The sequence below is a fragment of the Lytechinus variegatus genome, chromosome 6 (assembly GCF_018143015.1).
Source record: "Lytechinus variegatus isolate NC3 chromosome 6, Lvar_3.0, whole genome shotgun sequence".
Taxonomy (NCBI): Eukaryota; Metazoa; Echinodermata; class Echinoidea; order Temnopleuroida; family Toxopneustidae; genus Lytechinus; species Lytechinus variegatus.
In genome coordinates, this window is record NC_054745.1 from 31,333,499 (window position 1) to 31,477,677 (window position 144,179).

The 144,179-nt window shown below is 36.2% G+C and overlaps 2 protein-coding genes across 2 annotated transcripts; one reads left to right on the forward strand and one right to left on the reverse strand.

Annotated features, from left to right (window-relative positions):
* The first annotated feature begins 394 nt into the window (after positions 1 to 394).
* Positions 395 to 26,948, forward strand: LOC121417365. The gene is made up of 7 exons (XM_041611050.1): positions 395 to 490; positions 5,681 to 5,732; positions 6,788 to 6,967; positions 12,814 to 12,870; positions 22,404 to 22,535; positions 24,508 to 24,633; positions 26,308 to 26,948. The coding sequence occupies exons 2-7, from the start codon at positions 5,697 to 5,699 to the stop codon at positions 26,347 to 26,349; spliced, it is 573 nt and encodes a 190-aa protein (XP_041466984.1). The 5' UTR covers positions 395 to 490; positions 5,681 to 5,696; the 3' UTR covers positions 26,350 to 26,948.
* An 18,028-nt stretch (positions 26,949 to 44,976) lies between these two features.
* On the reverse strand, positions 44,977 to 85,476 carry LOC121417366. Its single transcript, XM_041611051.1, has 7 exons — positions 85,378 to 85,476; positions 79,560 to 79,617; positions 77,119 to 77,289; positions 75,559 to 75,615; positions 67,180 to 67,308; positions 47,797 to 47,922; positions 44,977 to 45,115 (listed from the first exon to the last, which is right to left on the reverse strand). The coding sequence occupies exons 2-7, from the start codon at positions 79,593 to 79,595 to the stop codon at positions 45,074 to 45,076; spliced, it is 561 nt and encodes a 186-aa protein (XP_041466985.1). The 5' UTR covers positions 79,596 to 79,617; positions 85,378 to 85,476; the 3' UTR covers positions 44,977 to 45,073.
* Between the last annotated feature and the right edge of the window lie 58,703 nt (positions 85,477 to 144,179).

Genomic DNA, 144,179 nt, shown 5'->3' on the forward strand with positions numbered 1-144,179 from the left:
AACTTCTGAACAAAGTCACGGATGAGAAAATTGCCGAATGAAGATTATCAAAATTCGTTTTCCACTTGCCTTTCTCTTAAACTATTTTTGATAAAGGACAAGTTACTCAAGATAAGATAAATTTGAACTGTGATAATAAATATTAAGTTGGCCCCCCAAAGAATTGTTCGGTGATAACAACGGGACTTTTGAAATATTAATCATGAAATGTTATGCTAATGAGTGAGCTAACATTCACATCGGACTTTGACGCTCTATCTCTGTTTGAAGTGCGAGTTTACGCCTATTTAAATTAACATAGCTTCAAAGTGTAGTCAACATCCTTTAAACAAAATATTATCCGTCATTGTTCCCTGATCTATGTTGTTTATGATTAACTTTTTTCGTTCTGATTTACGCCTGTGAGAACTGAAAAAAAGAAAATTCTACAAGAAGATGTTAGCTTGAGTACACATAGCAGTTATCCTGTGTCCAATTCATTGTTAAATTTGTAAGTTTTTTCTCTATTTGTTTTTCTATTTTGAATTATGGCTGTGGAAATCATTTTCCTCTCCCTTACCTGCCATTTTACGTATTGTTCAAATTGTGTTTTTGTATTAACTTCGTGCGAACTACGTGTCTTCATTGCATTTTATGGCCGAATAAGATATATCAGTAAAATCAAACAATGCGAAATATTGAGAGGGCCCATATATCATTAATCGATGTGCTAAACATGTGCCCCGTCTGAGTGCATTTGATTGATGAGTGATTTGGTTATATCGACTACTTTCCTACTGAATGTTATGATTTTCTATTTATGTTAATAACAAGACCCGGCATTTATGTGGCACCGATTATTTAGGCGATGACTGTAAACACTGCGGTGTTAAAATAGATACCAATTGGTATTGGTAGAGCACCACACCATGAGGTGTTGAAATTGCACCATAGAGATTAAACAGTACACCAAAGAGTGTAAATGTAACAACAAAAGTGTTGTAATAACACCTATAGGTGTAAAACTAACACCACCAAGTTAACACAGGTGTAAAATAACTTGTGTGGTCCTCTAGCGTGTGAAAGGTCCGACGATTCTAGAGACGAATTGCAATCATCAATACAATGATTCAAGATTCACGTGCAAAAGGCATATAGCTATATCATAAAAATCTCTTCCTGCAAGCTTAAATTGATGAAATCTATTTTTTTTTGTTGCCATATTCCATTTCCCGCATAATTGACGCAGCCTTAAGCTTCCAATTCTATCTGCATTCAGATTATGTGTAACAAATTTTCCTGACATTGCAAAACAAAGAAATCACACACACACATTCACACACACACAAACTAGTGCAGAGTTGTACGCTTCCATTCATTTGAGCACTGAATAATCGTCAATACCATTTTATATTGAAAAAAAATGTAAATTATATTTGAAAACGAAAAAAAAAGGATCAACCTCGTTTCCTGTGTACAGACCTATGGGATCACAATACTGCTTCCTAACACAGAATGACGTCATGGTCTTCGGAACGGTGACAACAAGCCCGTCAATAGCACAATGAAGCCGATGTATTAAAATACTCAACTCTGAATAAGCATAAAACTTGTTTGATATTATTATATTATATTTTCATGGTCTTCAATGCGACTTGTTTTTTGTGGGAAATGAAATTAAATCCAAAATGAAAACTAAACTTAACCTTTGAGATGCACAGTTAAAATCAGTTATGATGTCAATTCAACCATAGCTCCATGATTCAACACATACTCCCGACACGGTCCGAATTTATTGAACATTAAATGACCTTTGATCTTGGGCATGTTCCTGAAACGCGCATGGTATTCAAGAATATATTGCTGCTTTTATGTTCAAGTTTCATGAACTAGATCCATAAACTTTTAAAGTTATGATGACAATTCCACAAATACCCCAAACATGGCCAAAGTTTATTGACCATAAGTGACCTTTGACCTTGGTCACGTGACCTGAAACTCGCACATGATATTCAGAGATACATATTTGCTCATACGTTTAAGATTGATGAACTAGGTTTATATACTTTCGAAGTTATGACATTTCAAAAAAATAACCTTGGTTAAAATTTCGAAATTGATTCCCCCAACATGGTCTGAGTTCATGGACCCTAAATGACAAATGGCCTAAGCTTAGGCAAAATGTTTAGTATATTTTATTACCCTTATGTTCAAATTCCATGGACTATAAGTTATGATGACATTTCAAAAAATAACCTGGAACCAACCCATATTTTTTTACACCAACACTAACGTCAACACCGGATATGAATTCACCCTTTCTCTCGCTCCTCCTTTTTTCCCTTTTCATTCATTCATTCATTCATTCATTCTTTCTTTTTTCCTTTTATTTCTTTTTTTTCTTTTTTTTCTTTTTTTCTTTCTTTGTTTCTTTGTTTCTTTCTTTGTTTCTTCTTTTCTTTCTTTCTTTCTTTCTTTCTTTCTTCTTTCTTTCTTTCTTTCTTTTTTTCTTTCTTTCTTTCTTGCTTGCTTTCTTTGTGTGTACATCTTCTCCAATGAGGTAAGTTCCACAATTTTTTTCTTCAAAAAACTGAAAGCGATTTTATTTGTGAGGCGGGTATATCATTAACTAGGCGCATCATTTCATACGCACTCCGACATTTTTTCATTTATCATGTTCTATTAAAACGGTACAATTTGTCGAAATATATATTATTAGATCCTACATGTTTATAGGCGATATAATTTCGAGCTAGCTACTCGCATACGGTGTTACAACTTACAACCTGTAAATATCAACCAATAAACAACGTTGCTATTGTTTGATGGATTATTATTTTATTCTGCAGTTATGTAAGCTAACTTACATTCATGATCAACCTCTGTTTTAATGCCATCCATTACATGCCTAATTCTATCACCAACAAAAGGAAGAGGATCAATATTAAGGATGATGTTGGGATTTTCCCCTGTTTGATTCGTACGAATGAGTTTTGCTCGATTTCTTATTGTGACGTCATACTTCCGCGATAACAGCGATAGCTAGGTTAACAACCTTTCTAGTTTGATATTAATCACGCTGTTTCTATTTCAAAGTACTTGATAAACTTGTTTTTCATATTTCAAATAGGACTACCATTTGGGGGTAATATATGAGAAAATGAAAATCTCTCACAACACAATTGTCATCAGCACACGCAAAAAGTCCACAACATTTTTATTTGAACATATTTTACACGCTATTCTATTTTCATATATTTTGCATGCTCTACTAAAAAGAAATTAATAAAAAAATACCATCACAAACCATTAAAAAATGAAATGTATGCATTTTATTGCAAACATTCGTAATTCCGAAGCTTCGTTATTCCGAAGGTTCGGATATTCCGAATGTTCGTTATTTCGAAGGTTCGTATTTCCGAAGGTTCATAATTCCAAAGGTTCGTAAGTCCGAAAACGAAATGACGTTCGCAATTCCGAAGGTTCGTTAGTCCGGAAACAAAGTGAGGTTCGTCATTCCGAAGGTTCATTAATCCGAACAAGAAATGAGGTTCGTAATTTCGATGGTTCGTTAGTCAGAAAACGTAATGATTAACGAACCTTATTTCGTTTTCGGATAAACGAACCTTCGAAACAGCGAACCTTATTTCGTTTTCGGACTAACGAACCTTCGGAACATCGAAGCTTATTTCATTTTCGGATTATCGAACCTTTGGAAGAACGCCACAAATGTTCGGATTAACGAACCCTTTGATGTTTTCGGATTAGCGAACATCGAGGTTTAGGAAATTTGCGTGTTTCGGAATTACGAACCTTCGGAATAAAGAACCTTCGGAATTACGAAGTGTAACCCATTTTGATTCATGGGTTCTGATCTGTGTTCTTGACTGGGATGGATGATTCAAGAAATTTCCCTGTGAGGCATTGTTTTTTTTTTTATTTAGTTTGAAGGGGAGGGGGTCAGTGGCAGTTGTTACGGGTTTAAAATTTTAGGGGGCCAGACATTATAACTTGCTATAACTCTTGTATAACCACACTGGTTCAAAGCGTCTGCCCATTTGCTAATCGATTCATTAAGTTCCTAATTGACTTGGAATAATGACTGAAATGGATCTCTTCATCATTAAAGGGGTGGTCCGGGCTGAAAATATTTATATCTTAAAACATAGAGTAGAATTCATTGAGCAAAATGCCGAAAATTTCATCAAAATCGGATAACAAAAAACAAAGTTATTGAATTTTAAAGTTTAGCAATAACAGTCGTCATGAATATTCATTAGGTGGACTGATGATGTCATATCTCCACTTGTTCTTTTGTATTTTATAATATGAAATTAGGTTTATTCAAATTTTTTCCTCCGAGAACTAGAAAAATTGGATTGACAACTGATTTAGTGCATTAGATATTTATTGCTGCAACTTATCTCATTATACGGAAGACATATTATTCACACAAGTATGAAATAATGAAAAAAAATATGATTTTATGTATTAACATAAGAAAACGGAAAGTGGAGATGTGACAACATCAGTTATGTTATGTAATAACATAAGAAAACGGAAAGTGGAGATGTGACATCATCAGTCCACCTAATGAATATTCATGACGACTGTTTTTTTTTTTTACAAAATATTGCTAAACTTTAAAATTCAATAACTTTATTATCTGTTATCCGATTTTGATGAAATTTTCGGCATGTTGCTCAGTGAATTCTACTCTATGTATTAAGATATAAATATTTTCAGCCCGGACCATCCTTTTAAAGCATGGGGGAAGTGTCAGGAAGATATAGGAAACATTATGTAAATGTGATTTGGATTTTCTTAAAATCTAATTTATTGTTATTATCATTTTGATTATTAGTAGTATTTCATTTATATATTATTTATATTTATTTATTAATGCATTAATATTTAATTCATTCATGTATTAATCAATTTATTCATTCATACATTTATTTATTTATTTTATTTAGTTATTCATTTTTTCTTATTTATTTATTTATTCATTAATTTATTTATTTATCAAGAATTATTTAAAGAGAGCAGCCCCGTCAGAATTCAAATACTGTTTTAATTGGGGCCCTGTATAACATAAAACAAAACAAAATACAAGCAGATATACAGTACAATACAAATGTAAAATACAAATCCTAAAACATATACAGATTGAAATTGAACAACGGAGGAGGATAAATGAGAGAAAAAATGCGAACCGGAGAAATGAAGGATAGGAAGGGAAAGAGAGAGGAGGTAAAGATTGAAAAGAGGGAAAGATAAGTAGAAGGACGGACACGGGAGAGGGGAAGAAACTAAAGGTTAAAAAGGAAGAGAGAGAAGATCAAGGATAAAAAGGGACGAATGGAAAACATATTAAGGAATAGCTCAAGAGAGAAAGTAAACAATAAATTAAGAGTTGATGACGAGAGGCACATATAAAATGACGGATAATGATGAAGATCGGGAAGAGTTGAGAGTAGTGGAGAGATAGAGAGTAATATCGTTCAGCATAATTGTGAATAAGAGGGGCCACAAGACAGACCCTTTGGGAACCCCACTAAAAGCTTCTGCAGATTCAGAGGATACCCCTTTTACAGAAATTCGTTGAGTACGGCCTTTCAATTTTGAACTGAAGCATTGATCATTAGGCCTATATGTTTAATCTTCTTGAACGTTTTATTGTTTTATCTTAAAACGGTAGAATACGATTGGTCGCCATGCAGCCTGTAACAATAGTGGAAGATAATCCTCAGGTGAGTGTTTTTATATTTGATATCAATAATACACAAAATATTAAAAATCTAAGTAACATATAGAAGATGGAATAAATGCTCGCATCAACACGACCCAATCATAACCCAATCATAACATGAATTTAAAATCAATTATGCGTAGATCATGTGATAATTTGTATCATCAATAAAACACCAATCATGGAATACGATTTAGTGTCAATTTTACACAAAATATGTGATAAAAAATTGATATCAACAATACATAAAACATGATATAAAATTTCAAATCAATGATATTCAAAACATGAAATGTAATGTAGGCCCTATTATCAATATTACTAAAAACATGGTATGAAATGGGATATCAATAAAACATGGAATAAAATTAATCATATCCTCTTATGAATATTCATGAATATTCTAGATAAACGATTGGTCAGTTTGTTATCATGTGACAAAGTATACGGGGGGGGGGGCGGTCGCATGAATGACAAAACATTGATTTTGTTTTATAGGACTACAACCATGGGCGGAAATCACAGGGGGGGGGGGGGTCCCCCCTACCAAATGGGGGGGACACAATATCAAATGTCCCCCTACTATTTTGATCTTTTATGATGGAGAGAAAAAAAAATCATCATTCACAATTAGAATAATGCATGTATTTTTACTATTATTATTCTAAATGACCTTATATTTCGCGGTGAAAACCCTTTTTTTTATGCTTGCCAATTTTTTTTGGTTAAAATGACCACACACTTTGGGTGATAACCTTTTTTTTTGCTGATTAAATTTCCCAGCCCCTGGTCCCCCTACCTTTTGGGAAAAGTACAAGAACAAAAGTATCCGCGGGTGTAACCAAATATGCAGCTACACCGGCTTTCTTGCTTGAGCGTGCAATAGTCGACTATTGCACGGATCTTGTACACATTTCGGTGTGCTATAACTGATTCCTCCGAATGCCATGTGAAGCGCATTCATCCAATCTGCTGTCAAGAATCTATGTTCTGTCTAAAACATAATATTAAAAAATGATAATAATAGAAATGAAAATTTTGTGATAATTTTACCAGCGGGAGGGCTATGCCGGGAACTACAGCGTAGGAGCTGTCTTATGTGTCTCTACGATGCTATTGCAATACGCCATTGGGCTGGTGGTGTGTGGAGGTGTTGGATACATCGCAGGTGCGATACCCCCATCTACCATGTCTACCATATTATACTGTCAGGTCTGCGCCTTCTCTCTCGGAGGGGTAAGTTAGTATATCAACCACCTCTTCCCATTTCTCCCTCAATTCCCAGCTTACGGAGGGGGTACAGAAGCAAATCTTGCTTACACCAATAATGGGGGGGGGGGGGTGGATTTGTTTATCCTCCCCCTGATTTTCCGATAAAAGGAAAAAAAAAATTGAAAGGGTATTCCGAAGGCTGAAGTTTTCTTCTTCTTCTCATTCTTCTTTTTTCTTCTTCTCCTTCTTCTTTTTTTCTTCTTCTTCTTCGTCTTCCTTCACCCTCTTCTCCCTCCATTGAACTGTTCCACAATGCATTATCCTTTTTTTCCCTTAACTATATGATCCCAATTATTATATTCATGATTATATATATATATGTATGTAAACCCCTCAAAAAAAAAGTTTGGAAATCTGAGTTTGGCCATTATTTTCTCCCAACTTCCAAGTCTACACAATGCATATTTGACATCATTGAAAAGATCATTTTATTCTCTTTAAGATGATACCATGCTTGTTATGATCATGCCATCATGGAAAGAACAGGATTCAAATTTGTTGGATGAAGTGTGAATTGAAAAGCTGCAAAACGAGCAGAAATAGTCATGAAGGGTCAGTACACAAGATGATTATTTCGCATAAATTCGTAATTCCGAAGTTTCGTTATTCCGAAGGTTTGTAAATCCGAAGGTTCGTAATTCCGAATGTTCGTTAATCCGAAAACAAAATAAGGTTCGTAATTCCGAAAACGAAATGAGGTTCCTAATTCCGAAGGTTCGTTAGTCCGAAAAACAAATGCTATTTCGTTTTCGAAAAGACGAACCGTCGGAACAACGAACCTTATTTCGTTTTCGGATTAACGAACCTTCGGAACATCGATACTTATTTCGTTTTCGGATTTCGAAACCTTCGGAATAAAGAACCTTCGGAATAACGCCACAAATGTTCGGATTAACGAACCCTTTTACGTTTTCGGATTAACGAACATCGAGGTATAGGCAATTTACGTGTTTCGGAATTACGATCACCTTCGAAATTACGAAGTGTAACCGATTATTTTGTCTGTGTCAATAGAGATGAAAAACCATTCAAATCAAGCCCCTGCTTCTTCAAGATTCAAGATTTTATTAGAACAATTGATCGCAGCTTGTTACAGCTGAATTGGCATATGTTTTACGAAAGAACATGAAAATACACATAAAATCAACAAAAAGCGATGTTACAAAAGAATCAAGAAATTACAAAAATAGTTACGGTAAAATCATGATAATAATGAAGAAGTGATCTTAGCTTTGGATAGCTTTGAAAAAGTACATTTGTTGGAAAAATGATTTACTCCTAAAATAAAATTATTGTGATGTGGGTTTAAAGAAGAATTAGAAGGAAATTTGTTGTAACGGCTTTCAGTAGATTCAGTATTGATAAGTGAAAATGAGAAAAGAGCAGCAAAAATAAGTGTCTAATATGAGAGTAACTTAAAGAAAGTAGGGGAAATAAAACGGAAGAAATCAAGAACAATTACCAAACAATTATGCTAAATTAATGAAATTGTAAACTAATAAGAAACATTTTCAATATGTATGTGCAATAAACAATTGATACAATAATTGCCATGGTAATTGAAATTGTAAAAATTGATTTAAGAACAAATAACACCCCCAGTCAGCCACCTCTGACTCGACACTACACCACAAAACAGAAAACAGTAGATTCGGTCCAACGAATCTACTGCTCTCCGTCCCAGAATACAATACCGATCCAGAAGCAGCCGACTGGTACTGTGTATTGACAGATCTACAGTTTAGAGTTCAATAAGCGGACAAGGTACGGTAACGCGCTTTTGCGATACCTTTCCGTCCGACATCTAATTTCTGTGAGTCTCTTCATTTTTGTCTCACCTGCGAAGCAGAGTGAGACTATAGGCGCCGCTTTTCCGACGGCGGCGGCGACGGCGGCGGCGGCGTCAACATCAAATCTTAACCTGAGGCTAAGTTTTTTAAATGACGTCATAACTTAGAAAGTATATGGACCTAGTTAATAAAACTTGGCCATAAGGTTAATCAAGTATTACTAAACATCCTATTAGAGTTTCATGTCACATGACCAAGGTCAAAGGTCATTTAGGGTCAATGAACTTAGACCATGTTGGAGGAATGAACATCGAAATCTTAACCTGAGGTTAAGTTTTTGAAATGTCATCATAACTTAGGAAATATATGGACCTAGTTCATGAAACTTGGACATAGGGTTAATCAAGTATCACTGAACATCCTGCACGAGTTTCACATCACATGACTAAGGTCAAAGGTCATTTAAGGTCAATGAACTTTGGCCGAATTGGGGTTATCTGTTGAATTCCCATCATAACTTTGAAAGTTTATGGATCTGATTCATGAAACTTGGACATAATAGTAATCAAGCATCACTGAACATTTTGTGCAAGTTTCAGGTCTCATGATTAAGGTCAAAGGTCATTTAGGGTCAATGAACTTTGGCCGAATCGGGGGTATCTGTTGAATTACCATCATAACTTTGAAAGTTTATTGGTCTAGTACATAAACTTGGACATTAGAGTAATCAAGTATCTCTGAACATCCTGTGCGCGTTTCAGGTCACATGACCAAGGTCAAAGGTCAATGAACTTTGGCCGAATTGGGTGTATCTGTTGAATTACCATCATAACTTTGAAAGTTTATGGATCTGATTCATGAAACTTGTACATAAGAGTAATCAAGTATCACTGAACATCCTGTGCGAGTTAGAGTAGTATTCAAAGTCTGCACTGCTGCTATATTGAACTGCGTGATGCAGGTGAGACGGCCAGAGGCATTCCACTTGTTATGTTTTGTTGTGGTTTATGTAGTGATGGTTCGTTTATCTGTTTCCTATGTTTTTGCTTGTGCACAGGTGTGTTTGATTCCATGTTAATGTTGATGTTTAGGTGTATGAAAGCAATATTAAAACAAACCGCTGAGAAACTCACTCATCACCACGGAAAATAGAACAGCGACTTTCAATATTGTGTCATTTTGCAACTTTTGAATTTTTACCTTGCCCCACATTTCAAGGCACTGCACCTCCATGCAAACCATTCATATCATGTAGGGTATCATGTTAAAGAGAATTAAATGATATATTCATTTATTTTAATTACAAATTGGTGTTTGCTAAAACGAGGAGGGATTATCGATCAAACTCAGATTTCCAAACTTTTTTTGAGGAGTTTATATATATATATATATATATATATATATATATATATATATATATATATACTGTAATAGCTCCATAATAGCTCCATTTATATACAGTGCGTATCAAAAAAGTTTACACCTAGAAAAAATACTGTAAAGTATACATTTCTAATATCCTGAAGATTTGTACACATTTTAACATTGGTACATATCCATATAAGCAAATAACGATAAAACTGTCGAAAAATATTTCCGTTTGAGTGAGCACCACTTACTTTTAAAAAGTTAGTAAAAAATGGATTGCGTAGAACTTGACCTTAATCATGAAGAACACGTGGAATTTAGCTAGTAAAATTGATTTGAAGATATCTTGTACTTTTTTTTAACTTGTTTCCTTGCTCAAATAGACTTCGAAGAGTGCTTTGCGCCCCACCCCACTCCCCCACACACCGAGGCTATCGTGACGTTATTTGTTTTTCACTGAGCTTTGATTTACATGAAATGGCTTAGGCTAGATTTTAATTTTTGTTAATCATTTTCAAGCTTGGGAAAAGTGTGGAGAAACAGGTATTAAATGAAAATGAAATGTCAACCCACTTTAAATGATAAAAACTTAGTGAAAAATGCTGGAGATGTCTGATATAAACTTCTGTTCAGATTCAGTTATGTCCTCAGATCCAGCTGGCACAAAAAGGGCAAAGGTCGTGCTTACTAAGTGTGGAAAATTCAATTAGGGTGGCAAAATTGTTACAAAATGTTTGAATCTATCCGTTTTATTTTAGTTGACTATAAGTGCAAGGGAAATGTATGAGAAATGTTTCGCTGGGTAAGTTTGATTTCGCCCTTTCCTCTTGACACAGCGTGAAAACGAGCATTTCAGCGCAAACAGATTTTTGCGAGCTTTACAAAAATGGACAGTGTTCATTCGAGTGTGACATTCTGTCAAAAATTTTACTCTCATTAGATAGATGAGACCCAAACCCAATATTATATGTGAAAAATTAAACACAGGTTGTATATTTTGGAATTCCCAGGGCTTTTACAAAGTGTAAACTTTTTTGATACGTAGTGTATAATGTATTTATTACGACTTTGTCTCAATCATGTCAATACAATCTGTATTTTCTATATTGAATTCCCTACAGTATTTTTACGCTCAAACTTTAGCTGTCTTCTTAAAATTGTATCCCCGAACAATAATCTTGTGTTATACGTCAATTTATAATTATGTATTCTCATTTTATTATTCCTTACGGTACCTACAACATTCGTTTGCTCCCTGCAAAAACTCATTTCAATAATATAATAGAAGTCAAATGCATTTTAATGAAATTCTACGTGAAAGTTCTTGTCAAATTATTAGTTTTTGGTCCATCTACAAGATGTTGCTAATATAGATGTATACTCACGACTTAGAGCGAATGAGTATAACCCCACCTCCCCTGATTATGATAATTTATCGGTATCAAATATTATGATAATATTATTACTGTAGTCATCATCATCATCATTGTCGTCGTCATCATCTTTATCGTGATCGGCATCATCGTTATCATCATCATCATCATTATCATCAGCATCGTTATTCCTATTTGCAGAATTAGTAGTAATGAAGAAGTAATATTGTTATTTTTATTGTCTCGCCTGCATGGTAGAGCGAGACTATACGTGCAGCTATTCCGACGGAGGCGTCGTCAACATTGAAATCTTAACCAAGGTTAAGTTTTTGAAATGTATTCATTACATGGAAAGTAGGCCTACATAGACCTAATTCATGAAATTTTGACATAAGGGTAATCAATAATTACTAAACATCCTGCCTAATTTTAAGGTCACATGACTAAGGTTAAATGTCATTTAGGGTCAATAAACGTATACCAGGTTCATAAAACCTGAACATAAGGGTAATAGTGTATCACTAAACATCCTGCTTGAGTTTCAGATCACATAACCAAGGTCAGAGGTCATTTAGGGTCAACAAACTTTTGAAATGTTAGGGGTAGTTGTGGAATTGTCATACTTTAAAAAGTCTATGGAATTGATCTAGTTCATGAAATGTGGTAATAAGAATAACCATGAATCTCTAGACATCATGTGTGCCTTCAAGGTCACATGACCAATATCAAAGGTCAATGAATCTTTGTCGTGTTGGGGGTATATGTTGCACTGGCATCATAACTTAGAAAGTTTATGGATCTACACACGTAGTTCATGAAACAGAGGCATAAAGGTAATCAAGTATGTTTTGCACATGCCTTTAATAGGTCACATCGTCATGTTCGAATGGTCATGTTGGGTCAATGGCCATAGTATTTCATTATTATATGAGTGTTTTTTTTTAATAATTAATCAATAGCCGTTTTCAAAGTCAGCACTGCTGCTATATCGAATCACGTAATACAGGCGAGACTGCCAGAGGCGCTCCACTTGTTATCATATTAATCATTATTATTGCTGTTGTAGATATTAATATAGCTCCAGCACGATCACCATCAGTATCGGCATGTATCGTCGTTTCTATATCATCAATTTCCACATTTCTACCATCAACCACTTCCTTGTTTTTACTGAATGTACATGCGAAAGGAACCGACATTAAAGTTCCCTAAAAGTTCTTCAAGGGCGTAACTTTTTACCGATTCTTTAATAAATAAATGTACTCCTTGTTCTATCCAGCTTTATCTTTTCACCTCAATCATTGGATTTGGAACAGCGTGTAGGAACATGTACATGGTAATTATGTTTCTTTTATTTTTTTCTTATAATTGTTCGGTCGCAAATACCGTTATACCTCGGCCACATTTGCTCTACGGCGGCCGTACGGCAAGTAAAAAACAGTCGTTTTAAACTGTTTTGTGGGATTTGAATAAAAAAAAAATTAAACGGCTGCTTTCGACTCGCCGTAAGGCCGCCGAAGAGCAAATGTGACCGAGGCATTAGGAACTGCTGCGAACGCCGTATGACCGATTCTTAGACTCAATTTCGGAAGACTTTTCGAGAATGCTACACGGAAACCAGTATTTGCAGAAGGTTCATACACACTAAGAAATAAAGGTTCAAAATTGAACCCCGAAAGGTTGATGCAAAATCAGCACCCTATGGGTTCAAAAATTGAACCCTGCGGTTGGGGTTTATTTTTTCACCCTACGGGTTCAAAACTGCTCCCCTAAATTTTAAATTGAACCCCCAGGGGTGCAGTTTTGAACTTATTTATTTTTTTTTACTTGTTTTTGATTGGCTATGAACCACCATTACTACGGTAACTTGTCTGACAAAACGTCCGACAAGTCCTTTCAAGAACGCTCCCCTGATCGTGTAATAATATTAATAATAATTTGCAACATTTATAAAGCGTTTAATACAAATGTTTCTTAGCGCTGCATATTATTACCCCGGCTATAGCATCGCTACCCTGATCGGGGCACTCGAGCATTCTACATGTTCAAGGAATTCATTCCTACCGGGTACCCATTTACTACACCTGGGTGAAGAGCGGCAAATGTTGATAAACGCCTTGCCAAAGGACGCGAGCGCTGTGGTGGGTTGCAAATTCCGGACATTTATCCACTGATCCACAACACCTCTCCCATACCTAATACATATATGAGCTAAACCTATTTGCTCTATAGTAGCTTCCACTTGGTCTAACCATGGACATTACACACTAAGAAATTAAGGTTCAAAATTGAATCCCGAAAGGTTGATGCAAAATGAGCACCCTATTGGTTCAAAAATTGAACCCCTGATTTGGGGTTCAAAAAAGTGAACCCTGCGGTTGGGGTTCATTTCTGCATCCGGTTCAAAACTGCACCCCTAAATTATAAATTGAATCCCTAGGGGTGAAGTTTTAAACCCGCATGGTGTACACATGAACCCCAACCGCAGGGTTCAATTTTTTGAACCCCAAATCAGGGGTTCAATTTTTAAACCCATAGGGTGCTGATTTTGCATCAACCTTTCGGGTTTCAATTTTGAACCTTTATTTCTTAGTGTGAGCAGGTTCATGGTGTAATCTATAGGACTTGATCGAATTCTTGCTTGGCCTCATCATGCTAGTAGATCCATGGTCTCATAACCACTAGGTAAAACTGCCGAATCATCGAATAGCCAAATGTTCAAATTACCATTTCGTCTAAATCCCAAATAAATATTTCCAGTCTGTTACGGAATTTGACCAAATGGTGTCAAATCAATTAGATATTAGACCAAGTGAAAATTACATGTAGACCAAATGTTAATTAGACGGAATGGTACGTACATTGTAGGCAAACGACAATTAGACCAAAAGGTCTAACTGGTTGTAGATGAAATGGAAATAGAACATGCATAGGATAAAGCTAAACAGCCATTGGTCAATTCGGGTTTAGACCAACTGGAAATTTACCTTTGGGGGAGGCTATTATGGAGAAAAGCAGCAGAGCCGGTGAAAAATTCGGTTTTTTATTCACTTGTCTGACAACAGATGGACTAATTCTCCGTTTGTCTAATAACAAATGTGCTTCACCCATTTGGTCTGTTAATAATTGGTCTAATTTGCAATTGATGTAATATATACTTGGTCTAATACTCATTTGGTGTAATGACCAATTCGTCTAATAGCAAAATGGTCAAATTGCATATTATTGTAATGCCCAAATGAATATTTAATCTATTACCAGTTTATTACTGAGATCGACCAAGGGGTGATAGCTCAAATGGGCGGCAAACGAAGTGGGAATAGGCAAAGTCCTACAGAGAACAAAAGGTAGTTTCAAAATCGTCTCAACCCGTTTTAAAGTAGTCCAAAATCCGTCACATCAGTCTCAAACGTGAGACTGATGTGTTGTTAATTAATACACATGCACATACCCTCACCCCCAGAGAAACATATCGACCCGAATCACAAAGGTGGATTTGAAAACCACGGTTGAGTCCATGGTTTATGCAGATTTCCAGTATAAATTGCGCTAAATTTACCGCGTATCGGGCGTGTGTATAAAAGAATGTCCGATGCTGATGCGCGCTTTTGTCACAGTGCGCCAAATTGACGCCTGTTACCATGGTTGGATACGCTTTTTTATTTATGAGTCCACTGTTTGGAGAGTGGACTCATGAATAAAAACAGTGGACTCATGAATAAAATAGCGTTGATAACCGCGGCAACAGGCGTCAATTTGGCGCACTGTAACAACTGCGCGCATCAGGATTGGACTTTTTTCATACACGCGCCCGATACGCGCTAAATTGAGCGCAATTTGTATAGGAAATCTGCATAAACCGTGGACTCAACACGTACGTGCACGACCCATAGACCCAACGTCAGCTTAAAGGGCGACGCCATATTGCCAGATTCTGGCCAAATTTGGCGCGCGCCCTCACCCGGCTAACGTTGAGCGCCATTCATCTATACACTAATTCCTCTTGATTACCATTGATAAAAACCTCGTTCAAATCTTTTCCGGAATTCTTATGAATAAGCGATTGATGTTTTTCCGTTAATCAAATATCCGTTATTACACCCATATTTTTGTGATATTTATGACATTTTTATTTTAATCACAATTTCAGTCCAAACGCGGGTCAGTTTTTGAGAACCCACGTTGTTTGTGCATGCCCACGTATGGCCTTACGCGTATTGAACGGAATGATGTTGGGTCGAACAACAGAATATTGTTGTGATTGTTTGTTCCGTGTTTGTTGGGATGAAGCTATGATGGCGACCAGTCACGTTTGACAGTACCGCCAAATCGTTAAGATTAACTAATTAAGGTCAAGGTGAGATAAGAGAAATGAGCAAGGCGCTTTATGGTGGGGGAGAGGGGGGGGGGAGTTAAGAGGACCCAGTGGGGATACAGTTTCATCATGCAGTACAGTCCGTCGATGAACAACTTAATTTTTTTCTTCAAAATGTGGAAAGTGACAGAAAAATCAGAAAAAGGTTAATTGGTTCTGATTTTGAAAAAAACCCACAGAATTTATCAAGATTGCTGTTTAATATTCTTCATCATTGTAGAATTTAATTCAGTTTATCTGATAAGTATAATTCTTTCAAACAACTCAAATTGTGATTAATCGTATTGGATTTATTTCACTCTTTTCTTTCGCCTTGTTTTTTTTTTCTTCCAAAAAAATCAGGGAGCTGAAAAATATGAGAGCTAGAACGTAAAGATATAGACTCCGTAACACAAAGGTTTGCGATGAATAGCAAATATGAAAGAACGCTTCTGATTGGTTCTTAGTCAGTATTTTGCGACAAATGCGCGTGTAACATTGATCTTGATTAGCCAATTCATTTAGCAATTGATCGCTAATCTTTGTGCTACGGAGCCATGGTGTAGCTATGACATTGGAGAGGGCTCAGCCCCATGCACTTGCAGATCCAGATCGATTTTCATGGGGGACACTTAGAGTGCCCCTATATTTCTTCAGTATTATTTTTACACGCAAAAAGATCAAAGACATCATGCCACCGACAGCTGCCTCGTCAAAGGGGGCGGTCAATTATTTTGATTTTTATTTTCATTTTGTCCTCGATAAGGAAGCAGGGGGGGGGGTCAATTCATTTTATATACATTTTTGTTGTGTTTATATATGGGGGGGTCTGCTACTGAGCATGATTTTACAAGGGCTTAATATAAAAGAAATGGCATGATTTAACACAGTAAAATGTATCATGGAGGTTAATACTAAATTAATACATAATTAATAATTGTTTTAATTGAAAATGAAAATAATAAAGGCACCCATAGATCTTAAAAACATCTCGTAAATGCAGGCCTAAATCTGTATTTGAAGTTGAACAGGCATAAAGTATAAATGTTTAGCTATAACTGATGCTTTGATCCCGCAACCAAATGTTGGCATAAACTAGCTGTTATATCACTTTGTCAGTGGCGTAACGAGCGAAAAAAATTAAGGGTTATACGATATGGTGTATCGATCAGGCAAAATTTAAAAAGTATTTAGTAAGTTGCAACCGACATGAGCAATTGAGCATAATTTTGATGTTTTTGTTACAAAAATCCAATTGAACAATTTCGCATGATTGATCTTTCCTTTTCCTCTTTTTTCTGAATTGGGGGCATGCAAGACCCCCCCCCCCCCATAATTATAAAGCACCACTCTTTGTTATGCCACTGTCTAAAATTGGATTTAAACTTTTAGAATTTTAATCTCTTATCTAATTAATCTAAAGGGAAAAGATCTGCAACAAAAAAATAGTTGCAGATTACTTATTTCAAAGTATTTTTACTGAACTCCCAACTCTGCTCTTGCTGCACTGCACCTAACGGCCTTCCACCAAAGGGCCAGGCCGACTCGCCCCGTGAGCAAGTGACCGCGTTCGCGTAAGTTCACCCGAAGCCATGACTAAATTCTGACCATAAACATCACCTAACTAATCACTCTCTGACAATATTTCAAAGTGTATTTTATTACAGTCGATCCTTTGGGCCATTAAACGATAATATTTCAAATGTTATCATGACAAATGATTTTAATGAGATAGTGGCATTGTAGAAAAAACAAATTTATAAGCACGAAATGGCACCAGATATATCATCAAACATACAGCGCAGCGTTCGGGACTGGTGAGTGGGACGGCTCGCTTGGTGTTTTCGCCCCGACGAATTCGGCGAAAACGTTACCATTGCGCCGTGCGAATGTTCAATCTGCGGCTCTCAATCAGAGACATGAATGTCTCTTTTTGAATTATCGAAATTGAATCATAGACTTTGTTTGATTTATTTACAAGTAAGTTGCATATCCGTCGTGATAATTAGGAAAATCCATGATGTCTTCTTCTAATTCTGTAAAAATTACGTCTTCTAAATGCCTGTGTCAGAAAATTGCCGGAAATCATAAAAACTTGCCTAAAATATCTCTTTTTGAAAGTTCATCCATGGTCTGGAAAAAAATATCATACCTTATGTAGACGTATACCGTAAACAAATACATCCTCGATCACTGAAATAAAGTGTTTGCTAAGCTTTTGTAATTCCGACCATGTTACCATGACAACTTGGGAAAACCCTTATTTTTTCGAAAAAAAAGTTTGGTTTTAGCGGTCATTTTACAGACATAAAACTAACCCAATTTTGAAGAATTGTGTTTAAATTTCACATAAAACTGAATTATCTACGTTTATACTCTCGTATATGAATATTCATATTTCTTATAGAATCTTATTTTTTGATTGGTCAATGTTTCAGTCATGGATAATGACTGAGCGTAAAAAAATCTGAAAATGCGCATTTTATCGGCAACCAACAAGCAAAATGGCGGAACACATTAAGTTGGCGCTTTGCACGTACGTGTCAACCGTGACATAGGCGGATCCAGCTTTTGGCGAAAGGGGGGGGCGCACTGCCGAGCGGCGCACATATTTTTGCACTTCACCGGCGCCATAAAAGAAAATGTTGAAAAAGAAAAAGGGGTAATGCCTGACCCTGTCAAAACACGCACACGCACACACATACATGCATATATATATATATATATATATATATATATATACATATATATATATATATATATATATATATATATATATATGACTCATATCATATAGATATACATGACTCATGAGATAGAGATACATATTTCACCGACAAATTAATGCGAGCGCGAAGCGCGAGCTGAAATTTTTAAAGTATACTGACCTGAAAACAGGAAAAAGGTGCCTGTTTAGGACTGTTTGTAGTAACTCATGAGGAGGATACATATCTCACTACACAGATAATGCGAGTGCCGAGGGCGAGCTGAAATTTACTTATATTCTGACCAGAAAGCTTGATATTCTAAGCATTCTTGGTACCAATGATTAAGATGGGTATCTAAAAAAAATGCGAGCGCGAAGCGCGAGCTTAAAATTTTGATATTTCGATCTGAAAACATTACAGTTTAATGTACGTTTTAATAAAGAACAAGATTATATCCAACAAAAGATTATTGCAAATCGAAGCGGGAGTTCTTTTGAGGTTCAGAACTAAAAACGGGACATTCTATTCACCTATTTAATCATGAAAAGTATGGGGTTTTGCTACAGAAATGATGCGAGCGCGAAGCGCGAGCTGAAAAATTTTATGTTTCAATCTGATAATTTGAGCACGATTTTTAATAAAGAACGAGTTGTGTAGCTCAATCTCGTTTGCTGATTTCTGTGTAACATTACCATCTTATTGTTTTTGCACATGCGGAATTATTGGGGGAGGGCAAAACGATCATTCTTGACCGCGGCGCCGATCTAGGTTAGCAATAGGCCCTTCTTCATTATTCTACCGGCGCTTATTTATTGAAATCAGGGGACGCTGATCATTCTTGACCGGCGCCGATTTAAATTTAGGTGGCGCCGGTTAAGACAAAGGCAGCGCCGATTTGTCTTGACCGGCGCCGATTTAAACAAGTAGTACTGATTATTTTTACCGACGTTACGTAAGATTCAGGCAGCGGCAATCCATAATCGACTGGCGCCGATCTAGAACCAGGAGGCGCCGATTATTCTTGACTGGCGCCGATTTTTAACCAGGTGGTGCTGTTTATTCTTGACCAGCCCCGATTTAGATATAGGTGGCGCTGATTATCCTTGATTGGCGCCAGTTATATGCAGGCAGCGCACTGCTACCGGCGAAGTTGTTGGGAAAAGGGTAGTTAAAAGAAAAAATAAGGAAGATGATATGATTACGCTTTGCTGGGGATAGTCTTTCCTTTACTGTTGCTAATGTTATATCAGTGTATAATTTTTTTTAAGCAGCGCCTTTTCCCTTTCTTTCCTTTATTTTTAATTTTTCAAGCGGCGCCTTTTCTTTCTTTTACTTTTTTTATTTTCTTTATTTTGAGCGGCGCCGAAGGCGCCGCTAAAATATTAGGGGGGGTTAAGAACTCAGGCAGCGCCGATTTTCTTTACCGGCGCCAATTTATAACCAGATGGCGCCGATTGTTCTTGTCCAGCGTCGATTTAGATTTAGGTGGCGCTAATTATCCTTGATCGGCGCCGTTTAAGACTCTGGCAGTGCCGATTTTTCTTGACTGGCGCCGATTTATAACTAAATAGCGCTGATTATTCTTGTCCGGCACTGATTTAGATTAAGGTGGCGCTGATTATTCTTGATTGGCGCCAGTTATATGCAGGCAGCGCACTGCTACCGGCGAAGTTGTTGGGAAAAGGGTAGTTAAAAGAAAAAATAAGGAAGATGATATGATTACGCTTTGCTGGGGATAGTCTTTTCTTTACTGTTGCTAATGTTATATCAGTGTATAATTTTTTTTTAAGCAGCGCCTTTTCCCTTTCTTTCCTTTATTTTTAATTTTTCAAGCGGCGCCTTTTCTTTCTTTTACTTTTTTTATTTTCTTTATTTTGAGCGGTTCGGCGCCGCTCAAATATTAGGGGGGGTTAAGAACTCAGGCAGCGCCGATTTTCTTTACCGGCGCCGATTTATAACCAGATGACGCCGATTGTTCTTGTCCAGCGTCGATTTAGATTTAGGTGGCGCTAATTATCCTTGATCGGCGCCGTTTAAGACTCTGGCAGTGCCGATTTTTCTTGACTGGCGCCGATTTATAACTAAATAGCGCTGATTATTCTTGTCCGGCACTGATTTAGATTAAGGTGGCGCTGATTATTCTTGATTGGCGCCAGTTATATGCAGGCAGCGCACTGCTACTGGCGAAGTTGTTGGGAAAAGGGTAGTTAAAAGAAAAAATAAGGAAGATGATATGATTACGCTTTGCTGGGGATAGTCTTTTCTTTACTGTTGCTAATTTTATATCAGTGTATAATTTTTTTTTAAGCAGCGCCTTTTCCCTTTCTTTCCTTTATTTTTAATTTTTCAAGCGGCGCCTTTTCTTTCTTTTACTTTTTTTATTTTCTTTATTTTGAGCGGCGCCTTCGGCGCCGCTCAAATATTAGGGGGGGCGCGCGCACCCTGCGCACCCCCCCTGGATCCGCCGATGCGTGGGTTTTCAATACAATCTTTGTGAATTCGGGCCATATGGTTTCTTACGAACTCTACATGACCTATTCTGTGTGTGTGTGTGTGTGTTCATGGAGACAGTAGGGTGAAATGGGTGACAATTTGTGGTGCCCCCTCCTCCACAAATTGTCGTCATAATTTAGGCAGGGATGAAAATTTGTGTTGGGATGACAATTTGTGCCGGCGCAACTCCCCGTTTTTATTGCAGTCCTAATACTAGTTTAGTGGAAACCTGTTTGGTGGAATGCTATATGATTATCTCCCCCATGGGATGCATATATGAAGAGATCCGAGACCTTGTCATCTTCAAGAGTTGTAGACATGACGATACGATTTTCTGAAATCCTGTGTGGCACTTCGAAGCTACCAAACACAGCCGCTCTTCGGGAAGCGATCTTCGGACATTATTTAGTCAGGTGCCTTAGCAAAATTTGGGGGACAGAATTTACGAAAGCGCCATTATTGGCATGTGGGTCCCTAGTATTAAGAGCACTAATTTTCGATAGGAGAGGGGCACCCTATTTTATATTGGTTATTTATGAAAATTTATACAAGAAATACCTAATTCACCATTTCTCACTCTGAATAATTTTCAAAGGCCATTTTTAAAAATTGTATTTGGGTCTTATTTTACTAAATATTTACTTGTAGGTCAATTTTTGAGAATAATATTGGCGAGTATGAATCAATCTTTAATGTAAATGTATGCAAATTATATGTAAAACACATATTTTGTCACATCTCGAGATAAGGGAGTTGTCAAAATCATTACTTTTTCCACATTAGACGTTAAACAAGACATAAATCTAAGTGATCAACCAGCTAGCTGGCATGGGCAGCTCTTGCTTACATTCTAGCTACATGTAGCTGGTTGATCTTTCAGTTTCAGTCTTATTTTAATCTCAAATATAAATTACTTTGTAATCCCTACGTCATTACCTTTCCATTGATATATAATAAGACCATACCCTTCTTCTTCTTCTTCTGATAAAGTACAGTCCACCGACTGGTGTATTGTCGTACTATATTTGGCACGTCTGGTGTGGAGTATGTACAGTGCCATTTTAAAATATACTAAAAGTTACTACTTGTAAGTACAGCTAAAAAACCATGCTCCTCTCTTAGCGAATAATCAATATACTTCTCCTTTAGCAGTTTAGAGTTTTGTACGTAAACCAGTTCATGAGCAGGAAATGGATACAAACACCAGCAAAGAGATCTTCTTACTGTGTTCCTAACATGCCCAAAGTCGATTAAAGGAAACAAGTTCAAGATATACCACCGAGAACAGGGTATATGTTTTATCGCTTTTTTCAGATTGTGTTCTTCCTGATAACATGTATCTTGTCAATGGTGGGAAGTTTACCAGTTGCCGGGTTCTCCTTCTACTGCACCTACTGTATCGTAGCACCACAGACAGATTTGAAGCAGTGTTATGCATTGTGTTCGGTAAATACCATTTTATCGGGTCCTATATAATACTACAGCTACTACTGTACTACTACTACTACTACTACTACTACTATTATTACTACTACTACTACTACTACTACTACTACTACTATTATTACTACTACTACTACTACTACTACTACTACTACTACTACTACTACTACTACTACTACTACTATTATTACTACTACTGCTGCTGCTACCACTACTACTACTACTACTACTACTACTACTACTACTACTACTACTACTACTACTACTTTTACTACTACGTCTACTACTACTACTACTACTACTACTTCTACGTCTACTACTACTACTACTACTACTACTACTACTACTTCTACTACTTCTTTTACTACTACGTCTACTACTACTACTACTACTACACTACTACTACTACTACTACTACTACAGGTATTACTACTATTATCACCACTATACATGTACTTCTGCTACTGCTACTACTACTACTACAACTACTACTACTTCTACTACTACTACTACTACTAATACTATGACTACTTCTACTAAACCTACGATACTACTACATGTACGACTACTATATTAATACTAGTACTATATACCCAGTTGTTGTGTATCCGGACGGGTTGTGTGTCCGGACGATCAATTTTAGAATGTCATTTGGAAAAATTTACCAGCGAAGTTTCCTCAATTTTTAGTACAAAATGTTAGGAAATATTATAAAGAACAAAATAGAAAATGATTACAAGTAATGGATTCATACTTTTAGTGTAATCCACAGACAAAAAAGAAGGCTTCAAAAAGATAAAGTGTCCGGACACCCGACCCCCCATCCTACTGTTATTTACACTACAAATAAAACTAATAGTATTACTATAATTGCTATTACTAACTACACATGATTGTAATGGAAAATAATGCTCATGATACTAGGGCCTACTAATAATGATTATAGCTATAATATCTGTAAATATTTGATAAAACATTTTTCTATGTTTACTAAGACCACTGCCAATGGTACAACGACCATCATTTGACAAATAATGCAAAAGTGACACTGATCGTATCGAATCCAAACTGAACAAATCCATTAAGTAATTTCCATTGACATAATATCGTTCGGTTTGGAGTCAGTTTCGTTGTTGTGACTGTGCTTACAAAGAAGAGGTACACTGCAAAAACTCTGGTGTTGATTTAACACCAGCCCGGAATCTATATATGTCCACACCAGACAAGTGTTAAAGAACACCAGTTTTGCTTTGGTCTAACACCACATAGGTATTTATAAGACACCAATTAGCATTAAAACAGCATTGGTTCGATTCAAAAGTGGTGTTGTTTCAATAGTTCTCTGGTGTGGATATATATATACATTCCGGGCTGGTGTTAAATCAACATTCGAGTTTTAGCAGTGTATGCTCTTTCAATTGCGGGCGTACAGATGGACCATCCCGACCCCCAATAAAAGAAGAAAAGTAATAGCAAGAAAATGAAAAATAGAAAAAAAGGAAACATTAAAAAAGACGCAAAATTTAGCTAAAATATAATACAAATGATAAAATAGATAATAGAAAAGGGAAACATAAAAAATAAAGCAATAAAGTGAAATAAAAAATGAAAAGCAATAAGTAGATTAAAAAAAATCACGACCGAGAAAATAAAATAAGGAAGGAAAAGTACAAGAAGTAAGTGACAAGGGGAAAAAATCATATTATCTTTTTAATATTGCCAAAGAATCTTTCAAAAAAATAGAATTTTGCTTGTAGATTTTCATAAAATTTTGCCCTAAACGCCTTGTGTGACCCCCCCCCAAAAAAAAGAAATATGATTCTATGCTTTGAATAGTTAACTAGATAAACAATATTTCATGTACATGTGAGATGGGCAACCTTATCAGCAGTAAAATTCTCATCATTATTGCTGTCATCAATGTTGTAGTTATTGATGTTGTTGCAATTACCTTTCTTTTTTTTTGCATTTGCAGTATCTCTTCATGCCTAATTGTGTCTCGGCTTTTTTGAGTATCGTCGGTTTCTTCACTGCTCTGGTCGGGTCTATCTACTGCTGCAAAGGCATGTCTTCCCGCGGTAACAGAAGAGCGTCTCAATGGGTAAGCCATGCCGGTAAATTGCCGATTGTCATACAAGTAAACATGATACAGGTAAAATAATGACGTAATAATAATGATATATGATGCGTATGAAAATAATTACAAACATTGAAAGCAACTAGTGCAAGTGACAGCACGAAAGAAGAGGTCCAGTAGGAAGCCACGCTTGTGTAATATTAATCACTTCCCCGGGTACACACAACTCGTAATATTTCATACGAAAAATGAATGACGCAACTATTACATTCAAGAAAAAGAATAGTGTATGTCAGATGAGGACAAACTGTATAGAACAGACACAAAGGAAATTTGTAGTGTCAATGAAATACCATCTCCCAAAACTAAAACACAAGGAGGAAAGATATACTTCTCAGATAATTCTTTTTTTTCTCTCTCTGCCGGTAGTTCGGCTACTTAATAATCATAATTTTACATTAGAGAGGCAGATTACCGTGACAGAAAAATTTAATGTAAAAACAGCTAAACAATAGTAAAACATATTGGTGAAGGACTGAGGAAAACCCATTAAAGTTACTAAAAAAAATTGTGACGTCAAGTGCGAGCAGCTTTCTATGCATGAATTAAAAAAAAATCAATGAAATGTAATTTTCTCCAAAATTGAAAATAATTTTACAGTACCTTCATTATACCAAATGACAAATCATTTTACCCCTGCTCCTGGAAGAAAAAAAAATAGTCATCATGGCCCATAAAAAATGAAATGTATTCCTTTTATGGTACATACAATAATAATAATATCTTATTTACCCAGGGTAGCCACTTCAGTTGATAAATTGCTCTACCGCCGAGTCCTGCATAACATGATATTAATCCCCTTCTCCGATCTAAATGCTGAGCGCCCAGCAAGAAGGCAGAAGGTGCCATTTTTACAATTCTTTGGTATGAATAGGCCGAGGTTCGAACCCACGACCTCCCGTTCATGAGGTGGACGCTCTACCGGTGAACCACCATGGCAGGGCAGTTGCCCGTCTATCACGTCACAAATTGAATTACTGAAATTCTAAAAAAAATTCTTAGACTTTGATGGATTGTCCTCAAGCTTTCATAGTCCAAGAAAAATAAGGTTTGACCTTAAACAAATTGCAATAATTAATTATTAATTGTTTTAAAATATTTTTACCGCCATACATTTCCATGAGGTCTACTACATGACATACTAAAAGTCCAGGAAAATCCGAGACTAGCAGTGGAAAGTCCTCTAACTTTCATAAATCCAAAATGGCTGCCATCATGCGATCTTTCTTCGTGATTAAGAATACAAAAACTATTAACACAGGTGTTATCATACAACTTTTATAACTTATTATCAGAGCGTAAAAATTTCACCAGTCTTATACCTTACCAGATGATTCATTTTAAAATTGTGATGCAAGTCAGTTTTTACTTCTGCTGATATTTAGAGGTCAATGACTTTAAGGTCAAGGACCTCAAACTATCCTAATTTTTATGTTCTGAATCACCAGTTCATGATGAATATGGTATAATGCAAAAAAGAAGGGTTATTTGATCATGAAGATTAACTTTAAGTGTACCATCAGATTGATTGATCAATTTATGAAGATCAGGTAGCAGAAAGAGGAGGAATGATGTAAAATGTTATTATGACATACTGATTTACTTTGGACATTTTTTTCTCTCTCTTTATGTTCACAGTTACGTTTAGCTCCCAATCAGCCACATGACATCTGCTATTAGTGTACAGCGTGGATTAATTCAGTGGCGTAGAGATAGTGGACTTTCAGGCAGTTGCAGTTGTTATCCAATTTTGATCAACTTTTCAGCATTTTGCACTTTTTATTCAAATATAAATATTTCCAGTTCGGACTCTTTAACCATAATATTGATGATACATTATCCATATCATCGATTAATAATCAAATTCATTCGCATAAAACTAGACACTGTATCTTATTTAATTTGTGGAAATTAAAAAAAAACTCTCGTAAGAAATACATTGCCAATAATTCGGAACAGAAACTCACGTTTGATAGAATCCAACTCTTCTTTTTTTAATGGGTCCATTCAAACTATCAATGATAAGCCAACCATCCATTTATTTGCTCTTTTTAAAATCTCTTAAAATTTGTGATGTGTAATCTATGCTACGATACAAGAAGAACTTTATCAAATATTTATTAGTAAATTTAATTATGCTATGTGCATTTTATTACAAGAATTGAAGCAAAAAAAAATGAACAAATTATCATGCATGTCTTGAAGAGTCAGTTCTGTTGTTATTCGTAGTATTATATAATCCTGTATTAAGTCCAAATAATTATAAAAGAATGGCTGGCAACGATTCCTTATTTTTCTTTATCTTTGCAGTTTTTATTCGTCATAAAAAATAATCAAAAATTCGTCATAAAAAATAATAAAAAACGATTCCTTATACTAACTTCCACAATGATGTTGACAAATAATTGATCATTACAGTCAATGTAGTGAGATAGATTGTCCGTAAAGACATAGTTGATGATGATGAGCAGTCGTTTTCAGCAATCCAAGTGTTGAACATTGGTCTCTAGAACAGGTTGATGACTATAGTCTGCAGGCACAGACCCTGATGGAAACTTTGATCAACAAGTGTGTCTCCACGCAAAGACTATAGCACATTTGTATATACAAAACTTGCTGTTCAATTCGATTTCTAAGTGAGAGGGCCTTCAGTACACAAGGCATGAGTAGACTGCACATTCAGACCCTTAACTCGAGTGAAGGGCTTGCACAGCAGACTAGTTCAATTCAATTCAATTAAATCAATTCAAATTTATTTTCATTCTTCAAAATGATAGAAATAAGTACAAGATAGATTGATTCAATTTGAATAAACAATAGCATGAACAAAATTCAATATTGGAAAAAAATACATATTTGAAATTAATTTAAATATAAATTAACATACCATACATGTCAAGTCAAATCAATACAATCAATATCATTAAATATAATTAAATCAATGCAATTATATATCATAAGAAGAATGGAGGGGTCCACTGAAAAGCACAGCTTGTATAATGTGGACCCCTCAAAAATAGATACAAGGAATATAGAAATATACGTAAAGTAATACATGAAGATAACGAAAAGGCAAATAATAGTAAATGACACGAAACAACACAACACAGGAACATGAGGTGGACAATAGGACGATTAAAACTGCCTAGAATATAGAAAGAAAATAGAGATAGGGAGAGGGATGCTAAGCTAATTTGCTGCATATATATATATTATGTCTACACACATACATATATAATAAACACATACATACATATACATACACACATACATACACACACATACACATACATACACACACATACACACCCACACACACACACCCATACACACATATACAAATACACCATTGCACACGCACACACACACACCCACCCTCACTCGGACATACACACATACAATATAAAAGGTACAATATAATGTATAGACAAGCTATAACTTTTATATTTCAAATTTTATGTATAACTGGAAAAAAAATGAAATAAAAAATAATAAGGCTTTATGTTCTGTAAAAACATAAAAAGATTAGTTGATGATCTTGATGATCATCGATGATGTGGAATCAATTCCACGGAGGGTGATTTTGTGTTCCAATAGAGGTGAACTATGCACTGGCATAAAACAAAGGGAATTGAATATATGTCAGCCACAAAAAAAGAGAAATAAATTGCCAATTCACTTTCAGAAATGGCGTTTCACCTTTAAACATTCGGATACATATTCTGTGTATTCCTTAAATTTGTATCATTCATACACGCAATTCTCTGTTCTTTACTTTTTGCATTTGGAATTATCTTGTTCAACGTCTTCATACTTGTTAAAGACTTACGCAACTTTCGATAGTTGACATGGTTGAGATTATGTACTAGTCTTCATAATATTTTGCCTTCTATTGTTATACGGTTATGCATGTACTATGCAATCACTGTTAGTATGTATTTTATTCTTCCTAATATTCTTTGATTTTATATGTAAATCTGCTGCTTGTTCAGTATTTTTTTATGTTGTAACTTTAATATTGGCGATCATAATTCTTTTTTTTCGTACATTTTGTGATTTGATATTGATTTCCTAATAAAACACATAATTAAAAAAAGTATGGCTTCAAACTCTGAGTTCTGATCTCCTTCAAGAAACTGCAAGCCTTTTTCATATAAACTTCCAATATACTGAAAGCTAGTAGTACTGTCTAAAAAAAACCCTTCCTGCTTCAGTCCAACAGTCCAATTCTCCGTTTTCTAGAAGACTCTTGAATGAACTCAGTGAAATGAACAATGTAAACAACATACCCCATTCTACCCCTGTTGCACCCAAAAATGTAATAACGCCCACAAATGTAATAATTTTTGATCGCCCACAAATGTAATAATGACTTTACCCACAAATGTAATAATTTTTGATCGCCCACAAATGTAATAATGACTTTACCCACAAATGTAATAAATTTGAAGGGATTTTTGGCGAATCCGTTCTAAACTAAAATCCTATAGTAATGCGTTCATATAGCACAAAAGTGCAAAGTCTTTTTTCAGACCGGGTTAATAAAACATCAAAGTACAAGTCCAAAGTCTTTCTTCCAGACCCGGTTGTTTCAAAAATTATAATATAAATCCAAAGTCTTTTTTCCAGACCCAGTTGTTTAAAAAAATATAATATAAATCCAAAGTCTTTTTTCCAGACCCGGTTGTTTCAAAAATTATAATATAAATCCAAAGTCTTTTTTCCAGACCCGGTTGTTTCAAGAATTTTAATAAGTCCAAAGTCTTTTTCCTGACCCAGTTATTTCAAAATTTATAATTTAAGTCCAAACTAAGATACGATAATGATATTCCTGTGGAAAAAATGGGAATCGAGCTTAGTCTTTTCTCCAGACCCAGTTAATTAAAACTGGTGGAATTAATGTCTTTGTTGTTGTTTCAACTTATACGGCGTATATTGTGAATATATGCACTAAGAGTAAATTGAGAATCAAGCGTAGTCTTTTCTCCAGACCCGGTTACCTGTTATTTAAACATTATGAATAACAGTTTAAAAACAGTATAAAGACCCCATAATCTTATTAATGCTGGATATATAGCGTAGTCTTTCAGCCCGACCATTTTTTTCTTAAAAAAAACGCTAATAGTAAGAATTTAAAAAAATCAAAGTTTAAGACCAAACAAACCTTCAACCTAAGAACCTGTTTTAAAAGAGGTTTAGAGTGTTGTCTTTATTCCAGACCTAAAACAGTTACGAGAAAAAAAATCTTCTAAATAAGACCTTATATTCTTATTCTCGTGGAATAACAACGTACTCTTTCCTCCAGACCCGGCTATTAAAAAAAAGTAACTGAAAAACTTCGAATCTAAGACCAAATTTCCAAAGTTTCACCCAGTAAAAATATGTCTTTTTTAAATAATACTACTACCCCTACAAAACATTGTAATAACGCGTGGGTAAAGCAGACATCCTTTCTCCAGACTTGGTTACTATTTGAAAAATAAAATAGTTTTTACAAATATTCTAAAACGAATACCCAATAATCTAATTACTGTGGAACAACATGAAGACCGATTGTCGAAGATCGACTTTCCTCCAGACACAATTATTTCAGGAATAAAAAAGCAATAAAACTCAACCCCCAACAACGAATCTAAGAACCAACAATCCTCCAAATTAAGACCATGCATGTAGAAAAGCACACGTTTAGAGCGTTGTGTTTATTCCAGACCCGGTGATTTAAAATGATTTAAACAATCCTAAAAACAAAAGACTCATATTCTTATTCTTGTGGAATAACACGAGTATTATGCTTAGTCTTTCGTCTGGACCCGGTTATTTAAAAGATAAAGAAATATTGAAAAAAAAAATGACAGCTGAGACCAATCTTCAAAATTAAACCCACTTAAAATGCTTGGGCTTAGAGTGTTGTCTTTACCCCTCACCGACGTATATTATAACTTTTGAAACGACCGGGTCTGAAAAAAAGACTTTGGACTTGCATTATAATTTTTGAATTAACCGGGTCTGGAAAAAAGACTTTGGACGTATATTATAATTTTGAAAAACCGGGTCTGGAAAAAGACTTGGACTTGTACTGTAATATTTCATTAACCGGGTCTGGAAAAAAGACTTTGAACTTTTGTGCTATATGAACGCATTACTATAGGATATTAGTTTAGAACGAATTCGCCAAAAATCACTTCAAATTTATAACATTTGTAGGTAAAGTCATTATTACATTTGTGGGTAAAGTGCATTATTACATTTGTGGGTAAAGTGTTATTACATTTGTGGGCGTTATTACATTTGTGGGTAAAGTGTTATTACATTTGTGGGCGTTATTACATTTGTGGGCGATTATTACATTTGTGGGTGTAACAACCCCCCCCCCCCTTTTTTTAACAGCAACCTCTACTGTCTACTGAAGTCAACACATGCAAAAACACCAAGCATTACTCTGTCTCATTAAAGGTCAAGTCCACCCCAGAAAATGTTGATTTGAATAAATATAGAAAATTAAACTAGCACAGCGCTGAAAATTCATCAAAATCAGATGTAAAATAAGTAAGTTATGACATTTTTAAGTTTCGCTTTATTTTTCTCTAAACAGTTATCATGCAAAACTCAGTGACATGCAAATGAGAGAGTCGATGAGGTCCATCACTCACTTTTGTGTTTTTTATTGTTTCAGAATATTTCCGTCTATTTTTACAGAATTGACAATAATGTAAAACTTGACTGAACCACATAGCGTTAAACGAATGTGAGTTCCACATGTTCAGGGAGGAAAAAACTTGGTTTCACATGATAATTGGAGAAAATAAGAATATTTCATATTTCATTATGACAAACTACAAAACAAATAGTGAGTAGGTGACGTCATCAGTCACCTCAATTGCAAATCGTCCAGGATGTGCATATAACTGTTGTGTGAAATTAACTGAATTTTCAAAATATCATAACTTTCTTATTTTACATCCGATTTTGATGAAAATTATTAAGCTGTATGTTTCTTATGTTTACTGTGCTCTTTCCTGACTCATCGATGGTGAAGACAATCATCTATTTATACTTCCTACACAATTATGAATGATTTGAGAGCCAAATGAGCTGAAGCATGATATCTTTACTGTTAGTAAATATGTAACAGTTGGCTGTCCATACTTAAACCACAACTTTAAACCTGAGTTTAAGTTAAACCCGACATCAGAATACGGGCCAGATAAATTACCCTTTCCCTTTACTCACCTTATCTCTGTCTGTCTCCCTTTACCGTCTTTAAATCCTTCTCATCTCTTCTTTTCTAACACTTTTCATTCATGCATGTACAATGTACCTCATTTGGTGGTTATAATTTGCTTACTTAATATTTATAATGTTCAATACAATGTATGATTTAATTTAGTCTCAACAGCTTGTATCCTTTTTTTACCCATGTATTCCCCGATCGGCCGCTCAAAGTTGATTTTTGGTTGTTTATTTGAATGGACTGTCCCATTGGCCTAATGAGCAAAAAATGAGGGGGCTCGAAATGGCGTTTCGCGTAAAATTAATAAGTGGTTACGAGTGAGCGAAGCGACAGAGCAAAAATTTTGACATTTTTATTACAATAAATCCAAGTTTGATCTGAAACTAGATATATAGCCTCATAATAATTGAAATAGAGAACAAGATGTCGACCAAGAATCTGGGCATTCTAAATCCCTTTTATTTTCATCATGAAAATCAATAAGGCGAGCGCGAAGCTCGAGCTTATAATATTTAATATTCCAATTTGTAAAAAGGGGCAATTTTCTGTATTAAATTAATATCTTATTTACTAATTTAATAAGCCTAATGAGAGCACGAAATCTTGTCATTTATTATGGCCTGAAAACTGAACATTTCAAGAACTTTTGTAATTATGAAATAGGATGCATGAGTTTATATTTTCAACAATCAATGCGAGCGCAAATTGCAAGCCGAAATTTTTGATAAACTGTCATGAAATGGGGAATTTTTTAGTAGTTTGTTATAGAATTCATATTGAGATAATACATATCAAATTACCCATCAAAATGCGATCGTGCAGCGCTTACGTTTTGACAATTTGACCTACATAGGGATATTTGAAAACAGGAAAGTAATAGGTACCTGACAAATCAGATTTTGCAAGCGCGCAGCACGAGCAGAAAATGTCAATATTCAAAATATAAAACATGTATTCTTACAGAGCACTTTATAAAAATCAATATGTAAATGAAACAAAATAATCAAAGTTCGAATATCCGAGCTGAAATATGTTTTGTATATTGCATATAAAATTTGATATTTAAGCTCCATATTTAGCAAAATACATAAATCACCTTATAGGCAATGCGAGCGCGAAGCGCGAGCGAAAATTTTTTGCTGTACAGTGGCATGAAATATTAAAAAAAATATTTTCCAAGTCTTCCCCTCATCTTATTCACTTGCCTTCCTCCTCTTCTGTTTCCCCTTCTTTTTTCTCCTCTCTTTTCCCTTCTTTTTCCTTTTTTTCTCTCCTTCCCCCCTTTTTTTGACCGCCAATAGGGGGCCAGGGCCCTCCTGGATCCGTTTGTGCATTATTATACAAATGGTATTATTTCATTTTTTATTGTGTAAGTTGTACTCGTGTTTTCATTCAGCCCTTGGCTGTGAAGCATTATTTTGATAAAATAGTTGAAATTCTCAAATTTGCCAAAATGACTTTTGGCGCACTTCGGTTTCGCCACGGCAAACGTACTGTGCGCCGGTGTTAACCACTAAGGGTCGAACCCGATCCGAAAGACAGATAAACCGATTCTCGACCCCCACCCCCCCCCAAATTAAATTCCCTTTTCGGGATGTGGGTGAGTTTGTTTTAACAATGACAAGCCGCCATACCTCAGCTTGATATCTTACACTGCATAAACTCTGGTGTTGGTTTAACACCAGCCAGGAATCTATGTCCACACCAGAGAAGTGTTTTGTTTTGGTCTAACAACAGATGGATGTTTATACAACTTTAATTAGTATTAAACAGGTGCTGTTTCAATACTTCTCTAATGTGGACATATAAAGATCCCGGGCTGGTGTTAAATCAACACCGGAGTTGTTGCAGTGTATTGACTTACAACATGTAGAAGGTTCAGTTGGATATAATTACCAAAATTAAAACAAAAACTGCGCATGTGAATTTAATTACCATTATCATGAACTTACTCAACCTTCCATTTCTCTCTCCCCATCCCCCTTCTCTCTCTAGTACCCCTCCTAATCTTTCGTAATCACTTTAGCCACACAAGTTTCTGTTCAGTTTGGTTGTTTGAAGACAGTCCACGGCTCCGTCTTACAAAGAGCCAAGATTGATCCAATCAATCGTAACTGTATGGATATCCATCAGTGTCTACAGGAAATTTTTTCTACAGGAAATTTGTAAAATGTCCTTTGTAAACAAAGGGAACACACTAATTGCCAAGAAAACAATGACTTTATGAATATACATCACATCTGGAAAATATTTTGAATAAACGTGCATTTTAGATGTTGACCTTGCTAGCTTTCCATAGTTGCAATTGATCGGATCGATCGCAACTCTTTGTAAGACGGGGCCCTGAACTCCAACATCTCCATCGGTTAGTAATGTTTCTGATTCAGCAAAAATATCGGAAAGTCAAATAGTATCAAACATTATAATCTGAATTATAAGCCGAACCCCATACCACCCTAAACAGATATTTTAATAATCGAAATATTCCCACCCCCTCAAAAAAAGTAAATAAATGAATAAATAAATAAATAAATGAAAAAAATTAGTAAGTAAATAAAATAGAATAAATAAATAATAAAAATGAATAAAAAAAAAATATACGAATGAATAAAACCGTCGTATGAACGACGAATCTCCATTTCAGTCCAATGATCAATCTCATTTCTGAAGACTGAGGAATGCTTCTTTTGAACCTAAATTCTGTTCCTCTTACCTTCTCTCCTCATTCAATCATTAAAACTTATTGAAAACCCATTTAAACGTCACATAACAATAATCTGTACACAGTGAACCATGAATGGTGCTATTTTGTTTTATTCAACATTAAGATTACAACAGACTAATAGCCTACTACTAAAGCCAGGGCAGCTACATTATATTTTAGGGCTCTTAAACATTTCTGATTATATATTAACTGAAATTAGCAAGAATGAATATTGATTAACGTATAGATATCACTTTGAGTATATCAATTTTATTTTGTTATGCACATAATCGATAAACCGAGAGTTAGAATAAAATATTCGTTCCACAAATGCTCCTTTATATTAGACAATGTAACTATACCACTAATAATGCTTCAATTGTACTACTGCTATACGATTATACATCAATTAACATGGCTACAATGATAATACAAAATTAAATGATGCATAGTATACGCTTTCTACCTGAATATTTCGATTATAATCATGCCAAAAACGTCTTAACCCTAACTAGGCCGGGCATTTTGGCTGTTCTGAGGCCGGGGGGGGGGGGGTAGTCATCTCGGCCGCCGATCGCGCGAGCGCCGCAAAAAAATTTGCACGCTGGCAGTGTGCGATGTAATCTACAAGGCCGTATGGTAAAATTTTCCAAAAGAACGAGATTTATTTTATATGAATTAATTAGGCTAATTTATGCATAAATCATTCTAATTCACTAAATAAAGCTCTTAGAATGCGAATTTTCGGTAAAAATATTCTTTGTAGCATTCCTAAATAATCGCAAGTGAAAAAACTTCGGTTTGGAAATCGAATTCTTCTGTATTTTACGGCTTTATGAATTTCTTATGTCTTTATTTGTTTTTCAACCTTTTGTTTTTCTTTTTTTTACCAGATTTATTGCACATCCTCTTTGAAGCATAATTATGCTAAAATCAATTGATTTCAACTGTTTAAGGTAAACATAATCATATCTTTATGAATAAGATGAGAAAACTCAATTTGCATTGACTTTGTACACAAAATCACGTTTGGGAACAATTTTTGGTCTGACATGCACTTACAAATATTGCGTTATTTCAGAACCGTGTACCCGGGAGTCGTAAATTTGCTCTCAAAAGATGCGTGAGACCTAAAAATATAAACGGTCAAAATATTTCGCGCGTCGGAATGGTCGCAGAAAGTGTTGAGGCCCCCCCCGGCCTGTTTAGGGTTAATTGGTTAAACAAACACAATGAGAGACATTAATTACAAAAGTAACAGAAAAAATGCATCAGATCACGCATCACATGACATGAAGCCAGAGTAACATTCAGCCTTAATTCTTTAGAACAGCAAACTCCATGACCACAAATGTACATTCTAATGTCAATTTCATGTCAATATCCAATATTTTACTTTCAGTTCAAATTTCCATTTCAATATTAATTTCAATGCCAATAACATTAATTGTTTCAAATGCTAAGTACGTGTATTTCAAAATTGTCTATATGTGATTGTTTGATTTTTTCTGTAAATGTGTTCATTCTCAATGCTATGTTGCGTATGTTCAATACCATGTAAAAATGCAAATTTCCACTTATGTATTTTGACAATAAATACTACCTTATGAACCTTATATTTCAATGGGTATGACAAACTTGAGAGCATTAGTTGAGATATGTAATTATGCTTTTAATAAATTTCTAAAAAGATTCCTTAAAATGTATTCTTTACGGGTCTTTACATTGAAGGAATTTCAGCTCGCACTACGTGCTCGCATTTCTTTAGTCATGTGTGGGGGGGGGGGGGGTGGGGGCTTAGTCAGACATGTAAGCTCTAAACGAAATCTAAAAGTCGATAGAATCTAACTTTTCCGGTAAATATATTAACAAAAAATCAAAGTTTTGTTTGATTTATCATCACAGAAAGAAAATTGGTATCATATGACCTTCGGTCTTTCTGATTAAGATCAGTGGCATATTGCACACCATCCAGAATTTTTGATCGATTGGAACCAGTCTCAGAAGACCCGGTAGCGGGTAGCGCTTGGGGGGAATCGTCTGATGAATCAGAAGTGGCATTTAGGGTGGTTGTCTGATTGGTGGACGACACCACACTCGACATGTCTGAACAACTCGGTGTGCTGACTGCAGAAGGAGCGGAATGGTCATTGAGTGGAGTTGGATTGCCTGTCGCCGGTGTGGTGATAGGCGGAAGAGCAATTGTAATATGTTGAATTTGAGCACCGGCGGCGTCTGCCTCTCCTACACAACAGCAATAATGATGACATGCTTTATAGTCGAGGAGATACTTATCCAAGTCTTTCCATTGGTAGGTCATTTGTCTATTTTATTTATGATTAAGTTATGATAAATCATCGCTCGGTTTCGTTTTTTCTGGGACGCACTGTATAAGGAAAAAATCCAAACCACTCTACCATTTATTCTAACTCGGGGTCATAATTTGTCATACTTTCTAGCACTACAGAGTAAAGTATTTTGTACTGTAGAGGAATAAAACAAATGGTCCATGGAATAATTCCAGTTTATTAGCTTCATATAGCTCATCGGATCTGCAGTTAGTGCAGAATAGGAGAAAAATCAGCTCATACCTACAGCTAATTAATCACCTGTTCATCCATTGTGACATCAGGGCGCAGAGTGTAAAATATGTGCAAAAAAACCCTGTACATTTTCACTATATGTATTCCAACTTTTTCAGACACAGCAACCAAATCGGTCGATGGTATGGCATTGGAAATATCCCCGGAGGGGGGGGGGGGCACTTCCATTGACGAGTGGATATCATGCGCGACCATGGGTCTCGAAAAGCACCCCAAACACGTAAGCTGAAAATGCACCCCTTAACAAGTATTGGCATCTGAAACCCTACCCTTAACAAGTATTGGAAACAAAGCGATACTCTTGGCTAGTATTCCCTGAAATGAACCCCTAAACAAGTATTGTTATGTCACGGGTCCGTTGGTCGTCGCCGCGGTTTTACCTTTACACACCATTTGGTTTCGGTACGTACGGCCCCACCTTCCACACCTCGCGCAAATCGGGCTCTAAACACGTAGCGTTGGGGCAAAAAGGACATCATCCCGCAAATTTGACCCTAAACACGAAGCTTTCCTAGCGAAATAGATACCCTTTTTAAATTTTTTGTGTTTTTGACACCTTTATCGCGTTACCTACGTAACGTGCCCTATCTTGAAAAAGACATCCCCTTTACGTGTTGTTTTTTTTAGGTCGCGCATGGTATCCACTCGTCAGTGTAAGTGCCCCCCGGAAATAACTTGATGGCGTTGGGTCTATCTTGAGAAAGATTTGGGGACGTGAATGTAGCTGAGCCATGCACGACTCCCTCCCCTCCCCAGGAGAAAAATGTCAGGCATGTACATTATCAGACGTCAGAGCATAAACTAGAAAGGCTGTCATTAATACCCTAAATTACTTGAGCAGGCTTACCCGACATACAGTACCGATATCCCCCCCCCCCCAAGAAAAAAAGATACCTAGAGCTCGTTATATGCTGCCAAACACACGACCGTGAAGCGACAGGAAAAACATTCCAATTCACACTTATTAGTAGCCTATATTGGACCATACCAACAGGTAAAAGACAACACCAACAAGGAGCAGTTTGTTGGTCTATCCAGTGTTTTTATCGATTTTTTTTTTTTTGGGGGGGGGTACAATCACGGAGGGGAGGGTAGGGTGCCTCTAGGTTAAATTGAAACAACGCCCGAAGTTTGCAGACGCAATCATACGCAGGCAATCCTTCCGCCAGTGGGACCGGGTGGGTGTTTCATAAAGCTGTTCGTAAGTTAAGAGCGACTTTGAGAACGACTGGTGATCCTTTCTTGTGGTAAATGGTATGTACATTGGCAATGGTTTAGCGCGTAAGAAAGGATCACCAGTCGCACTTAAAGTCGCTCTTAACTTAAGAACATCTTTATGAAACGCCCCCGGGCCTTATTCTGGCGACGTGGGTACGATGCGGTCGCGCTGTGGCGGAGTGGAAACCCAAGTCAAATAAAACCACTTTCGTCAAATGCCAGTCTCGTATTTATTCCCTCATTTAATGAAAATACAATACTTACAAAAATCGAATCCTGACACATGATCATTAACAATCATTGTTGTCAAGGTTTTAATGATCAGATGAATTATATACAATCTGCAGAATAAAACACAAAGTTATTAGTCTGATAGAAAACAATATGTCATTCACGATAACATTTACACGCACACATAGATACATTTAAAAAATTGATTTAACACTTCTTGACGCAAGCATGCTGAAAGCGCTCTACAATATTACATAATGAATAATTATACTCTCTAAGTGATTAAAATTATATGTAACAGAGAGAACAAAAATCCGTGTTTATGTTCTTTTGAATGATTTAATATAGAATGATTTGTTTGAATTTCCATTCAATAAAATACAGAGTTCTACAAGGATTGATCCAAGGTTCCTTTTTTCATAATATACATGTATATACACGACTTGACTACTCCACATGCGTTATCATTTGCTTTATTTGCAGGTGATCATTTTTTGTTCACACAATTGCTTATAATCTTAAGTACATACAACAGTGTTGTGATTTTTTTTTTGTGGTTTAAGTATAATAAACCTTACTCAATATAAATGAAAACATACGTATAATGGTGAGCGTGTGTATCATTATCTAGTTATCCGGACCGTGCTAACACGTTATTATGCGTATGAATGATTATGGGGAAACTTTGCAAAACTCGTGTAACAATGACACCTTATCACATTTCCAGTATCATGCTTGTTTGATTGCATTCATATCACACTTTTATTGATATTTACTTATAATTGGACACGGCTAAAAAGGCAACTTCCATGCGTCGTGAACTGCCCCAAAACCATCAATACTTCGCCCAAAAATGAGTTCTGAAAATTACATTGAGCTTGGAAAGGTACATCATAAACTTTCAATAACTTGTGCAAATGTTATCGGCAATTACCATCAATTTTTAATGATTCAGTTAACAAAGCTTTAAAAAAAAAAGAAAGGAAAACCTGCAATGTCGATGAAACTTCCCAGCAAGCTGGAAAAATCGGTGTCATGAAAACTCTGTTAACTCATGTTTTAGTTAACTTAAAACTGCACAGTTTAAAGGGGTTTTTTAAATGTTATTATTTTAGACAAATAAATTTTCTACACGTATTTTTTTATAGATAATTTTTTTCGTGGTGGCAAGTCACATCAATGGATTGATTAATATCCCCTTTTCAAAAAGGACAATAGAATTAGGTATGTTGTTAACATTGTTACTTTACTGACGTCATTCAAGAGTCCTCTACAGCATGTAAAATCGAACTGTTCAAGAAAGAAGCAGAATCTTCTTTCTTAAGACAATACTGTAAGCTTCGAGTACATTAGTAATTCATATTTAAAGAATTCGTTAGTTCCAAAAGGACATCAGAACTCAGAGTTTCAAGCCAGACTCCATGTCAGTGCATAGTTTACCTCTCTGTGGAATAAACTTTAACTTCTGTGGAATTATTTGCACATCATCGAGGAACTGTTTGCAATTATTTTGAGAGAGGGGTTATCAGTTCTCATTAAGATCATCAACCTGTTTTAGAGAACATTGCTTAACCCATGGATTGCTGAAATCTAATGTGTATCATCATCATAAACTTTGTATTCACGGACATTTTAACTCACTACAGTGACTGTAATCATCAATCACTTTACCTCGTCACTTTCCTCCTCGCCAGCATTTGGGACGTTAACGAAAGGAATTTTTGTCGTCCAATTTCGATCATTATTTGGACTTAGTAAGAACTTACTCTTCAAATATGAAAGATAATTTGTTATTTTGATTTTGCTCAATCCTTGGAATAAAAAAGAAATAACCCAATTTACAAATTGAAATTTGTTGCGGTTCTTCGTATTTCATAGCACAGATTATACATCACATATTTAAAGAGATTAAACAAGAGATAAAATAGACGGGTGGTTGAATTATCATTTAAAGTTTAAATACAATAAAGCTTTGCTCATTTTTTTAGAAGCGGAGTTGGATTTCTTAAACGCATTTTGTTCCAAATTATTGGCACGCGGGTATTTCTTATGAAAGGTTTTCACTTTTCACAAATGAAATAAGTTGCAGAGTCAGTATCATGGGAAGGGATATGATTATTAATTGAGAATATTCATGTATCATCTCTCTCTCTCTCTCTCTCTTTCAATTTACTTCTTTCTTCTTTTCCTTTCCACCATGAAAAGTATGAATTTTTTATTGGAATGCTTACCTACAATGTGCTCACTATTTTTTTTTTCTCTCATCATGCTCACTGTGATGGTACTGTATAACATAATTGTTAAGTTCATTCAGTCAAGATTATTACAAGATTTAATTGCAAATGATATTGATCTTTGTATACATGTATACATGGTATAGGGCATAGGCTGAAAGCCACAGCTGATTTAGCTGCCATCTACAGAGGAAAATCTACACGTATGCTTATCGTTGTAGTTATATGTGCTTAAATTTTCCGTTCAAATTCATGTTCTGTTTATTCGTTCTATGTGGCCTTCTGCAGCTGTTGCCTGAAGTTTCTTTGGTGCTCCTTATTTGTTTAACCTCAATTGATTATGTAGTCTTGCTTCACCTGGAAATATTCATTTTTCAGTCTTGTTTTACTTGGCATGAGTAGTTTTCCATTTAGTGATGTCAGTGACTTTGATTTGAACCTTCTTTTTCAATTACAGCAAAATGCTGGCAGTTTTTCGATTTCTGACGAACAATATGAACAAAATATTTCTGACACTATGAACAACAACGTAGAAGAATTTGAATATACTTTTGATGTCAATGACAAATCCTTTGTTAAATCTCAATACTACACTCAGAACCAATTTGTCAACAATTTAAAGTCAGCTGGAAAGAATGACTTAAACCTTTTGCATCTTAACATCCGCAGTGCAAATAAAAATTTCGAACAACTCAGCTTATTATTAGATAATACTAAAGTAGATTCTTTTGTTATTGGCCTGACCGAAACCTGGTTTACGGATGCTCCTCACACTATACATTCCTTGTCTCAGCATAACCTTATATTTAATAATAGAGTAAATAGGCGAGGTGGTGGAGTAGCACTGTACGTTCCAATACACCTGCATTACATTGTACTTCATGACTTAAATCTGATGAATGAAACGATGGAGACGGTTTTTATCGAAATAACATTATCCAAAAGAAAAAACGTAGTTATAGGTACAGTTTATCGTCCACCTTCTTCCGATCATAATACGTTTCTAAATGAATTACAACAACTGCTTTCTAATCCTTTGCTTCAAAATAAACATTGCTTTTTGATGGGCGATTTTAATGTTGACCTCTTAAAATGCAGAGAGGATAATTTCTCTCAAGATTTTCTAAACACTTTATTATCATTTTCATTTATTCCGTTGATTACCAGACCCACTAGATTTTCTTCTCATTCAGGAACTTTAATTGACAATATTTTTTCAAACGTTGAGAGAGAAATTGATTCTGGTGTCATTCTGTCTGACATCTCTGACCATTTTCTTATTTTCGCTAGGATACTATCTCTCTTTGATAACAACTCGTACTCTTCTCATGTAAAAATGGTGAGGAAAATTACCCCTGAAAAGATTGCCAAACTCAAGGATAAGCTAAGTTCACTCAAATGGAACGAAGTATTAGTTACAAACGATGTTAACGAATCATATGATAATTTCATGACTATCCTTCTCGATTCTTTTAATGAATGTATCCCTCTTGTAAAATATAAACCAAACAACAAACGGACACCACGAAACCCCTGGGTTAGTAAATCACTTTTAAGATCTATCAATAGAAAAAATAACCTTTATTACAAGTATCGTGCAAACCCGTCAGATGCTGCTCGTGAAAAATACGTCAAATATAAAAACACCTTGACAACTCTTTTGAGATCTGAAAAAAAGAAATTTTATTGTTCTAAATTTGCAGCGAGTTCAAATAATATAAAAGATACATGGAAAGTAATCAATGATGTCTTAAATAAGAAAAAAGATCGCAATACTATAAAACATGTGAAGATCAACAATTCAGTTATTGATGATAATTTTGATATAGCTATGAACTTTAATAATTATTTCTCAGGCATTGGTCCAAATCTTGCCAACGAAATACCACACACAGATAAAACCTTTGAATGCTTTCTAAAGAACCAAAACCCACATTCACTATTTTTTATTCCAACCGATGCTAATGAAATCATAAAGATAGTAAAAGAACTTAAAAGTAAAAAAAGTCCAGGCTATGATGAAATAAGTAATGACTTGTTAAAAGATATCATTAACGAAATTGTTATTCCTTTAGAACACGTCATGAATTTATCTCTTGTTAATGGTATAGTTCCCGACCGAATGAAAATTGCGAAGGTAGTTCCTATCTACAAAAAGGGATATCCTTCCGATATAAGTAATTATAGACCTATATCTCTCTTATCTTCTATTTCCAAAGTCTTGGAAAAAATTATATACAATCGTACAATAAAATTTGTGAGGAGTTTTGGTCTTTTATCAGAATCACAATTTGGCTTTGGGCAAAAGCATTCAACAACACATGCAATCTTATATTTCATTAATCATATAGCGACTGCTGTTGACGACCACCTTCACACTCTTGGTATCTTTCTGGACCTCTCCAAGGCCTTTGACACCATTGACCATGAAATCTTATTGTCTAAACTATCACATTATGGAATTAGGGGGAGGCCTTGGAGTGGTACAGAAGTTATCTTACTGGAAGAAAACAGTTTGTCTCCATAAACAATTCTAATTCCGATTATAATGACATGATTTGCGGAGTACCCCAGGGTTCGCTTTTGGGGCCATTATTATTCATTCTATATATCAACGATTTTCAGGATTCATCAAAGGCCTTGTCTTTCATATTATATGCAGATGACACCAGTGTTTTCTTTTCACATAAAAATCCTGATACTCTTGTAAACATAGTAAATACTGAACTCAGATGTATTCATGAATGGATCTGTTGTAACAAACTTTCTTTAAATGTTGCAAAGACCCAGTGCATGCTTTTTAGTAATTCAATCACAGCTCTACCCAGGAACGTCTTTCTTAATAATATTTTAATCGATATTGTCGATTCAACGAAATTTCTTGGTCTATATATAGATAACAAATTTTCATGGAAGCCGCACATTACGTATTTATCAAAACTTTTATCTAGAAATGTTGGCGTCATAAACAAACTAAAAACTTTTTTGCCTCCAAACGTTTTATCAAATTTGTATAATACCCTTATTCTTTCTTACTTAAATTATGGGATATTAGCTTGGGGCAGTTCCTCTAGAAATCAGTTGGATAGACTACTACTTACACAGAAAAGAATAATGAGAATCATTTGTCATAAACACAGATTAGCTCACTCAGATCAATTGTTCTTCTCCAATAAAGTTTTAAAAATACAGGATTTGTACTCTCTTCGCCTGGGCTGCTTTATGTTTCAGTTAAACCAAGGAGAGCTGCCAACTTCCTTAAGTTTACTGTTTTTAAGAAACGAGATTTTGCACAGCTACCCCACCAGATTATCGTCATCTTTCCATCTTCCGAAGCTCAGAACTTTTTACAAACAGAAGACTATTGTTTATACTGGTCCCCATTTTTGGAATTCTCTAGATGAATCTTTAAAACTGACACCAAGCTTATTTTCGTTCAAACATAAGCTTAAGACTACACTGATAAATAACTATAATGTTACACTATGATTTTCCTGCAGGAGGCTGTTCATTGTCCCATGTTTGTGCTTGAGTTGTTCTGATGTACTTGTCCCGTTTAGTGTAGTCTTGTATCGTCCCGTCTAGTTTGTATCTTTTTATACCATTTTCATTAATTAATGATACTGTAATATTATTTTGGGGAACCTGAATTACAAGCTCCGCTTTCCAAGATTTCCCCCACAATATACAGCTAGCATTTAAGTTAAAACTGAACTTTCTAAAATTCAATTAAACATTATATCTGTGTACTGGACCTTTGTGAACTATTTCAATATTTCTAATTGTTAATTTATTCTATACTCACATTTCTGTTGTAAAATAATTATCTTTGCTGTTATTGTGGAAATAAACGAAATGAATGAATGAATGAATATCATTTTGAATGGCTAGATATCGTGTATTGGGCAAAATATGTCATAACATCGCGAGCGAGCAAAAATTTCTAGATTTTATTTAAAAATATCAGATTTTGTGATAGATTTTGACATAATATTCCAAAAATAATATCATTTTCATTCTTCTCTCTTTCCCTTTTCTGTTTTTTTTCTTATTCATCGTGTTCTTTTTTTCATTAATTTATCCTATTTTATTTCATGTATTTATTTCCTTTTTTTTGGGGGGGGGGGAGCAACTGCCCCTAAGCCCCCCATTGATACGCCGCTGAATTGGTCCATCCTATATGTTAATAGTTGATTACCTGTGGCTGATGGGGAACTGCAACTAACTGTAAACATAAAGAGAAAGATAGAGCGAAAAAAATCTCAAGTTAATAATTACTAAGTAATACAATTTTACACTCTTTCTCTTGTTTTTACCTGATGTTAAAAAATTATGAAAATTGATCAATAAATTGGATGGTACAGGATCAAACAACCCCCTTTTTATTTGCATTATTTTTTCATGAACTAATGATGGAGAACATAAATTTTCTGATATTTTGAGGTTCGTTGACCATAAGGTCATTGTCCTCTAGATGTAAGCAGGGGTAAAATCTGACTTACATCTCAATGTTAAAATGAAGCCCATGTTGTAAGATAAAACGCTGGTGAAAGTTTCATATTTTTTAAGAGTGTTATGAAAATACCAGTATTTGTATTTTTTACAATACGATCATGAAACAATTCTCAGATGACAGCCATTTTGGATTATGCAAATCAGAGCCTTTTCGAAGCTTGGATATTTCTGGACTTTTAGTGTTTCATTTATGGGAATTCATGAAAATGCATTGCGTTGAATGAATTGTATTGCGATTTATACACGAGAAGTCAGTTTATATAAAAAAAAAACAGTGATGCTAAGTGTTAGGCGTTAAGCTTTTGCTTTTCTTGGCAAGTCCCTCCGTTCATTTCTTGTTTCTTTTCATTGAAAAAATCACTGCAACAAATTGTAATTTTGTTTAATTTATATTCAACATTTGTTACGATATTTCATTGATTTGTCTGTATTATCTATTATATTGAAAATGTATTGTTACTTTGATTTTATTTTAAAAAAAATGTTGAACGGAAATAAATAAATCTAAATCTAAGGTCATAGACCTTTGCCATCTCTCCAGGGACAACTTATAATACGCAAAATTCCTTATAGAATATCCGGATACCTTGAAAATCATCAAATAACCCTTTATCATAAAGTACTAATAATAATATTAAAGGAATAATTACGCAGGGTTGCCACTTCAGTTCAGAAAAATGTTCTCCCAGCGGGCCCTGCTATCATTATTATGCTGAAAAACATCAATTCGCTGAGATTTCGAGGTCATTGACCTCTAGGGGTCAGCAGAGTTCAAATCTGGCTTCCCTTCTAATTTCAAAATAAAGCTTATGGTAATATAGAACACTGGTGAAAGTTTAATGTTTTAATCACGATTTTTAAAAGTGTTATGGACAGTTCCATCTTCGTACTACTGCAATCATAAAAAAATCTCACAATGACAGCGATATTTGAGTTATGCAAATTAAACATCTTTCTACCAATTGGATTATTCTGCACTTTCAGTATGCCATTTTGGAGACTTTATGGAAATGCATTACGGCGAAAAAAAATTAATTTATTACAATTAATTAGAGGTCAAACCTTTTTTTCCTGGTCTATGAAGATATAGGGAAAACCCATAGGAGATTAGGAATGTTATTTAATTAGAACTTTGATATTTTGATTTGTTACGTAATAGACGGGCAGCTGCCCCATATATTTTGTAATATAAAAAGCATATTTTTTATTTTTGTTATGGCTCATGATGACTACAATATTTTTCTTCAAGAAGCCGGTGTAAAATAAATATTCATTTGGTATACCGAACGAAGAGAAAAAATAATTTTCATTTTTTTAAAGAAAAAAAATACTTTTATTTTTTTTTATTCATTAATGGAAAGCTGCTCGCATATGACGTCATGATTAAAAGAAATCAACTTGTATTTAGTGACTTTGATGATTTCTCCCTTATCTTCACCAATGTGTTTTGCCATTTTCTGCTATTTTTACATTAAACTTTTGTCAGGGTAAACGAACTAGATTTATCTTAAAAGTGTCTTTTCCCCTTGCGTTTTGGTTTTTGGGGTTGAAGTTTCTTTACATGACTATTATCCTTCTCTGTTCTATACAGATTGCCATCATATGATATATTCTTTTTAATTGAATGTAATTGTTGCGTCATTCCCTTTTTAAATTACGACTTGCATCTACCCAGAGGAGGGACTTGTGTTACTTGGTTCTTCTTCCATGCTCTCATTAAACCTTGCACTACACTGCAAAAACTTCGGTGTTCATTCAACACCGGCCCGGAATCTATATATGTCCACACAAGAGAATTGTTAAAAAACACCAGTTTCGTTTTGGTCTAACACCAGAAAGGTGTTTATACAAACACCAATTAGTATTAAAACAGCATCGGTTTGATTCAATACGTCTCTGATGTGACCAAATATAGATTTCGGGCTGGTGTTACATCAGCACCGATTTTTTTGCAGTGTAGTTGCTTTCAGTGTTCATATTTGTATACATACTATATGTCATCATTATTGCGCCATTATTTTGACAAGGCTATATCATTTATACTCGTATAATATCATCTTGGTAGATATTGTCATGAGAAAAAAAAAATATATGAATCTCAGATTTTCAGATGGACCTTGAAGACCTGCTCTTAACGGAAAATAAATGGAGTGGATGAATACACTGCAAAAACTCCGGTATTGATTTAACACCAGCCTGGGATGTTTAGATCCACACCAGAGAAGTGTCAAACAACAACACCAATTAGTATCAAAACAGCATCGGTTTGATTCCAACCTGTTGTTGTTTCAATTCTTCTCGGGTGTGGACCTATATGGATTCCGGTCTGGTGTAAAATCAACACCGAAGTTTTGGCAGTGTACCATTCGGCATTTTACAGGTACGACTCACCAATTGAGAGGTTCTTCTGTTATCGGGTGAGGACATGCCTTGGCAGCAGTAGATAGACCCGGCCAGGGTAGTGAAGAAACCGATGAAACTCAGAAAAGCCGAGACACAATTAGGGATTAAGAAATACTGCAAATAAAATAATAATAGTAATAACAAAAACAACCATGACTACAACATTGATGATAGCCATAATCATGAGTTTTTCCCGCTAATGATATTGTTCATCTTACATGTATATGAGATGTTGAATAATTTTTTTTTTTTGGGGGGGGGGTCAGACATGGAGCGAAATTCTAATTTTTCTGATTTTTTGAAAAAATTCAGAAGCTAATGTTATTTTTTTTTACTGTTTTCTATCCTTTTCTTACCTTTCCTTATTATTTTCTCGGCCGTGATTTTGCTTTTATTTATCTACTTATTGTATTTAATTCTTTTTTTTCATTTTCTGTGTTTCCTTTTTTATGACATTTAAGTTCATTCTTATTTCTTTTTGTTTGTTATTTTTTTCTAATTCCTCTCTCTTGTTACTAATTAATCATCATTATCATTATTATTTTTTTATTTTGGGGGGGGGGGGGGCGATGGGCCTTCTGTACGCCAGCAATTTAAAACTGCATGCATTGGCTTCATAGTCACACCAGGAAAACCGACTCCAAACCGAACAATATTATGCCTCTGGAAATTACGTAATGGCTTTGATCGGTATAAATTCGATATGATCGGTGTGATTTGCATTATTGGTCAAACGAGGATCGTTCCCACTGGCAGTGGATATAGTACATAGAAAATTGCTTTATCCAATGAATGTAGATATCATAGTTGTAATCATTATTAGTAGGTCCTAGTATCATTTTCATTAACATTTTTATTATTAATCGTACGTCGTAGTACCAGTCGTTTTATCCTTCTTTCTAGAACAGTCCACTTCTAGAAGACTCTCGGATGACCTCAGTGAAATTAACAATGTAAACAACATAACTAATCCTATTGTCCATTTTCACTAGGAATCTCTATTGTGTTGCAATCTATTATTGCCTCTCTTTGTACATTCCAGAAATAACAAAAATTACTCTATATCTCATTGAATAAGCGTGCCTAAGAAAGCTTTGTTACAACCGATAATTGGGACCTTTCGCAATCATCACGGACGCTAGTATTAGGGTCCCCTAACACAAAAGTTAACGCTTAATAATACACTTGATTCTTAAGATTGATTGTGCATTACCGTCAATAGAATCAAACGTAGAAAACTGCTCTACGATCAATGCTAAGCTTTGTGTAACAGGGGGGTTACAGGCCCTACAAATCTGCTTTTCGTGTGCAAAATCCCTTTCCGCGACACCCATACCGCATACATGCATGTATATTACGACTGATGGCTGGAGATATTCAAAATGCAGGACCTAAAATAGATTTATGACATGGATAAGAAAGTGGTTTTTCAAACAAATCGAGAACATATTGAGTGAGGAAAAACTTACTGAATGAAGGCTTAAATATAGATCATTACAATCCATCGAATCGATATTACATTTAATGTGGATTATTGGTGGATCACTGGCAATTGATTTCATGGATAAGATCAACCTCTCCAGCCGAACATTTCGCATGCGTTGATATGTGCACATCATATGCGATACCTTTGAACTCGTTTTCTTTTGTTTCTTTTGTTTCTTTGTTTCTTTTGTTTACTCCTTATAGACAAACGATATGCCTCTCGCACACGATGTGAGGGGCATTATGTTTTACATTCCCCAGAAATGGGGATTAGATTCAAATTCCGGGGGGACCACTTCCATTGATGAGTGGATACCAGGCACGACCATGGGGTTTCGAAAAGTACCCTAAACATGCTAAACAAGGGAAGCAATTCTTTTCCAGATTATGAAAATGCATCTCTTAACAAGTATTTGGCTTGTGAAACCCTACAAGTATTGAATATATATCCCTTTTTTCAGCATTTTAAACATCGTTTTGACACCCTTATAACGTTACATAGGCCTATATACGTAACGTACCTGCCCACTCTGTCCCCTTTTACGGGTGGTCGCTACTGGTATCCACTAATCAATGGAAGTGGGCCCCCCGGGCGGCCTCTCGAGCTCTAGGAGGAGTCAAATGTGGCTTTGGAAAGTCGTCCTCAATCGGATAAATCGCTGTTACCATAGTAGCAACCAGAATTTTGCACACGAAACGCATATTGAATGTTTCCGTCGCAGATGCGAAACGAAAAAAAAATCTCATGTCACACAATTTGCATTGCAGGACTGAGTTTTACGACCATGATGACGGGCCCAAAAAGTCCCTTCCAAAGTCAACTACCTTTGTAAATAAGCGTCCGCGTCCTCAAACGAAAGGTCGGGAATGTCGCACCAACGCATAATGTCGCAGCAACGCATAATGTCGCAGTTTGCGACATTCCCGACCTTTCGTTTGAGGACGCGGACGCTTATTTACAAAGGTAGTTGACTTTGGAAGGGACTTTTTGGGCCCGTCATCATGGTCGTAAAACTCAATCCTACAATGCAAATTGTGTGACATGAGATTTTTTTTTCGTTTCGCATCTGCGACGGAAACATTCAATATGCGTTTCGTGTGCAAAATTCTGGTTGCTACTATGGTAACAGCGATTTATCCGATTGAGGACGACTTTCCAAAGCCACATTTGACTCCTCCTAGAGCTCGAGAGGCCGCCCGGGGGGCCCACTTCCATTGATTAGTGGATACCAGTAGCGACCACCCGTAAAAGGGGACAGAGTGGGCAGGTACGTTACGTATATAGGCCTATGTAACGTTATAAGGGTGTCAAAACGATGTTTAAAATACTGAAATAAGGGATATATATTCAATACTTGTAGGGTTTCACAAGCCAAATACTTGTTAAGAGATGCATTTTCATAATCAGGAAAAGAATTGCTTCCCTTGTTTAGCATGTTTAGGGTACTTTTCGAAACCCCATGGTCGTGCCTGGTATCCACTCATCAATGGAAGTGGTCCCCCCGGAATTTGAATCTAATCCCCATTTCTGGGGAATGTAAAACATAATGCCCCTCACATCGTGTGCGAGAGGCATATCGTTTGTGTATAAGGAGTAAACAAAAGAAACAAAGAAACAAAAGGAAACGAGTTCAAAGGTATCGCATATGATGTGTACATATCAACGCATGCGAAATGTTCGGCTGGAGAGGTTGATCTTATCCATGAAATCAATTGCCAGTGATCCACCAATAATCCACATTAAATGTAATATCGATTCGATGGACTGTAATGATCTATATTTAAGCCTTCATTTGGTAAGTTTTTCCTCACTCAATATGTTCTCGATTTGTTTGAAAAACCACTTTCTTATCCATGTCATAAATCTATTTTAGGTCCTGCATTTTGAATATCTCCAGCCATCAGTCGTAATATACATGCATGTATGCGGTACGGATGTCGCGCGGAAAGGGATTTTGCACACGAAAAGCAGATTTGTAGGGCCTGTAACCCCCCTGTTACACAAAGCTTAGCATTGATCGTAGAGCAGTTTTCTACGTTTGATTCTATTGACTGTAATGCACAATCAATCTTAAAAATCAAGTGTATGATTAAGCGTTAACTTTTGTGTTAGGGGACCCTAATACTAGCGTCCGTGATGATTGCGAAAGGTCCCAATTATGCCAAGAGCGTCCGACGCATAATGTCGCAGTCAACGCATAATGTCGTAGTTTTTCTTACGCATAATGTCACATGTCGCAACGCATAATGTCGTAGCAAAGTGTCGACGCATAATGTCACATGTCGCAATGCATAATGTCGCAGCGGTAGTTTCTTCAGGACTCGAGCTACAGATAAGATATAAAATATGCTTTCACTAAATATTTTGAGACACGAGAAAGAGAATTAAGTGATTTGGAAATCAGGATAACTCTTTGTATGGATATTTATCGGTTTATTGCTATTTCGTCTACTGCCCTTTTCCCCATTATCGCATGGTCTGATATCATTTCGTCTACCATTAGTTAGTCAACCATCAACATAGTCCATTGACTATTTCGTCTAATTGCCATCTCGTCTAATAGCCAGTTGGTCTAATAGCCGTTTTGTTTATTATCATTGAGTCTAATTGTATTTTTTTCAATTGGTCCAATATCCACTTTGTCCAACATCATTACGTCTATTACCTTTTGATCTATAATGGTATAATAAGCACTTGGTCCGCTATCATTTTGTCAATGTTCCATTTGGTCTAACTTCAGTTCGTTCGCTATCACTTTGTCTAAACCCATTTCGGCTAATAATCATTTGGTATCGTTGCCATGAGTCCAATCACCAATAGGTCCAATCACCGGTTCTAGGACAATTACCTCCCAGACAATCACCTTCCGGACAACTACCCCCAAGGACAATTACCCCGTGAGGACAATCCCCCCCCCCCGAGGACAATGAACCCTGGACAATTGAACCCCCGGACAATTACCCCTAAGGATAATTACTCCCGAGGACAATTACCATCGGGAACATTTTCCATCCCCCGGGGACAATAACCCCCTGGATAAAGAAAGTGCATAGAGTCATACGACGGCCGTACGTTTGACGTAAGAAATACTCAAAGCATTCTAGAGTATCTTGGAATCAAACGAACTCAGGAAGAAAGCCGTAAAAAGTGAGCTCCATCTCCAAATCTTTATGAAACCCAAAATTCTATGATAATTTTTATGTCATGATAGCACAAGACCAGGGGCCAAGTGCCACCCCCCGTGCCCTGAAAAAAAATGGAGGAGCAAAAAAAGCGGAGATTTTTTTTATATTTATTTATTTATTAAACAATATTTTACTAGGGTGCCCTTTCAGCAAAAGCTGGTATCAAAAGGGGCCCTAAAAGCATAAAAACAATTCATGTATATACAAGTGGTAAAACATACAATGTAAAAAAACAAGGTAAAAACGTATAAATCATACATATTAGAAGACAGAAAAGCATGAAAAATTAAATCATTAAAATATTTGTGGTACAAGAATCGTTGACATTTTAGCATTTGCTGGACATTATATATGATTTCAGTTCTTTTTTAAAACTAGAGAGTGTGGATAGGGTTTTTAAATGAAGGGGCAAGGAATTGAACATTGATATTGAGGAAATAATGAATGAGCATTTATAGTATTCAGTATTGCATTTTGGGACATCGAGTAGTAGATTGGAGGCGGATCTTGTAATTACGTTATGTTTTTCGGATACTAATTTAAAATTTTCATTAAAAAAGTCGGAAGATAAATTATTTAAGCTCTTAAATATAAATATACATCGAAAATACATTACTCTTTGGGGATAGGAGAACCATTCAAGTGTTTTAAATAACTGATCAGACGGGGTGAGGACGTTTGCTTGAGTATTATTCTGGCAGCACGTTTCTGAAGTTTTATTATTTGATTTGTTTGTGTGATGAATCTTAAACCCCATACTTCACAACAATAGTCAATTTGACTTTGGATTAAACAGTTATAGATTAGTTTTGCAGTGGTAACATCAATGAATGGATTGGCCCTTTTCAGTATGGCGAGAGCAGCACATACTTTTTTACTAACGTGTTCTACATGATCATGCCAAAGAAGTTTATCGTCTATTATGACACCTAAACACTTAGTGGAGTGAACCTTATTTATTACTTTCCCATCAAACGTGATAGAAATATCTGAATCTGAATTATTATATTTGTTCATTCTTTGTCTTGATCCCAGAATCATCATATTTGTCTTTTCAACATTGAGAATTAACTTATTTAATTTTAACCATTGGTTTAAAGCATTTACATCTTCTTGTAAAGACAATTTCATACTATCTATATCACATCCTGATAAAAATAATGTTGTGTCGTCGGCATACATTGTAACTTTACCATTCTTTATTACATTCGGCAGGTCGTTAATAAGTACTAGAAAGAGTAGCGGACCTAATATCGATCCTTGTGGTACTCCGATAGACACACTTTCTTTCTCAGAAATTGATTTGTTATATTGAACACATTGCAATTTCATGTTGAGATAAGAGTTAAACCATCTAAGTGTTTATCGGAACAGCCAATACGCTGGAGCTTATTTAGCAGTACATTCGTGTTAACAGAGTCAAACGCACGTCTAAGATCAATAAAAACAGCGCACACAAGCTGACCATTGTCTATTGTCTATAAAGAAAAAAGAAGGGGAAAGATAAAAGGAAAAAAAGAGGAAAATAAGAGGAGTAAATAAAATAAGTTGAGGGGAAGACTTTGTTTTTATGCACTACAATATATGAATTTTTTTCGGTCACGCTTCGCGCTCGCATTGCCTGTCTTCAGGGGGTAATTGTCCGGGGGGGTCATTGTCCTCGAGGGGTAATTGTCCTCAGGGGGTAATTGTCCTCGGGGGACAAATGTCCTTAGGGGGTAATTGTCCGGGGGGTAATTGTCCTTGGGGGTAGTTGTCCGGAAGGTGATTGTCCTTGAACCGGTGATTGGACCTATTGGTGATTAATGGACCGATGGCAACGATACCAAATGATTATTAGCCGAAATGGGTTTAGACAAAGTAATAGCGAACGAACTGAAGTTAGACCAAATGGAACATTGACAAAATGAGAGCGGACCAAGTGCTTATTATACCAATTGGCTATTAGGGACGAGAGCAAAAATATCACAGCATTCCCCCTGCAGGCTTCCCCTAAAGCACGCTCCAATTAAGAAGCCCATGCCCCTGCAGGCGGTCATCACTTGCTCTTAAAAATAATCCGCCATGCCCCCTGCGTGCTGCCGCGTCTAATCTCTATAAATTAATCCACCATTCCCCCTGCAACCTAACACCGGATGTTCTAAATAATAATCCGCCATGCCCCTGCGTGCTGCCGTGCAAAATCTTTCCAATTTAATCCACCATTCCACCTGCAGCCTACCACCAGTTTGCTCTTGAAAATAATCCACCATGCCCCTGCGTGCTGCCGTGATAAATGTTAATCATTTGGGTGCGACGGGCTACGACGGGCTTCTACAGAAGCAGGGATTTGTTTGGTTTGATTCGATGGAGTTTTTAAACTTTTTTGAAATCTTTATGTACTAAAAGCTGTGCCACGTACTATTTCCTTTATAAACTTTTTTCAATAACAAAAATCCCGAAAATAGGAAATCATTTCGACTTTACCCGATTTTTACGTTGGAGTCAGACGGGGAAAATAAGTTTTATGACGAGTACGTACGGGCGCGCACTAGGCCAGGGGCCCGTTTCAGAAACGTTTAAACGCAAGCCAAAAAATCAATCACAAGTCCCAAATGCGTGCTATTGATTGGTTGAAAATCGAGTTGCGCATGCTTTTTACAGTTGCGATGGATTGCAACTCTTTCTGCAATAGGCACCCGATCACGTAATTTGATCCATATCGTTGTTCTGAGAGTATAGGCTAACATCTTTTCTGCAAGATCGTCACGTAATAAGCTATGCGTTTATTCACCACTTTCGTCTTATTATTTGTTTCATCAAGGAGATATATCTCTAGAATGATATCTATTTGTAATTGTATTTTCATAAAAACAAAAATCTTGTAGTGACGAGAGTAATGTCTTAGTACTTTGAGCTGATCTCGGTGCACTTCTGACCCCATCATCCCTCTTCTAATTATTTTGAAGAAAAAAAAGAGAGAAAAGAAAGCAGTTTAGCACACCATTCATATGCTCTTTTCAAAGGGAAACGTCCATGTAGTGCATGATATATCGGCATTACCCAAACAAAAGAATGTCTGGGCGGCCACTCAAACAAATTCCTTCCGAAAAGAGCAGGATACAGATGGTCAACGCCCCGAACAAAAGGAAGATTAGTGTTTATCGGCAGGACGACCTGTTGAATGCTTTTCGAACTTAGCAATACAAAAAGCTTTTATGAATACTCTTTTTTTATTTCGACCAACAACCAGTATCTAAAAAACAAAAACCTTGTTTCATTTACCGACAACACAGGTGCTTATGACAGTGAGTCATATTGCGTAAAAGCGCTTCCCCTGGGTGATAACAAGTATAAGGATGAAAGAAGAATCATTTAGGGCAATTCTAGAATTAAAAAATGCTCAGATGTCACGGAGAACGAGAGAGAATGAGAGACAGAGATATAAAAAGGGGAATAGACCAGTGCGCTTTTGCTAAAATCCCATGAATATCTACTTAAACGAATAAAAACAAGACTTTATTTGTTTGGTTATATCACTTTAAAAAAACAAACACGTTTTGTTTGTCACAACTCTGTCCTCAGACCCTTGTCGGACTGATGACTTTTTATTATTACTCTTGTTTAACTCAGCCCCCCCCCCCCCCGATGGAAATGTTCTGACCTACACTCTAATGTTTTTTTTTTTTTTTTTTTTTTTTTAATTATGTGTTTTATTGGTATTCAAAATCACATATAATCACAATATTTACAGGTAATTGGAATGATTCAAAACAGTTCAAAAGCAGTAAAATCACAAAACAAAGATGAAATAAAAATAAATGGAAAAAAAAATAAAAATAAAAAGGGTGACATAAATCAAAATTACACTCTAATGTTGCTTGTTTGTCTCCTCTCTCCGATGTTCTGTTTGTAAAGCGGAAAAAAATAAGAATAACAATCATCCTGGCCAGTTTTTTCCCCGTTACGACCCAAAAAAAAATCGCATTTGGGCGCTTACCATGGTTAGTGTCCAAACGAAAATATTTTGGAAAAGAATTGTGTTATACAGGGACAGCCATGTTTTGTTTTTTTGTGCAGGGGTTGAGCTGTGGGACGGGGGTGAATCGAAAAAATCACAATATTTCTAATTCATGTCATTTTACAGAATAAATTCATAACATGTTAGGTTTTAGAAGCTTGTCATCTCATTCTCCTTTTCTTTCCCAGATGAAAACTTGTGCATTGAAAAGTTGACAAAAACATAATCACTTCAAATAAAACCAATAATGAACTAAACGTTTCCTCTCCCGAGATGGAGGAAATAAAATAACATAGGAGGAGAAATTACGTTAAGGCATCCCCTGAAGAAAACATGTTTGTCTGGCGTGTCCCGACAGAACCCTCTCAATCCTACAATCTTTTACTCATTTGTGACCTACCACCCCCCCCCCAAAAAAAAAAAAAATATGTTGATACCGATCTAAATTTTATTGATGTTCCTACCTTTTAGCCGATTTCTTTCCTTTTTTAACCGACGAATAGCGTGGTAGAAAAGAATCATATGAAGAGCTCACTCGCAAAAGGGGTTAGGTCCATTTTTCATCAAATTTGATTTTTGGGCCTCAATGTATAGATTTTTAGTAGTTCTATATTAAGATGATACCAAAGAAAAGTTGAAATTCCTATTCAAAAGTGATCCAAAATGGCAAAGAAAAATCACTTTTTTCAAAAGGAGCTAGGTCCATTGTTCATAAATTTTATTGTTCTGTCTCAAAACCTCTCAGTTTTTAGTCGCTCTGATGAAAACAAAGAAAATTTGAAACTGACATGCAAACATGAATAAAAGTGGCAAGGAAAAATCACTTCTTTAAAACAAAAATCGATTGGATTCATATCAGTTTAGTTGCAAATGGGGTTAGGTCCACGATAATGATTTTAAAAAAAATATATAGAAAAAATGAAGACTGGTAGATTTCTTTTATACCAAATTTTATGTTCGCATGATAGGGTAGTACATCATGACAATTTAGTTTCTCATAAGAATATTGCAGTAAGTGAGAATAAACAACATGTTTTTTTTCTCGGAATGGTCAAAAGTGGACCTAACCCCTTTTGCAACTAAACTCGTTATATAGAAAAAAAAACACCCACGCATTTTTTGTTTCCATTACTGCAAACAAACATTTGGGGCGCTTACCCTGGTTAGCATCAAAACCAAAATATCTGATTTTTTAAATAAACAAAAAACAGGGACCGCTGAGCCTTTTTTTATAATAGAGGAGTTTGGTTGAATGTGAGATCGAGGGAGTAGACCGGCCAACAAAAATCACAAATTTATACAGACTTCGACTTTTTCTTGTACGTGTTTGCTGAAGGGGGTGAGGACTGAAACTTCCTACCAACTCCGCCGTCTCTGTACTTTTAGATTGAACGATTAAAACGATAGAGACAAAAATGCATTCTAACTATTTTGATTGTTGTTTTAATGATTTATTTATTATTTTAATTTGTCGAATGAAGATGCCGCTCACAAGAGTTCATATGGTGCCAAGCATACGGGAATGGTATAGCCTGAGTGGTAATTCCAGAACCAATTAGAGCTTGGAGTGGACGAGAATATTATTACGTGTCTGTAGTATGTTCATGATATTATTTATTGATTATTATACAGTGTAGAAATAGAGAAATATATACTCTTTTTATTAATTCAGTGTTTTCTGACACTCTCGATCTTGAAAAGACATCCCTTTTGCGCATGGTATCCAGTCGTCAATTAAAGTCCCCCACTCCCCCCCCCCCCGAACAATGAGCTGACTTGTACACAACATTAACATATAACAAAACAAGATAAAGCAAAAATACCTTAGCACTTATGAGCAATTATATACAACATCACATGATTGCCAGATGCGAGAATATAATGGGGGAAAAATTGAGTCACTTTGAATTGAATCTCCCCCCCCCCCCTCTCTGTCTCTTTTAAGGAGGCCCGAAATACCATGCGTCTTTTTGTGGAAGAAATGCGTCCGGGATTGGGGATTAGCTTTGAATGCATTTTACTTTGACACCATGCCGACTGCGCACTGAACGGGGTAATTACCTATTAGTGGGCGTCCAAGCTGGCTGCGTCCGGCATAGGGGATTATCTTGAAAATGTGCCATGCCGCCTGCATGCTGAATGGGGTTGTAGAGAGGCCCATGCTGGCTGCATCCGGCATGGGGGATTAAATTGAACATGGCATGGCTTTGACCCCATGCTGCCTGCGTGCTGAACGGGGCAATTAATTAGTAACAACCGTTCATGCTGGCTGCATCCGGCATGGGGATTAATTCTGATTACCCCATGCCTCTAGCATTCACCCCATGCCCCCTGCAGGCTTCACGCTATAATATTTTTGCTCTGTTCCCTTAGATCAAAAGGTAATAGACGTAAGGGAACAGAGCAAAAATATTATAGCGTGAAGCCTGCAGGGGGCATGGGGTGAACGCTAGAGGCATGGGGTAATCAGAATTAATCCCCCATGCCGGATGCAGCCAGCATGAACGGTTGTTACTAATTAATTGCCCCGTTCAGCACGCAGGCAGCATGGGGTCAAAGCCATGCCATGTTCAATTTAATCCCCCATGCCGGATGCAGCCAGCATGGGCCTCTCTACAACCCCATTCAGCATGCAGGCGGCATGGCACATTTTCAAGATAATCCCCTATGCCGGACGCAGCCAGCTTGGACGCCCACTAATAGGTAATTACCCCGTTCAGTGCGCAGTCGGCATGGTGTCAAAGTAAAATGCATTCAAAGCTAATCCCCAATCCCGGACGCATTTCTTCCACAAAAAAGACGCATGGTATTTCGGGCCTCCTTAAAAGAGACAGAGAGGGGGGGGGGGGGGAGATTCAATTCAAAGTGACTCAATTTTTCCCCCATTATATTCTCGCATCTGGCAATCATGTGATGTTGTATATAATTGCTCATAAGTGCTAAGGTATTTTGCTTTATCTTGTTTTGTTATATGTTAATGTTGTGTACAAGTCAGCTCATTGTTCGGGGGGGGGGGGGGATTGGGGGACTTTAATTGACGACTGGATACCATGCGCAAAAGGGATGTCTTTTCAAGATCGAGAGTGTCAGAAAACACTGAATTAATAAAAAGAGTATATATTTCTCTATTTCTACACTGTATAATAATCAATAAATAATATCATGAACATACTACAGACACGTAATAATATTCTCGTCCACTCCAAGCTCTAATTGGTTCTGGAATTACCACTCAGGCTATACCATTCCCGTATGCTTGGCACCATATGAACTCTTGTGAGCGGCATCTTCATTCGACAAATTAAAATAATAAATAAATCATTAAAACAACAATCAAAATAGTTAGAATGCATTTTTGTCTCTATCGTTTTAATCGTTCAATCTAAAAGTACAGAGACGGCGGAGTTGGTAGGAAGTTTCAGTCCTCACCCCTTCAGCAAACACGTACAAGAAAAAGTCGAAGTCTGTATAAATTTGTGATTTTTGTTGGCCGGTCTACTCCCTCGATCTCACATTCAACCCAACTCCTCTATTATAAAAAAAGGCTCAGCGGTCCCTGTTTTTTGTTTATTTAAAAAATCAGATATTTTGGTTTTGATGCTAACCAGGGTAAGCGCCCCAAATGTTTGTTTGCAGTAATGGAAACAAAAATGCGTGGGTGTTTTTTTTCTATATAACGAGTTTAGTTGCAAAAGGGGTTAGGTCCACTTTTGACCATTCCGAGAAAAAAAACATGTTTTTTATTCTCACTTACTGCAATATTCTTATGAGAAACTAAATTGTCATGATGTACTACCCTATCATGCGAACATAAAATTTGGTATAAAAGAAATCTACCAGTCTTCATTTTTTCTATATATTTTTTTTCAAATCATTATCGTGGACCTAACCCCATTTGCAACTAAACTGATATGAATCCAATCGATTTTTGTTTTAAAGAAGTGATTTTTCCTTGCCACTTTTATTCATGTTTGCATGTCAGTTTCAAATTTTCTTTGTTTTCATCAGAGCGACTAAAAATTTACAGGTTTTGAGACAGAACAATAAAATTTATGAACAATGGACCTAGCTCCTTTTGAAAAAAGTGATTTTTCTTTGCCATTTTGGATCACTTTTGAATAGGAATTTCAACTTTTCTTTGGTATCATCTTAATATAGAACTACTAAAAATCTATACATTGAGGCCCAAAAATCAAATTTGATGAAAAATGGACCTAACCCCTTTTGCGAGTGAGCTCTTCATATGATTCTTTTCTACCACGCTATTCGTCGGTTAAAAAAGGAAAGAAAATGGCTAAAAGGTAGGAACATCAATAAAATTTAGATCGGTATCAACATATTTTTTTTTTTTTTTGGGGGGGGGGGGGTGGTAGGTCACAAATGAGTAAAAGATTGTAGGATTGAGAGGGTTCTGTCGGGACACGCCAGACAAACATGTTTTCTTCAGGGGATGCCTTAACGTAATTTCTCCTCCTATGTTATTTTATTTCCTCCATTTCGGGAGAGGAAACGTTTAGTTCATTATTGGTTTTATTTGAAGTGATTATGTTTTTGTCAACTTTTCAATGCACAAGTTTTCATCTGGGAAAGAAAAGGAGAATGAGATGACAAGCTTCTAAAACCTAACATGTTATGAATTTATTCTGTAAAATGACATGAATTAGAAATATTGTGATTTTTTCGATTCACCCCCGTCCCACAGCTCAACCCCTGCACAAAAAAACAAAACATGGCTGTCCCTGTATAACACAATTCTTTTCCAAAATATTTTCGTTTGGACACTAACCATGGTAAGCGCCCAAATGCGATTTTGTTTGGGGGTCGTAACGGGGAAAAAACTGGCCAGGATGATTGTTATTCTTATTTTTTCCGCTTTACAAACAGAACATCGGAGAGAGGAGACAAACAAGCAACATTAGAGTGTAATTTTGATTTATGTCACCCTTTTTATTTTTATTTTTTTTTCCATTTATTTTTATTTCATCTTTGTTTTGTGATTTTACTGCTTTTGAACTGTTTTGAATCATTCCAATTACCTGTAAATATTGTGATTATATGTGATTTTGAATACCAATAAAACACATAATTAAAAAAAAAAAAAACAAAACAAAAACATTAGAGTGTAGGTCAGAACATTTCCATCGGGGGGGGGGGGGGCTGAGTTAAACAAGAGTAATAATAAAAAGTCATCAGTCCGACAAGGGTCTGAGGACAGAGTTGTGACAAACAAAACGTGTTTGTTTTTTTAAAGTGATATAACCAAACAAATAAAGTCTTGTTTTTATTCGTTTAAGTAGATATTCATGGAATTTTAGCAAAAGCGCACTGTCTATTCCCCTTTTTATATCTCTGTCTCTCATTCTCTCTCGTTCTCCGTGACATCTGAGCATTTTTTAATTCTAGAATTGCCCTAAATGATTCTTCTTTCATCCTTATACTTGTTATCACCCAGGGGAAGCGCTTTTACGCAATATGACTCACTGTCATAAGCACCTGTGTTGTCGGTAAATGAAACAAGGTTTTTTTTTTTTAGATACTGGTTGTTGGTCGAAATAAAAAAAGAGTATTCATAAAAGCCTTTTGTATTGCTAAGTTCGAAAAGCATTCAACAGGTCGTCCTGCCGATAAACACTAATCTTCCTTTTGTTCGGGGCGTTGACCATCTGTATCCTGCTCTTTTCGGAAGGAATTTGTTTGAGTGGCCGCCCAGACATTCTTTTGTTTGGGTAATGCCGATATATCATGCACTACATGGACGTTTCCCTTTTGAAAAGAGCATATGAATGGTGTGCTAAACTGCTTTCTTTTCTCTCTTTTTTTTCTTCAAAATAATGAGAAGAGGGATGATGGGGTCAAAAGTGCACCGAGATCAGCTCAAAGTACTAAGACATTACTCTCGTCACTACAAGATTTTTGTTTTTATGAAAATACAATTACAAATAGATATCATTCTAGAGATATATCTCCTTGATGAAACAAATAATAAGACGAAAGTGGTGAATAAACGCATAGCTTATTACGTGACGATCTTGCAGAAAAGATGTTAGCCTATACTCTCAGAACAACGATATGGATCAAATTACGTGATCGGGTGCCTATTGCAGAAAGAGTTGCAATCCATCGCAACTGTAAAAAGCATGCGCAACTCGATTTTCAACCAATCAATAGCACGCATTTGGGACTTGTGATTGATTTTTTGGCTTGCGTTTAAACGTTTCTGAAACGGGCCCCTGGCCTAGTGCGCGCCCGTACGTACTCGTCATAAAACTTATTTTCCCCGTCTGACTCCAACGTAAAAATCGGGTAAAGTCGAAATGATTTCCTATTTTCGGGATTTTTGTTATTGAAAAAAGTTTATAAAGGAAATAGTACGTGGCACAGCTTTTAGTACATAAAGATTTCAAAAAAGTTTAAAAACTCCATCGAATCAAACCAAACAATTCCCTGCTTCTGTAGAAGCCCGTCGTAGCCCGTCGCACCCAAATGATTAACATTTATCACGGCAGCACGCAGGGGCATGGTGGATTATTTTCAAGAGCAAACTGGTGGTAGGCTGCAGGTGGAATGGTGGATTAAATTGGAAAGATTTTGCACGGCAGCACGCAGGGGGCATGGCGGATTATTATTTAGAACATCCGGTGTTAGGTTGCAGGGGGAATGGTGGATTAATTTATAGAGATTAGACGCGGCAGCACGCAGGGGGCATGGCGGATTATTTTTAAGAGCAAGTGATGACCGCCTGCAGGGGGCATGGGCTTCTTAATTGGAGCGTGCTTTAGGGGAAGCCTGCAGGGGGAATGCTGTGATATTTTTGCTCTCGTCCCTAATGATGTTGGACAAAGTGGATATTGGACCAATTGAAACAAATACAATTAGACTAAATGATAATAAACAAAACGGCTATTAGACGAGATGGCAATTAGACGAAATTGTTAATGGACTATGTTGATGGTTGACTACCTAATGGTAAACGAAATGATATCAGACCATGCGATAATGGGGAAAAGGGCAGTAGACAAAATAGCAATAAACCGATAAATATCCATACAAAGAGTTATTCTGATTTCCAAATCACTTAATTCTCTTTCTCGTGTCTCAAAATATTTAGTGAAAGCATATTTTATATCTTATCTGTAGCTCGAGTCCTGAAGAAACTACCGCTGCGACATTATGCGTTGCGACATGTGACATTATGCGTTGCGACATGTGACATTATGCGTTGACACTTTGCTACGACATTATGCGTTGTGACATGTGACATTATGCGTTAGAAAAACTACGACATTATGCGTTGACTGCGACATTATGCGTCGGACGCTCTTGGCATAATGTCGCAAACTGCGACATTATGCGTTGGTGCGACATTATCGGTTGTAACAAGCTTTACTGAGACATTCTGGAATATTCTTAATCATTATATGCTATGAGTATCCTTAAAGAGGAAGTAACTAAATAAATGAATGTAATAGCTCTCACAATTCTTGTACATAACATGTTGTTGAAATAATAATATCGGACGAGTATCGGCTAAATTTCTAGTATAAGGTTTTCCCGTCCAATTTCGTCAAAATTTCAACCGATTTAATGTTGTAATAATTCAATTTGCAACTAATTGAATGACCTATCTATAAGATCAACATTAAAATGGCCAAATACTTAATTCAATTTAATTTCATTGGTATTAGATTTCATGGTTATCTCACTTAAACATGCAACGATCAAATTAAAATAGCTGAAGAAGTGTTTTTAAATTCGCACCGGTACCCTCCTGGCGAACGTTTAGGAATTCAAAATCATAAATATGCAATCACTTTTAGGATATGGACAGTGTTTTTGTCGGTGTTTTTTAAATTTCTTTTTAATAATTATGGAAATGGCTTTTACTTTGAAACTAGATGTTTACCATTTTACTGAAGTTTATCATCAATCTAATAAACCATCATCTGAACAACGACTTGTTTTTCTTCCACTTCCATAACTGTATACTGCGGTTAATACCATGTCTCTTATCCCTTCCCCAACACAATATGAATTACAATTCTGTAAAAAAAAGAACAAGAGGAAGAAGAAGATGATGAAGAAAAAATACCTGCCATATAGGCATAGGTCATCCACCCACTCACCAATCAATAAAAGAATAATTGTTTACAAACATATCCTATAAGTGTTTCATGAATTACGTTTTTATCAAACATAATGGAATAAAATGAATCTAACTAAAAAGATCAGAAAAAAATAGATAAATAAGATAAAATTTGAACGAACATTGTATAACGTAATGAAAAACATTAAACACAGAACATGTTATCTGAATTTGGAGGTTAAAGTGCAAATATCTGTGCCAATAAATGAAATTGAAAATGGTATTTAAGGCGAAATTAAACTAAACGATCAGTCCGTCTTAGCGAAATTAAATGACAACTTTGGGTCATTAATTTGAACGAATTTCTTTTTAAATTGAATTTCTACAAAACTAAAAGGAATGATACAAAATGGAATTGATATGCTGAATAAATCAAAATGAACCATGTGTGCAGAGGGTGGACAAAAATCTTTGGAATTTGAACGTCCTTTCATCAATTTGAATGCAGCTCTGATGAAATTGGGCAGGAAAACCTATATTTCATCTTTGTTTATTTCTGTTGGTTTGAACAATATAGATTTGTAGATGCATCTTTCGAGGGGGGGGGGGTAGTAAGGTCTATAATTTTTAAATAGATTTTATGTATAAAGAAAACTTTAGCAACATTTAGACCTTGAGGTACATACCTTTTTAATAAATTAAAAAAAATACTGCAAAGTAGTTTAGAAATAAAATGTATAACTCTCTTAACAACGGTGCAATGAGTAGAGTAAGAAAATAGAAGCTTTTCCACTTTTAAAACAAATAACAATAGTATTATTTTTTTTCTTTATGTGATAAATACAACAATAAGCTGTGTGGGGACAACACTGTAAGAAATCAAGTGCTAATTTAGCACTTACAGTGCTTTTATAGTGACTGCACTGCGAGTGCTGATTTTCTAGCTCAAATTTCAACTAGAAAATCAGCACTCGTAGTGCAGTGAATTTACAAGCACCCTAAGTGCTAAACCAGCATTTTTTTTAATCATTGAAACCATCAGCGATCTTCTTGGACTCAGTAATAAGTGTACCTTGACATTAAGATACACACTGTAAAAATGAAGTGCTATTTTAGCACTTAAAGTGCTTGTAAAGTGATTGCACAATGGGTGCTGATTTTCTAGTTTAAATTTGAACTAAAAAAATCAGCAGTCATTATGCAAGCACTGTTAGTGCTAAATTAGCACTTCATTTTTTACAGTGCAGAGTTTTTTTTCTTTGTAAAAGATCATTAATTATTTTCAATGTTTTATTAACTTCTTTTATTCCTTCTAACATATAAACTTTAGAACAGTAGTAATCTCCTTTGGCATCAAGTATCTGTTTTGAATAAAAAATTCGAAATTTAGTTTGAGATTCTTTTCTGTTTAATGTAGGATTTTTAATATATTTTTAAAATGAATTATTGTTTAACACATCTCTTTATTTTTTTTTGTTAAACCATGGCTTACGTTTTTTTTTTAAATCTAAGTCTTATGACAGGAAGACATTTATTGTAAGTCCGAGAAAAAAAAACTCCGTAATTTTTTTCAACGTATAATTGGCTTTATTTTAATCAACATTTTGATCATTTGCAGAGAAGATGATCAATATCAGTTAAAAAAATAAAACACATGCTTATATGTAACCGGTTCGTTTCCATGTATACCTTTGAAATCAAACACGGCAAATAATGGTAAATGATGAGATATATCACAAGCTAATAATCCTGTGGAAATATTGCACATAATATTTGTAAATAAGTTGTCAATCAATGAAGCTGTGGAGTTTTTCTTGGTTTTGTAATACAAGGAAAAAGCACTGTATAATTCCATGCCCTAATCATGGAGCTAACACAGATACCATGCCGTAATGTATATATGTGAACTTTAAATGGCAAGAAACAAGCCAGTCTTACAGCCGAGGTGGACAAAAAACAAGTATAGAGTAAGGGGCCATATATATATATATATATATATCTTTCTTGGAACTATTTTTTTGAAGGGAGGGCGACTGCCCCCTAGCTACGCGCTTGACAATAACAGTAGTAGTAAGAGTATAAGTGGCAGTAGTAGTAGAAGTAGTAAGTAGTGTAACTAGACCCAATCACTGCTAGCCATTGCATTTACCAAACATACTGCATCACACTGCTGCAAATCGGTCCCTGCTGCTACGAAAAAGTAGCAATAGTAGTAGTAGTAATAATAGTATTATCATTAGAAGTACTAGTATATAGTGTTAGTAACAACAGTAGTAGTAGTACTAGTAGTTGTGCTGTAACATAAGTGATTGTAGTAGTAGTGGTATCAATATTATTATTATCATAAGTAGTAGTCATAGCAGAAGTAGTAGTAGAAGTAGAAGTAGTAGTAGTAGTATAGTAGTAGTAGTAGTAGTAGAAGTAGAAGTAGTATTATAGTAGAAGCAGTAGTAGTAGTAGTAGTAGCAGTAGTAGAAGTAGAAGTATAGTAGTAGTAGTGGTGGTGGTAGTAGTAGTATAGTAGTAGTAGTATAGTAGTAGTAATAGTAGTAGTAGTAGTAATAGTAGTAGAAGGATTGTATAGTAGGACCCAATAACTGCTAGCCATTGTATTTACCAAACACTCTGCACACTGTTCCAAATTTATCCCTGGGGACACGAACAAGTAGATGGAGTAGGAGAAGAACCCGCAAGCTGTTAAACTTCCAATCACTGACAAGATACATGTTGTCAGGAAGAACCGAACCTGAAACAGCGAAAGAAAAAAATAAAAGGTTGTCAGTGTTTTTTCTTGAACCGGTTTCCCTTAAACTAGTTTTTTAGGGATCCAGTAAGAAAACATGAAACCTGTTTGCAGGCGTTTGTAATCATCTCCTGATCAAAAACTGGTGGGTGATCCTTTCTTGTGGTAAATGATATATATTTATTAGCAATGTTTAAGCACGTAAGAAAGGATAACTAGTCGTTCTTAAAGTCGCTTTGAGGCCCGTTGCAGATATAGTTGCAATCAAACGCAACTAAAGAAATTGCGCAACTAGATTTTCAGCCAAAGAAACATCCGTATTTGGAACTTGCGCTTGATATTTCATTTTGCGTTTAAACGCAACTCTTTCTGCAACAGGCCCCTAATTTTATAAACAGCTTTATGAAACGTCCCCCGGTCTACGAACAAAAAGTTAAGGGCTGGTCCTTCCCAAGAAAAATTTGATGTGAACACGGATAACAGTGAAAATTTCATCAGAATCATATGTAAAGTACGAAAACTATGGCATATTGACATTTGATTTAATTTCACAAAACAATTTTTTGCACATCCTGGTCGTATGCAAATGAGAGGGCTGATGAAATCCCAAACAAACTATTTATTTTGTATTTTATCACATGAAATATAAAATATTCCTTTCTCTTCATTTTCAAGTGAAACAACAATCAATTCATTCTTTCAATACTATATGGCTAAGTCAAGTTGATTTTTATTGTCAAATTAAAAAAAAAAAGATATACTGTGTAATTCAAACAAAAAGAAAGAAATAGTGAGGGACATCATCGACTGTCTCATTTGCATGTCGCAGAGTTGTGCATATCATTGTTATGTAAAAAATAAGGGAAATTCAAAAATAACAAAAGTTTCTTATTTTTCGTCCGATTTTGATAACATTTTCAGTAACTTTTATTTTTCTCTATTTATTTAAATCATCATTTTATGGGGTGGACCTGACCTTGAATTAAAATTACAAATTGATTCTCATTCCACAATTTTATTGAAATCGATCTAGATTCAATTCTCCATCAAAATTAATGTCAAATATAAAAAAAACAGATACTAGAAAAGTCTAGGTCTGGGGTTACGGTGAATAGTGTGATCTTGCATAAATTTGCATAAATTAGCATTATGTAATATGATTCCAGTCACTGATATCGGGACATCCTACCAAGTAATGCTGTCTCTACATGTGGCCCATGTGGAAAATTAATTTGGCTTTTGACAATAGTATATCGAGATATGGTAATATGTGTCTTTACAAATAATTTGCATAAGATTTGCATAAATTATCATTTAAGATTGTTTCATACTCACCAGAATTTGTAAACACATATCTTCCCTTCATTCCATGAATTTTATTCATTTATACATGTTTTTTTATCTTGTACACCGTTCACTTGCTTTATTTATTGTCAAAGGTAAATTGTTGGAATTGCTTGTTGGCAAAGGTGGTGGTCATTTCCACCATTCTCAAGTCTACATATGAGGGGGTTGTGCTTTTGTTCCATTTCTGAACTAAATAGAATTATTTTTAATATGGCCCAGAGCGCCACGAATTGATCGCGGGGTTAGCCTGCGATTACCAGATTTGGCGTAGGGAACCAATAAATGACCCAGGTAACTGTTTCCCGGGCCTCTTGGTTGGGCACAGTCTCAAAGATTCATGGTCACATCACCTGTGACCATCCGTTTACCATGGCCCGAATTCACAAAGGTGGTTTTGAAAAACCGCGGGTGAGTCCATGGTTTATGCAGATTTACTGTATAAATTACGCTTATTTCAGGCTTTTTCAGTATTTTTAAACACCGTTTTTGACACCCTTATAACGACGTTACAGATGCCTATACATGTACTCTTTCCCTGTTTACGCGTGGTCGAGCCTGGTATCCACTCGTCAACGGAAGTGGGCCCCCGGGCGGCCTCTCGAGCTCTATATAAATTACGCTTATTTCAGGCTTTTCCAGTATTTTTAACTCATTGAGTGCTTCGTGCACGCTACGTATCCTACTATAATATGCCACACTCGTGCTCGCACGCCTACTATTGATTGCTTTGTGCTTGCATTGTTTCCTACCCTCGCCTGCTTCGTGCACATTCGGAATAACAATCATTGTTACGCCGTTTTGCATTGTATTGCGCATCGCATGCACGCCGTAATTAGCACTATTGTGTGCAGTGTGAACTCTGCTTTCTGACAGATAAACTTACTCACGTGGTTTACATTTGACTTTTTCGAGTATTTCTACATTTTTTACAAGATATGGCTCCGCCTCTGAGAGAGAAGAGACCTAGGTTTTTGATCCATACAAAACACTCCACAAAATGGAACTACTTGATACAACTCATATTTTAGTGGTAAAGATAATAACCAATCCATATAATGAGGACACCATTATGAGGGGTATGAAATTTCCTACAACTTTACTACACAATATTTTGTGGATAAACTAATCGTTAGAGAGATACAAGCAATTGTAATCATGACTATTGGAAGGAGTGAATACGACTCGCGATCCCAAAATCAATGTGGCTCAGGGGGGTTTTGTGGCTGGCACAGGGGATTAGCATCGGATTAGCACTGTGGCATTGGCTTAGTAGTGTGCATGGCATGTTAAGAGTTAAACACCGATTTTGACACCATTATAACGTTACAGAGGCCTATACATGTACTCTTTCCCTGTTTACGCGTGGTCGCGCCTGGTATCCACTCGTCAACGGAAGTGGGCCCCCGGGCGGCCTCTCGAGCTCTGGGAAGAACCAAATGTGCCTCTGGAAAGTCGTCCTGAATCGGATATATCGCTAATACCAAAGTAGCAACCAGAATTCTGCTCACGAAACGCATATTAAATGTTATTGTTGCAGATGCGAAACGAAAAATTCTCATGTTACACGACTTGCATTGCAGGACAGTGTTTCACGACGGGCCAAAAAGTCTCTTCCCAAAATCAATACATACCGCCGTGAAGTCCGTCTTCACAGCGAAAAGTGGGGAATATGATTAAAACGGCGTGAACGCCATGATCAAACAAAAGCTCAAGCTGCTCTGACCTAGACCAAAAGCTTCGGTCTCTGTTATGTTGGTTGTTCAGCTGAACTCCGTTGGCTTCACTCACCAAATACATGTTGACGAGGAGAAATTAAAAAATTAAAAAATGTTAAAAAAACTCCTCGAAACAGACGGCTGCCAGCTGTCTAGCTCTGACCTAGCTTGAAAAAAAGCAAATGCTTAAACGCACAAGCGAAACGTTTTATGCATACGATTTTTAGCAATAGCTTCATCGTCAAGGAAAATCTAGCAGCCGGTTAGCGATTTCTTTAACTTAGTAGCAAGTGCATTATGCTCGTTCATGCTTATGCTTACGAATTTAATCAAAAGCAAAGCAAAAGCCTAAAAATAAAGAAACAATTGCTACTTTTTATGCATCTGACCCAATGCATCGGAACTTCCTTCTTTTTGTTTCATTTGCTTTCAGAGCATGTCACGGTTAGACTTTTCATCACATTATAATTTCGTTATTGGCCTAACATTGCTATCTACGAATATGGTTGCGTTGCATCCTGAAGGGCTTTTGAAATGAAATCAAAGGAATTTTTTTTCTTCAAATCATCAGAAGCAAAATGAAACTGCACCTTTCATACTTCTCTTTTTTTAATTACATTCCTTTCTGTCTGACTGGTTCTTTGGATCAAAAACTTATTTGTATGTCGTCTGTATTATTCTATTCAAATGTTTAAATGACAATAAGCATGCATTCCTAGGTTCTGACTTTGGAACTTATGGAAATCAATAAAAAATCGCGTTTTGCATGGAATACCTATTTGGGTGCAATCGATGATTTAGTTCGGATTCTGTAAGAATAGAGATCCTGGACATTTACCGCAACGTCCGATATGATATTAAATATAAACACCTGGATGATCATAGCCTGGGAAGCGGGAGTGCTGCTGGGTATTTTATACACCACAAACAGCACCCCTGGAAAATGGGTTGGTATGCTAAAATGCAGAGATTTGACACTAATCTTTTAAATCTTTGGACAGAAAAAAAAATCATCTATTTTTTTCTAGTCGTCTTTTTTTCTAAACAAAATTCCTTTACGTCATGGTAATTTCGAAGTGAAACCCCTTTTCTTGATTTTTTTTAAAACCAGCACCCCTTGTTTGTAAATCGTTCCCAGAGCAGTGTGATCAATCATTCAATGATCAAAATTTTATTGTTCAAATATTATGAAATAGAATAACAATCATATTTAGCTGGTAGACCAAGCGGCGGCTCGATCCAGGAACGTTTTGCTGAACCTTACGCATAAATTATTCAGATTCATTTATTTCACACCTCTTTTAAATACACAAAACACATCAATACATATATACAAATAAAAATCTTATACAACAGAACAGTATACAGTATAAGAAGTCATAAACGGATAATGAAACACAGTAAATAAAAACAATGATTTCCGCTGTACGGCGGATGTGGGGGAAAGACAGAAAGCCATTGGCCTATCGAGGTCTATCCCCCTGATTACTGTTCAACAGGGAAAGGCTTAATACAGTTTACAAAGAGAGAGAGAGACAGAAGGAAAAAAAAACATAAAGCAAGAAAGGGAAAACAATGAAATTAGTATCCCAATTATAGGGGGGGGGGGGTGGCAGGCAAAGGAGGGGACACACAAGTACTAATTATTTAACATTGTATTGTCATTGTATTGTAATAGGTCATTATGGCGTAAACAAAAATAACGCATTCACTGCAAAGGCATTAAAAGAGACGACCCTCGGTATCTTTGAAGCTGTGCTCATTTTTTGTATTTTTATTTTTTTTATTGGAACGAATTCCACTTTCTCATCATGAAAAATAGTCAGAAGGCTTGTAAAAGGACTTTTCTAAAAGACGATACAAGTTTTTTGGCTCAATTTCACTGTTGAATAAACTCAAGTTAAAATTTGCTATAATTTGATTTTTTTTACACATTTCTATTGACAAAATTGATCAAAAATGATGACAGTTATTTTGGGGAAGAGTATATCATACAAATATACCAGGCTTTAAGTAAGTATAGCGGGAATTATTCATCCGAGGTTGGACTGGCATTACTTTTTTTCCCGAGGGGCGAAGCATAATTCCTTTGATTTGATTTTTGTAAAAATCCCGATGTCTAATGCTTAAGTGAGCACACAATATTCGAAAATTATGCAAATGAGAAGAAAGTTTAAGGCCTTGACCCCAGTCTGTGCCGTATTGAATGATTATTTTGGTGTGCGCGCCATTTAGATAGTATTAATCTGAAGCAATGTGCGAATTTTTAGGAAAAAATTATTGGTAGAAGTAACAAAAACCGTCCATGAAACAAACCCTCATTTCATTTTTGTTAAATGATATTAATAATTATAATAGTCAAATCTTATACAGCGCATAACACATTATAAATAACGTCTCTATGCGCTTCCAAAGGACTTGGATATTATTACCCTGGCTTTAGCCCCGCAGCCTTTTACAGCCTTTTAAAATTTTGACTTCCTCTCTCATAGAAATTGTGTACACTATGGGTGCATATGTTTAGGAATAGGTGACCCCATATTCATTATGGTGGAACTTTTTTTCAAGGCTGTCTTTAGCAATGTCATTCGGCAGTTATGTCTATCAACCTACGGGCAGCATTCTGTGCAAAATGAAATCGATATGAGCACGCATCAAATTGGGTAGGGGTCATTTTCAATGTCACAGATTCATTTTGAGGGGTAATAAAGTGAATAATGGGAGCAAATTCGGTTTCAAATGTGACTTAATCCTATTGTGTTTATCATCAACCAGTTTTATCACCACACGATTTCCGAATTGTTTACATTTTCATGGTTGAGCGAGCACGTAAAAAACTTGAGAATGCATACTCTATATTTCTGACGATCAGTTGAATGTGTGGACAAATCAGTGGTGGATCCAGAATCTTAAAATGGGGAGCGGCCGAGTAATTGGGGGGGGGGGGAGAGCCACCAAAAATGTTAACATGTTTTAGCAAGTTTTAGGGGATACTGCCATAAACCGTTATGATGATCCGTCACAAAACACTGTGCTCACTCAATCATAAACATGCGATATCAAAATTTTGTGTGAGGTGGCTAAATGATGGATAGTAAACAGCATTAACACCATAAAATTCACCTCAAAACAACCGTTGCTCAAATTTGTATTTATACAATAAAAAACCGACTCTTGTGACTTTCAAAATGGTCATTTTTAATTCAATCTTTGATTACTCATGCATGACTCAATCGATAAATTTAATTTTTCCCCAGGAGTTGCTTTATGAGTTTAGAAAACCACATGCAAAGCTTCATATTTCAAAGTTATTCCGCTCAAAAGTTACAGCAATTTAATTTAGGGAGGATTCACTTTTTTGCTGTATATATATTCATTTTTGGCAATTTGTTTCGGTCGGAAACATACTCAACATGCTCAATAAAACATTAATCATGTTAATGACTCGGACTAACTCTTTTATATGTTATAGAATTTAGAATATGCTACTGCCAAAAATCGAACGGATATTTGATTTTTTTTTGTACATTATTTCATATAATGATAGTGTTGTATTGAAGTTGAATTGAATATGCCAACCTAAACGGGTTAATACAAGTTGAGGAAACGGCAATTACCTTCATTGTCATTGTATTTTCTATTCAGATTCTTTTATTTTCTTTAGTCAAACGTACGGCCATGCTATGATTGATATTGTCGCAAGTTTGCCATACGCGAAACTCACGATACTCATGAGAGAACCCAGCAGTCGTTTATTGTGTACCCATTCCTTACGAGTTCTTGCGAACACCTTTTTATTGTATTGTTTTTTCTATTCAGATTCTTTTATTTTCTTTCTTTTTATTGTATTGTATTTTCTATTCAGATTCTTTTATTTTCTTTAGTCAAACGTACGGCCATGCTATGATATTGTGTACCCATTCCTTTTATTGTATTGTTTTTTCTATTCAGATTCTTTTATTTTCTTTCTTTTTATTGTATTGTATTTTCTATTCAGATTCTTTTATTTTCTTTAGTCAAACGTACGGCCATGCTATGATATTGTGTACCCATTCCTTACGAGTTCTTGCGAACACCTTTTTATTGTATTGTTTTTTCTATTCAGATTCTTTTATTTTCTTTCTTTTTATTGTATTGTATTTTCTATTCAGATTCTTTTATTTTCTTTAGTCAAACGTACGGCCATGCTATGATTGATATTGTCGCAAGTTTGCCATACGCGAAACTCACGATACTCATGAGAGAACTCAGCAGTCGTTTATTGTGTACCCATTCCTTACGAGTTCTTGCGAACACCTTACAAGAGGTCCGAGTGCCGAACGATTCTTCGTAAAGCCTAATTAAGTTATTGATAACGCCGTAAAAGCATTCGAGCACATCAACTGAAGGCGTTTTTACGAGCACTGTTAGAGTTAAAGGGGAAGTTCACCCTGACAAAAACTTTATTGTAAAAATAGCAGAAAGAATAATGAAAAATATTGCCGAAGATTTGAGAAAAATTCATCAAATAATTAAAAAGTTATTCGAATTTCAATTATTTGATTTGTGACGTCATATGCGAGCCGGCAGCATTCCTACATAGCAAATGGTAAAAAATCAATGAAATGTCATTTTCTCAGAAATTGATAATGGTTTTCGCTGTACCTTTTGTATATCAATAGACAAATCATTTTACACCCGATCATGAATAGAAAAGAAAATTAAGTCACCAGGAACCATGCAAAATTTGAAATTCATGCATTTTATATTACATAATACATGACGTCACAAATGCAAAATTTTGAACTCTAACAACTTTCTTACTCTTTAACGGATTTTCCTCAAACCTTCACTAATATTTTTTACTATTTTTTCTACTATTTCTGCAACAAAGTTTTCTTCAGGGTGAACTTCCCCTTTAAAGGTGTTGGAATTAATATGGACTCTCAAACCTACAAAAGCTTGCATGGTTATGACTTTATTACTGCTGGCCAGCGTACAACGTTTACAGAAAGTAATCTTGGAAGGGACCATTGACCAAGCTGTGAACTTACGAACAATGTACGAACGATCTGCGAACTTTGGTTTCGTGTAACATTCTTGAGAATGTCTTCTGAATTCGTCTAAAAACGTTCGCACGGCGTTCGCAGCGGTACCTAATGGTATTTATGACCGAACAATAATTAAGAGCAGATAAAAGAAACATAATTACCATGCACATGTTCCTACACGATGTTCCAAATCCGATGATTGAAGTTAAAAGATAAAGCTGGATAGAACAAAGAAAACATTTGTTTAGCAAAGAGTCGGTAAAAAAGTTATGCCCTTGTGGAAATTTTATAGGGAAGTTTAATGTCGGTTCCTTTCGCAGGTACTTTCAGTAAACCCGAGAAGGTCATTGATGGTAGAAATGTGTACTTTGATGATATAAAAACAATGATGCATGCTGATATAGGGATCGTGATGGAAATACAGATATCAACAATAATTATACTAGGTAATGATAATGATTAATATGATAATAATAAAACAAAATATTACTTCTTTTATAACTACTACTTCTACTTACATGACTAACCGTAACATGACTAATGTTAGTAACGATGATGATGATGTAGGTGATAATGATGAAGATGATTATGATGATGCTGATCAGTATAGGGATCGTGATGGAAATACAGATATCAACAGTAATAATACTGGGTAATGATAATGATTAATATGATAATAATAAAAAATATTACTTCTTTCATAACTACTACTTCTACTTACATGACTAACCGTAACGTGACTAATGGGAGTAATGATGATGATGATGTAGGTGATAATGATGAAGATGATTATGATGATGCTGATCAGTATAGGGATCGTGATGGAAATACAGATATCAACAGTAATAATACTGGATAATGATAATGATTAATATGATAATAATAAAAAAATATTACTTCTTTCATAACTACTACTTCTACTTACATGACTAACCGTAACGTGACTAATGGGAGTAACGATGATGATGTAGGTGATAATGATGAAGATGATTTTGATGATGCTGATCACGATGAAGATGAAGGCGACGACGATGATGATAACAATATTATTACATTTGATACTGATAGTAGCGATAAGCTATCATATCACTATTTTACATGCTTCTTTATGCAATTTTCGGTCTTATACATTATTTATATTTTCGATTGTCACACAACAATGTACTCATTTATGTCATTGTTATTTTTTCCTTTGTTATTGATTTATGAATAGAATGCAGAAACTTCTGCAAAAAATAATAATAATCAGGGGAGGTGGGGTGTATCAATTTGCTGTCAGTCATGAGTACTGTATACATTATTTTAGCAACGTGATTTATGGGCTCGAAAAATAATAATTTGACAAGAATTAACAAGTAAAATTTTATAAAGCGTATTTGGCTTCTATCATATTATTGAAATAAGTCTTCAAAGGCGCAAACGACTGTTGTAGGTACGGTAAGGAATAATAAAATGAGAATAGTATTACATTGTCATTATAACATAATATCTTGGTTCGGGGATACGATTTTGAATACGAGTTTGAACGCCAAATAATATTGTAAGGAATTCAGTATAGCAAATTCACATTTCATTGAGACAACGTTGGAATAAGTATATATTAACATGTATATATTGGAATCATATGGGTAAGGAAAAGAGGTAGAATGCATTGTTGGCTACAAGGATATGAAGGATTGAGGGAGAAATGGGAAGAGGTACGTGGTTGGTATACAACTTACCCCTCCGAGAGCGAAGGCGCAGATCTGATCGTATAATATGGTAGATATGGGTATCGCACCTGCGATGTATCCAACACCTCCACACACCGCCAGCCCAATGGCGTATAGCAATATCATCACAGAGGCACACGTGGCACCCCCTACGTTATAGTTCTCGGCATAGCCCTCCCGCTGGGAAAATTATCACAAAATAAGGGTGAAAAATAAAAAGTGGAAAGGCAAGAAATTTAGGTGTTTTTTTTTTTGTGTGAAAATATTTTAGACGGCTCGGTGTAAAAATGGCAGAGGTAATAATGACAGTGGTAAATATGGCAGAGGTAAAAATAGGAAAAGGTAATAATGGCAGAGGTAAAAATGGCAGAGGTAATAATAGCAGAGATAAAAATGGCAGAGGTAATAATGACAGTGGTAAAATGGCAGAGGTAAAAATGGCAAAGGTAATAATGGCAGAGGTAAAAATGGCAGAGGTAAAAATGGCAGAGGTAAAAATGGCAGAGGTAGTAATGACAGAGGTAATAATGGCAGAGGTAAAAATGGCAGAGGTCATAATGGTATAGATAAAAATTGTCTTGAATCCCCATGCCACAACAAGTATAAAAAAAGCCCCCGCATGTATAAGCCCTACATAGATTAACTAAGAAAGGTTCTCAGAAAATTAAAATAATGGAAAGGGTAACATTTTTAAAATCAAAGATACATCGTCTGCACCAAATTGATAATCTTTTGGTTGGAATATCTTATTTTTTCTGGACTCTCATGGACGGCCTTCTCATGTCAAATCGCTGTACTAATATTCAAATTTGAAGCACATTCTACATCGAAATGATACTTACTTACGGGAAGTTCAACTAGACCACAGAGACGGGTTAATGGTTAGGGCGGGCCAGATCCGATTGACCGTCCAAACCATTAACCCGTCTCTGTGGTCTAGTGGTTAAGGCACCGGCGTTCAAAGCTGGGGGCCCGGGTTCGATTCCCGGCAGAGACATTTTTTCGGCATCACCAATTTTTCCAAAGGGTAGATAGCTCTGGGGAACCTTGATTTAAGCTACGCCTACCATTGTTCTCTTCATCCATTTCTTTACAATATTTAAAAAAAAAAACGAGTTGCCAAAAGCTGTTGTACATGTAAAGCTTTACACACACACATATATATATATGCATATTGGTTTCTGCACGATATTAAGTTAAATCATATTGAATGAAATTATGATCGCGTTAAGCGGGGGAATCTGCATGTGTCCCCTTTGGACACGTCAAATTTTTAGTTTTTAGTATAGACTCTACAGGATCGGATCTTGACTCACCTTGTTAGGTATGCTTATTGACAATTTACTAATCCTGTATGGATGGCCGTCAGGGAATTTCCTTTTCTACATGACAATGTAGACCTAATTCCACACTGACTTTTCAGATTGTTGGTAATTTGAGAGAGAGTTTTTTATTATTATTTTTGCTGCGGATTAACGGTACGGATCTGGTGAAATCAGGGACCATGTAAAGTTCAACGTTGAGTCAGAGAACATAATATCATGAGAATGTCCAGTTCCCCCATGAGAGGATATCGAAAAATGAACGGAGCTTAAAGAAAACTATACGGAGCTATTTGGAGCGATGCGTTTTCCTATTGAAAGTATACTTTGTCACATGATCACGAACTGACCCATCGTTTATCTAGAGAGGGGATTCTCATGAATATTCATAAGAGGATATGATGAATATTATTCTATGTTTCATTGATATCGCATTTTACTTTGTTTTGTGTAATATTAATACGTTTCTTTGATGTTTTGAGTGTTATTGGCAATTATTTAAATTTTACATCATGTTTTGATACAAATTTTCTTACATTGTGTGTAAAAATTACGTTAAATAATATGATTTTCTTTTTTGCATTATTGATGTTACACTCATTTTATGTTCTATTTATTATTGATATTACATCTTACACAGTAAAAAAACCCTTTTTTTACAGAAAAAAATATTTGCAAAAAGCAATAACAGAATCATTCTGTAAATTCATAAAACGTGATTTTCTTTCTGCAATTTAACAGAACAGGTCTGTTTAAAAAGGGGAAAAGGGTGTTTGATTGGAGGAAATCTTTAATGTTCTATACACCAAATACCAATTTCCTGTAATTTTACATGATATAATGTAAGATTAAGCAATCTGGTAAGATTACAGGTGTTCTCGAGACTCTGCTGCAGGAACTTCTTTTACTTTAATGATACATTTTCTAGCTGAGTGTATTTCATGATTTGTGTTTTATTGATACTACAAATAACTACATAAAATACATGTACGCATGAATAATTTTGAAATATTCATTATATATATATATATATATATATATATATATATATATACATATATATATATATATATATATATATATTGTGGGGGTGTAATTGATATCGAATACATGTAAAATAGCACTCACCTGAGGATTATTTTCCACTATTGTAACAGGCTGCATGGCGACCAATCGTATTCTACCACTTTAGGATAAAACATGAGAATGAAAAAGCATTACAGGGGTTAAACATATAGGACTAAATATAGGCGAAAAATGATTCAGTGCATGACTGAAAGGCCAAACTCAACGAACTTTTGTAATTGGGGTATCATCTGAAACAACAGAAGTTTGCAGTGGGGTGCCCGAAGGGTCTATCTTGGGGCCCCTCTTATTCTCGATTATGGTGAACGATAATACTAATATTATTTATAGGTTTGAAATCGTATCGTACGCAGATGATGCAGCTCTCATATGTAGTGGTACACATACTAAAAAATCTAAATAATGTGAATCGTTGGCTAATGCACAATCATTTGGTACTCGATTAAACGAATTCCCAGAATGTGTTTTTTTAACCCAACAAAGACTAAGGAATTGTGTTGTAATTGAAAGTGCGTCGAGTCGACTTTCAAATATCTCGGTGTTCATTTGTTCACTTTGCGAACTCACGTAAATGAACCCAGAAAAAAAGTTGCGTCTATAGTTGCACCTTTTGCTAGATTACGGAAATACATGACAGTTTCGAGTGCTAAACTATTGGCAAATGCATTTAATTTTACAGCTTTTCTGACACTGTTGCAATGCCTGAACCAACCTTAACCAAAACTCAAAGGACACTTTTATCAAACATCATAATCCAATGGTTCGACTGGTATTACAGGATGATTTTATTACACCTACTGCACTAGTGTTTGAGTGCAAGATTCAATTTGGTACCACTTGAATGTGCACAACTATGTTTAATTCTACGCATTCAGGGCCATGACCCAGGTAGCGTATCTCTTAGCTTTGTTTTTGAGATTTAGTTCTGTCCGTTCCCATCATACTAGATATGCATTGAATCGTGTAATCATAGTTCCACAGGCACGCACCCAAGCTAGAAAGAGAGCTCAAATCATGGTGCGTTTCCTGTGGAATCAACCCTCAAAATACGTTAAAAAACTCAACCACAAAATATTAGTTTACATCGTCATATTAAAGGCATAAATACATCCACTTTATGCATAAGTAACAATGTTTAGGACTTTTGTACGCGATTGTTTTTCTTCTCCTTTTTCGTACCTTGTTTCTATAGAAACTACACATGGACTCAGGACAGCTCATGAAGACCACGGTTATATAGGGAATGGCCAGGACTTGGATTTATCAGGAGTTATATTTTTCAGTTCAATTTGAAACCTTTTGGGGGTTGATTTGAAAGCAGGTCCTGAGTTCGGTCGGTACCTTACCACGGTCTATCTGGTTTTGTTAAACCTGGATCCGTGCAGTTTGGAATTGATAGGTATTGTTACATAGACTATATTATATTGTATAGGATTATATTATAGTGTAAAAGTATATGTCATGTGCCATCTTCTTTTTGCTCTGGCTCTCTATATTTTCTTTGGGCCTTCCCCATCTCATCCGTACCTTCGATATGTCATTTCTTACCCCTATTGCTTTTTATACTTATAAAAATATATTAAGATAAAAAAATACAAATAAATGGCCCGTATTTTGAAGTCCGATTTAACTTTAGCTATGTTCTAAACTCTGTGGTAACATAATGGAAAGCTCACCCCCCCCCAAAAAAAAAAAATATATATATTTAGATATACATGTATATATGAAAAAATGAAAAAATAGTAATAATTTGGAAAAAAGTATTAATGAGAAATGGAAAATGAAACTCATATTCAGAGGAGGTGCCGTGGTCTAGAGTCTACTCTTTCAATTACTGAGGGGGACTTAGGTTTGACTCCAAAACTATTGATTAAAAACAATAATTGTTACTGGTAGCTGGAACTCACAAACAATATGAACTGTTAAAATGCGATTGGCTGCAAAAATTGAAGAAAAAAAATGTATTCCTGTAAAGAAAAATTATAAAAAGATTAACACCATTTTGACATTCATTTAGCATGAAAATCGCAGTTGATTTACAAACATGAACACTATTTCATTCGATAGATGCACTGCAATCAACGTTAAAACACTATAGTTCGTTAGTAAAATTACAAAGATTATTATATTTCACTTTGTTTTACATTTAACTTTTAATTCTGCGTTATATATCTCTGCGTAAACTCGTGTGGTTTGTTAAATCATCGTCTCGTCTGCAAAGTGGATTCGTGTGTTTAAATCCAATGCAAATTGTGCATTTAGCAAAAAAAATCATGAAGTTGTCATTATTTTTTCCTTTTAAGAATTGAACTCAATTTATGGTCAGAAGGACCCAGATGATTTCTTTAAAAAAAGAAAATGGAAAACAATGAAAAACGGAAGAAAATAATTTTGATATTTATTTTTTTCTAAGGTTCATTTGATAAGAATACTATATAGAGTCTGTGAATACAAAATTAGCATTCCAGGGGCATTAATTACTTAATGAGAGAATTGTTGTAATTATATGCATAAATTAGCATAATTAATGAGCACTGAGATTTTTTTTCACAGAATTAGGTTTTACTGTATTGTAGATTATGACATGCCTTATGCCAGTCTTCTAAGGCGTCGAAATAGACCAGTCGTTTTACGGTTAATGATGAAAGAAAAAAAAAACATTTCAGTCAGTATTCAATTTCAATTCAATTTATTAATAATTCATAAAATGCAAAGCAGATATATACAACAAAATGTGTATGGGTATCACAACAAAAGCACATGGCTTGCTAAACAATGATCCACTTACATACAAAATATACATTTTGTCATGGTAAATCAAGAACCTAAAAGAACAATCAAATCTACAATAGGTCAACTACAACCAGACTACAAACAACAGACACACACACAAAAAACACACACACATATTAAAAAAATGTTTGTGTAGGTTTTGTAAAATCAATATGCAGATAAAATATTTTTTCTATATAGATTTGAAAGCATATTGTGAATGTATATTTTTTTTAATTTCAGATGTAAGAGCATTCCATAACTTAGTACATTTAAAGATGATGGAGTAACGCCGAGTGGGATATATACGACAATGTGGCAAGATAGCGTTATTCTTATTACGTGTATTAAATGAGTGCTTAAATTTACTGTTAGAAAATAAATGAATAAATATTCACAGTCAGTTAAGAAACTCATTATGAAAGATTTCTGCCTAAATGAGACAGAAAATCGTGTACAACTCTTGAACGCACACACAGGTCACGGAGTGACCCTGAGTGCAAACAGCTGACTGTGTTACAACTTAGGGGTGATACATTTTCACAATAGGGGTGATCAAACTCACTGGAGGGACTTTAATTCACTTATAACAAAGAAATGTGTACTACAGTACTCCTGTTGAATGCTCTGATGAAAATTATATGAGTTTCACATTCATTTGAACGGGAGGACAAGATTATTGTATATATCGAGTGCATTATGCATAAATCATACTACCATTGCGACCCCTGCCCGGCCGATGGTTCAGGCATGACGATCCTGAGTGACGTCACCGATAGAGACCTCAAATGCCAGGAGAGCCTATTCGACAACTAACTTCATCTAAAAAACACGTATTGAAGATAACATCCAATGGGGAAATGGCTTTCATTTTCATGAAATATACACTCCATTCTTCAATAAATCTTTCACCCCGTTGTTAACTGCCCGTTCATTCTCGAGCAATGGGGGAATGAATACAGAGTGTCTCAAAGTTTGTGTGAAAAAAGGTGCATTTTCCATAGAACTTCTGCCAAAAAGCAATGCGTAAGGGAAAGATTAGCCCCAAAACACAAATAGATGAGTTAATCAAATGGGATAAATCATAAAAATCAGTGAAATATAGTTTCTCCTGTACTCATTACTGAATACCCCGACTTGATACGATTAATTTTTCCCCCTCTCCATCAACTTTTAAGAAAGAGGGTGCATATTTTCATAAAAAATATCATGTGTTATATCGACGTACGCCCGTACGTACGACGGAAGGAAGCCAAATGTCTCGTATTTTTCATAATGAATGATTGGATTCTCAAATGGCCTGACAATCAGAATCAAGGATTTCACGAAAGTTACCATAGTGCTAAATTTTTATGCAAAGAGGCCCTGGACTTATTTCGAAAGTAGCTAGAGAGTAAATTCCTTATCCTCGGTTGTAATGGCAAAATGTATCCTACTTTTGATGAGTTAGAACACTTTCCCGCAATACTTACGTACAGCCTGGTACATTTGTATATCATATTTCAAAGGGCAGATTATAAACCCTGGGTTAAGCCCCAAAAATGTCCTCAAAATCGGAAGTAAAATAATAAAGTTAGGACATTTTAAAGTTTTGCTCATTTTTCACAAAATAGTTATAAGAACGAGTCAGTTACATGCAAATGGAAAGGACACAGTTTCACATCGGGGAGGCAGCGTAGCTCAGTCGGTTAGAGCACGTGTTTCGGATAAGTTCGTAGATCTCAATGTGAGGGGTTCGAGTCCCGCTCATGCCGAAACGCGTCGAACAAAAAATCTGATGCTATAGCGTTGTGTGTTTAATAGCATGCCTCACCACTGTATTCAGTGCAGGTGTGAATGCAGTTAGGAAAACACTCCGTCCATCGGAAAGGACGCAAATGTTGGTCCCGTGTATAGGAGAGTCACAACCTATGCACGTTCAAACCAATACACTTTTCGTCAAAGAGTAGGGTGTTTACCCGGTGTGTTGTACTTGCCGGTCCTGGTAAAATTCAAGTCAATTTTGATGTTCATATGCCATAATAATCAATCCATTATGTGAACACAGTTGACAGTTGTGACATCGTCCCGGGGGGCCACTTCCATTCACGAGTGGATACCATGCGCGACCATGGGGTCTCGAAAAGCACCCTAAACACGTAATTTCCATATTCTAAAAATGCACCCCTGAACAAGTATTGGCGTGTGAAACCCTACCCTTAACAAGTCTTGGAAACAAAACGATACTCTTGGCAAATATTCCATGAAATGAACCCTAAACAAGTACAGGAATGTTTTATTGTTACGGGTCCTTCGGTCGTCGGCTTTACCTTATTTGGTTTAGTACGACCCCACCTTCTACACCTCGCGCAAATCGGACTCTAAACACGTAGTGTTGGGGCAAAAAGGACATCCTTTATAAAACATTTAATTTTGTTTTATCATCCCCGCAAATTCGACCCTAAACACGTAATTTTCCTAGCGAAATAGAGCCCTTTTTTCATTATTTTGTGTTTTTGACACCCTTATCACATTACGTACGTAACGTGCCCTATCGTGAAAAATACATCCTTTTTACGTGTTTTTTGGTCGCGCATGGTATCCACTCGTCAATGTAAGTGGCCCCCCACCCCCGGGGACACCGTTACTTGCCAGAAGGATGGTATAGAAATATACAATGACACGTACTCGAGGATCTGGCTAAACCTATTCGCATCAAAAGAACATCACATAGTGTTATTCTCACGAGGGCCATCGGGCCGAGGGAGAATAGTACTATGTGATGTTCCTGAGTGCGAATAGAGCCTGTTCCGAGAATGGGTGCAGCTCACCGAAAGTTTCCCGTGGCATGCAGTGGAGAGTACCATTTTGGTTGCGCAGCGCTCTGCCCGCATCGCGCCGCACAGCTCGCGAATCGCGACGTAAAAAAACCCGCACAGTTCATTTTTTTCCTAGGGGAAAAATGGACTATGCGTGACGTCAGCAAAGAAAATGAACTATTTCATGGCACAGGTTGTTCTTAGTAAAACTATTCTTTTTCTCCTTGTGTACACTCTCAATGCAACAATCTTAAGTAAGGGATATATAATAGGAAATATTAATAACTTACAGAAGTAAACGTGATGGGACGACCTATGAATGTAATTACTAGTCAATGTAGAGCTAACGGGCTAGTATGATGACTTTTCAACATCGCCTTGTACTCCCACTCGTTAAGGGAAAACTGCATGTGAACGATAATAAAAAGATAACAAAGAATACTCACGGCTGAACAATTATGAATGAAATTCGTATTCCATTCATGTCACGTATTGATGCTTGTTAATCATTTCATGTTTATCACATTTTTGCTAAAAACTGAGCTGCAAAATCAAGCCATTTTATTGAAGTTTTCTAACGTTACGGATTTGAGGAAATAAAACCTATAAATGATAGAATGAAAATGAATACCCTTGTTTGAATTAAATGAAATGCTTGCAGCGTGTAGGGTGGGGCCTCTTTGCAATGACGTCATAGCCATTTCGGCGGGAAGTCCACAGATAAAACCCGGCAGCAATGCATTTTTGTAAATTTCATGGTCCGTGACATCCAGATATTTGCTTGTCCGGCTTTCGGTTGAATAAATTTTATTGGGCTGCCGGACTATAAACACTAAAAATGAAAATGTTCAAGACTATAGTTCGCAGCCTTAATGAAACACTAACAAGTTTCATTAAGGGAGGCAAAACTCACATGTTTGCTCTAGTTTGTAAGTTGATCGTTTGTATCTTTCAAGTGCAACTTTACACCATTTAACACCTTTCGCATCTTGTACCAACACCCCTAACGACTATTGTTCAAGTTCAAGGTCTGCCATGTTTTAGCTATTTATATTGTGAAGTCAGGTGATCAAATATTGCATTAACTAAAGTTTGTTTCTCTGGGCTCGGCGAATATTATAGTATTGTTGTCTGCATTCCACACTCAACATGAAGGAGTGCATTTAAATTTTGGTGGAATTCCCCAACTGTTGAGCACAGCTCAGGGTATAGTACTACAGGAAATGACGTAGAAAGAGGAAATAAAGTCTCTAAGGCCCGTATTCTGAATTCAGTCAGGTGTAACTTAGACCATGGTCTAACTCTGTGCTAAATATATAGCAAGTCAAAAGTGTCAAAAATCGTATTACGTTTAATGATTCTTATGTTTACTGAGCTCTTTCCTGATTTATCGATCTGAAGACAATTATTTATTTACACTTCCTACAGAATCATGAATGATTTGAGAGCCAATTCAGTCAATATCTCTACCGTTAGTGATTTATGTAACCATGGGTGTCGATCGGTATTCTTGGTTGGGGGGGATGATTGACACAAATGTTCTTGTGGATGGGGATATTTCAACATTACCCCCACTAAAATAACAAGTTAGGACATTTGGGAGTGGTTGATATGCATGGTGTTCTTGGAAATTCCTTCATTGTTGTAGTGTACTATACTTACTATAATTTTTTTTTATTCAATTTGTGTTACAAGTAAGCCTATTATAAAGTCATACCGAGAAAAAATGACAAAAATTGACTGGACCATGTACATAGTGATCTGTTTATTGAGCATGATGTATACACAGGGGCGTCGATCCATTGGCAAAATTACGAATCAACGTTCCAAAGGTGCTCGATCACAATATATATATATATATATATATATATATATATAACTCATGAGAAAGAGACACATATCTTACCTTCACCAACAATGCGAGCGCGAAGCGCGAGCTAATTTTTTTAGTATGTCATGAAAACAGGAAAAATGTACCTGTTTAGGTTTGTTCGTAGTAACTCATGGGGAGGGTCGATACATGTATCTTACTAGAGAGCGAGCTGAAATTTCTTTATATTCTGACCTGAAAGCTTGATATTCTAAGCATTTTTGGTACCAATGATTAAGATGGGTATCTAGAAGAACAATTATAGATGTGAGCGCGAGCTGAAAATTTTGATATTTTGATCTGGAAAAAAGGACATTTTAATGGAAGATATATATCCAACAAAAGATTATTGCAAAATCAAAGTTCTTTTGAGGTTTAGAATCGAAAACGGGACATTATATTCACCTATATAATCATGAAAAGTATGGGTTTTGGTACATGATGCGAGCGCAAAGCGCGAGCTGAAAATTTTTATATTCCAATCTAAAAAGCAGACATTTTGAGCATGATTTTAAATCAAGATCGAGTTGGTATCTCGATCTCGCTTGATGATTTCAGTGTAGCATTACAATCTTATTTTATTTTTTAGTTGCACATGCGGAATTATTGGGGGGGCAAAACGATATGTTTGCCCCCCAATATTTTCATTGGTGGGGCGATCGCCCCCTGCCCCCCCCCCACCCAGGATCGACGCCTCTTTGTATACAACTTCTCTCTTAAATCTAACCTGACTGGCAATATCTTTATTCTTCTTAATGCATGATGATAAAATTAAGACTAGCACAAAGTACAACCTGTGTGGCTTCTCGTGCGCCATCGGGCTTACCGTCATTCCTTTATTTATCTTGCCACCCTTTTACTCCCGTTTATTTTTCCACCCTTTTGAGTTAATGATTTATTTAAATTAATTTATTCACCACTGGTGGGATGGAACACCCAATCAACAAAAGTTGATTTTCGTTCGGGTCCTTATATGTCATGTGTTAAAAAATATCAGATACATAAACATTTCATTCTTTTTCATCTTGAACCTCCACCCATCTGTTTAATAGTCCTGAAAAAGATTGTTTTTATTTAATAACAATATACACAAATTGCGAGGGAAACAAACTGATTGATGGCATACTATAATCATCATGATCAAACTTTTCATTTTTTCATCATCATTATTATAATTTTTCTACCCTAAATTATTGGGGGGGATGATAATACAGGCCATCCCCCCCACTTGAAATATTGGGGGGGATATATCCCCCCCATCCCCCCCGTGATCGACACCCATGTATGTAACTATTGGCTATTCATACTTAAACCACAACTTTAAACCTGATTTTAAGTTAAACCCGACTTCGGAATACGGGCTAAGAGAGAGAGAGAGAGAGAGAGAGAGAGAGGGGGGGGGGGGGGGTGTTGGAAAAGAGAGAGAAAGGGAAGGAATATAACACAATGGTCCGTATTCTGAAGTTGGGTTTAACTTAGACCATGGTCTGAGTCTGAGCTAAAAATAATGGGAGACCAAACGGTTCAAATTTGTGTTTACAGTGAATGCTTCTCATGTTAACTGTGCTCTTTACTAATTCTTTAATGGTGAAGACAACTGGCATACTTATCCTTCCCAGGCAGTTAATGATGTTTTGGGAGTCCAAATGAACTGATACATTGAACCTTCTTTTAGAGATTTGTGTCATAATTGGCTTTCCATAGTTAAACCACAACCTAAGTCAAAAGTTTAAATTAAACCCGACTTCAGAATACGGGACGGTATGTAACAATATTAAAACTAAATGAGATATAATGTGCAATGTTGTATGCATGCTAATCTGGTGGCAATGAGATTAAGTGTATGTAAAAAAAAACATCGATATTAAGTTGGAGCGCACGTCTCGCATCTCTGCTCCTCCTTTGTCCCGCGTAACATGCAATTCCTATCTGTCGCGATGAAGATTCATTGAATTGGTGAAATATGAATGGGCTTATTTTTTTTCTTTCAACGGAGCTAGTCTCCACAGGTAGTTAAAGGGGGAAGTTCGCCCTGAAGAAAATTCAAAAAAAAAAGTATATGAAAAATATATTTTTGAGGGTTTGAGGAAAATCCATCAAAGATAAAGTTTTTGTTTATTAGTATTATTTGTGACATCATATGCGGACAACTGTCCAATAATGGCTCATGATGACTAAATTCAAGTTCGTTAAGAAGCGGATTTGAAAAAAATTGTCTCTTTGGTAGATTCAAAGTGCAATAAAAAATAATCTTTTCGAAGATAGGACAATTTGATTAATTCTTTTTTGTACTACACAATAGCAAAACATGAGAAAATATGATAAAACTGCCCGCATATGAAGGAAAAAATAAACAAATAAAAACTATAATAAAATCTTAATATTCGATGGATTTTGCTAAAAACTTTCACCAATCTTTATTAATAGTATTATGAAACGGAAGAGCAGGGCTAACCCGCCCCTGCGACAATTAGTCCGCTCATCACGTAATTTTCCACTTTGCTGTGAGTTTTGTTGATGATATAAATTGATAAACACTTCTTTTAACAGGAGTGTCGTGGGTCCGAGTCTCAGCCATGGAGTAATTATATTCACCAAGAAATCGATCCTCATTCTGGTGCACCCAACCCGGTGGGATTAATTCCTAGCATGCACCAAACGCCTTTAGCAGCATGGGGGTTTTACCTGGGTAATATCCCACAATATTAGATAGAAAGCTAGATATGCCTATACTGTATTGGCATTAAATGCTAGACTTACATAATAATAAATGGAAAATCATAATTAATATTTATTAAAAAGGGGTAAATACCAAATCAAATCACTCATCAACCATATGTAGTCAGACAGGATATCTTTATCATATCGTATATTTCGTAGTTTGATAGTTTTGTCATTATATTCGGCCACAAAAAATACAGATCGTATAATGTAAATAAAAAAAAAAAACACTTGAAAGAATGGGTCGCGACAAAGTAAAATAAAAGTATAAACTTACAGATTTGATAATGACGCAAAGACAGGATGATTGGAGCAAAGTATTAAAAAAAACTCGTTTTCATGCAGTTTATAGTCCAGCGCTCAAGTTCTCACCGAAGAAAAACCAGCACGAAACATATATCATAAACGACAACAGGTTACGGAATAAAGATGAATAACGTTTCTTTTGCATCATTTTTAACAAAGGGTTACTCTATAACCTGATGAAATATTAATTTGAATAAGAGCAGTAGCGTAGCCACGAGGGTGGCCTGGGGGCAACGTGCCCCTCCCCCCCCCCCCGCAAAAAATTGGCAGAGCAAAAAAAAGTAGACAGAAGAAAAAAAAAGAGGAGGATAAGATGAGGAAGAAGAGTGAATGAAATAATGTGAGGGGAAGACTTGCAAAAAAAAAATTCATGTTACCATATAAAACTTTTGGTTGCGCTTCGCGCCAAAATCACCTGCTCGATGAGATTCATATCTTGCTCAGGGTGATATGGAGCAAATTTTGAAGTCAATATACAAAACATATTTTGGCTCGGACATCGAGCTTTCATTTTTTTTCATTTACAAATTTAATGGAAACAATGAAATGTGTTATTTGCTGAACATAACTAAAATTTAATTTAAATAGGCATTTTTTCCAGCTCGCTTTGCTCGCTGGCGACTTTTTACAAATTTTCCCACATTGCTATGTTTAACTCCCTCAAAATGTTTAATTAAACTGGGTTGAATAAATGTGTTGTGTAAAATCTATAAGTTCTGTATTTTTCCCGCGATTTGATTAAAAATAGCGGCAATCTGCGAGGTTTAAGTGGCTTTGATATCAAAAAGTTCCGGGGGCTCCAGACGGACCCCAACCGCATAGCACTGGTGTATACGAGTATCGAAGGGTTGGGAAATGGTCCCCAAAAGTTCTACAACCAAGAAAAAAAAAGGAGGAAAGAAAAGCAAAGGAAAAGTGTAGGATATGATTTACTGAATAAATAATTAAAAAAAATATCTCAAAGTTAAATTCTCATGAAAATGTGATTTTTATTCTCGCTCGCTTCGCTCGCGGCTTATATTAAGCAGCTTTTTATCACATGCACCATACTGCGCTTCTCGTTTTTTTTTTTACCATTCACGCTACTGCCGCAAACAATCATGCTCACAGACCACAAAAAAAAAGGAATGGAAAGAGAGGAGAGTGAAATATAATATTCTTTGGATATCATGTCAAAATCTATCACAAAATTGGATTTTCATATTAAAAATTTCAAAATTTTTGCTCGCTCGCAACTTTTTTTTAAAGATAAATTATGCCTGATACGCAATGTCTGGCCTTCTGAAAATCGCCGCCTCATTACACCATTACGCCTGTTCATACCATGATATGACCGGGAAATTGTTGGCTTTGCCCCCCCCCCCCCGGAAAAGCCCGTGAAAGGGGGTTCACAGATTTTGGCAATTACATGAGATGGGGGGGGGGGTGCTTTCAAAGGTAGGGAACAAGTTTAGGCGTGCCATAAACAGCAGGGGGTGCGGGACCCGGAGCAAGAGTTATGCGAGTTCATTCGATTATTCTACGCAGAGGTGCGTCGAAGAAATGGCCATTGTTACCAAAAAGTTCAATGATCACAATACGCTACGGTCCTCAAAAACACTTGCTTAAAACAGATGCGATGGACATTGTGAACAGTGTTGAATTTAGACGTGCAAACTACATGTTTGCTGCAGTCCTCCATAAACTGAAAGCTGAAGGAAAGTGTTCAGCAACACAGACTATATTGGTAAGGACGACCTTTGAAAAATAATGACTTCGCGAGCGTTGGACCATTCTTCTTCGAGAGGTCTCCAGAATGTTGTGTTTGTGAATCTAATGTTACTGTAACAGAGGCAGGCAGACTATGAAGAATTTAAAGACAGTCGACTGTGCTATTGCTACAGATTCCAGCTACAAGATATATGTCGATTTAATCTTGCGTAGGATAAGCTGACTAAAAATCACCAAGGAGACAAAGATGATAACTCAAGACCAGGAGCCAATGTGGTCGGATGTAGAAGACGAAGGATGAAAAAGAAATTGTCCTGCCAAGTCATTCGTTTAATATGTTTCGCATCTGAATCGTTTTTGGCAACGACCAAAACCAAATGCGCCTCAAGAAAATGTTTAACTTGGAAGCGATCCAGGACCAGGAAAAGTAGAACAAGACCAACAAAATGTGCCATGGTATGATCATAAGAATGTTGGTAAGAATGCATTGGGGAACAAAATGAAAAGCCTTAGCATTGAAACTAACGTGTCAAGGCCCTACACGAAACATTTCATTAGAGCCACAACTTATCACTACGTTAGATGAGAAAGGATTTGAGGCCAGGCATATCATGACGGTTTCACGACATAAAAGTGAGAGCAGCATAAACACTAGTCAATACTCTCTACTTGACGGACAAAAAAGGCAAGTGAGCTTGTTTGTCGGATAAATTCCAGTCGAAGGTTAGGCTTTCTAGTCCAAGGTCTAAATTTAGTTCTAGATTTGGTCCTGGTTCTGGTTCACCGCCTCATCCACCAGAATCTAAACCTGATGCTATGGCTCAGCCTCTACAAAGATCAACATTGCATGGGTCCTGGACCAAATACCGGTTCGACAACAGAGAGATCGGCCTCAGGAAACTCTTGTAAATTCAGTAGGTTGCCGTCTAGATCTAGTCCTATTATAGCTCATCCCCAATTTATTGTAGAATGTGCATCGGATGTTACAACTCAGAATCAACATAGATCGGTTTGCCATGCTTCTTGGACGTAGACCGGACTCACAGTCTTAACTTAAAATTAATCTTGTATCGAACAAATTGGATGTGGACCAGAAAAGGGTCGTACAGTATCAATTCCATCAGTGTATTGTAACTATATTAAACACGTTGACACTGCTCCATCTATGTAAGAATTTTGCGTTCGTGTTTGTTGTCAATTTATATTCTTCGTTGAACACTTGGCATTTCATTGGAATGTAGACTACCCCTAGGACTGTTTTCCTTATTGCTTTTGGATTCATCTCTGTTGGAATTGGATTTTTTTAGCAAGAAATTGATCTGGTAAGTACATTCTATATTTTGTTCGTTATAGGGCCTATTTAGATCTAGATCATGTTGATCTAAACCTAGGTTTAGTGTTTCTTCAAATAAGACCAGAGTCTAGATAAATATTATTTTACCCATGTCGAACACTGCAGCAGATGACTGGTGAATTATTACTTCAAATAAAATGCAATCCACTTACCTTTCCATGGAAGACGTATGCAGTCCGTAATTGTTACTCCATTGATATTCTGGCACGATCCGTTCGCCTTCCGTGATAACTCTTTCAAGTCTGCATAATCTGCAAGGAAATATTTCACACCAATAGATGGAAGGGGGGTGTAAAACCTTCAAGCAGCCCCACTATGATCAAAATTTAGTTTTGGAGAAGAACAATTCCGTTCAATCGTACATCCAGATCTTCACTTGAAAAAAAATCCCAAAACTGAGTGTGGGGTCAATCGAGAGACTGTATATTGAAAGTTTCACCATCTGTACAGGTACAAATCGATGGCGTGACACTGGAAACATCAACTGAATGGCATGATCAGTCTTGGAAATAATTTGCAGATGTGACTGTAGCTGAGCCATGCACGAACCCCCCCCCCCCCCTCCCCTCCCGGAGAAATATGTCAGACATGTGCTTTGCTGTTCATTTCCCGATGTTTGTGCCTAGATATTTCACAAATGTTGCCATTAACACCCGAAATGAATTGGGCAGGCTCACCCAATATAGCACACATTATTCTAACTGGAACAGAATTCACCCGAAGTCCATTGGTCACACATTTTTTTCCATATTAAAACAGAACCCCTAGTATATGCTGCTGCACATACGACCTTTAGACAACAACAGGAAAAGTACTCCATTACACAATTGACAGTAGCCTATATTGGGCCATACCGAAACGTTACAAAAACACTAACAGGGAGCGATTTCTTGCTCTATCCAGTGTTTTTTGTCGATTTTTTTTTTTTGGGGGGGGGGTGCATCCAATGAAGGATGGGGTGCCCCACGTTAGATTAATGAATTTGGAGACACAATCCATACGGGTTATCCTCCCACCAAAGGGGCCGGGTCTTAATCTGGTGACATGACACCTATTTGGACGTGTCATGGTCGAGTGGTCTGTTGCGTCTGAATATAGACACGTGAAATTTTTAAGAGTGGATGTATAAGAAGTAAAAAAAATAAAAATCTTCCAGTAGACATAAGCATTCACTTCAATGAAAATAGTAGAAATAAAACCACGTTCGTCAACTGGCAGTGTCGTATTTATTTTCTTATTTAATGAAAATACGATGATTATTTTGTCAAGGTTTGAACAGACATTCACAAACACATTTTACCGTCTGGGCACTAGTTATCAACCCGGCATGATTCAAAGAGTTTGACATATTCCCAAAAATGTTTAGAAATAGGGAATTTATCTTAATTTCATACCTTTGTTATATCCAGGGTAAATCTGTTGTCGGTATTTTCTTTATCAATCTGTCGACTGTATCGAATTACGCGGCGATTGCCCTTTACACTGAATGGCACTAGTATTCAACCTAGTGAGGATAGATAGAAAATCTCAAAAGGGTATAGATTGCAAAATTTGATCTAGATATATGTAAGTCTCTGGCTTTGATCAATTCCCTGTTTGGTCTCATCTCAAATCGTCTAGTCCATAGTCGGATGGTAGAAGGGCAGATGGAGAGACAGGGCAATTTTTCAAATACTAGTGCCGACGGATTGAATACTTGTGCCAAAAACCATCGCCGTATAATTCGATCGCCCGCGCATACAGTCGACTGGTTGAAGAAAAAAATAACGGAAAAAATAACCAGCATTCGGTCTTTGAAATAAAACGGGTCTGAAATTAAGGTAAATTCTATATTTCTATATGTAACAGAGAGGACGGTTCGTGGAATAGATACAGTGCGCTATATCGCAATTTTACCACGAACCGTCCGCTCTGTTACGATGCCCACTGTCGCGTAAATAATTCACTGCAAGAAAATATAAAGATACGGGATGAAACTTTGAAATCTGAACTATCGAACGAAGACGCCGGGAAACAATTTGCTCTCCTTATTGTATGTGCACTTATTGCTGGATTTAGATAAGCTTTTCTTTAAATGCGTTTTCTGCCAAACTAACTTTCGCATCAACTCCATAGAGTTGCGATTGATTGGATCGATCGTAAATCTTTGTAAGACGGTGCCCTGAAAAAGCTTCATGTTAATTGAACTCCCACCTCTGAACCAACAGTATGTCGATCAGAGAAAAAAGAAAGAAAAATGTATCGAACGTGAAAAGGCGCGTCAAAAATTTAAAATGATATTAAACTTGTTTTATTGCTAGTCGCAATTTCCATCACAAGTTTCTTTATTACTGGATGTAGAATAAATTAAGTGAGAACTTCAAAGTCTAAGGAGACAGAAAGGTTGAAGTCCGGGGTTCTATCAAGCATGAAATGTGCACGCTGTCAAATCTCGAATAAACAACCAAACAATATGCAAAACATTAGTGTAGAAAAAAAATCAATTCTCGCTCATGTTTTAAATACCTTAAAAAGTTCAAGGTTTAACAGTTTGGAAAAAAAATTATTCTTTCTGACATGTAATGTTTCTGTTTTTCTTCTCTTTAAGACCAGTTTATTTTGTGGTCATTTATTTACAGAAAACCTTCCGTGGTGACTTATTGCTGGTATGGGTGGTGGTTCACACACTTTTTTTTTTGTTTTGAATAATGTTTTTATTCTGATTTCATGAACATAACATTTCAATTTAACATTTCAAATCATATATAATACTTTACACTTCATATTTTCACTTTTTTTCCACTAACTTAACAAAATCATGAGTCATATATATCTTTAAAAAAAAAATCAACAATGAAATCACACACACACACCCACACCCTCTCTCACACACACGCACACACACACATACATATAAGTATGTATACAGTATATATATATATATGTATATGTGTGTATATATATATATATATATAAATAAATAAATATATATATTTATATATATATATATATATATATATATATATATATATATATATATATATATGGCATCAACAATTTTTCCAAAGGGCAGATAGCTCTGGGGAACCTTGATTTAAGCTACACCTACCATTGTATTCCTCCACATGCATTCGTAATTTCGAAGCTTCGTTATTCCTAACGTTCGTTAATCCGAAATCGAAATGAGGTTCGTAATTCCGAAAGTTCGTTAGTCCGAAAAGGATTGATTAACGAACCTTATTTCGTTTGTCGGACTAACAAACCTTCGGACCAACGAACCCTATTTCGTTTTCGGATTAAAAAACCTTCGGAACATCGAACCTTATTTTCTTTTTGGATTATCGAACCTTCGGAATAACGCCACAAATGTTCGGATTAAGGAACCTTCGGAACAACGAACTTTATTTCGTTTTCGAAATAACAAACCTTCGGAACATTGAACCTTATTATCTTTTCGGATTATCGAACCTTCGGAATAACGCCACAAATGTTCGGATTAAGGAACCTTCGGAACAACGAACTTTATTTCGTTTTCGGAATAACAAACCTTCGGAACATCGAACCTTATTTTCTTTTCGGATTATCGAACCTTCGGAATAACGCCACAAATGTTCGGATTAACGAATCCTTTTACGTTTTCGGATTAACGAACCTGCGGAATTAAGAAGTGTAAACATTTCCTTATCCATTTTTTTACAAAATATTTAAATATTAAAAAAAAAGAGTTGCCTAAGCTGTTGTACATGTCTCTCATATATATATATATATGGGCTTATGTCGAAAGGGTGGGTGCTGTCGCGTTAGGGTGCGTCAACGCGAACGCAAAGATTCGTCCAAAGCCCCCCCGGTTTGGCCGAAAGGGTGCGTTGGGAGCGCCACGTCGCGTCGCTTTCACTGGAACGCGTCCTTTCGTCCAAAGCCCCCCCCCGGTTTGGACGAAAGGGTGTGTTTAATAATAATGAATAAATAAATACAAATATTTATAAGAAAGCTGAATATAAGGTATTTTGTCAAACATTGCCAATTTGCACGTAAAATAGTGGATTTTCAATCATTTAAAGCATTGACAATTTGAGGAAAAGAAAGAAAAGTTCAACTAAGAATAATAATGATAATAATAATAATAATGATAATAATAATGATAATAAAATCAGATACCCACCCTTGCAATAAGCCACTTGGCGCCAATTTTTCACTCCAAATTCATTTCCATAAATTCACTCTTTGGGGTGAAATTATTATTATTATCATTATTATAAGTATTATTATTATTATTGTTATTATTTTTATTATACAAACAACACGTATATATTATTATTATTATACACACAACACGCACACATACACAACAGATACATCTCACAAAATATACTGAGGCAAGTTCTCAAGTGTAAAATATAGTAAGGTAGGGTCTGAAGAGTTAAACGTTGTGAGTGCTGACCCGACATCAATTTTGGCCTTGCCCTTCCAGGACACATCTGCCGTAAGTTTTATAATTTGGGGGACACCAAATATCTCCAGGTATACGAATGTTTTCCTTTGTAATAAATACACACCTGCAAAGTATAAAATTGAAGGTAAGTTACCTTTTTTTTATTTGAAAGAACCTTGAAATCAGTCATAATTTTTACATGTATCAATATTACACCATAAAACATTTCCACCGAAAAATCCTCATGCAGCATGCCGTCATTGTTTTTTTTTACCTTAAAAAGAATGTGTGTGCCATATGATGATTTATGTTCCTATGCAAATTTCACATATCACTCGTCTTTTTTGTTTGTTCAGCTTTCTTATAAATATTTGTATTTATTTATTCATTATTATTAAACACACCCTTTCGTCCAAACCGGGGGGGGCTTTGGACGAAAGGGCGCGTTCCAGTGAACGCGACGCGACGTGGCGCTCCTAACGCACCCTTTCGGCCAAACCGGGGGGGCTTTGGACGAATCTTCGCGTTCGCGTTGACGCACCCTAACGCGACAGCACCCACCCTTTCGAAATAAGCCATATATATGTATGTATATATATATATATATATATATATATATATATAAGAGCTAGCATGCAAAATGGAATGAATCAATTTTTCATCATTTGGCATTTTGCTGCATATTTAAGTGGACATTCACCATTTGCATCAATCTTTATTCCAACTCAAAACATTTTCAAGAAATTTATTAAAAAGGGACGTAAACATTAAGTTTTCATGCAAAACATTTACGATATCCAAGACATTTTTCATGCAAAAGAGACTAAATCCACATTCGCTCAGTCATCATATATCATTATATCTTTCTTTTATTTCACCTAAATCAAGGCCCCCCCCCCCTATACATGTTTTTAAAATTTACAAATATACGTTCTAAAAAAAGACAGTTGTTTTCATTTTTGTACAGAAAACAGGAGATTTATTATTGGTTTGGAGTGGCTGTTTACCATGTTTACATTTGAGATTGGTTAATTGATTCGTCCAGTGCCCTAATACTATAGTTGATGACCTGTGGCTGATGGGGCTTCAACAGGCCTTGGTATGAGTAGATAGATCCGGCCAGCGCCGCGAAGAAACCAAAGTGACCCAAAATACCGGAGAAGCAAATAGGAGGGAGTAAGATCTGCAAGTGAAAAATAAAAGTAGCAACAGTAAAAGCACTGATAAGGATGAGGATAATCTACTAAAATAGTAATATGAAGGACCCATCTAATTATCAATCCAAAGCATTAGCGTAATGTCTCAAAGACTTTGAGGACAGGCATGCGTATGGGGAAAAATTTCTTTTTAAAATCTGTCAGCGAACGAGCAAAAAAAAAAAAATCGGCATCACCAATATTCCAAACTGGCAGATAACCATGGGGAACCTTGACTTTTGAACTGCAATCAATCCTCTGCTCTACCTAAGCATACCGATAGTAAAGCATTAGCTGATTCATTTATTGATAACGTTGGTCTGAAAGTTCGGAATATTTGCCATAGTCTGAATAATCACATTGTTTACCCGAAACCTGAACCTGTCACCACTTCCACGTTAGATTCTTTTGAACATACCCCTGCAGATGAGATCCTTAATCTTCTTCGTAAACTGCCTCCAAAATCTTGACCATTTGATCCGATCCCTATAATTCTTTTAAAAGATTGTGCCTCTACATTCGCGTAAATAATTTTTGATATTGTAAACAGAAGCATAGATGAGGCAACGTTCCCATTAGCATCGAAAATGGCCTTTATTCGTCCTTAAAAAACATCTTCAGATTGTGAATCACTCAAAAATTACAAACCAGTTTTAGTGATCTTCCTTTTTTTGTTCAAGATTCTTGAAAGGGTTGTCTTTTCAAGACTCACAAGTTATTTGTTAGAACATGATTTATTTGACCCGTTTTAGTCTGCATGCCATGCCGATCTCATCACAGTGTCGAGACACTCCTCATTAATGTTTATAGTTTTATCTTACAGAAAATGGACAGTGGATCAGTCACAGTAATGGTACTCCTCGATCTGTTGGGCGCGTTTGACACCGTAAACCATACCTTGCTTATTAACACTCTGACTAGTCTAGGTGTTCAGGGCAAGGCCCTATACAATGGCTGAAATCTTAACTCTCAGTCCATTCACAGTCAGTCACAAATGATGTTACCTCTTCATCTTGGCTGTTGGTCTGCGGCGTCCCCCACGGCTCTGTTGGGGGGCCCATATTGTTTTACATTTATTTTACAGGGCTTCGAGATATTTTTAAACGTTACTATGTTCACTATCAATTATATGCAGATGATATTCATATTTGTGTATCATTTTTACCCAATCAAATTATGCTCCTTGTAATCTTGAAAGATGCATAATGACACTTGGTTGAAGTCAAACTCGATACTTTTGAACCAAAGTAAAGTTTCAACTAAACAAATTCAACATTGATGCCATTTCTTTCTCAGGCAATGGCATTCCCTTGTTCATGTCGCAATCTTGAAGTTATTTTTATTCTCACATGTCCATGTCCAACCAGACTACAAGCATTTGCAGATCAGTTCGTTATCAATCGCACAATACTGCCTTCATAAGAAAAGATCTCTCTCGCTTAGCAACAAAGGAACTTTTACATTCACTCACTTCTTCACGATTCAATTTACCAGATTCTCAACTTGGGAAATCTAAGAGGTTGCAAAATGCAGGTGCGCGTATTGTAATTATATCTAGCAGGCGCCGCCACACCACCGCTACATTGAGCTACACTTGTTGCCCTACAGGAACGCATAATCTTTAAAATTCTTCTTCTGATTTGTCATACAGTCAATGGAACTTTACCCAGGTACAATAAGTCTTTGATGCCCAATTTCCAACTCTCAAGAACTTTACAACCCTCATCATCTAATCTCTTACAGATTCCAGTTGGTAAGTATGCGGGGAACGGGTCTTTACTCATACAAGGCCTAACAGTATTTGGAACTCTCTTCCATAGAATGCGAAAACCCAGACTTCAGTGACTGCCTTCAAGGGCATTCTTAAAACAATCTTGTTTAAAAGTGCTTTTTGATAGACATTGACTCACTGCTAGGACGTGTATCATATGTAAATAGTTGTTGTTGTTCTTGTCTGAAGCGCCTTGACCATCTATCAAGATGCAAAGTACGCTTTACAAATATCATGTATTATCATCGTTATTATTATTGTTATAATTATTATCAGTATTATTATCATCATTAGGCCCATACGAAGTGCATTAGAAGCAATAACCGCTAAAGGCGCCAATCATTGTATTCAGTGGCGTAACTACGGGGAGGCATGGGGGGGCACGTGCCCCCCCCCCCCCAATCGGCTAGCCCCCCCAAAAAAATCGGTGAAAATGAGAAAAAGAGGGAAAACATTGGAAAAGGGAAGAGAAACGAAGTCGGAAAAGAAGAAATTATTGTTCATTATAATGTTATATTATGTTATGTTATATGTTATGTTAAATAAGAAGCATTTTTTCATAGCTTTATAAAACATTATTTGCTTCATTGTGTCTTCATTGTTCATGTTGTTCCTGGTGTTCGCATAGACTGTTTAACTATATATATAATCCCGTTGTACTAAAACCTCCCGTTTTCAAATCAATATACAACAAATATATTTCCTCGCAATTCGAGTTATTGTTTTATGTAGTGACATATTCTTCGTTTTCATGACTCCTTAAAGTGATTGCCCTATTTTAAGGTCTTGTTATAAAACATTTTTTGTCCGTGCTAACGTTCGCATAAGTAGATTGGTGAGATTTCTGCTCTTCATTAACTTAGATCAGTCCTTAAAACGTCAATTTTCTGATCTGAATATCAAAAATGTTCAGCTCGCGCTTCGCGCTCGCATCACTTGGTTAGTGAAATACGTAGGGTCTTAGTGAATTTCTACAAACAAGCCTTAGAATGTCCCTCTTCAGGTCTGAATTTCCTACATAATTTTCAGCTCGCGCTTCGCGCTCGCAGTATTTGATTAGTGAGATGCATATGATAATCATGATTACAATTACTTCAAAAAGTACTTCATGTGTTTAGATGTAATTCTAACAAAATCAGCAAGCGCTTGGCACTTGCATTAGATGACTATGGTGAGATAATTATGTATACCCTTAATGAATTCCTAAAAAACATAGTCCTTAAAATATCCATGTTTGGGGTCAATATATACAAAAAATTTAGCTCGCGCTTCGCGCTCGCATCATTTGGTTAGTGAAATATGCACGGTCTTAGGGAATTCCTACAAACACGCCTTAGAATACCTCTCTTCATGTCTGAATTTCCTAAATTTTCAGCTAGCGCTTCGCGCTTGCAGTATTTGATTAGTAAGATGCGTTTGATAATGATTACAATGACTACCAAAGGTGCCTCATGACTGTGTTTAGAAGTAATTCTGACAAAATCAGCAAAGGATGGCACTAGCATTAGATGACTATGGTGAGATATTTATACTGCTAATGGATTCTGAAATATAGTCCTTAAAATTTCCCTGTTTAGGGTCAATATATATAATATTTTTGGCTCGCGCTTTGCGCTCGAATTGTTTGTTTAGCGAGACAGTTACCTATCATGATTAAAACAAAATTGCTTATAATGTCCCTTTTTAGCTCTGAATATCAAAAATTTTCAGCTCGCGCTTCGCGCTCGCATTATTCAATCAGTGAGATACATATCCGTTTAATGGCACTGCATGTCCATAAAATATCTCTATAAGGTCAGTATACCTGACAACTGAGCGCGCTTCGCGCGCTCCCTAAGTGACTCTAAATTTTTGCTGGTGCCCCCCAAATGCCGTGACCCACGGTACGCCACTGATTGTATTTACCCAACACCATCCAAGATCTCCAGTACAACCCTGCGTACTGGTCGTCACGTTGATAACGTAGTAGACGGAGTACCCGCAAACTAATAAACTTCCCGCCATTGAAAGGATGCATGCTATCAGGAAGAGCACAATCTGAAATATCAAAAGAAAAGAAAGAAGGCCCTGCCCTCAGAATACTGTTTCGAACTGGTTTATGAAACCAGACACGAAGATCGCTCTGCTCGTGTTCCCATCACCATCCGCCGAGCTGGTTTATGTACAGAACATAAATGATAAAACAGATTTGTTGCTACAGAGCACTGGGGTGTTACAAGACAATTTGGTAAAAATTCATGCAATTATTGGCAAATTTACCAAAAATGTGCAAGACATTGATGACACATGTTAATAACTTCTTGCATTATTCGCTCAGCTATCTGTATTCATTCATTTTTTGGGGAAAAATATACAAAATACGTTGCAAATGCAATCTCGAGTTGGTCTGCATGGTCTAATACCCAATGACCATGTCGTCTAATGCAGTTCGGTTAAATGTGGAAGCGCCGAGGTGTAGCGGTTCTGACTCTGGCCTTGTAATCAGAGGGTCGTTTGTTCGAATCCCACCATGGCCTAGCATCCTTTGTAAGGCGTACATCCACACTTTGCCACTCTCAACTAGGTGCTAATTGGGGTTACACTTCGTAATTCCGAAGGTTCGTAATTCCGAAACACGCAAATTGCCGATACCTCGATGTTCGTTAATCCGAAAACGAAAAAGGGTTCGTTAATCCGAACATTTGTGGCGTTATTCCGACGGTTCGATAATCCGAAAACGTAATAAGGTTCGTTGTTCCGAAGGTTCGTTAATCCGAAAACGAAATAAGGTTCGTTGTTCCGAAGGTTCGTTAATCCGAAAACGAAATAAGGTTCGTTAATCCGAAAACAAAATAAGGTTCGTTAATCCGAAAACGAAATAAGGTTCGTTAATCCGAAAACAAAATAAGGTTCGTTAATCCGAAAACAAAATAAGGTTCGTTAATCCGAAAAATGAAAACCGGGAAAGCAGAGGCAGAGGCAAGGAGGAGGGGGCGGGGGACACTGTTGCCGTTCAATTGTTATGAGGATGGGAAGGCAAGGGCGGCCGAACGAATTTTCGTTTGGGGGGGTAAAGCCAAAAAAATGAAACTCATACGTCAAAATTGACATTTTCACCTTAAGATTATCATCTGCTTGAAGTCATTGTGTGTTTGATAGTGATTAGGTAGAGAAAAACCTTTTTTTGAAGTGATTTCTTATTAAGGCAAAACGTATATTTAGGCTTTATTTTTCGGGAGAGAGTATAATGAGCGAGCGGCTTGGTAAAACAAATTCAAAGGTGAAGTTGTAAAACTTTTTTGGGGTCAATTATTCTTAAAATGGCATTATTGTGAGGTGTTGCGAGCGTGAATCACAAGCTATAACACTTTAGGGTTTTTCAATAAAAAATGAAAATAAGTTTTTGAAAAATCCGAGCAGATTTCTGCTGTCATTAAACAGATGTGCATCTAACTAAAAAATTAACACGAGCGCAAAACGCGAGCTTAAACATACTGACCAGAAAAGGAACCTGTTAAAGAAAACATTTAGTGAAAATTTGCAATATTCCAGCCTGAAAACTTAACTTGTATACTTTAAAAAGAGTATTTTATTTCGAAAAACACGAAAAACGGCATATTTATTTTTGAAAAAGGAACTTTCCCATTTTGGAAAATATTAATTTCCCTGTTTTTTTAATTTCATTTGGGGGGAAGTGCCCCCTGCCTCCCTCCCGGCGGATCCAACTATCGTCAAATAGGGGGGGGGGGGGCAATTTTTTCCAGCCATATTTTCCTCGATCGGCAGCTTAAAGTTGATTTTTGTTTGTTTCTTTGAAAGGGTAGTCCTCACAGTCAATAATTAGCTTTATACTTATAAAATAAAGTAAATATGTAATAACATGATAAACCCTTTTTAAATAATGCAAGCGCGAGCTATATATATTTTTTTTAATATGATGGGCAATATGTTTGTGATCTTCAAAACGAGATGCCTATGTAACTAAATTTAGATAATAACTGCGAGCAAGAAGCGCAAACAGACATTTTGAATATATAAGCTCTGACCTGATCTAAAGGGGACATTTTAAGAAATTTTTGCAGTTAGCCATGAAGACGATGCGTGTTTCAACCAGTGGCGGCGGAACATATTTTCCTGGGGGGGGGGGGGGGGAGAGCAAAGCCAAAAAAGGGGCCAATAGGGGCAATTTGGGGCAAACGTATATTTTCACCATGAGATTATCATCTGTGTAAAGAGGTTGTGTGTTTTGTAGTAATTGCATTGAGCAAAATATTTTAAGTGATAACTGATTGATGAATTATATATCTATGTGTCATTTTTGCGAGCGTAGCGAGCAAGTGGTTTGGGGGAAAGAAATCAAATCTGAAGATGTATAATTCGCCTTTTTGGTCAATTACTGTTAAAAGGGCATCCTTGTGAGATGTTGCGAGCGAATCACGTGCTCAAACTTTTGGAAATTTCATGTAGGCCTAGAATGATAATAATGATAATTATGATATAGATATTATTTACCCTGGGAAGCCACTTCAGTTCTGAAAACTGTTCTCCCAGCTATTATTATTTTTTTACAAGAATGCTTAGAATGTCCAGTTTTCAGGTTGGAAAATCGGAAAATTTTGGCTCACGTTTCTCGCTCGTATCAAGTATTGTTTATTGAGGAACTCATTCTATTCCTGGTTACAAAAAAGTATAAAAATGTCCAGTTTTCAGGTGGAATATCACAAATTTTAAGCTTGCGGTTCGCGCTCTCATTATTTAGTTCGTGAGATATATATACTCTATTCATGAGTCACTAAATGCAGTCCTTAAAAGATTACTTAGAAGCCTGTTGCATAAAACATTTTACCTGAGAAAACTCTGGTAAAAACTGAAAACTAAGGTTAGTCTGATTTCCGCCATTATGCCTTTAGCACAGAGCAAAAACTCCGGTAAAAACAACCTGAGTTTTCTCAGGTAAAAAGTTTTATGCAACGGGCCCCAGGTCAGTATATAAACAAATTACAGCTCGCCCTCGAGTTAATTTTTTAGAAAGATACACATTTTTCTCACGATTACAAAAAATGCTCAGAATGTTTAAGTTCACGTCTTGTTACATGAAATGTCTACTAGTTTGAGCTTGCGATTCGCGCTTTCAACATCTCACAAGGATCATTATTAGTATTATTTTTATTACCAGCAGAAGCTGTTATCAAAAATGACATCCCCTCCAATACAAATTCTATTATCTATGGTTACTCGCACGCGACCAACACACTTGATCCCTGCATCTTTAAACCATTTGCTTAGGCAGCAATTGCTCAGATAAAATCGAAATTAGCCTATGCTTGATCAGGGCGCCTATTCTTAATGAAATACATGCTTTTGGCCACAACACACGCATGTATCATCGATCGTTATTACTATCATTGCAGAATATCGTGTAATCTTGTAATGACAACACCGTTTTTGTTACCAAACTGAATAATTTTCATTTTCGGAAATACGAACCTTATTTAATTTTCGGATTAACGAACCTAATTTCGTTTTCGGATTAACGAACCTTCGGAATTACGAACCTTATTTCGTTTTCGGATTAACGAACCTTCGGAATTACGAACCTTATTTCGTTTTCGGATTAACGAACCTTATTTCGTTTTCGGATTGACGAACCTTCGGAATTACGAACCTCATTTTGTTTTCGGATTGACGAACCTTCGGAATTACGAACCTTATTTCGTTTTCGGATTGACGAACCTTCGGAATTACGAACCTTCGGAATTACGAACCTTCGGAATTACGAACCTTCGGAAATACGAACCTTCGGAATAACCGAACCTTCGGAATTACGAAGCTTCGGAATTACGAATGTATGCGCTAATTGGGTACCGGTAGGAAACAACCGTCATTGTGGTTGGTTTAGCAAGTATGCGCCTGCTTAACAGACTGCTTGGAATGCTATGAATCCAGTGACCGGGTAATAATAATTGTGAAGCGCTTTGAACAGTCGTAGATTGATAAAGCGCTATATAAATGCCAATTATTATTATTATTAAATATAATTTCGCTCAATAAAGATAAGACCCACTTTGTCCAAAATCCACTTCTTCAAAGAGCCATTTCATCCTATAGCCACTTCGTCTAAGAGTCACTTCGTCGAAAAGCCTCTTCGTTCAATATATACACAACAAAAAAAGTAAGTCCCCCCTAATACCTTGGTCACATTTGCTCTACGGCGGCCGTACGGCGAGTCGAAAACAGTCGTTTTATTCATTTTTATTCAAACCATTTATGTGTCGCTGGTCCAAAAATGTTTAAACGGCTGTTTTCGACTCGCCGTACGGCCGCCGTAGAACAAATGTGACCAAGGTATAAATCAAATTGCTGTAACTTTTGAACGGAATTATTTCAAGATATTATATTTCGTAGGTATTTTTCTACACTCATTAGGCAACTCCTGGGGAAATATGAGATTGATCGGTTTATTCATGCATGAGTAATCAAAGATTGAATTAAAAATGACCATTTTTGAAAGTCACAAGAGTCGTGTTTTAGATTGTGCAAATACAATGTTGGACAAAAGTTGTCTTTTAGGTGAATTTTATGGTGTTATACTGGTTTACTATCCATCATTATTCCACTCCACACACAATTTTGATATCGTATGTTCATGGTTGAGTGAGCACATTGTATTGCAGGGGCCGCGGAAGCGGGTGGAGGGGGATCAGCCCCCCCCCCACCTTTTTTTAAAAAAGCATGTACAAAAATGTAAAAATGACCATACGATTGTGATTTTTAGCATGGTCAGCTCCCACCCTCCCACTTTTGGCTAAGCTCCCCCCCCCACTATGGAAACCGTTCCGCGGCCCCTGTATTGTGACGTATCATCATAGGGGGTTATGGTAGTATCCTTTACAACTTGCTAGATCATGTTAAAATTTGAAAATGTTGGTGGCTTCCCCGATTATAGGCCCCTCCCCCATTTTAAAATTCTTGGTCCACCACTAATTTGCCCATAAATTAAACTGATCATGAGAAATTGTTACGAAAATACATTTATGCCGTATAAAGAGTATTCATTCCTAAGTTTTCGAATGTGCTCGCTCAACCATGAAAATGTTTTAAGTTCGGAAAGTGTGTGGTGATAGAAATAATGGATGATACAACAAAAACATTTGAAACCGAATTTGCCCTCAATATTCACTTTATTACCCTTTAAAACGAGTCTGTGACATTGAAAAATACAAATTTTCCCACTTTGATGCGTGCTCACTCATCCATGAATGAACATATCGATTTCATTTTTGCACAGAATTCTGCCCATAGGTTGATAAACATTACTGCCAAATGGCATTGCTAAAGACAGCCTTTAAAAAAAGTTCCACCATATTGAATGAGGGGTTACTTATTCTTAAACATATGCACCCATAATGTACACAAGTCTATGAGAGAAGAAGTCAAAATTTTCACAAATATGAAATGAGGGTTTGTTTCATGAACGGTTTTTTCTACTTCTGCCAACAGTTATTTCATGAAACTTCGCACATTGCTTCAGAGTAACACTATCCAAAAGGTGCGCACATCAAAATAACCATTCAACACTGCATAGAGTGGGGCCAAGGCATTGAACTTTCTTCTCATTTGCAAAATTTTCGAATATTGTGTGCTCACTGATGCATTAAACATCGGGATTTTCATAAAAATCAAATCAAATGAACTATACAAGGAGGTTTTTAACAGATATCAATAGTTACGAATTGTATTTTTTCCAATAACGTAAATAAGAGAGCATTACATTCCACATGTTCATTCAAGCGTAAATGTTTAATTAAACGCCTTTGAATCATTGAAGCATGTTAAATGGTCGTGAACATAACGAAAAAGTTGAGAAAAGATCATTTTCAGTTACCAAAATGAAACAATACTTGCCTATGATATTTGAAAATCGTATTTTTTGTTTTAAATAAATGTTCATTGAACCATGAAACGATGAATACTGTTGAAGATACTCTTCCCCAAAATAACTGTCATCATATTCTTTCATTCTTACTGATATAAATGTGTAAAAAATCCAATTATTGCAAATTTGGACTTGTGTTTATTCAACCGTGAAATTTAGCCAAAGAAGTTGTATCGTACTTTAGAAAGTACCTGTTACAAGCCTTCTGACTATTTTTCATGATAAGAATGTGGAATTAGTTCGAGGAAAATGGAATCAAAGTCATGATATTTGGCTTGTGACTTTTGAAAAGTGACATTTTTTACTTCTGACGGTGCTCACTGAAGCATGACGCAAAATAAGTCCACAGCATTTACTCAGAGGGTAGCTTATAAAATTACCTACACTGTCATGTAAAAATATACTAAAAACTCGTTTGGTTCGGAAATTATTGATGTTTGTTTAAGGGGGGACTTACTTTTTTTGTTGTGTATATATTTGGTTCAAAAGCCATTTCATCCAATAGCCAGTTGAGCCAAAAGTCACATAATCCATCGTGTTTTGGGGTCTGTCATTTGGGCCAACGTCCACTTTGTCCAATACCCAAGTGATCTAGCTGATATTTGGTTCTATACTCTTTCGTCCAATGCCGACTTGGCATAATACTCATTGGGTCTATGCGTATAAGTCTATACAATAGAATGGTAATAACATGTGTGAACAGGGCCGTAGCTAGAGGGGGGGGGGGTATGGGGGTGTATTCACCAATGCCAGTAACTCAATTATAAAAAATTTCAAAATCTTTTTAAATGTGATTATTGAAGGGCACATCCCATCAGACTCCCCTGTGCTCACGTTGGCGCAGTCACGCTAAATTTAGTTGGCAAATTTAGCTGGTACACCCCCAACAAAATGCTTCTGGCTACGGCCCTGCTGTCCGCCACTGTCTAGGAAGACGTGTCTATTACACGAAGTGGCACTTACTAATAGACGAAATCGCTTTTCGAGGAAGTGACTATTGCTCGAAATGGTTCTTGGACCAAGTGGCTCTTGACTATCCGGCTATCGGAAGAAATGTCTATTGAATGAAATATTGGACCAAATGGCATTAGACGACTTAATCCTTGAACGAAATGGCATTGGACGTAGAGGCGAATCCCCGCCCTCCCCCACACACGCACACACGACAGACAAATACTTCCACTTACTTTGTCTCTACATAACTTATACCATATTTATCAGTCTTTGATCCATGATCGTAAAAAAACTTTTTTTAAAGCCTGTGTATAGCTTTTGTAAAGGGTCAATAATGTGATTGATAATCGAATATCATCTAATATGACAGTCTTACTGAAGCGTAGAGACCGTTAGATATTTTTCCAACTGCGATTCTCTGAGAAAATTTCAAATATTCAAATCTTAGATATATAGCGCCCTCTCTCGGCGATGCTTGTTTTAAATTAAAAAATGGGCATTCAAGCACTTATCTTATAAATTTAATGATTAGATATCCAAAAGTTACAGACAAAGAACATATCTTGAAAGTTTTAGCCCATTCCATGATTTGGAATAGGATTTAATTGAAAGACAAAAACACACAGATATTTTAATTTGATCGGGTGACCCGATCAAGTTAAATTTCCATGTAAAATCGCAAAATTTATCCTGTAAAACACATTTTCATTTCATATCCTCCACATCATAACTGTTATAGGGCATATCCATTCATATTAGCTAGCTATGAATTGGAATAGTGATAGGTGCATTTTGGTGGATTTACCAAAACTATACACAAGCTTTAAGTTCTTACCAAAATGTTAGTTTTGTCCAAAATGTGCATGCACAACACGTTTTAACTGCACATTTTGGTTACAAATTATTTTACCAAAAATACCGTAACATGGGGTCACGTTTTACTTGAATTTTTCAGCATAGTTATTCTACCAACCCCTCCTCCGGGATACCTTGTACAAATGTATGACACATGCCCGGTCGAAACCCCCATTTTTAATCTAAATTTCTGTTCCAGGGCATCCCCAATTTCCCTCAATTTCGTCTCTTTTCTCTCTTTTTTTCATTCAAGTGCCTGTTTTGTTCACTGGCGCAGCGCATAGTGGCTAATTGCCATTTCGGACTTTTCGCATTCAATTACTACGGATAAACTCACTAGAAAGGTCCATTCTACAACACACCAATTCCTTTGAAATTTACCATGGACAGCTGAAAGGCTTTTGTCGAAAGTTGGTGTACCCGCCAGCATCGTTATCTCTTGACTCTGGAAAATAACATATTTGCAATTGTTTGTCTGGTGCAAATCTTCGGATGATCTTCTGACCCATTCTACCAGCTTTCAACAAAAGCCTGTTAGCTCTCCATTGCGATTTGTATGGCATTTTCAAAGGTAAATGTAGTAAATTTAATGTAGTCAATGCAAAAAACTCCCTAATGACTGCATTCAACGAACGGCCAAAGCCCTACACAACGATTTGACGACCGCTCAATGGTTCATCGCCGGTGCAGAAACTCCATGACCAATGCATTCATATTCATGCGACGCTCCGAAACCAGTAATTGTGTCGTTCGCACTTTTAATAATCGTTGATCTTAGAGTAGTTTCGGAGACCCCATTTTAAGACCATGAAAAACTTTCGCAATATGTTACCAACCACCCCATAGCCACAAATAGGACGCCAGTAACGGTTCTCTGCAAATAGCCAAATAATTAAAACAACAGCTTATCTGTATGATAGAGCAATTCTTCTTCTTCATACTGTAAAAGTTTGAAGTCGTGAAGTTGAATAAAGAAAATATACCAGAGTTTCCTGGACACAACTTTTTCGGACTGCTTGGAAGTTTCACCGAGATTACACACTCACAGTATGCACATTGCATGCTCGATTGAACCCTAACCTTCAAACCTTGTTTTCTCCTTATTTTTAAGCTCTTGCTGAATTTCCTCTGCATTCAACCACGTACTTGTAATTGTTACTGTTGGTCAGTTTCAACATATGATATATCATTTTAAAGCTTAGAAAATTAATTTTCAAGCTCAATGTCCAAATGTTCATTTGGTTCGACTTATTGTTGGCTTTGGGGTGCCAGGTCACATATGTTTTATTTGTACATAATTTTGAGTATTTGCTTTACGCAATCTTTTTTTTTATTTTCGAGCTAGAACTCATCGTAATATATCACATTCTATTTGCTATTCCGTCAATACCGACTGGTGTCAATTTTACCACCAAGGGTATCGCCTCACCATCCAATTCAATACGAGATATCAATGATGCACAATTTGAAATCCCTCGCATTCCGAAGTGAAAGGGCTGGATGCCTTCTACTTCCTTTACGTTCGAACCTCACTGTTCGTACCAATTATGGGTTCTTTGAGATTTGTATATGGGGCATAGATTCTTGCGGCCTCTTAAAACAGTTTAAATCCTTATTGAGAAACGAAATGATTCTCAGTTATGCAATGACCCTTAAACTCATAAAAGGAGCCTAGAGTTTCTTTCGTCAGACTTGTGTCGGTCAACTTGCGATTAATGTTGTCACAGAATGGCCGTACGTTCAACTCACGACGATCTCATTATTCATTCGTATGGTAATTTTGATAATTGCGCGATTTTTAGATATCTGTAATCTTCTCTCAACCCTACAAAAGCTTGTGTGATTCCGAGGCCTGTACGTACACTGCCGCCTTAAGAAGAGAGGCGGTTTCATGTGATGTTAAAGCAAATCTTGGATCAGAACATCGACCAAATGGTCTACGATCGGTCTGCGAAAGCTTGAGATATGTCATGCAGTTCTTTTGCGTATGAGCAAATAAAGAAAAGATTAGATATATATAGAAAATAATTACCATGTACTTGTTCTTCCACTTTGTTCCAAATCCGATGGCTGAAGTTATAAAATATAGCTGGAGGAAAAAGAGGGAAATAATTGATCAAAGAGTCTGTAAAAAAGAAGTTGCGTCTTTTGGAGACTTTTAGTGAGAACTTTTTATGTGTTCCTTTTGCCGACACTTCCACGAAAAAGGGGGGTGTTAATGGACGAAATGTGAAAACTGCTTTGCCCTGGGAAGCGGGGATGCTGGAGTGCTTCAAGGTCAACACACTGAAGATTTTCCTGGAGGGGCGGGGGGACACATGTGAGCATAAGATTTTGTTCCATAGGCAGCACATCCTGTTTTTGGTAGGTGTGGCAAAAAGGATAAATAGAACGAAATTAAAAGAACCCACCTTTTCGTCTCTTTTATTTTGCCTGTCAAATTTCTCTGGACCAAAATGACCTTCATTTTGTAGTGAAACCTTTTTTTTTCTCATTCTATTTTGTTTTTGTTTGCGGGAGGCTTTTTAAATTTCTCTGGACCCAAATGACCTTCTTTTTGTAGTGAAACCTTCTTAATTTTTTTTCGGGGGGAACCGCTATAGTGCCAAATGTTTCACTGTCAAAATCTCCCAACACTTTGATCCAATGTTTACAAAATATAACTTTAGATGCTGTCAGGAAAGAAATTTAATCATAGTTGTGTTTCAGTTAAGAGTTCAAACATGTGTTTAAAATATTTACTTGGTCCGGGTTAGGGTAGGCCTGTAGACAAGCATGCACATATGTTTTGAATATTTAAAAAGCAAGCGTTGGAAACGTTTGATACCCCCCCTCCCTTTAGAGTACAAGATCAGGTAAATGCCATATTTTGTTCAAGTGTTAGAAATATTTCGTAGTAGCTAAGCATCTTCATACGGGTGTCATAAATAATTTAGAGTGTGCTTTAGTATTGATGAATGTAGGTGTACAGATTCACAGGAAATCTCTTGTTATTACATGTATTAAGAATGTGTTGCTTTATGCACTCATCTGTTAAAAACATTCCTTGAATTACTTTATAGAAATTTTACAGTTAGTCCTAGTAACAGTAGGGTATATTAGGAGGTTAATTTCAGTAATTCAAGGAAAACCACCTCAGCTAAATTAGACCAAAGATGTTCGTATAGGCAGTCTAAGTTAAAACTGAGGGACTACGTCGGTGACGAGATAACGACCCCAGCTGCCGCCGGTTCTCCACCGACATGATTCTTCAAAACTCATGTCATTATTGGAGGCTCGATCTCGTCCACTAATTCGTTGAAGCCACATCTCTCTGATCTGGGGGCTACTCATGAAGGGGTAGTAGTCTAGGTGATTGGTGAAAAAAATGTTCAGAAAATGGTAAAAGCATGAAAATTGGCACAGAGGTAGAGTAAGTTATTCTAATCACTTTTAGTAGGGGGTGCCAACGTGAATTTGCCAAACATAGCAACGGTTGCTAGGGAACATATTTACCTTAGTAACTGAGCTTTACTGGGGTTAAGTAACATTTTCATGAGCGATGTGTTGCATGAATTTTAACCTGAAGCATGTTCCTTGTATCACAACAGTTTTGATCCATTTATTCACAGTAACGGCTTCTAAGGGACCATTTTCCATAGCAACAAATTGTTTATCATTGTTCAGATGAATATGATCAATATGATGTACTCAGAATAGCTCAGAAATTAAATCTGGCCAATAGATTCCTCATGTTATGAATTTTTCCTTATGTATACCTAATTAGCACCATAGCAACGGTTGCTAGGTAACATTTTTTTTCCACAGTAACAAATTCTTATAGTGTATTTTTTTTTTCATGATCATAATTCATATGAACCATATCTTTTCTATTAAGCATTTATACTTTAATCACAACAACCCAGGAACAATCATACCATGTATACACGCCCATGCGAAATACCAGATGATGTAACATGTTTTCTGTAGCAACCAATGGTTAAATATCTTACAATAAGATTATTGATAGATGATTATTGATTGACGTAAAACCTTGCACAAATTAAACTACCTCATGATGTGGTTCATATTTCCAAAGACGATGTCTATGGGTTCCATATTATTGGTATAGTAATGCTTGCTGCATGTTAAAAAAAATCACCTTAACACCAATTTTTCTCCATTTGGAAACCATAATTATTATGGATTAACGTAAACACATGTAAAAGATCGACAACCGATTTAAATTATTTGGTGTCTTTCATAGCAAAGGGTACTTTGTTAATGTCTGTTTTTACTAATTTAGTTACCCGTTTATCACTGAATGATAGTAGATATCATGTTTACTTATCTGAGTGATTGGCAATGGAGGTAGAATTGATCGAATTTGTATAATCGAGAATCAAAATCTTGAAACCGTTGACATTCTGGAAATTTGTGGCTATGTAGTTGCCCTATAAACATCCTTTAAGACCCTGTATAACACCTACAAATGCACATGGAAATAGTTCCACAAAACCAACATTTAACAAGAGAAGAACAGTTAGAAGATCAGTTACAGCGCACCAGGAGGTTATGGGTGGCTAAAATGACCGCCAAGAATTGATTGAGTCAACTAAGAAAATATTTCAAACACCAAAATCCCGCCAGAAAGTAATTTTGAAATGAGTGCTTGGATACCACTTTATCTCTAGCTAACAGTAGTCGTTCTTGAAAGCCAACAAACTCTGCCTTGATTTATCTCCTCCCTTTCGAAGCCTGCAATGAAGATCATTTTAGCTTTCCATATCGTTTCTGGACCTAATTCCATGTGCAGGAGTTGATTTTGACTTGTCAATTCCGTCTCTTGGAGTTTTGACTAATTTGATCAATCCTGCAGCTCTGTGATCTATCATGACGTGAAAGATCCCGCATGCTAGAGTTGATTTTGACCGATCAGTTCCATTTCTAGTCATGTTGGCCGGATCCTGTAGCTACATGATTGATCTATCATGACTCGACCCTGCAGAATTTGATTTGGACCTGTTCGTTCTGTTGTAGGTGTTTTGACCTGGATCAATCCTTCAGCTTCAGGATTTATCATTACGTGAAAGATCTCCAAAGAGTTAATTTGGACCGACCATCAGTTCTGTTTCCAGGCTTGTTGGCCTGGATCCTGCTGCTCCGGGGATCTATCATGACTTGAAAGCTCTTGCAGAAGTTGATTTTGACCAGTAAGTTCCGATTGCAGGTGTTTTGGCTGGGATCCTGCAGCTTCCTGCAGCTTCATGGGTCATTACTTGAAAGATCTAGCAGGATGTACCATATGACGCTCTTGTGATATTTGGGGCCCGTTGCAGAAAGAGTTGTGATCAAACGCAACTCAAAAAAATTTGCACAACTTAATTTTCAGCCAATAAAGCACCCGTGTTAGGGACTTGCGTTTAAACGCAACTCTTTCTGCAACATGCCCAGGTTGGCTGGACGTGATCCATACTCGACCATAAAACCCCGGCACAGAACAGTAACATTAAGTTCTATATGCTTCTTCCTTCAAAATATCCCAAATACATTTTTGCATGTCCAACTCAGAACTCAGATGAAAATGAATTTGCTGATTGCACTATCACCTTATATAATGTCCTTATGAGGAGAAATGTCTCTCGCACTGATTGACGAACAATTCATTGTTACACCGAAGATGATGTTGGCTGTAACTTTCTTGATGTATTCCTCTGTTGCCTCTTATATTCTTTGTCGAGCATAACGCATGCTTTACATTGGCTTTGCTTTACCGACTTATAATCAATCCAGACAGTCTTAACCTAAATTTTGGACTAGATATATGCCCAACTCTGAAGGCATGTGCGACATATACAATGTACGTTCTGTTCATTCGCTAGAATGGTACATAAAGTCCTAAACTACCGGAAACTGTACAGTTGTACATTATGTAAATATTTTTTCTTCATTATTTAGATAGAAACTGTTGCAAAATAAATGACTCAATTTTCCAATCAAATAAAAAAGGTGTAACACACGTACAGACAATGATGCTTGAGCTGTTTCAGGTCTACTGCACATGCTCTGCAGTGCATATACAGAAGATGATTCTTGAGGCTGTTTTCAGGTCTACTGTACATGCTCTACAGTGCATATACAGGAAATGATTCTTGAGGCTGTTTCAGGTCTACTGTACATATATATTCAAGTCAGTCAATATGATATCAGAATTTTACTGAAAAGTGCGCGATTAGTTAGTATCAATAAAATTTCAGCTTCCCCTTTCCCCTCAAGGTTCGGTGTTTTTCCGAGTGTTCAATGATACATCTACTGTAATACCCTGTTTTCAGTTTCATAACAAGAGAGATCCTATCTGCACATTCAATGACCCAATGACGATTCTTGTCTGTGTGTCAGCTTTGTCATGTGTGAGTAAAAAATATGCAAAAAATAGTAAAATTATGTATATCGAAATTTGGTTTGTTACCTAGAGAAGATTAGGCCCTCAGTCATTATAATTATTTTGACTGTCTCTGAACTTTTTAGGGATCTGGTATATTATTTCACTTCAGAGTCATACCTTGACCAATTTTCTAACCACTTTCATTCAAACATTATGTCCAGATATTTTATTAAATAATATTATCTATACTTGCTATGGAAAATGCGTTGCTTAGAAACTGTTGCTATACATGGTTGGAATGTTTCTTGATATGTGATTGTAAAATGAGAGCTTTAAAGTAAAAATATAGTTTTTGAAATGTAGATAACACCTCCAAAATGGTGGTTGTCAAGGTAAATATGTTACCTAGCTACTGTTGCTATGCGAGAAGAGGTCCGGTTGGCACCCCCTGATAAAAATGTTCAGCACTATTTTCTCTATCTGTCAGCCAAATTTCATGATTTTACCATAATCTGAACAATTCTTGCTATTTTTTGCACCGATCATCTAGACTATAGCTTTCTGCGGAGGCCGAGGCAGAGTGGAAGAGACATCGCAAGCTGCGGAGGCCAGGAACTGGACCGACCACCAGGGCCGAGTGGGGCATGTCAAGCCAGAAGAGATGATGGGGGCTAGAGTCAACGATTATTATTATGTTAAGTTATATTTTGTTATCCATGTATATTTTAATGTACAATTATTGCAAGACCATCAAAAGAGAACAACAGAAAGATTGAAGATTTGATTAAATCTTTTAATAACTGTAATCCTCAGTTTTACGTATTCCTTATTTGGTGTCAAGCAGCAGAAGGTAAATAATAAAGAAAAGTCACTTCCCACGTGACAGATGCCTGTAGGGCTACCGTCGTGATTTTGACTAAACAAGGAATACTGTAGCTACCATTTTCACTAATATACCATTACAATACACTGCCATATTATAATAATGTCATTGTACTAACATAAGACATTACGAGAACAACAAGAAAAATAAAGTTTTTATTATCATTATTACTATATTATTGCTATCATTTTTTTTATATTATTGTCATTTAATGGACGTATGATGGAAGAATCTTTGCCCAAGTTAAAGCAGGTGGTGGCAAGAGAGTATATATCACTTTTCATCTCTACAGAAGCAGATCTTGCCCGTCTGACACAGTGACTCTTCAAATGCCTCATCTTGCCTTCCTAATTCTATAAATCATACCCTTATTATTATTCAGATATCCACTGGCAATCTTTGATTCTCAGTTCATCAAAAAATCAAAACATTTGTAATCTCTTACATGTAATTCTGGACTTGTAATATCTGTTCCCCCAGATACTGCAATGTTCTCAAACCGCTGTTGTTTTAGTATTTACGTATGCTATCAATTCTGCATGCCATCACTACTTCTCACTGAAAGATTAAGGTTTGATGTCTCTGCTAAATGTTTGCACTGCATTTCTACATAATTTTCCTGTTGCTTTACTTTTAGATAATTATAATGTCACTGTTAGATGTACTTAGCATTCTGCTCTGTCAATACCTGTTGTGAACGATGAGAGTTATATATTACAGGAAGAGGTTGATAATGACTGTATATATGTAACACCAGAAGAATTTTCAAATGAAGGCTCAGGTAAAACACATGATTTTTCACTCCTGCATTTAAATTGCCGTAGCTTGCCAAAACACTATGATGATATAACGTCTGTTAAGGTCTTAAACTGTAAACTCGTGCTATACTTTTTCACGAACTTTCGCGGCGAGTTATGGTTTAAGCCCAAGTCCGTTTTAAGACCGTAACAAACGTCTCTACTGTCACATTTAAATAATTCTTTTGATCTTTCAGCATTTACTGAAACATGGCTGGACAATGGTAAAAAAGGTGAATTTAATATCGATGGATATAAGACTGAGAGTAAATCACGAAATAATAGAAAAGGAGGCGGAGTTGCATTTGCCATTATAAATGATGTAAGATACATCATGCCAAATGACATCTCAGTATTTAATTGTCATTGTGAAAGCCTTTTTATTGAAATTTTAAAACCAGGAAAGAACATTATTGTTGGTGTATTCTTTAGACCACCTGATAAATCACATGCACATTTTATAAATACTTTAGGAAATATTTTGTCTACAGTTTATAATGAAAAAAAATAATGTATATTTCTTGGAGACTTTAATATCGATTTACTGAAATTAGATGTACAGAGCTCTTGTAATGAGTTGCTTGAATTATTTTACTCATATTGCTTTTTCCTTGTAAGAGTAATTAACTCCACAGCTTCCTTGATTGACAATTTATTTACAAATAGTATGTGCAATATTTCCACAGGAATACTAATCTGTGACATATCTGATCATTTGCCAATATTTGCCATGTTTTATTTTAAAGGTATATATGAAGATGAACATGTTACGTATAAACATCAAATTAATGACATCAATATTGACTGTTTTCTGAATGTTTTATCTTCAACTGATTTTGATAATCTGCTTTGCAGATATCAGCAAGAGTCAAATTATATGTATAAAAAATTTATGGATTTTTTTCTGAGACTTATAATAAATGTTTTCCTCTCAGAAGATTAAAAATAAAGAAAAATCATAAACCATGGTTTAACAAAAAACTTAAACTGATGTGTTCTAAAAAAATGATTTATATAAAAGGTGCATTAAAAATCCTACATCACACAGAAAATAATGTTATACTAAATTTCGAAATTCTTATACAAAACAAATACGTGATGCAAAAAAAAGAAATTACTACTTTTCTAAGTTTCATATTTTTAAAGGAAAAATTAATAAAACATGGAAAACAATTAATAATCTGTTACAAAGAAAATGACTCCACAAAAACACCTCTGTATTCCAACGTAACGGTACACTTATTAGTGAATCCAAGAATATCGCTGAAGGTTTCAATGATTATTTCAAGATCATTGGTCATGAAATAGCTGGAATGAATAATAGTAACACTTGCAACAACTTTGAATCATTCTTGGGTAAAAGTTTTCCCTTAACAGCTTATTTTTTACCTATTACAGAAAAAGAAATAATTAATATTGTTACATCTTTCAAAAATGGAAAAGCTCCTGGTTTTGACTCTACTGATCGCACTGTTGTCAAAAGAGTTATACATGTTATTTCTAAACCACTTTGCAGTATTTTTGATATATGTATTGAAAAGGGTATTGTACCTCAAGGTCTGAAAGTTGCCAAAGATTCCTATACATAAAAAGGGACCAAAAATTTTATTTACAAATTACAGACCTATTTCCTTACTACCATTATTTTCCCAAATTTTTAAAAGATGCATCTATACACGACTTCAAAACGTTCTTGATAAAACAAAATTCTTTGTAATAAACAGTTTGGTTTCAGAACTGAACATTGCACTCATCATGCCATCTTAGATTTAATGAGTGTGTCTAAAGCAATTGAAAACAAGGAGATTATTATTGGACTGTTCTTACACTTCAAAAAGACATTTGACTCCATAAATCACAAAAAAACTTTAAAAAAAACTTTCTCATTATGGAATCCGTGGTGTTACTTTGAATTTATTTCAGTTATTTGAGTAACCGTAAACAATTTACAATGTTCAATTCTAAAAACACTAATTATCAAACTGTTTCTTGGGGTATTCCGCAAGGATCAATCCTCGGTCCCATACTTTTTTGGATTTACATCAATGATGCAAATTCAGTATCTCCACTATTAAATTGTTTTTTATTTGCAGACGACACCAATATATTTTATAAACACAATGATGTGGAATGTCTTACTCAAAGCTTTAACTCTGAACTTTTAAAGGTTAGCAAATGGGTTGAAGCGAATAAATTACAACTTAATTATGAAAAGACCCGTGTAATGCTGTTCAATGCTCCGAAAAAATAATGCAAAAGAAGTAAATATATATCAATGGCAATTTAATTCAACATGTAAATACTACATATTTTTTTGGAATTAGTATAGACAAGGATTTGAAATGGAAGACACATGTTTATGAAGTTTTAAGGAAAGTTTCCAAAACAACAGGAATAATAAGTAAACTTAAAGACATTTTACCACAAAATATTCTTCTTACATTGTATAATTCATTGATTCTACCCTACATAACTTATTGCAATAATGTTTGGGGATCCTGCAAGCAACACTTACTGAACCGCATCTTTCTTCTTCAAAAGAGAGCAGTTCGTATAATATGCCATAAACCCTTTCTAAGTCATAGCAGACCTTTTTTCTTGAAATTAAATATACTCCCAATTTCTTTACTACATGATTTTCAATTATCTGTTTTTATGTATTCCTATTATAACAACCTTTTGCCTAATAATTTTGACAACATTTTCAAAACCAGTAGAGACATACATATAATTCTAGAAACTCAGCTGATACTCATGCAATATATGGCCATTATTCTTTCTCAAACAACATATTTTAATTTATGTAGGGGTCGTATTATTTGGAATAAGATGCCTCAAAATATCAAGCAGTGCAAAACCCTTCAAAGCTTTAAAAGACATTTAAAAATACATTTCAAGCAGAAAGTCTAATACTAATCATGCTAATAGTAATACTGATATAGCTACAATTGGTTACTTTTGTCATGTTTGTTGTTCTGTATTTCCTTACTGCATTTGTTTTTTAATTGTGTTGTTTTGTTTTAATTTCAGGATCATTAACTTATAAATTCCTTGTAACGTTTTAGTGATCCTTCCACTATTCTTAAATATACTCACTTTAATTTTATCATGTATTTTATTGAAATATTTATACTCCTTGATTTGTATGTTTTTTAATGAAAATTGTGGTAAATAAAGTTTCAATTTCAATTTTTATTATCAATTAATTAATATTACAATTACAGTTAATGGTACTATTATTCTATTAATTATCGTCATGATTATCATGGCTTGAAAAAGAACGCTAAGTTCATTACAACTCCAAACCAATCTACGAAGCGGGAACGAGATACACAAAGTTTATGTTAAAAGGGGACGCATTCACAATTCATTCAGAAATTCTAAAACAAATGAAAACAAGTTGAACCAAAACCTCACATCATTTCACTAATTGACCCCTAGATGACAATGACACCTTCCAAATTACGTTCAACCTCCTCTTTTAAATCTCTTTGCTTCAATATTATCAAATTCTGGAACAAATTGATAACGCAATCCGGGAATTCTTTATCTAGATTAAAAAAAACTGCAAAATACAACTACTCACGATATATAGGATATTTTGTGTGTCTGGGTGTGTTTATGTATGTGTGTCAGGTGGTGCGAGCATTGGGTGCGTGTGTGTGTATGAGGGTGCGTTTGTGTGAGCCCTTTTTTGTATGATTTCTTTATGTATTCATTTTCATGATCCACATATTCTTTATTTCATGTTTTGATGTAATTCCTTATTATGTAACGGCCAATATTTTACTAGCTTGGCTTATTTTTTTTAAAGATTCTAACCATTTTGTTATATTTTATGATCAATTTATATTTCATATTGGTTGAATAAAATGAATTGAATAGTACCTTTAGTAACCATAACTAGAAATAATAAGAAAATGATGATACCGATAGCAATAATAATAACAATAAAGATGACTAAAATAAGCGAATAAGACTGTATGCGAGAGAAGAAAGTTTTTTTTTACAGGAAACTAATTATTGGCAAGCCTGATTACTCTCCTTTTCTTATGTCGGTCAATTTTTAACACCAGGGGGAAGGACTTTATACTAATTATGTCAAGAAAATTGGGAGAGTTGAACCAAACTCCCAAAGTTTGTGTCAATAAAAAAATGATACATGGCAATTTTTAATGTTTCAGCTGTTATATTCTTGCAATAGTATTGATAATAACATTAAATAAATGATTACGAATAGACATTTAACCATGATAAAACGGTTGTTTTAACACATTTTCGAGCAATTGTAAGGTTGGCAATCATGTATGGGCCCTATATAGTCGCGCATCATCGTAACTTTGTGTCTTACTTTCACAAATTGGTCTCAAAAGATGCGCATGACTTAAATTTTTGCGCGGCGCACAGTGGGCCGGGGCCAAACGAAACTGCGCCAAAAGTCATTTTGGGCAACTCCAGATTTTTAATTTTTGTCATGCCCAGCTGAAAGACAATACTTTAAAGAATGCTTCAGCATAATATTTTATTCCAGACTTTGCATAGTCTTGAATTTGCGTAAATAACCTCTAGATTCTATTAGCACCTTTTTTTTACTCGATGTCTAAGCAATAAGTCAATACCAAATTTAGCTGCCCGTTTTTATGTTGGAACCAATTTTACTTGGCAGATCACCTCCAAAACGGTCATTATTATACCGTGCAGTCATCGCAGCGTATCGTATGGGGTGTTCAATACCGTTTACTTTTGCACGGCGAGCTGGGACGGCGAGGACGATGCCCCTTCCATTCCATGAAAATGACATGAACTCCGGGCATAATGTAAACAAAATAAAGGTTGATTACGCATATAAGGGCTACCCACCCCTCTTCCAGATATAAAAAAGTTACTTGTAGAACAGTTTCAGGCCCAAACCCTCCTCATAGTGATACATTCGTGGTGTTATACTCTGCGTTTTTCCAAGTCTACACTGTTTTATAAAGTACGGTTAATATTTTTCAGATTTCAAAGTATTTTTTTTCAAATCTAATTATTATTTTGGTGCCATAAAATTATTTTCAGGAAATGATATACACATTCAGGCATGTATGAAGCATAAACCAACATTCACACTGGTCAATCTTAGAGTAACACATAACACAAAATTTATATACTACACATTGTTAAACGTAACTTGTCTTTTCACAGATAGGTTTTGAGTAGCCAATCAATATTTGGTATCAAGGTGATGTCATTTCGGCTTTAAATTATGTCCAGTCGATTCTACGCCAAAACTTACCCTTATTCAGCATGTTAAGGTAAAAGTATAACACGGAATATAATTTTGGCGCACTTTCTACTCATCCTGGCCCACTGTGCGGCGTACTTGCGATAGGCACTATTTGTCAATAGGAGTGGGGGATCATTGACATCCCCCCCACACATACACACCTGGTAATTGAAGGTTAATAAGGGAGAGGTGGGGATAGTTGGTATACTAGCTTACCCCTCCGAGAGAGAGAGAATATATTGGTTCTCGGAAAAGGAACTGAAAAGCCCCACATGCTACCACGCCGATGGAATATAGTGACAGCATCAAAGAAGCACAGGTTGCAGACCTTACGTTGTAGTTCTCAACATAGTGCTCCCGCTGGAAAAAAATATCACAAAATAAAAGTGAAAATTAATTTTTGAAGGTTTATTCATAATTCAGATTTATAGTTTTATTTATAAATTGAACTTTACAATTTTTCAATTTACAGACTTATTCCTCTTTTGATGATTTTTAACATTTTTTTTTCTTTCAGACCCAATAAATTTTTGTAGGTGCCATGTAGCCCTTCCTCATTTTTGGCTGCTATGCTTCAAGCTAAATTCTGTTTATATAATTTGCCACTGCGTTTTCCCCCATTAAGTTGCGCCTTGCCAAACAGCATTTTTGTCAAACTCTCTGATCATAAAATTGTCACTTCGTTATAATGTGCTTTATGCCATATTATTGGTATGTTCATGCAGGGCGCTACATAACTTTTTAGAATATACTTGCTCGAAAATCTATTTTACTTGCCCCCAAAAAACCCTTGAAAAAAGTTTTACCTCTTCAAAAAACAATATCTTACGGTTTTAGAAACCATTGACCTTTTTTTCTCTCTCTCTTTTGACATGAACTGATGAACCTTGTTCTTGCATTTCTTTTTTTTACAAAGTAATTTTATCTTGCCCGCCATGAACACATTTAGGGTCGGTATATCATATCGACCCTACTTTTGGTAATTCTTTTGTGAAAGTAGTTTTGGTCTTTACTTCAAAACACTTGCCCGACTTTAACTTTTACTTGCCCCGGGCAATCGGGCAAGTGCTTATGCTCTTGGCCGATAAAGGTCTTCAAGCTCGTCAGGGGTGCAAAAAAGTCTTTCAAGCTCATCAGAGGGGGGGGGGGGCATGGATACGTCCTTTGCATTGGTTGTGGCTCGTCAGGGGGGCAGACTGCCCCCTCCCACTTAGGTACGCTCGTGTGTAGCACCCTGGTTCATGTATTGTAATTGTCTGATATCCATCCAATAAATGTAGAAAATCATGCAAAAAAGCTAAACGTAAAAGCAATGGCTTTAGACAATGGACTTTTGAAATAATTGTATTCAATGATTTGTGTATTATTGATATTGAATTTCGTTCCATGTGTTATTTTGTGTAATATTGATATCAAATTTCAAATTTCAATATCAAATTTCATATCGTGTTTTGTGTATTAAATTATATTTCATGTTTTGTGTAGTGTTGATATTGAATTTTATTATATGATTTCTGTATTATTGATATAAAATGTTATTACATGTTCTGTTACTTACGTGAGGGTTTCTATCCACTATTGTAACAGGCTGCATAGCGACCAATCGTATTCTTCCACTTTAAGATAAAACATAAGAAGATTGAACATATAACAGAAATAGTAGCAATGCCGAATGGCCCGTATTCGGAGGTCCAGTTTAACCTAAGCCATGGTCTAACAGCTCCCCAGAAGGAAAAACCAGTAAGACCAGTAATTTGTTTTACTGCTTTCCAGTAGATTTTTAGTGGTTTTCAGTATATTGTTACTGGGCCAGTTGATTTTTAACTGGACCAGTAAAAATCAACTGCAGACCATTTCAAACAACTGCATTCCGGTTGAAGCAATTAGTAATACCAGTTAAATTGTTTTTCATCAAACTGATGCTACTGGTACAATAAATGGCCTCCAGTAGATTTTTACTGGTTTCCAGTATATGTTTTACTGGACAAGTTGATTTTTAACTAGGCCAGTAAAAATCAACTGGAGACGAGTTCAAACAAAGTAGTTACGCCAGTTAAATTGTTTTTCATCAAACTGGTGTTGTACTGGTCCAATAAATAATGATCATATGACAAATAGTGGAAAATGAATTTTTACAATTCAGAGACGGTTATTACCGTTATCATTTATTATTGTTATCATCATTCTTATTATAATCATCATAAATATGATTATTATGATCACTGTTGTTATCATTCTTATTAATGTTATCATCGTTGATATTGTAATAATTATTAATATTATCATAATTATCAAGTATTAACATTATCATTAAATAATTTTTTTTTTAATTATTGAGATCAAAGCAAGATATATTCCTCTGATAGAGTCAACTGGTCTAAAGTAATTCATTGTTTGACATTGAACTGGTTAAGACCAGTACCAGTAATTCTGATGATGCTGATCACGTGGTTTACCTCATTTGCATATTTCCTGTTTATAAAAGAAAAATCAGGATTTAGAATGGAATATCCCTGCAATGGCACTCATTGTTGTTTAAAAACTTTCTGAATAAGTGTGTGTGAACTAATTCACAATGAAAATGTGTAATTTCATATATAACATTTAAAATAACAGCAGAAAGATTTATTTACTAACCATCTTTTCCATCACATTTCACTGACCATGGTATATAACAAATCAAATGCATATAATAAATTGATCCAGTAAGACGAGTACAGGGACCAGTTCGAGGACCAGTCAGACCAGTAGAAAATACCGGTAAAGACCAGTCAGTCAGACCAGTAGAAAATACCGGTAAAGACCAGCTGAAATTGGATACCAGTATGAAGACCAGTGAGACCAGTAACAACCACCAGAAATAAGACCAGTACAAAATTCCAGTAATTCAAGGCCAGTTTAATTTTTAACTGGACCAGTTAGACCAGTAAACCGATGTTACCAGTTTAAATTATACTGGTCTAACTGGTCCATTGGAACTGGTTTATAATAATAAATAAATATATGAATAAAATGATACAAAATGAATAAATAAGTACTTAAATAGGTTTAAAAAAGGTCAATTAAGTGGGGGCGCCGTTGTCTAGACTCTACTATTTCAAATATTAAGATTGACCTAGGTTCGATTTCAATCCATGGAATGTCATCTTAAGCAAGAAATTTACACTATTCATTGCTTCACTCAACCCAGGTGAGGTAAATGGGAATGGAAAGAAGCAATTCCTCAAAGAGCTGTTAGCACCGCAATTGGGGGTCTGCAAAGCGTTGCCGGGGTAACTGAAAGCAACGCCTTCATTTGGTTGGAAACGTGATGCGCTATAGTTACACTACGGTTCTTCTTCTTGATGGTACTCCTCAACGCCCCTATAAGAGCAACCACCCGAGGAGGAATTGGAGTATTTCTTGTTAGTCCTTGTTGCTTAAGTCTTTGCAGGTTCATATATTTACTACGAGGTTAACACTCTGGGGGACTGATTCAGCCCCCTTCGACATTTTTCGCGATAAGTCCGCGGCAAGAAATTTCCTCACCTTGCCACTCACAGTTATTTTACTCTCATGTCTCGCACAACTTTTTAGACCAAATTTCGTGATCCCAGCTACGCAGTTCCGCAATTGCACAAAATTTGGAAGTGCATGCAAAGACATAAAATTGCTCAAAATCGTGGATTCGTGTTCAAATCCAATGCAAATTGTGCATATAACAAAAAGTCATAAACATATCATCATTTTTCCTTTAATCATTTAGTTTATGGTAAGAAAAAAAAGGTCCCGATGATTTACATCCAAGAAATAAAATGGAAAACAAATAAGAAATACATTATAAATTTGGAAAAAAAAACAATAACATACAGAAGGAAATAATTCTGATATTTATTCTTTTTATAAAGATCAGTTGATATGAATACTTTAATGAGACTGTGGATACAAAGTTAGAGTTCTAGTGGCATCATTTACTTAATTAGAGTAATTTTGTTATATCATGCATAAATAGGCATAATTAATGAGCAGTGATATTTTTTTCACAGAATTTTATTTAACTGATGTGTTTGTAGATTGAGACATGCCTTATACCAATCTTCTAAGGCGTCGAAGTAGACCAGTCATTTTACGGTTAATGGTGAGGACAACCATTGACACCCCCCCTCAGTGTTATTTAGGGTACGCCTACGCTCGTTCCCTCCATTTGAAAGCACCCCCCCCCCCTCCTCCGTATTTCATGTCTGCCAAAATTTCTGAACCCCCTTTTCCCGGCCTTTTAGTGGGCTTTTTCTGCCTTGGAGACCTCCTAAATCCGGAACACTGCTCAATCATTGATGTACTCTCCCCCAATATCTCAGGTGAGCTCTCATTTCAACCCCCTCTCTATAACCCCCCCCCCCTTCATCTCTGGTAATTTACATATAGTCCACTATGTGAACCAGAAAAGGGTTGTATGAAATATCAATAACTTACCGAAGTATTAGTGATGCGACGACCTGTGAATGTAATTCTAGTCAATGTAGAGCAAATGTGCCAGTATTATAAGTTTTCAACATTGACTACTCACTACTCCTTCTCGCTGAAGGTAAACTTTGAACGATAATGATAAAATTACTCACGGCTGAATAATTTCGAATAAATTTGTATTTGCACCTGCTTGTAAGGGAGCTACCACCGTGACGTAATGTTGGTATTTACTGAAGAGTGGAGTCAGAGGCGTCGATTATGGGGGGGGGGGGGGCAGGGGCGATCGCCTTACCAATGAAAATATTGGGGGGGAACATTTCATTTTGCCCCCCCCCCAACAATTCCGCATGTGCTAAAAATAAAATAAGATTGCAATGTTACACAGGAATCAGCAAGCGAGATTGAGATACACAACTCGTTCTTCGTCTAAAATCTTGCTCTAAACGCCCACTTTTCAGATTGGAATACCAAAAAATTTCAGCTCGCGCTTCGCGCTCGCATCATTTCTGTAACAAAAACCCATACTTACCATGATTGAAAAGGTGAATATGGTCCCGTTTTCAGTTCTAAACCTCAAAAGAACTCCCACTTCGATTTGCAATAATCTTTTGCTGGATATATATCTTGTTCTTTATTAAAAACGTCCATTAAACTCATTTTTTTTTCATATCGAAATAACAAAATTTTCAGCTCGCGCTTCGCATTCATCTGCTGGTGAGATATGTATATGTATATATATATATATATATGTGTGCGTGTGTGTGTGTGTGTGTGTGTGTGTGTATATATATATATATATATATATATATATATATATATATATATATATACAGATACATATATATGTACACATATGTGTGTGTTTGTTTTGTGTGATCGAGCGCCTTCGGAAAATTGATTCATGATTTTGCCCCCCCCCCCAATCTGAAAAATGGATCGACGCCCCTGAGTGGAGTTGAATTAATAATCAGAAAAGCATATTTTTGCCCAAGGAAACAAAGCGTTGCCATTATTACCCTGGCCTCATCTGTGCCGCCTATTAATAGGGGCTCAAACATTCTAGGAATTTATTCGTACCAAGTACCTAATCGCCTTACCGGGGTTGAGTGCAAAACAATGTGGGTAGATTTCTTGCTGAAGGAAAATACGCCATGGCTGGAAATCGAATCCACGTCCCTCAGATTGAAAGACGAGAATCATAATTACTAGACCACGACTCCCCAAAGCCCCGAAATAATGGACGGAGGGTGGGATCGGGGACTGAGATAAGTGTCACTCTTTTATTAAATCAAATAATTTATGTCATTTTTTAAATGAATTCATTAGAATCCCCTAACGAATTTCAACAATCAGTACTTAGAAGTGCAAAGTATAACTGTCTTCCGATATTTTTGGTGGTGCAAATCCTACCTAGAAATTTGTTGCCCGTTTTACGTAATAATTTTGTCATTTGGCGCTAGTATAGGGGCCACTCCAAACTAAACAAAATAGACTTCAATGCAACATTGTCCACTGTCCACCTAGACTACGTTTGTAAGTGCATGATGGTCTTAAATTGTTTTAAGGTGTCATTTCCAATCCAGGTTTTTAAAATTCATTTTCCATTTTTAATCAATAATTGCCAACGGTTCTTTACTACATGTATAAACTCACAGTTCAAACAGAGACAGCGTCAAAATCCAATCTGAATATCAGCTCATTATACAGTATTGTACCTTTTTATGCAAAATATTATTTAAAAAAATCTCGTTTATCACCAATCGGTCTCTAGACGCATATGTTTACTCTCACAGTTCAAATGATCTTATATCAGAGAACCCCTTTAAGTCTCTCCAGGCCGGGAGGGGGGGGGGGGGAGGAGTGCTCACCACCACCCCCACGGTTCGCGCAATATTTTCGCACAGTTTAAGAGAAAGGCATGTGAAGAACGAATTTCGATACATACCCCATGTGAACAAATTGACATTTGTATGATCATGGACCTGGTATGATTCATAATATTACGCGATTTAATCATCCGTAAATTCGTTCTAACATTCTTAAATATTGGTTTTGCCTGAAACATTCATTCTCTCGCATTTCCCACCCCTTCTATCTTGCTCTATTTTATCTCTGTTTCCCTTCTCCCAATCACTTTTCTACTTCCCCCCCCACTCCCTTCCCTTCTTCTCCCCCTCTCTCTTTGCCCTTTAAACTACTCTCTCACCTCACATAATCTGCATTCCATTTATGTATTTTATTTCATTTCATTTCAATTTATTCATTTTAGTTATTCTTATTTTTTGGTGTTCCTTTATTCTATTTTATTTATTCATTTATTTTTTATTATTATTATTATTTTTTTTTTTTTGGGGGGGGTATCCATGCATGTCATCCCTTCTCACAAAGCCGGCCCCGGCGACCAAAATTTATCTTGATACGCATTTTAGTATTTCAATCAACCAAAGAGGCGGTGTCAAGGGGTCTTGGTATCGGGGGGAGCCCACTTGACCACTTCAGTGATATTTCAACTAATGAAGAAAGGAGTACTTTTATTTTTTCTTTAAATGTTAGGGGGAAAACAACAAGAATTGGGATCGTTATATCTGTTATGTCCCTAACTTTTAAATTGGTCAAGTTTGGGTCTTCTTGCCCCCCCCCCCCTCTATAGAAATACCCTGGCGTCACCAAAGGACAGCGTGTGAAGACTACGAGAAGTTGGAATAATTCGCGGCGGAAGCCAAAACATTTAGGGAGGAGGTCCACCTGAAAATGTGACAAGCAAAAAAATATAAAAGGGTTAACAACCAAGAAATTTAGGGGGGACCACCAAATTTTTTTTGGACAAGCCCCCCCCCAAAAAAAAAAAAAAATTGAGGGTGGGGTCGTCCCCCCAACCTCAAATTTAGGGGGGGCAGGTCCCCCGCTTCCGCCGCGTTTGGTTGGGACATGTCTTCAATTCAGAGCAATCTAATTCATGAAAGTGAAGTCTAAGAAACGTAGCAGCTCCTTTTTTTGGCAAACACAGGAACATGGAAAATCTATTATCAAAATCCTTTCATGACAAAAGCAGTCTTTGTCAAAACTTGGTGAATCAAAACAGTAGTCACTTTGGTGGGTGTTTCATAAAGCTGTTCACAAGTTGAAAGCGACTTTAAGAACGGCTGGTAATCTTTTCTTGTAGTAAATGATTTTCACCATTAAACATTCAATGGTAATTACTTAGCGTGTAATACCCCCTTTACACCAGACGAAGTTCCCGCTTCGTTCTTGAAGTTCAGAAGAAACCCTGGGACGTGGCGCCAACTTTGTTTGAATTTCTCGAAAGCCTTTGTGACGTGCGTGCTACGTCCGCATCACGTTAATGCGACGTTTATGTTGCGTGTGTAATGTACCCACAAAGTTCATTCTGCGCGCAGAGCCGGTCAATGCTGCGTCGAAACGGTTCCCGCTACGTTCCGACTACATCCAGCAGATTGCACGACTTTCTGTACCTTCGTCTATTTGGACGTAGAACCAACCGAGTTTACGTAGTGGCCACGTAGTGGCAGTACAGTAGACATGGACAGAGTTGTTGCCACGTTCTTTCGGTGTCCGCTACCTCTGTAAGGCTTATGCCGAAAGGGTGGGTGCTGTCGCGTTAGGGGGTGTTGACACTAACGCGAAGATTCGTCCAAAGCCCCCCCCCCCCCGGTTTGGCCGAAAGGGTATGTTGGGAGCGTTAGGGCGCGGTCAGTGTCGACAACGCCCCCAAATGGCACAACCGGGGGGGGGGGGGGATGGCACGATCCGCTCATCGCTGCAGAAGCATATCTGGACAGTGGCGACAGAAATGATCAGAGTTTAAAGAAGCTTAACTTACCTAGAATCAAAATGAATCGTTGAAATATTTTCAAGCAAGTACTTGCACCACTCTTTCTTGAAAAATGCATGATTCTGCGGTAAAGGAACTCAATTTCGTCGTATCACCGTTTCGACATTATCGTCACCAGAGACAATGTAGCGCGGCGTGCGTTCGGGCATTGCGCAATACCAGATGATATACAGTGCGTATCAAAAAAAAGTTTACACTTTGAAAAAATCCATTAAAATGAAATTTTGACAATATCCTGATAATTTTTTTTATATTGATATATAGGTATGACCCACATCTATTAAATTATATCAAGATTGTCGGCAGAAATCTCCGCATGAGTGAACACCAAAGCTTTAAAAAAAAAATCTGAAAAGTGACTTGCGCAGAAACTGATCAGATTGATCCGAATCATTTGAAGTGAAGATCATACAGCAATACCATCGATTTTTTTTAAAAGAATAATTTAATTGGATGAAAATCTCCTTAGGTAGCTTGTCAAAAGTCCATGCACCGTTCTTCATCGTTCTTCCCGCATCCGGGTTTTCGCTTCGGCTTTCCCGCCCAACGTTCCCTTGTCTTCAAAGGAACGGCCGCCATCAAAGGCCCTTTAATGCCACCGTTCTTTTGTTCGTCTTTCCTGCAAGTCTTAATTTCTGTCGAAAGGCCGAAGAATCTATTCTAAATAGCTCCCTCTACGACCAAAACAAATGTGTGCCTTCATCATGTTCATATTGACTGTCGGATCGAGAGTTCGGGTCACTGTTCTGAACTGTGGTTCGCATCTATCGGGTGCATTCATAAAGCCACGGTAGCTTAAAAAAAATCACGCATGTGTCGAAAATCGTTACTGATCTTTCGAATTTGCTGCAATAACCATGAAAACCTCTTTTTTGCAATTGGAAGACAGTCAATTCATGTTTTAGGTGGGAAAATAAGATTCCACATATTTTCGTTTCGTAGGCCCAAGCCATTCGTAGAATTCACGTCGATTTGGAATATTAATTATTACTCGCATCTCAAACAGGTGTCGAGAACGCCCCCCCCCCAAAAAAAAAAAACAGAAGGAAATAGAATGATAAGATAAATATGACCGGAACAGCTTAGCTCTATTAGGCATAGAAAGATAAAAGATTTACAAAGATTTATTAGAAACTGTTTTAAATAGTTTTTTCATATTTTTGACGGGCAACCATTTCCCCAGGATAACATATTGTCTCTTAATTTTCTTTATCTCCATGTTTTAAAGAAACGGGACCAAAAGGGATTGTAAAAAGAGGAAAAAGAAACTAAGAGGTCAAAGGGAGAGAAAAGGGAGGGGAAACAGAGAGAAATAAGAAAATAATATTGGGATGGAATAAGAGGAAGGGTGAAAAATGGAGGAAATACAGTTGAAAGAGTGGAAAAAACTCGGAAATTTGAGAGGGGTTCTCCCGATTTCTGCCTCTGCATCGAAATCAATATTCATGAGAAAGCAGAGTTGTGTCCTCGCAGAAACCGTGATCAGGTGGGGGTGAAATTATTTTATGACTTGCGTCTTCGGAATGAGAGTACGCATGCGCGTGGACTGGATATTTACGAAATTGTGGTCGTCTATTTCGAAAATTGTATGCCATGAATGAATCAGCATCCTCAAACTTCCTGTACCCTTCTATCACTGGGGATTTAGGGGGGAGCCGCCCTTGCCCCCTTCCATTATGAGAGGCACAATTAGAATTTGTAATGCAAAATGCAGCCAAAACAGAAGAGTGCCCCCCCCCCCCTAAAAGCGGAACCTTTTTTCCCCCTGTCATGGATCCTCCCCTGACCTTTAGACATTATGTTGTATAGATCCGATTCTTGGTTGGATTTACATTTACAAAGGCCCCCCCCCCTATTGGCGGAGCAAAAAAAAAGGGAAAGAAAGAAAAAAAGAGAGGAGAAAAAAAGAAGAGGAAAACATAAGAGGAGGAAGGCGAGTGAATAAGATGATGCGAAGACTTATTAAATAACTTTAATAATCACTACGGCACTGGGACAACCAATTCAAAGAAATAATTAAATATCAACCTTGGGCGGCCGATCGGGGAAAATATGGGTGAAAAAAAATCACCCCCCCCCCCCTATTGGCGGAGGCTGGATCCTCTCGGGGTATGAGAGTACAACATAAAAACAACATATAACAGACTAAAGTATAACTTCATTTAATTGGTTTAACGTATTAAACGTAATGTTCGGAATTGAAGATAAATACCAACTGTGGTAACGATCTGAAAATTTGTTCGATCAGAATCCAATGAAATTTACCAACGAAGTGTTTGTATAAATGAAAAATATTTGCCAAATAGCCCTGTGAAAGAAAGTCGTAAAAGTGCTGAGAAATGAGCGATATAAGCACAGAATTCCATCAAATGTCAGGCATTTTTCGAGGCAATGTTATAATACACTGTCCCACGTATGCTTTTCTGTTTTAGTGATCATCAGAATTATCGATATTGAGCGGCGATTTCATTATTCTACAAAGATAAGTGTATATTAATGTACTAGGTCTAGATTTATGATGAATATTTCGTATCGAAATCGTCATGTAATCATATTTGAAATTGCGCCTGATACGTTGTGCTGTACATGGTCTTATCCTCCCATAGTTATCGATATCGTCATCACCGCTGTTACTATCGCAATCATCTTCATTTCTCTATTATAAGTATTATTTTCGTTAACATTTCTATTATTTCATTATAATTTTATCATCGTAAATCAATGGGGTGGGAGAAGGAGGATGAGAAGAAGAATTACCAAGGAGAAGCAGACGTACATGTAGAATGGAGGAGCAGTAAAAAGGGATGAGATTAATAATGAGAGATGAGAAAGGATACGGAGAGGAAAAGGAAGATAGAGAAAAAAAGGAGACGCAAGAAGAAAAAGAAGAAGGACGAAGGAAAAGCAGTAGAAGACGTATAAGAAGGGCAGGTACGTGGGCAGAAGAACAACAAGAAGAGAGGGAGGAAGGAAAAGAAAGAAGCAGCAGGAAAGGATGAGGTGGAGAAAAAAGAATAATGAAAGACGACAAAGGATATGAAGAAGAAGAAAAAAAGATTTAAAAAAGGAGAAGGAGTAAGAAGAGTAGATGAAGAAGGGAGTGAAGGATGAGAACAAGAATGATAAGGTGGAAAAGAAGAATAACGACGGAGAAACAGAAGAAGTAGAAGAGGGGTGAGTTTGTTCTAAAGTAAAATCAATGTGAGTAGAATTAAATTAATGTTTTTATTTATATTGCACTTGCAGTGATTACATCATTACAATACTAGGATGCCATTATGTTCAATAATTTAAGCTTCAAAATTCGGTAATTCACGGGTGAAGATAAATTATGGGGCCGTAAGCTGCAGGGAGATATGTAGAGTGATATTAGCATTAGGTCATTGCTCTAAAATAGATGGAATGTGATTATTTATTATTAATATTAGTTAGTACACTTACTGGCCTAAAAGCAAAAGCAAATAGGGCCATGATATAAGCTTCTCCATATAGAGAATTGAACATTATTGACCGTTCAGGATTGCTTGGCATTGACACTCATCGAACTGTTCTTAGTCATTGCCCTGGCCTATGATCATGAAAAAGCAAGATCAGTCACCCGTATAGTAGAGAATCATTGACAATAGCATGCTCAGCGGGTTCGCCACAGAAAACAATGGGAGAGCTAGAAGCTCACAGTCTTGAATTCCCCATATCCGCTGCCGTGATTATTGTCGTAATTTCAATAGATAAACCTACTTCAAAAGACCGTTGGCCCGCCCGATGGGGAATCTTTTGTAATAATGTAGTGTATTAAAGTATGTGTATGCAGTAACTACCGCCCCGACTTCTGTTGTGCTATTTAAAAGATTTCTTTCACCATCATCGAGTAGCGATTAGCGTGTAATATCGCATAAATTATCTCACAAAACGGATCTAATGTTCATGATTACCAACATCACCATAATCATTACCATTATCTTTCATTTTTTTAATAATAATAATAATGATAATAGCGGCATATTTACCCAGGGTAGCCACTTCAGTTCCGAAAACTGTTCTCCCAGAGGGCCCTGCTATTATTACCCCGGCTTTAGCACGGCTACCTTGATCGGGCGCTCGAGCATTCGAGGAATTTCTTCCTACCGGGTACCCATTCACCTCACTTGGGATTATATAAACTATAAAATTGATACTGGAGAACGATTGGAAATAGATAATGAATGAATGGTGATGATAACAGTGATGATGATGGTGGTAATTAGAACTTTGAAGCGATATTAATGGACATGATAATACGAATAATAACATCAGTGATAATGTTGATGATTAAACATTAACAAACGAAGATGATTGGTATATTTCCGGCAATGAACCATGTATAACTTGAGACGCGTTTTTCATTTATCATGTTTGTTATAAAAGGGTTTTCATATCATGATCCTGAAAGACATAGATTATATTTAGTTATCAGAATATCCCTATTAATGTCAGATTGTAAAACATATTAGCTAGCGCTGCACGCTCACATATTGATTGGTGAGTTATGAAAATTTCAATATTAATTATATAACAAACTAATTAAAATCTCCATTTTATGACAGTTTATCAACCATTTTCGGCTGGCGATTTGCGCGCACATTGATTGTTAAAAATATATCAACTCAGGCATCTTATTCATAATTACAAAAGTGCTTTAAATATATAATATTGACAGATTTCGCGCTCTGATTAGGCTTATTAGATTAATGAATAAATTTATTGATAAATTGTCCCTTTTTCAGAATGGAATATCAAAAAGTTTCATCTCGCGATTTGATAAGAAGAGAAATAGGAAGACAGTCATAATTTTCACATGATGGAATATTGTTCTTCGAATATCCCGGCCCTATGACAAAACTCAAAGTAATAATAATGAATCATATACGTTCCTTTTTAACTGTGATCCATATCCACTCACAATTCTACAAATCTCAAATTTTCCTCGCGCTCGCTTCGCTTGCTTAGTTATGTATTTACCTTTTTCATGATTACAAAGATTGCTTAGAACTTCTATTCTTCAGGTAGAAAAGTAAATATTTTCAGCTCACGCTTCGCGCTCGCATTATTTGATTGTTGAAATATGTTAGTTTTCATTTACAGATAATTAAAAGTAGCCGTTAACAGATTCTTTTTTATCAGAACGATCAATGCGTACTAAATTCATTCATCTCGTTTAGGATCACAAGCATTGCCAGAATGCTATTTTAGGACAAAATACATGAAATAAAAAAATTAAAAATTAGCGCGCGCTTCGTGCTCGCACTATTTAGATTAGGCTTGCGAGATTATTTTACATATATTTTTACATTTGATTTAAAAGAATAAAGCTTAAAAGTGACACTATTTGGTTTACATATTATGAAGCGCCTTCTCATATTCCAATTTTACCTTAAACGTAAGTATTTTATTTTCAAACGAAATCTATAAAAAGGGTGCAGTTAGGCTCTCATTTTGATTCCAAATAGTCTCATAATTGGGATTAGTTGCAAACACGGTTTTCGAATAGAAGGCACATCGGGGAACATCAAAGTATCAAGACAGTCACCCGCGCTGACAAAGTGATAATACGGACCTTTCGCAATCATCACGGACGCTAGTATTAGGGTCCCCTAACACAAAAGATAACGCTTAATCATACATTTGATTTTTAAGATTGATTGTGCATTACAGTCAATAGAATCAAACGTAGAAAACTGCTCTACGATCAATGCTAAGCTTTGTGTAACAGGGGGGTTACAGGCCCTACAAATCTGCTTTTCGTGTGCAAAATCCCTTTCCGCGACACCCGTACCGCATACATGAATGTATATTACGACTGATGGCTGGAGATATTCAAAATGCAGGACCTAAAATAGATTTATGACATGGAGAAGAAAGTGGTTTTTCAAACAAATCGAGAACATATTGAGTGAGGAAAAACTTACTGAATGAAGGCTTAAATATAGATCATTACAGTCCATCGAATCGATATTACATTTAATGTGGATTATTGGTGGATCACTGGCAATTGATTTCATGGATAAGATCAACCTCTCCAGCCGAACATTTCGCATGCGTTGATATGTACACATCATATGCGATACCTTTGAACTCGTTTCCTTTTGTTTCTTTGTTTCTTTTGTTTACTCCTTATACACAAACGATATGCCTCTCGCACACGATCTGAGGGGCATTATGTTTTACATTCCCCAGAAATGGGGATTAGATTCAAATTCCGGGGGGACCACTTCCATTGATGAGTGGATACCAGGCACGACCATGGGGTTTCGAAAAGTACCCTAAACATGCTAAACAAGGGAAGCAATTCTTTTCCAGATTATGAAAATGCATCTCTTAACAAGTATTTGGCTTGTGAAACCCTACAAGTATTGGATATATATCCCTTATTTTAGCATTTTAAACATCGTTTTGACACCCTTATAACGTTACATATGCCTATATACGTAACGTACCTGCCCACTCTGTCCCCTTTTACGAGTGGTCGCTACTGGTATCCACTAATCAATGGAAGTTGGCCCCCCGGGCGGCCTCTCGAGCTCTAGGAGGAGTCAAATGTTGATTTGGAAAGTTGTCCTCAATCGGATAAATCGCTATTACCATAGTAGCAACCAGAATTTTGCACACAAAACGCATATTGAATGTTTCCGTCGCAGATGCGAAACGAAAAAAAAATCTCATGTCACACAATTTGCATTGCAGGACTGAGTGTTACGACCATGATGACGGGCCCAAAAAGTCCCTTCCAAAGTCAACGACCGTTGTAAATAAGCGTCCGCGTCCTCAAACGAAAGGTCGGGAATCTCCCCTTGACATACCCCTACCAATCAAGAGGTCATCTTTCTATTGAAATCCGCAACCCGTCAGACCACCTCTTTGTTCAAGAATATACGTTAATCTCCCCAATCAAGAATGGGGTAATTTAAATCTACCTTGTCAATGGGGTAAGCCGTTAAATACAGCTTGCAATGCGCTGGCCCATGTCATTTTCAACGTCCGGCTTTCGGGGAATTAAAATGAGCATCATATGGGTAGTTTTCTTGTTCTCGTTTTGTCCCCATACTAGAACCTTGATTTTGTTTCTTTTCGTAATGCGCATTTTGATATGGTTTCCATTATATTTCTTAACATTTCGACATTTAATGTAGTTTAATGCTTGCCTGTATAAAGAGCAATATTACATAAAACCTATTTGGCGAAGCAGATTATAACATAACGTTCGACTGATATTTTATCAACACATTTTTGATTAACCAAGTAACTTCCCTCTTTATAGGTCTACTCTTAATGTGAACATTTGAGTTATATTTATTGCCTACCAACTCTCTGTTTACCAGGCTAAAGTGAAGGTCCTCATTTGTGTATGAACGACATGTTCTCATTAAAATACATGTTGTGAGTTTCAAATAAAGGGGGCACACTTGTGTAAAAATGGCATATTTACATTAACAAATTTGATAAAGGCTCTCAAAGGGGGGGGGGGGCACACGGACCGGATGATCCCCCCCGGATTCACTACATAACTGTACCCTCTGATGTGCAGAATATAGACCCCCGTATAGACCCACTGACTTCTAGAGGTCACAAAATAGAACAAAATACTTTTGAGAGCCCAACTATTGTTCAAAATAAATACGGCGCTGATTGTATTGTGTTACTCCGGCAGGATCCGCACCAGCATGCACTCCATTCTTGTTGATCTAGTATGCTAAATACCTCGGTCACATTTGTTCCAAGGCGAGTCGAAAACAGTCATTTTAACAGTTTTTGGACCTGCTAAATATAGGTTTTAATAAAATGAATAAAACGGCTGTTTTCGACTCGCTGTATGGCCGCCGTAGAGCAAATGTGACCGAGGTATTGCCATTTTCTGTACGTTAATTTATTGTTTGGTGCATATTTAGATATGCAAGCTATACAGAATGCAGCTATACGATTAACAGGTGAAGTACAAAGTTGGAAGGGAAACTAGGCCAAAGAGGCTTTCGTATTACTAACTTTACGTCGGTAAATTATGTTTACCTTAGACACTGGGAATCTAATTCGCAATAATTTGACATACACACATTGCAGATTAATTTAAATATTTGATAGGAAGAAGAAACCAACGGCAATATACACGTATTGTTCAAGTCAAACGTGAAGGTTAAAAAAGAATAGGTATAGAAAAGTTTTAGAAAAATTCAAAGGAAGAAATAAAGTTGGATGAAAAAGGAACCATCAGAATTAAGTTGACAAAATTGAATATTATAAGTAGAACAGGAAAATTGAAAGAGATAATTAAGTCCCCTCCCCCCCAGCGGACTGGTTTGAAGGGGTGGGGTCACCATGCATAAAATCATGGTACTTGTTGAGGCCTCAGCCCCAGACCCCCCTTCGGTTATGTGGCTCCTGGATGGTAATCAAGAACACTAGGTCACAGAGCACTCTAGATCACAGGGGAAATTTATATAAGAGAATAAAGACGGATCCCAGGTAAAAAGATTTTATAGATTTTCCTGTCCAATATCATGTCGGAGTCACTTAAATGTGTTAATTTGCATTTTCATTCACGCGATATTTTTCATCGTGTAGAATGTGATTAATAGAAGACGCTATAATTCCTTTATAAACACTCAACTCTATTCATGGTCAAGACTACCTCAACTTTGATAATTTCAATATTCATTTTTAAGTGCTTTTGATTTCGTTCGAAGGTAAAGATGTTTGTAATGGTTTTAAAACGTAACAAAAGTACCTTTTGTTCTGAATTTCGGGCAATGAAATTCAAGGATTGTGCATTTAAGCTACAATGACCGATATGACAGCTTGAGCATCCATTTTATTTTTAAAGTTCAATTAAATTATATTTCATTCGTTTGTTTTGCACGGCATCTGTATTATGTGTGAATATATAAGTTTCTAGAATTCAAATGTTTAAACAAATGCAGTGGCGTACCTAGGATTTTCCACAAGGGGGGGGGGCAAAATCGCCCAAAAAGAGTCCTCAAAAAAGGACATTTCACAGCAAAAACAAATTGACAAGAGGGCTAAATTAAACATAGACCTATGTTAAGCTCAAATTTGAATTTCAACGCTGCCCTTAGTTTTCAGCCTTTTTTCCACCAAAAAACGTTTGCATTTTATGTTTTTAGTGTTTTTTTTCACAGTAGCGTTTCAGTGTATTGCTTTAAACGCCATCATTTTGGGACCCAGGTATGATTTATATTGCATCTTTTGCGTGGGGTTTTGCATTTTGTTTACAAACAAAGATGTTAAGGTCAATTCCATATCTTTCCTTTTCACCCGACAATGCTGACTGTGCGGGCTCAGTGTGATGAAAAAAATCTTACCCTCGCCTGAACACTTACTTTCAGAAATTCAATTTCTTAACGGTATGTTCTTCAAAATAAAACAACATGCTCGTGCTAAAGGGCTAAAGCTTAATTGTTCTATTAAAGAAATGAAATCTAAATCTTATTGAATTTTGTCATATACTGAAACCCGAAACGAAAAATTATCAAAAAAATGTGAAAGCATAACTTTTGAAAATGTATACCCCACTGAACTACGCACACCGATACAAGGACACAACGATATCCAGACCAGTGACTAGAGATCGCTCGTTTAATAGTTTGCCTAAGACGTCGATATCGTGGACATAGAGGGCGCTCATGCAGAAACATCTTATCGGAGAGTCAACCAGGGGGTGTCAAAAGAAAAGATAAAAGCGCACGCTTCCGTTTTCGCTGCAAAAGGGAACGCTGTCGTCTTAAATGGCAAGAGCACTGACCCGTAGGAAAGAAAAATGGACAATGGCACGCTGAGCGGGTTCGCCGCAGAATATAAAGGTAAAAACGCACGCACAACTTTGAAAAAATCCATTAAAATGAAATTTTGACAATATCCTGATAATTTTTTTATATTGATATATAGGTATGACCCACATCTATTAAATTATATCAAGATTGTCGGCAGAAATCTCCGCATGAGTGAACACCAAAGCTTTAAAAAAAAATCTGAAATGTGACTTGCGCAGAAACTGATCAGATTGATCCGAATCATTTGAAGTGAAGATCATACAGCAATACCATCGATTTTCTTTAAAAGAATAATTTAATTGGATGAAAATCTCCTTACTCAACATTATATCCATAACCCCACCCCCATTCACCACCCCAATGCCATCTTTTCATGTAGCTCGCAGAGCCTAGATCTTATTCATGTTATCCATGACACTAACAGATCCAATTAATTACAAAACATAATTTATGCAAATACCACCTTCACTATCCTAATCCTCTTAGTAATTCACTCTTAAAAATAGACAAATAGTATCTGAAGAGATCGGTGAATTGCTTTAGATATTTTCTTCAGATGTATGGGAAAATGTTCTTAATGACTTAGCTCTTCAAAGCAAAGCAAAATGGCGAGACCACAGTACACAGCCCAGCAGAGATCTTTCATGGTTAGAGTTTATTACCGCACCAACAGTGTTGCAGCGGTCATCCGGAGGTTTCGCACAGTTTACCCGAATTTTAGATGCCCATCACGTGCAGCAGTGTACAAAAACGTCTCCAATTACAGAGCTACCGGAACAAGCCTGAACAGGAACAGAGGTAGATCAGGACGAAGAAGAACGGGAAGGTCTGATGCTAACATCGAAGCAGTTAGGAATCTTCTGCAACATCATCCAGCAGGTGGGATAAGTAGTCGTCGTAATGAACTTGATTTGCCCTCGTCAACATTCAACAGGATAACTCGCCTAGATCTTCAATTCCATCCATACCAAATGGTCAAGCGACATCAAATCCTTCCTGGAGATCTGCCAAGACGCTTAGAATTTTGCCAGTGGCTTCTCGCTCGTCCTAGACGCATTTTGGATGATTTGGTTATTGGAGATGAGTCAGGATTTGCCATGAATTCAAGCGTGAACACCCACAATGTGAGGGCATATCGACCACGAAGACAACCACCTCGTAATTTCAGCTACCAAAGAAATGACAACAGAGGCAAGGTTACGGTGTGGGTAGGGTTAATGGGCAATGGTTGCATCATCGGCCCTTTCTTCCTTCGCGAAAATCTAAACGGAGAAGAGTACAGCAGAATGATCCTCCATCATGTTGTTCCAGTGATTGATCGTATGCCAAGGTATCGCCGAGGAGAGAACGGGCGTTTTCAACGAATTTGGTGGGCTCAGGATGGTGCCCCAGCACACAGGAGGAGAATCGTCACAGAGCGCCTCACTGAACTGTTTGGGGACCACGTGATCGCGTTGAACCGCCCAACTGAATGGCCACCTAGGTCACCAGACCTGACCTCTTTGGATTTTTTCCTCTGGGGATACCTCAAGGCGAAGGTCTTTGCTACCCCACCTGCAGACTTGGATGAGATAGAGAGACGAATATCCAGAGAGATCAACGTCCTCCGACAAGACAGAGCTATGATTCGCCGAGCAGTTCAGGACATGCTTCGAAGAGCCAGACTGTGTGTAGAAAGACATGGTGGTCATGTAGAAGACTGAATTTCATGAAATGTTCTTAGAAGCCTCGATCAAGAAAAAGACGACGAAAAGACTGTTGAATGATTGAAATGAACTTATTTCTTTTATCAAATCTGTTTTCTCCTTTTTTACAGCTGCCACAAATCACCATAAAATGGTGACCTATGGGCATGTTTTATTATGTATGAAATATTTATTTTTTTTATCCCATTATGTATTCAAGTATACACATTGTTTGTATTTCATTTTTATCATGAGTCAATGTAAATAAATAATCAAATTGTACACAGTAGTGATCTTGTCTTCATTGTTTTTTGCCTCTTTTCTTGACACAGAGTGAAACTTGGCATTTCTGCGCAAACCAATTTCAGCGAACTTTTCAAAAGTGGCTAGTGTTCACTCAAGCGTAATATTTAGTCGATGGCCATATGATCATATGATAGAAGAGACCCAACCCTAAGAATATATATGAAAAAAACATCCACAATTTGTAAATATTTTTTTTATAGAGCTTTTTCAAAGTGTAAACTATTTTTGATACGCACTGTATACTTAGAGAAGAAAAGACCACCACATGGCTGCAATGCACGAATAGCTCAATTGGTTGAGAGCGGCGCCTCGAAACCCGGTGGTTGCAGGTTCGAACCCTATCACTTCGATCAATGATTTTGCTTATTATTTTTATTTATTATTATAATTCATTATTATTATTGTCATTATTTTATATTATGTTGATGAAGATTATGATGATGATGATAATCATCTGTGATATTTTATTATTATAATGATCATTATTATCATCATTCTTATCTTTATTATTATTATCATTATTATCACTATCATTATTATTACTATTATTATTATTAATATTATTATTATTATCATTATTATTCTTATCATTATTGTTATTATTATTATCA

Excerpts from the sequence above, each read along its gene's own strand:
- LOC121417365 (XM_041611050.1), top strand. The coding sequence starts at position 5,697 with ATGCAGCCTGTAACAATAGTGGAAGATAATCCTCAG. Across the intron at positions 12,871-22,403 it reads CGTGTAGGAACATGTACATG|ATTGTGTTCTTCCTGATAAC; the intron begins GTAATTATGTTT and ends CGCTTTTTTCAG. Across the intron at positions 22,536-24,507 it reads AGTGTTATGCATTGTGTTCG|TATCTCTTCATGCCTAATTG; the intron begins GTAAATACCATT and ends TTGCATTTGCAG.
- LOC121417366 (XM_041611051.1), bottom strand. The coding sequence starts at position 79,595 with ATGCAGCCTGTTACAATAGTGGAAAATAATCCTCAG. Across the intron at positions 75,616-77,118 it reads GCGCCTTCGCTCTCGGAGGG|CTTTATCTTTTAACTTCAAT; the intron begins GTAAGTTGTATA and ends TGTTCTATCCAG. Across the intron at positions 67,309-75,558 it reads CGTGTAGGAACATGTGCATG|GTTCGGTTCTTCCTGACAAC; the intron begins GTAATTATGTTT and ends TCGCTGTTTCAG.